Raw genomic sequence first — 144,179 nt, 5'->3', positions numbered from 1 at the left:
CCTCCTTTTCTCGAGTTAGTCCCTGTCTCTCCTCCACCCATTTGTCCTTTTCTGTGCACCATATGTTTCTCAGATCCTCCAGTTCATTTTGAAGTGTCCCATTCTTCTCAGCCAGACTCTCCTTTTCTCTAGCTAGTTTCTGTAGTTTCTTTGCCCATTTCTCTTGTGCCGTGCCCAAATCAGTATCTTTGGTCCCTAATACTTCCTGAATGAGTTCCAAATGATATTGTAGAGCATCCTTTTCTCCAGATAGTTTATGTTTCAGACTATCTTTGATTCTGAGTTCTTCCTTGATGAGATCCAATTTGTTCTGGAGTTCTCTATTATTTTCAGCTAAAGACTCTTCTCCAATTTCGTCTTGTTTCTCCTTCTCTGTGCACAAAATAGTTTGTTTTATGGTTGTCATGTCTTTCAGGGTGAGGTCCAATTGGTCCTGGAGTTGTCCATTCCTCTTTGTCAAAGCCTCCTTTTCTCCAACTAGTCTCTGTTTCTCCTCCCACCATTTCTCCTGCTCTGACGTCAAAAAAGTATCTTTGGTCTTCACTTCTTCCTGGACGAGTTCCAGGTGACATTGGAGTTGCCCATATTTCTGAGTCAAGGTCTTCTTTTCTAAAGCTGGTTCTGGAGTTGCCCAATGTCTTCCTTTGTAAGGTCCAGTTGGTTTTGAAGTTTCCCGTTCTTTTTAATCAAAGCTTCCCTTTCTAGTTCTATTGCCTGTGTCTTTTTGCCCCATTTCTCCTGCTCTGTTTTCAGGTTTTCCTGGATGTCGTCCAGTTGCTTTTGGAGTTCTCCATTCATCTCAGCCAGAACCACCCGTTCTCCAGATAGTGTGCGTAGGTCCTTCGCCCATTTCTGTTGTTCCGGGCTGGAAGGAGTGTCTGTGGTGTCTAGTACTAGAGTCAATGCCTCATTTTCTCTGGCTAGTACCTGTCTCTCCTTACTCCATTTCTCCTGCTCCATACACAAAAGGGTGTCTTTGGACATCAGTTCTTCCTGGAAGAGGTCTAGTTCATTTTGAAGTTGTCCATTCTTATTTGTCAAAACCTCCCTTTCTGCAACTAGTCCCTGAAGATCCTTCAACAGTTTATCCTGCTCTGTCCTCCAAAGAGTATCTTTGGTTCTCAGTTCATCCAATTGACTTTGGAGTTGAACATGCTTCTCAGCTAGTTCTAGTCTCTCCCTCTCCCATTTATCATGCTTTATACACCAAACAGTATCTTTGTTATTCAGTTCTTCCTGGATGAGGTCCGCTTTGTTCTTTAGTTGTCCATTCTGCTGAGACAGATTCTCAATTTCTCCAACTAGCCCCAACTTCTCCTTCCCCCATGTATCCTTCTCCGTGGACCAAATAGTGTATTTTTGTATCATTTCTTCGTTGGTGCAGTCTAGTTGGCTCTGGAGGTTCTCCGTTTTCTCAGCTAAAGCCTCCTTTTCTACAATGAGTCTTGGTCTCTCCTTCCCCCATTTCTCCTGCTCGATGCACCAGCGAGATTCTTTGGTTCTCATATTGTCCTGTATTAGGTCCAATTCCTTTTGAAGTTGCACATTTATATCAGCCAGAACTAACTTCTCTGCGGCTAGTTCCTGTCTCTCCATCCCCCATTTTTCCTGCTCTGTGCACTTGGTTGTCAGTTTCTCCTGGATGAGGCCCAGTTGTTTTTGGAGACCCCTATTCATCTCAGCCAGAACATCCCTTTCCCCAGCTATTGTCTGTAGATCTTGCTCCATTTCTCTTGTTTCCACCAAAGAAGGTTTGGTGCCTATTACTACCTGGATACAGTCTAATTGGTTCTGGAGATACCTATTGTCTTCAGCTAGTTCTTGTATTTTTTACCCCATTTCTCCTGCTCCATATGCCAACAACCCTCTATGTTTTTTTTATTCTTTCTGGGAGTAATCCAGTTGTTTCTGGAGTTTTGTGTTATTGTCAGCCAAATCCTCCTTTTCTCTAGCAACTTCCTGTCTCTCATTACACCATTTCTCCTGCTCCTTGCTCCACAAATAATCTTTGGTTTTCATATCTTCTGTATGTTTGGTTCTCATTTCTACCAGTTGGTTCTGGAGTTTCCCATTTTTGTCATCCAAAGCCTCCTTTTCTCCAACTAGACCCTGTCTCTCCTTCACCCATTTCTCCTGCTCCTTGCCCCAAAGAGAGTCTTTGATTCTCATATCTTCCAACTGCTGCTTCAAAATCTCCTTCTCTCCAGCTAGCACTTCTATCTCATTACTACATGTATCCTCCTGCTTGGCTCTCAGTTCTTCCTGAGCGAGCTCGAGTTTGTTCTGGAGTTGTCCATTTCTCTCAGCCAAAGCCTCATTTTCTCCAGGTAGTTGCTGTAGACGCTGTGCCCATTTTTCTTGCTCTGTGTCCAAAGCAGCATCTTTGGTGCCTAGTATTTTCTGGATAGATTCCAATTGATTCTTGAGAGTAACATTCCTGTCAGATAACACAATTTTTTCCTTCTCCCATTTCTCTTGCTCCTTACACCAAAAAGTATCGATTGTTCTCTGTTCTTCCTTAGTGATGACCAGTTGTTTCTGGAGTTGGCTATTATTCTCAGTCAAAGCCTCCTTTTCTCTAGCTATTTCCTGTATCTCCTTTCCAAATTTCTCAACTTCCAAGGTCCAATAAGTGTCTTTAGTCCTTAGTTCTTCCTGGACAAAGTCCAGTTTCTCAACCAAAGATTCCTTTTCTCTACTTAGTTCCTGTATCTCCTTCCCCAGTTTCCCCTGCTCAGTTGACATGAGTTCCAATTGACCTTCGAGTTGCTCATATTTCTGAGACAAGGTCTCCTTTTCTCCAAATAGTTTCTGTAGATTCTTTGCCCATTTCTCCTGCTCAGTGCACAAAGTTGGATCTTTAGTGTGTAGTACATTCTGGATAAAGTTAAGATGTTCCTGGAATCGACCAATCTTCTCTAACAAAGCCTTCTTTTCTCCAAATAGTTTATCTGGCTCTGTGGACAAATCAGGATCCTTGGTGTCCAGTACACGCTGAATGAGGTCAACTTGATTCTGTAGATTCCAATTCTTTTCAGTCAAAGACGCAATTTCTACAGTTAGATCCTCTCTCTTCTTCTCCCATTTCTCCTGCTCTGTGCTCCAAAAAGTCTCTTTGGCTCTCAAATCTTCATGGTTAAATTCTAGTTTTCTTTGGAGTTGCTCATATCTCTGAGACAGAGCTTCATTTTCTACAAATAGTTTCTGAAGCTCACCTGCCCATTTCTTTTGCTCTGTGATTGAGACATCTTTGGTGTCCAGTACATTCTGTAGGAGGTCCACATGTTTCTGTAGATTAAAATGCTTCTTAGTCAAATCTGCCATTTCTACAGCATTTCTCCCCTGCTCCAATGATAAATTAGTGTCCTTGGTAATCCGTTCTTCTTGCATTATGTCCAGTTGTATCTGGAGTTGCCCTGCCAAAGCTTCCTTTTCTCCAACTAGTCCCTGTCTCTCCTTTGCCCATTTCTCCTTCTCCATGCACCAAAGATTATCCTTGGTTATCAGCTCATCTTTCGTGAGGTCCAGTTGTTTCTGGATATCCCCCTTCTTCATAACCAAAGTCTCTTTTTCAACAGCTACTTCCTTTTTCTCCTTCTCCAATTTATATATATGTGTATATTTAATTTCCAACTCTCCTTGGATGATGTTGATGGAAATGTTATTATTATATTCCATATAGACAGTTTCCCCCAAAATGATTGAATTCACTCCCACACAATAAATGAGACCACACAGTGTAAGTCCGGTTTTTCTCTTACTGTATATTAAATCAATGAGCATACAAAATAGATGTCCAGTACAGTACAATAAACATGTGTCTCTTTTTCTTTCTCAATCTGAATCTTCATACAATGTAACATCAGTTCACAAATATACTTCAGTAGGTACAGGGAAAATAGATTTGTCAAGCATTCATTGGACAGTTAAACATAACAATGGATCATGAGATGGTGTTGTGACTGAGTCTCGTGAACTCAGAAGCCACGCATGTAGAATGTTTTGGCTTCTGATTATCCAGTGTCCTAGACACTTTGACATTTCGCTGGTCAATCTCTCTGTCCCTGTAGTGGGCAGATTCTCGTCACATGCATTAGTTATCAGATCAAAACAAAATAACCTTGTCACTTGTAACACTGAAGTTGGTGTTTTAAATATAATAGATATTAAAATGTTTTTAACCCATCAAATTCCCCCCTAAAACAACAGCTGAAGGAGTTAAAGTGTCGACCCTAGAACCCCAAACAAATGCTGCCAAAGGGACAGAGAACTTATGGTTCACTATCAGCCAAATATTTAATTAAACTCTTTTCGATAGTAGAGTCAAAGAACTGTATATTTCCAAAGGTATTTAAATCAGAACATCTAATAATTGAATCACAATAGGTACAAATATTTTGATAACTTTTAAAAGTAGAGCTAAAAGAAAAATATAGCTGTATTTTCTTAATTATTAATTATTATTATATATTATTATTTTTTTTTTACAAAGGTTCAATGTCCCAAGGTTTGTTGAAAAATTCCCCATGCGATCAGGCGAGTCAAAACACATCAACACGTTCCCAAGTCATAATTATAATTTAGGGCTTTACAGTCAAAACAAGACGAACTTGACTCTTCATCATTTGTTTACTTTAACAAGACAAAAGAATTTGGGTTAAAGGAGACATGCATTCTGGTTTTTTTCTACCCTAATAAACTAGACTCCTCTGTCTACGAGGCTAGGTTTGACGCAGAACCAGCCGTGGGGGCCATAATTTCCTGCCCATCCCCGATTACCTTATGTAAGGTGTTCGTCCCTCTAGACTTGTGGAGATGTCGGAAACCGGAACCTCCTTAAGCCAAGTGTTCCTTCCTTTTTACCCTTAAGGTTAGTTATTGGCTGCTTTTGTCCGAGTCAATTTCTGTAAGAAAACACTTTACAGCGGGAAAAACGTGTGTAATGTCTTTTGATACTCACGAAATACCATATAGAATTTCAACCTCCTTTTGACATTTCTCCTTTGGACAGACAATGAGGGTGTCTGTCAAATCATTCTCAATTATCATCGAAATATCTTATCTGTAAGACAAAGGAAAAGAAAAGACAAGACAGGAAACAATCAATCCATACTGTAAGTAGTAGGTTGTGGGTAATGAGTCAAAATACTTTACGAAATACTTTAGACCGTATCAAACATTAAACAAGGGAATGTTGTTATTAACTGGAAGAGAGCAGGTCTAAATAATCTCTCACACACAGACCATCTGTCCTTGAAGGCTACAAATGTCTTCTAGCCACACATACGCACACGTACGCACACGCAAGCAGAGACAAGAGTGGGAGAGAAAGTGGGAAGTTGATAAGGTAGTTAAAATCAATTAATGTAAAATCTTAAGTAATAGAAAATCAATGTAAAATCAAAATCAATGTAAAATCACTGTAAAATCAGACAAACAGATAATAGGCAATCAGATAAACTCCCCCCTTGAACACACAATGTCCATTGTGTGTGAAAACATTAAAGCATAAATGAACTTTTTTTCTTTTCTTTTTTTTCAATAATCAATAATCATACAATTAATCAATAATCTTTAATAATAATCTTTTTTTTTCTTTTATATATATTTTTTTAATAATGAGTCCAACTACTGTATGGCCTAAGATGGGCTGGCTAAAATAATCAAAAATGGGCTGTCTACTAGGGCCAAACACTATATGTGCCCGTCGTCCCGCAGACAGCCATACACTACCAAAATAAATCAAAGAAGGTAAACTAACAAATGAAACGCCAAAACTGTACTAAACCAGCCCATTTTTTCTTTTTTTTTTTATTAACAATAATTAATACTATTCAAAGAGAGAAGTCAATAATTAATACTATTAGAATGAAGGTTACCGCCCTTAGAGACTTTGTGGCTGCAGCGATGTGGTCTGGTTGCAGCGGGCGTGTCACACCATAGAGTTCCATCAAGGGTCAGAAAGGCCAGGGAAAGGCAGCCATGGTTCTGCTCCGCCCTGGACTCCAACAACTGCAGGCTCTATGAGTGGAGAACTGACAACAATACTAAATTAGGCATGAAATACAACTACTAGGGTTGGCACCGTGATCAGCCGATCAACGGGGTGCCACACATCTGAAGTGTCAGTAGTAAGTAGTCATTATCATAATCATCAACAATAGCCAAGTTATCTGGGTGGCATACGTGGGTGGCCCAATGGGCCTTTATCTAGTCATGATTGTACTTGTACCTGACCTGACTCAGTTGGGGGACCGGGACCCTGTGTAGCAGGGTTCTGCTGCTGTTGGGCCTGCCACTTCTTTCCACAGCTGAAACAGGTGATTGTGTGTGTATTGTTCTGGGCCCTGTTAGTGTTTGTGTTGATGTTGTTACCTTGACTCAGTCCTTCAGGTCCATTCCCGGCTGGGGGATCCCGCTGATCACCACTGGGACCCCTCTTCGGGTTATGTGTTCGGTGGAGTGTCACTTGTCCATCATCCGACATTACGGCTCGCAACTTAACTAGTGGCTTGGGCTCTGGAACGATGTTGTTGTAATACCTGGCTAGTATTGTGATCTCATCTGTCGTTCTCAATCTCCATAGCGGGTCATGCATAATGATCGCCTGTCTCAAATGGGGGCGTAAAGCGTCAATCAAAAGCTGATTAAGCACACTAGCATATCCTGGCAGCCCTTTTGTGAAACCCGAGTGGCGGTCAAACTGAGTGGTGAAGTGATGGACGAAATCAGAGACGTCCTCACCCTGCCTCATCTTAATGTTAGTGATTAAGGAAAAGTCCACGTTACCCCTAACAAGGTCCTTAGCCTGATTAATCATAACCTGTACTGCGGCTTCATGTGGGGCGTTCCTGACCTCACCTGCAGGGTTACTACCTTGGGCCGGCACGGGCCGCATACACTGGTATGGGTGACCGTCTGCCTGTAGCCAATCTAATCCCACAGAAATCTGATAAGGAAAAGCGTTAGGTGTGCAACACATAGTAATTAGTTTTCTAACTTCCCAGGTGTCTAGTCTTAGCTCCACAATTTCTGCCTTTACAGATTTTTCCCACTCATCAGGGTTGCTGTGGATATCGGGTAAACGTTCAGCCGTGTCTCGAGCATCCACTGGGTACCAATTACGGTACACAAATGTAATTTTGCCATCCTCTGGGTACGCACTCATCGGGGCCAAAAGAGAATCGTTAATTTGACTAGGTGTGGGTGTGTGAACCTGTTCCCGACGCTCACCTGTGTACACTTTTTCCTTAGTGGGTGTATGGCCATTCTTAGTGGGTGTTGGTTTTGGTGGTTTGCGTGGAACGCCGGGGAGGGGCGGATTCGTGTGGTCAGCGGGATCTCCCAGCTCGACCTGATTACAAGGAGGAGAAAAAACAACTGAGTTATTTAAATCATTGTCACATCTTTCTCCTTCATGTTGCCTCCCCCCTCTCTCTACCCCCTTCCTATCAGATAGAAGTGTAGGTAATGAGGTTTGCATGTCAATGTGATGTCGTGCATTGATACCCCCCTGGCGTGGAGGCCCGTGAGTCACAGCCACAGGTGGGGGAGGTTGTGGTGATGGTGTTCGTCCAGCCGGGCCGAGCTCACTGTTGTCCTTCACCTCTGGTGTGGCACGGTGTCGTCCAGCCGGGCCGACCTCACTGTTGTCCTTCACCTCTGGTGTGGCATGGTGTCGTCCAGCCGGGCCGAGCTCACTGTTGTTCGCCCCTGTTCTGGCACGGTGTGAGGAAGGCAGAGGCTGGCTGTCCGATTCTGAAGGCCTCTCCTTTTCTTTTCTCTCCCTCGCTGCCTCTCTTTCTGCAGCCGCCCAGCGCAGCTGCGCCAGAGCGAGAATCCCAAGCCTGGCGACCTCATTTTCGGCTCTCTTCAGACTTTTCCGTTGTGAGATTTTATCGATATGTTGATACAGTACTCCAGAAAATCTCGTCAAGTCCTCAGTCGTGAGAGAGTCATCATATCCGAATTCCTTTCTCCATATGGGCAAAAATGGTGCCATTGTGGGGCACCTAGAAACAACCTGTTTCATTTCCTCATTGTCTATCTTAGCCGTTAAAGCTGTTATCAGTTCATTCTCCAAGCTTTGGAGAGAGGCTTCAAACTCAAAGTTGTTGTTCAGTTTGTAAAAAGGTTGTTTAGATTTCGGCAGGTGTTCTCTGCCTCCCTGTGCATTTCCCATTTTTGAAGCTGGTCGGTTAGGAGGAGGATGAAATCAAAGCTAGTTTGCTTGCCACCTCAGCTGGCGGAATAGACGGAATAAAAAAATAATAAGACTAAAAAAACGAAACACACTAGATAAGACACAACATGTAAGCGTAAAGCATGAAGATTTCCGTCAGAACGTTCTGTTCTGGAACATAAAGGAAATCTACCAATTAAAATAACCACGCTATTTCTTATGTGGTTAAGTGGCTTGAAACAGCCGTTGTTGGGTTATGCACTGGCCAAGAGATTCTCCCTTCAGAACAATTGCTTTTGTTCTGGGTACACTAAACAAAATCGTGTAAAGATTTCCTTCAGGACAGAAATAACTTTCGTCCTGGCAACACTAAACTGGAGTCTCGTGCTAAATAACACCAACTAATAATATGGACAAGCATGAATCTGTGACCAACAGTCTGCTATGTCCTCAGAACAGGAAACCGCAGTCCCTATTCTGTTACTCAAACGTGCAACAAAAAGCAACAAAACAATAGACAAAAAAAAACATTAAACATTAAACAATCAAAACGCAGCTTGGGCTAGAGGTAGCAATTCTCTAACTTAGCCGGTACAAATCTTTAAGTACTTGACCCATCTGTGATTTTCAGTCCAAAAAGGCATGAATAAAATCAAAACTTACACTGTGTGCTTTATACACACTTCTCAAGTCCCATGGTAATTTCTCCGCGCGCAGGAGGAAAAACGAGTGGGAGAGAATCCTTTCAGTGATAATCCGTGGGAGTCAGGGGAAACGTCTGATAATATCCTCGGCTGGTTGTTGTTAACTAGCAGAGATGAACGAGGACTCCAAAACAAACTGTCCAGCAGTTTATCGAATCCATAAACGTCAACTCAGTAGAAATCCGCAAGAAGTGACCAATTGATTGGAATGGATTATTATATTCCATATAGACAGTTTCCCCCAAAATGATTGAATTCACTCCCACACAATAAATGAGACCACACAGTGTAAGTCCGGTTTTTCTCTTACTGTATATTAAATCAATGAGCATACAAAATAGATGTCCAGTACAGTACAATAAACATGTGTCTCTTTTTCTTTCTCAATCTGAATCTTCATACAATGTAACATCAGTTCACAAATATACTTCAGTAGGTACAGGGAAAATAGATTTGTCAAGCATTCATTGGACAGTTAAACATAACAATGGATCATGAGATGGTGTTGTGACTGAGTCTCGTGAACTCAGAAGCCACGCATGTAGAATGTTTTGGCTTCTGATTATCCAGTGTCCTAGACACTTTGACATTTCGCTGGTCAATCTCTCTGTCCCTGTAGTGGGCAGATTCTCGTCACATGCATTAGTTATCAGATCAAAACAAAATAACCTTGTCACTTGTAACACTGAAGTTGGTGTTTTAAATATAATAGATATTAAAATGTTTTTAACCCATCAGATGTCCAGTTGGTTCTTTAGTTGCCCATTCGTCTCGGTCAAATACTCCTTTTCAGCAACCAATTCCTGTCTCTCCTTCCCCCATTTCTCCTGCTTCATTAACCAAAGATTGTCTTTGTTTGTCAGGTCTTCCTGATTGAGGTACAGTTGGTCCTGGTGCTGCCAATTTGTCCCAATCAAAGCCTCTTTTTCCCTTGCCAATCCCTGAATTTCTTTCCCCAATCTATCACGCTCCGTGCACCAAAGATTATCTTTCATTCTCAATTCTTCCTGGAAGAGTTCCAATTGCTTTTGGAGTTGCCCGTTATTCTCAGCCAGAGCCACATTTTCTTGAGTCAGTTCATATCTCTCATTTGCCCATTTCTCCTGCTCCATTAATCTAAGAGTATCTTTACTTCTCAGTTCTTCCTGTGTTAGGTCCAATTTGTTCTGGAGTTTTTCCAAAAGATTATCTTTTGTTCTCAGTTCTTGTAGGATGATGTCTAGCTGGTCTTGGATTTGACCCGTTTTCTCACCTAGTTCCGGTAGATCCTTTGTGGATTTCTCTTCCGTGCCTACTACTACCTGGTGAGGTCCAGTTGGTTCTGGAGTTGCCCATTCTTCCTAGCCAAAGCCTCTTTTTCTACCGTTAGTTCCTTTCTCACCTTTCCCCATTTCTCCTCCTTAATGTACCAACTTGTATGTCTGTCTGTCCATCCATCCATCCATCCATCTTCAACCGCTTATCCGGAATCGGGTCGCGGGGGTAACAGTTCCAACTGAGACTTCCAGATTTCCTTATCCTGCGCAACTTCCTCCACTCCCTCTGGGAGTATACCGAGGCGTTCCCAGGCCAGTCTGGAGATTTAATCCTTCCATCTGGTCTTAGGTCTGCCATGGGTCTCCTCCCAGTGGGACGTGCATTGAGGACCTTCCTAGGAAGGCGCTCGGGGGGCATCCGTACTAGATGCCGGAACCACCTAAGCTGACTCCTTTCCAAGTGAAGGAGCAGCGGTTCTACTCCAAGTCTCTCTCGGGTGATTGAACTTCTCACCCTATCTCTAAGGGAGATACCCGCCACCCTTCTGAGAAAACTCATTTCGGCCGCTTGTACCCGAGACCTTATACTTTCGGTCATGACCCACACTTCATGACCATAGGTGAGAGTGGGAACGAAGATTGCTCGAAAGACAGAGAGCTTTGCCTTACGGCTCAACTCTTTTTGCCAGACCCATGAAATGGGTAGGCCTACATAAGCAAATGTCGGTCTGTCCGGGTTTTCTATATAAAGGGTATATATGATGATGACATGATGATGACATGCCTACAAAAGGCATGATGTCATAAATGATGATGACAGACAGGGGGTCTGGCACAACCAGGTTGACCTGGTCTAGTTTCTTCACAACAGTGCGATTCAGCGACTGCAAAACCGCTCCTGCTGCTCCGATTCTCCGGCTTGTACGTATGGTTCTCATTTCGTTCTGGCTGTGGTCCAGTTGATTCCTTAATTCCATATTAATTTCAACCAATGACTCCCTTTCTACAGCTAATTCCTTCTTGTCTTTTCCCCATTTCTCCTGCTCCCTGCAAAGTTCTTTTTGGATGCTCTCCAGTTGGTTATGGATTTGGCCATTCTTCTTAGACAAAACCTCATTTTCTTCCAATAGTTCCTTTCTCTCCTTGTCCCGTTTCTCCTTCTTAATGCACCAATGTCTATCTTTGGTTCTCATTTCATTCTGGGTGTGGTCCAGTTGATCCCTTAATTCCATATTCTCTTCAACCAATGACTCCTTTTCTCCGGCTAATTCCTGCTTCTCTTTCCCCCATTTCTCCTGCCCCCTGCACCATTCTGTATCTTTTGTTCTCAGATCTTTCTGGATGAGTATTAGTTGATTTTGGAGTTTCCTATACTTCTCAGCCAGGTCCAACTTTTCTCCAGCGAGTTTCTGTAGATCGTTTGCCCATTTCTCTTGCACCGTGCTCGAAGAAGGATCTTTTGTTCCTAGTACGTTCTGGAGGACATCGAGTTGGGTCTGGAGATGTCCATTCTTCTCAGTCAAAGCCTCCTTTTCTCCAGATAGTTCCTGTTTTTCCTTCCTCCATTTCTCCTGCTCCTCTGACCAAAGAGTATCTTTGGTTCTCAGTTCTTCCTGGCTGAGGTCGAGTTGATTCTGGAATTGGCCATTCTTCTGAGCCAAAGCCTCATTTTCTCCAGCCAATACCTTTGTACCCTCAAAAAATGTACAATGTGGCTACTTGAAGTTGCACCACTTTTTTTGTATCCTCCTCAAAGATCATAAAGGCACAATTATAAATGTGACATTTTGCTATTATTACACTCACTATTATTGTATGATATCTCTGAGCCCAATAACCTATTTGATATGTTGTATACATCACTGTCTACATATGTAGATAGGCCTATGCTCTGTAGGCTACTTGAAGCACAGTGATTTGAACTAATGATGTTCAGAGCAAGCAATACGCAGTAAATGCATTTACTTATACCTATTAATTCTGGCAGGATGTATATGATTATACTAAATTAGTTCACCAGTCACTAAGCCTTTCATGGAGGAAAAACCTATGGATATTAGTGATGGGGAGAATTAAGAGCAATATGTGACAAACACTCCATACCTGGTTAGATTAATCACTTGACCCCTGCATGCATATTCTGGGGAAATCATTTGCCAAAAATAGCAGATCTTCAAGCTCACAATGTTGACTATTTCTGGGGAAGAGATGTTGTGTTAACAGTATAGATAAATCTAACCTCGGTTCGAAGTGAAGCGGTGAACTTTTATTCTATGTGTTCTAGAGTTATGAACTCTGTGATCTATACATTCTTTATATTCTGAATGAATTAATGATTTTATCTGGAGGGCCGAATTGTTTAAGTGATTTTATCTCGAGGGCCGAATTGTCATGTGAAGCTTGACCAATCCTCAAAGTATCCAATCATCAGACCGGGACGGACACTACACACATACGTACGGACGGACGGACGTACGGGACAGACGGACGGACGGACGGACGGACGGACGGACGGACGGACGGACGGACGGACATACGGACGGACGGACGGACGGGACAGATAAAACCTGTTCATTCTGGACTGATATGACCATATATGGACATGGGACACACATTTTGTTTTTGAAAAGCCCTATTCATTCTGGACTGATATTCTGGACGTACGGGACAGATAAAACCTGTTCATTCTGGACTGGAATGACCATATATGGACATGAGGTGACAGACATTTTGTTTTTGATAAAAACCTGTTCATTCTGGACTGGGATGACCATATATGGACATGAAACACACATTTTGTTTTTGAAAAAACCTGTTCATTCTGGACTGAAATGACCATATATGGGCGTGGGACACACAAAGCCACTCATTGGAAGCGGCTTTCACCGCTTCAAAAACAGTCCAAGTAGAGAGCAAACTCAGGTCCAGCTTACTAGGGTGAGTCCCTCAGGGCTCTATACCAGTGTTTCTCAAATGGGTGTACGTGTACCCCTAGGGGTACGCGGAGGTACTGCAGGGGGTACTCGGAGAAAATGCCCCCAAAAGAGGAGAATAGAAGTAGGCCTAAAGCACTGTTATGTTTAATAATGACACTTGGAGAAACTGTTGTGAGCCTGATAGTTGCTAACCCAAATTATGGTACCAGGCAACTGGGATGTGTTTGAATGATGTTTGAATGACTGTAAGTAATTCACATGAAAATCTGATCAGGAGGCACGAGGCACCGTTTGAAACTCTCACTCCCTTTCTTATTTGTGATGGTTTTATGCAGTTTTATATGGAAAACTCTTTTTATTTTGTCGGGTAAAGGGGGTACTTGGATTCAAAGATCTGGGAAAGGGGGTACTCAAGCCAAAAAAGATTGAGAAACACTGCTCTATACTATAGTGACTTTAAAGATGGATGGATGGTTGTGAAAGTACAGATGCTGGGGTTTAAGTGGTTATGGGCTGGTCAGGTTGGTCTACGTTTATGCCAGGTTAACAAAAAACAAACAGTAACCTTAAGTAGAGACGGGTGAAATATTCTAGGGTTCTTTGATGTGTCCAAAGGGAACTCCTCTCTTGTATTGCTTGATAAATAGTTGAATTACAGGGTAATTGTAAATTCATCTTGTTGCTAGAAATCTGGTTGCTAAATCTAGAGACAGATTTAAAACTAAACAGAAAATCCATGGCAGGGTATTTCCTGGTTTTAATTCAATGGAAGAAAAACATGGAAGGAAACATCACAGAACCCCAACAAATAAGAAAAGGTTACATTTCATGTTAGGCGCTTTAAGCACCACACAATCCATATTAATAGAAAGAAAACTGACTTAAATTAAAGGTTATTCAAAATACACAATACACATACAATAGCACACATATACAAACACTCAACCAAGGTGAATTTGTTTGGAGAAAGTCCTTATCCTGTCTGTCTGTTCAAAACGTGGGAGGTAATACCACAGGTACACTGTGTCCCCTTGTTGAGATGAGGGGAAATAAACTTGCAGTTTCTAGCATAGTGCTCTGGAAAAGAGAACTATATATTACCAACATGGAATACTGTGGGTTTATCTAATCTGAAACAGCTGCAAACTATAACCATTTGACTGGCTCACACCACAACCAATCAAATGCATGGGAAGAAGGCTATGCTACTTACAAACTCTAGAGGAAATCTCGCCCTTTCGAACGACCATCATTTCGACAACAGAACGTCAGGAGGGTTAGCGACTTTGATTGATTGATTGATTGAAGACTTTATTAGAAGTTTGCATAGAAAAAGGTACAGTTTCATGACGGTACAGTTCACTGGTACAAGGTCTACTAAAAGGAGATCCATGAAAAGACTAAGCTTATTTCCACTGGAAACCATTGAAGTATCTCATATAACATTGAATGACAGACAAATAGAACACAGTACTATGCAGTAGATATGTAAAGAAAAACAAAAAAGAAGACAGTAAGTCTAAAACAAACAGTATATACAAAGAAGGGGCAGGGGAGGGTAGGGTTGGGCTAGGTTCATTTTTTACCAGTTGCGAACGGCTGCTGCCTGTAAGTGGTTTTTCAGGGCAATTTTAAAAGATGCTAGTGATCCACACTCCTTTATGGCCTTCGGTAAGGCTTTCCACATTTTGGTGGTATAGCAGAAAAAAGAGTTTGACCCTTTGTTGGTTTTGACTCTGGGTTGAAAGTGATCTGTGGCGCTGCTGTGACTCACCCCACGGAGGTTAGGGTTAGGGTAAGGTTAGGTTTGGGTGTCGAAAAGATGACACATAAACTCTACTTCATCCACGACCTACAAAAAAAAAGGGGAAAAAAAGGTGGATATTGATTCTAGGTGGACCGCTGTAGGCCATCGACAATGGTGGGACAACCCTCCATGACAGGAGGGTTAGGGTTCCATGACAGGAGGGTTGGTGTATTTTCTTCTAACAAACCCTTTACACTGTTCTATCAAATGAGGAAAAAGGGCAAAAATAAAATATATTCCTGTCTCACATAACCAGGCACATTTCACTATCCAGTTTCTTCACAATAGTTGGGTTAGGTCTTCAACCTGTAATACTGCAATACGAAGGTCCTCAGCGTGATTGCTCATAATTCTGCTAAAGTCAATGAACAGAAGCTCCTTTTTTGTCAGTTCTTCCTGGATGACATTCAGTTGATTCTGGAGTTGACCATTTTTCTCAGACAGAACCTCCTTTTCTCCAGCTAGTTCTAGTCGCTCTTTCCCCCATTTCTCCAGTTCCATGTACAAAATAGAATCTTTGTTTCCCAGCTCCTTATTGGTTAGGTCAAGTTGACTCTGGAGTTTACCATTTTTCTCAGCCAGAACCACCTTTTCTCCAACTAGTCCCTGTCGCTCCCTCCCCCATTTCTCCTGCTCCATACACCAAAGAGCATGGTTGTTTCTAAGTTCTTCCTGGATGAGTTCTGATTGGTTCTGGAGTTGCTTGTTTCTCTTAGCCAAAGCCTCCTTTTCTGCAAATAGTCCCCGTCTCTCGTTCCTCCATTTCTCCTGCTCTGTAGACCAAAAACGATCTTTGGTTCTGAGTTCTTTCTGGATGAGGTCCAGTTGATTTAGGAGTAGCCCATTCCTCTCAGACAGAGCTGCCATTTCCCCAGCTAGTCCCTGAAGATGTTTCATATATTTCTCTTGCTCTGTGCATGAAAGAGGACTTTTGGTGCCTAGTTCTTCCTGGAAGAAGTCCAGATGGTTCTTGTCAATTTGCCTATTGTCAGCTAGAGTCTCCTTTTCACCAGCTAATCCCTGTCTCCCCTCCCCCCATTTCTCAATCTGTGACACTGCAATACGCAGGTCCTCTGCATGGCTGCTCATCACTTTGCTAAAGTCAACGAACAGAAGCTCTTTTTTTGTCAATTCTTCCTGGATAAATTTCAGTTGATACTGGAGTTGTACATTCTTCTTAGCCAAACTATTGTTTTCTTTGGCTAGTCTCTGACTCTCCTTCCCCAATTTTTCCTGCTCCATGCACCAATAATCATGTTGGTTTCTTAGTTCTTCTTGGATGAGGTATAGTTGATTCTGGAGTTGCCCGTTTTTCTTTTCCAAAGTCTCTTTCTTTCCAACTAGTTCCTGTTTCTCCTTCCCCCAATTCTCCTGCTCTGTAGACCAAATGGTATCCTTGGTTTTCAATTTGTGGTGGATGATGTCCAGTTGATCTTGGAGTTTCCCTTTCTTTTCAGCCAAATCCTCATTTTCTCCAGCTAGTCCCTGTCTCTCCTCCCTCCATTTCACCTGCTCGCTTCTCAGTTCTTCCTGGATGAGGTTAAGCTGATTATGGAGTTCCGCGTTTTTCTTAGCCAAAGCATCCAGTTCTCCAGCAATTCCCTGTCTCTCCTTCCCCAATTTCTCCTGCTCCATGCTCCAATGATCATGTTTGTTTCTCAGTTCTTCTTGGATGAGATATAGTTGATTCTGGAGTTTCCCATTTTCCTTGACAAAGGCCTCCTTTTCTCCAACTAGTCCCTGTCTCTCCTTCACCCATTTCCCCTGCTCTTTAGACCAAAAGATATCTTTGGTTCTGAGTTCTTCCTGGATGAGGTCAAGTTGATTTAAGAGTAGCCCATTCTTTTCAGAAAGAGCTGCCATTTCTCCAGCTAATCCTTGTAGGTGCTTCACATATTTCTCTTGCTCTGTGCATGAAAGAGGATCTTTGGTGCCTATGTCTTCCTGAAAGAGGTCCACTTGGTTCTTGAGTGTATTCTTGTCAGCCAGAGTCTCCTTTTCACAAGCTAGTCCCTGTCTCTCCTCTCCCCATTTCTCAATCTGCAATACTGCAATATGCAGGTCCTCTGCATGACTGCTCATCACTTTGCTAAAGTCAACGAACAGAACCTCTTTTTTGGTCAGTTCTTCCTGGATGAATTTAAGTTGATACTGGAGTTGCACATTCTTCTTGGCCAAATTCTCATTTTCTTCAGATAGTCTCTGTTGCTCCTTCCACCTTTCCTCCTGCTCGTTTCTCAGTTCTTCCTGGATGAGGTATAGTTGATTCTCAAGTTGCCCATTTGTCTCCTTTTCTCCAAATACTTCCTGTTTACTCTTCCCACATGTTTCATCTTTGCGCTGGATAATATCCAATTGTTTTTGGAGTTTTGCATTCTTCAAAGCCAGAATCTCCATTTTCTGAGTTAATCTCTGTTGATCCTTTACACATTCTGCATGCTCTATGAATGAAAGAGTATCTTTGGTATCTTTGGTGCCTGGTTCTTTCTGGATATATTTGTCTCTATGTTCTTCCTCAGTGACTTCCAGTTGGTTCTGGAGCTGCTTATTCCTTTCTTTCAAAGTCTCCAGTTCTCCAACTAGCCCCTGTCTCTCCTTCCCCCATTTCTCCTGCACCGTGCACATCAGAGAGTCTTTGTTTCTAAGTTCTTCTTGGATGAGGTTCAGTTGAATTTGGAGCTGACAAGTTTGCTCAACCAGAGCCAACTTTTCTCTAGACAGTTGTTGCAGAACCTTCTCCCATTTACCTTGCTCGGTGGACAAAGCAGGATCTTTGGTGTCTGCTACGTTCTGGATGATGAGGTCCAGATGTTTCTGGAGATGCTCATTCTTTATAGTCAAAGCCTCCTTTTCTCCAGCTAGTTGATTTTTCTCCTTCGCCCATTTCTCGTGCTCCAAGCAAAGATATTCCTTGGTTCTCAGTTCTTCCTGAACAAGATTCAGTAGGTTCTGGAGTTGCTCATTTTTCTCAGACAAATGCTTATTTTCTCCAGCGAGTTCTAGTCTCTCCTTCCCCCATTTCTCGTGCTCCAAGCAAAGATATTCTTTGGTTTTTAATTCTTCCTGAACAAGATTCAGTAGGTTCTGGAGTTGCTCATTTTCCTCAGACAAATGCTTATTTTCTCCAGCTAGTTCTTGCCTCTCCTTCCCCCAATTCTCATGCTCCAAGCAAAGATATTCTTTGGTTTTCAGTTCTTCCTGAACAAGGTTCAGTAGGTTCTGGAGTTGCTCATTTTTCTCAGACAAATGCATATTTTCTCCAGCTAGTTCTTGTCTCTCCTTCCCCCAATTCTCATGCTCCAAGCAACGATATTCTTTGGTTTTCAGTTCTTCCTGAACAAGGTTCAGAAGGTTCTGGAGTTGCTCATTTTTCTCAGACAAATGCTTTTGTTCACCAGCTAGTTCTTGTCTCTCCTTCCCCCATTTCTCCAGTTCCATGCACCAAAAAGTATCTTTGGTTTTCAATTCTTCCTGAGTGGATTCCAGTTGGTCCTGGAGTTGCCTATTCTTCTCAGTCAAAGCCTCCTTTTCTCTAACTAGTCCCTGGCTATCCTCCACCAATTTTTCCTGCTTCTCTCGGATGAGATCCAGTTGATATTGGAGTTGGCCATTCTTCACAGCCAGAGACAGTTTTTCTTCAGATAGTTGCTGTACATCCTCTGATGCTTTTACTTGATCAGTGGATAAAGGAGGATCTTTGGTGCCTACCACATCCTGGATGAGGTCCAGCTGTTTCTGTAGATGCTCCTTTTCTCTGTCTAGTTGATTTATATCCTTCGCCCATTTCTCCTGCTGCACGCACCACAGAGAATCTTTGGTTCTCAGTTCTTCCTGGACGTGGTCCAATAGGTTCTGTAGTTGCTCATTTTTCTCAGTCAAAGACTTGTTTTCTCCAACTAGTTCCAGTTTCTCCATCCCCAATTTCTCTACCTCCATGGACCAAAGTGAACATTTGGCTTGTAGTTCTTCCTGAACTTCCTTCTGGAGTTGCACATTCGTTTTAGCCAAAGTCGCATTTTCTCCATCAAGTCTCTGTTTTTCCTTCTCCCATTTCTCCAACTCCGTAGACAAAAGAGTATCTTTAGTTTTCAGTTCTTCCTCGAGGAGAACCAGTCGATTTTGGAGTTTGCCATTCATCTCAGCCAGAATTTCCTTTTCTCCAGCTAGTTTCTGTAGATTCTTTGCCCATTTCTCTTGTGCCGTGCCCAAAGCAGCATCTTTGGTCTCTAATACTTTCTGAATGAGTTCCAATTGATTTTTGAGAGCCTCCAGTTCTTCCTCGAGGAGATCCAGTTGATTTTGGAGTTTGCCATTCATCTCAGCCAGAATCTCCTTTTCTCCAGCTAGTTTCTGTAGATTCTTTGCCCATTTCTCTTGTGCCGTGCCCAAAGCAGCATCTTTGGTCTCTAATACTTTCTGAATGAGTTCCAATTGATTTTTGAGAGCCTCCAGTTCTTCCTCGAGGAGATCCAGTTGATTTTGGAGTTTGCCATTCATCTCAGCCAGAATCTCCTTTTCTCCAGCTAGTTTCTGTAGATTCTTTGCCCATTTCTCTTGTGCCGTGCCCAAAGCAGCATCTTTGGTCTCTAAATCTCCCTGAATGAGTTCCAATTGAATTTTGAGAGCCTCCAGTTCTTCCTCGAGGAGATCCAGTTGATTTTGGAGTTTGCCATTCATCTCAGCCAGAATCTCCTTTTCTCCAGCTAGTTTCTGTAGATTCTTTGCCCATTTCTCTTGTGCCGTGCCCAAAGCAGCATCTTTGGTCTCTAAATCTCCCTGAATGAGTTCCAATTGAATTTTGAGAGCCTCCTTTTCTCCAGCTAGTTTATCTTTCTCCTTCTCCCATTGCTTCTGCTCAGTGACTATCTGAATATCTTTGATTTTGAGTTCTTCCTTGATGAGATTCAATTGTTTCAGGAGTTCGCTATTATTCTTAGACAAAGCCTTATTTTCTCCAGCAATTTTCTGTCTCTCCTTTTCCGGTGTCTCTATGTCCCTGCACAAGGTCCTCAGTTTTTCCTCAGTGAGGTCCAGTTTCTTCTGGAGTTTTAGATTCTTCTCAGCCAGAGACTTGTTTTCTCCAATTACTTCTTGTTTCTCCTTCCACCATTTCTCCTTCTCTGTGCATGAAATAGATTGTTTTGTTGCCATGTCTTCCAGGGTGAGGTCCAATTGGCCCTGGAGTTGTCCAATCTTCTCAGTCAAAGCTACCTTTTCTCCAGCTTGTCGCTGTAGATCTTTTGCCCATTTCTTTTGCTCCGTGCCCAAAGCAGCATCGTTGGTGTCTAGTACATCCTGGATACGTTTAAATTCATTCTTGAGATTCAAATTAATCACAGCTAAAGCCTCCTTTTCTCTAGTTAGTTGAAGTATTTCCTTCTCCAATTTCTCCTGCTTCACGCACCAACAAGTATCATTGTTTTTCAGTTCTTCTTGAGTGAGGTCCAGTTGGTTCTGCAGATGTCCAATCTTCTCAGTAAAAGCCTCATTTTGTCCAACTAGTTCCTGTCTCTCCTTCCGCCATTTACCCTGCTCCAAGCACCCAATATTGTGTTTTGTTTTCAGTTCTTCCTCAGTGATGTCTAGTTGGCTCTGAAGGTTCCCAGATTTCTCCACCAAAGCCTCCTTTTCTTTAATGAGTCTTTGTCTCTCCTTCCCCCATTTCTCCTGCTCGGTGCACAAAAGAGAATCTTTTGTTCTCATATTGTCTTTTATTTGGTCTAGTTCTTTTTGGAGTTGCACATTCTCATCAGCCAGAACCAACTTCTCTCCAGCTGTTGCCTGTCTCTCCTTCCCCCATTTCTCCTGCTCTGTGAACCAAAGATTAGCCTTGGTTGTTAGTTCCTCCTGGAGTTGTCCATTCTTATTAGCCAAAGCCTCCTTCTCCTTAGCCAGAACATCTGTTTCTCCCGCTAATTCCTGTCGCTCCTTCACCCAAAGAGTAGACTTAGTTTTCAGCTCTTCCTGAACGTGGCCTAGCTGATTTTGCAGTTGTCCATTCTTAATAGCCAATACCTCCTTCTCCTTATCCAGAACGTCTATTTCTCCAGCTAATTCCTGTTGCTCCTTCATCCATTTCTCCTGTTCAATGTGCCAACGAGAGTCTTTGGATCTATTGTCTTCCTGGGCGAGGTCCAGTTCTTTCTGGAGTTCCCTGTTCCTTTTTATCAAAGACTCCTTTTCTTTTTCTAATGCCTGTCTCTCCATCCCAAATTTCTCCTGCTCTGTTTTCAGTTCTTCCTGGATTTGGTCCAGTTGATTTTGGAGATGCCCATTCATCTCAGCTAGAACCACCCTTTTTCCAGCTATTGTCTGTAGATCCTTCGCCCATTGCTCTCGCTCTGTGCAGGATGGAGTATCTTTGGTGCTTAGTACACCTTGGATGAGGTTTAGTTCAATCTGGAGATGGCCATTCTTCTCAGTTAACATCTTATTTTCTCTAGCTAGTGCTTGTCTCTCTTTCTTCCATTTCTCCAGCTCTGTACACCGAAGAGTTTCTTTGGATATCAGCTCTTCCTGAATGAGGTTTAGTTCAATCTGGAGATGCCCATTCTTCTCAGTCAATAACTCCCTTTCTCTAGCTAGTGCCTGTATCTCTTTCCCCCATTTCTCCTGTTCTATATGCCAAAGAGTATCTTTGGTTCCAATTTCTTTCTGGATCAGGTCCACTTGATTTCGGAGTTGCCCATTCTCCTTAGCCAAAGACTCCTTTTCTTGAGATAGTTCAAGTCTCTGATTCCTCCATTTCTCTACCTCTAAGCTCAAAAACGTATCGTTATTTGTCAGTTCTTCCTTGATTAGGTCCAGTTCTTTCTTCAGTTTCTCATTCATCTCAGCCAAGGCCGCCTTTTCTCCAGTTAGTCCCTGTCTGTCCTCCACCCATGTTTCCTTTTCTGTGCACCAATTGGTATCTTTAGTCCTCAGATCCTCCAGTTCATTTTGGAGTTTCCCATTATTTTCAGCCAGAGTCTCCTTTTCCCTAGCTAGTTTCTGTAGATTCTTTGCCCATTTCTCTTGTGCCGTGCCCAAAACAGTATCTTTGGTCTCTAATACTTCCTGAATGATTTCCAATTGATCTTTGAGAGCCTCCTCTCCAGCTAGTTTATCTCTCTTCTCCCCCCATTGCTTCTGCTCAGTGACTATCTGAATATCTTTGATTCTGAGTTCTTCCTTGATGAGATCCAATTGTTTCAGGAGTTCACTATTATTCTTAGACAAAGCCTTCTTTTCTCCAGCTATTTTCTGTCTCTCCTTTTCCAATGTCTCCATGTCCCTGCACAAGGTCCTCAGTTCTTCCTGAGTGAGGTCCAGTTTCTTCTGGAGTTGCAGATTCTTCTCAGTCAAATTCACCTTTTCTCCAGCTAGTCGCTGCATATCTTTTGCCCATTTCTTTTGCTCTGTGCCCAAAGCAGCATCGTTGGTGTCTAGTACACGCTGGATAAGATTCAATTCATTCTTGAGATTCAGATTAATTGCATCTAAAGCCTCCTTTTCTCTAGTTAGTTGAAGTATTGCCTTCTCCAATTTCTCCTGCTTCATGCACCAACGAGTATCATTATTTTTCAGTTCTTCTTGGGTGAGGTCCAGTTGGTTCTGCAGATGCCCAATCTTCTCAGTGAAAGCCTTATTTTCTCCAACTAGTGCATGTCTCTCCTTCTCCCATTTCATCTGCTCCAAACACCAAAGATTGTATTTTGTTTTCAGTTCGTCCTCTGTGATATCTAGTTGGTTCTGCAGTTTCCCATTCTTCTCCGCCAAAGCCTCATAATCTTCAGCTAGTCGCTGTTGATCCTTTTCCCATTTATCTTGCTTCAGACACCAAACAGCATCTTTGTTTTTCAATTCTTCTTGGGTGAGGTCAAGTTGGCTCTGTAGATTCCACATCTTCTCAGTCAAGGCCTCCTTTTCTCCAACTAGTTCCAGCCTCTCCTTCCCCCATTTATCCTCCTCTATACACCTGTTTTGCAGGACTTTCTCTGTGATGTCTAGTTGGTTCTGAAGTTTCCCATTCTTGTCAGCTAAAGCCTCCATCTCTCCAACTAGTCCCTGTCTCTCCTTTCCCCACTCTTCCTGCTCCATGCACCAAATATTGTATTTTGATTCCAGTTCTTCTTCTGTGATTTCTAGTTGGTTCTGAAGTTTCCCAATCTTCTCAGCCAAAGCCTCATTTTCTTCAATGAGTCCCTGCCTTTCCTTCCCCCATTTCTCCTGTTTCATACACCAAAGAGAATCATTGGTTGTTTTATCTTCTTGGATTAGGTCCAATTCTTTTTGGAGTTGCGCATTCTTCTCAATCAGACACGACTTCTCTCCAGCTAGTCCCTGCAGATGCTTCTCCCAATTCTCTTGCTCCATTTCTCTTGCATCTTCTGAAGGAGGATTGTCAGTGCCTAGAACTTCCTGGATGAGGTCCAGTTGGTCCTGGATATGTCTATTCTTCTCATTCAAAGCCTCATTGTTTTGAGCTAATTCCTGTCTCTCCATACACCAAGCACTGTCTTTGTTTCTCAGTTCTTTCTGGGTGAGGTCCAATTGCGCCTGGAGTTTCCCATTCGTTTCAGCCAAAGACTCCCTTTCTAAAGCAAGTCCCTGTTTCTCCTCCCCCCATTTTGCAACTTCTGTGCACCAAAGAGTATCTTTGGTTCTCATTTCATCCTGGGTGTCGGCCAGTTGTTTCTTCAGTTTCTCATTCTTCTCAGCCAAAGCCTCTTTTTCTCTAAGAGGTTCTTGCTGTTCTTGCTGAAGAGGGTATTTGGTTCTCGGTTCCTCCTGGGTGAGGTCCAGTTCTTTCTTCAGTTTCTCATTCATCTTAGCCATGGCCTCCTTTTCTCGAGTTAGTCCCTGTCTCTCCTCCACCCATTTGTCCTTTTCTGTGCACCATATGTTTCTCAGATCCTCCAGTTCATTTTGAAGTGTCCCATTCTTCTCAGCCAGACTCTCCTTTTCTCTAGCTAGTTTCAGTAGTTTCTTTGCCCATTTCTCTTGTGCCGTGCCCAAATCAGTATCTTTGGTCCCTAATACATCCTGAATGAGTTCCAATTGATATTGTAGAGCATCCTTTTCTCCAGATAGTTTATGTTTCAGACTATCTTTGATTCTGAGTTCTTCCTTGATGAGATCCAATTTGTTCTGGAGTTCTCTATTATTTTCAGCTAAAGACTCTTCTCCAATATCTTCTTGTTTCTCCTTCTCTGTGCACAAAATAGATTGTTTTATGGTTGTCATGTCTTTCAGGGTGAGGTCCAATTGGTCCTGGAGTTGTCCATTCCTCTTTGTCAAAGCCTCCTTTTCTCCAACTAGTCTCTGTTTCTCCTCCCACCATTTCTCCTGCTCTGACGTCAAAAAAGTATCTTTGGTCTTCAGTTCTTCCTGGACGAGTTCCAGGTGACATTGGAGTTGCCCATATTTCTGAGTCAAGGTCTGCTTTTCTAAAGCTAGTTCCTGTTTCTCTTTCCTCCATATCTCTTCCTGGTTCTGGAGTTGCCCAATGTCTTCCTTTGTAAGGTCCAGTTGGTTTTGAAGTTTCCCGTTCTTTTTAATCAAAGCTTCCCTTTCTAGTTCTATTGCCTGTGTCTTTTTGCCCCATTTCTCCTGCTCTGTTTTCAGGTTTTCCTGGATGTCGTCCAGTTGCTTTTGGAGTTCTCCATTCATCTCAGCCAGAACCACTCGTTCTCCAGATAGTGTGCGTAGGTCCTTCGCCCATTTCTGTTGTTCCGTGCTGGAAGGAGTGTCTGTGGTGTCTAGTACTTTCTGGAGGAGGTTTAGTTCACTTTGGAGATGCGTATTCTTCTGAGTCAATGCCTCATTTTCTCTGGCTAGTACCTGTCTCTCCTTACTCCATTTCTCCTGCTCCATACACAAAAGGGTGTCTTTGGACATCAGTTCTTCCTGGAAGAGGTCTAGTTCATTTTGAAGTTGTCCATTCTTATTTGTCAAAACCTCCCTTTCTGCAACTAGTCCCTGAAGATCCTTCAACAGTTTATCCTGCTCTGTCCTCCAAAGAGTATCTTTGGTTCTCAGTTCATCCAATTGACTTTGGTGTTGAACATGCTTCTCAGCTAGTTCTAGTCTCTCCCTCTCCCATTTATCATGCTTTATACACCAAACAGTATCTTTGTTATTCAATTCTTCCTGGATGAGGTGCGCTTTGTTCTTTAGTTGACCATTCTGCTGAGACAGATTCTCAATTTCTCCAACTAGCCCCAACTTCTCCTTCCCCCATGTATCCTTCTCCGTGGACCAAATTGTGTATTTTTGTATCATTTCTTCGTTGGTGCAGTCTAGTTGGCTCTGGAGGTTCTCCGTTTTCTCAGCTAAAGCCTCCTTTTCTTCAATGAGTCTTGGTCTCTCCTTCCCCCATTTCTCCTGCTCGATGCACCAGCGAGATTCATTGTTTCTCATATTGTCCTGTATTAGGTCCAATTCCTTTTGGAGTTCCACATTTATATCAGCCAGAACTAACTTCTCTGCGGCTAGTTCCTGTCTCTCCATCCCCCATTTTTCCTGCTCTGTGCACTTGGTTGTCAGTTTCTCCTGGATGAGGCCCAGTTGTTTTTGGAGACCCCTATTCATCTCAGCCAGAACATCCCTTTCCCCAGCTATTGTCTGTAGATCTTGCTCCATTTCTCTTGTTTCCACCAAAGAAGGTTTGGTGCCTATTACTACCTGGATACAGTCTAATTGGTTCTGGAGATGCCTATTGTCTTCAGCTAGTTCTTGTATTTTTTTACCCCATTTCTCCTGCTCCATATGCCAACAACCCTCTATGTTTTTTAATTCTTTCTGGGAGTAATCCAGTTGTTTCTGGAGTTTTGTGTTATTGTCAGCCAAATCCTCCTTTTCTCTAGCAACCTCCTGTCTCTCATTACACCATTTCTCCTGCTCCTTGCTCCACAAATAATCTTTGGTTTTCATATCTTCTGTATGTTTGGTTCTCATTTCTACCAGTTGGTTCTGGAGTTTCCCATTTTTGTCATCCAAAGCCTCCTTTTCTCCAACTAGACCCTGTCTCTCCTTCACCCATTTCTCCTGCTCCTTGCCCCAAAGAGAGTCTTTGATTCTCATATCTTCCAACTGCTGCTTCAAAATCTCCTTCTCTCCAGCTAGCACTTCTATCTCATTACTACATGTATCCTCCTGCTTGGCGCTCAGTTCTCCCTGAGCGAGCTCGAGTTTGTTCTGGAGTTGTCCATTTCTCTCAGCCAAAGCCTCATTTTCTCCAGCTAGTTGCTGTAGACGCTTTGCCCATTTTTCTTGCTCTGTGTCCAAAGCAGCATCTTTGGTGCCTAGTATTTGCTGGATAGATTCCGATTGATTCTTGAGAGTAACATTCCTGTCAGATAACAACATTTTTTCCTTCTCCCATTTCTCTTGCTCCTTACACCAAAAAGTATCTATGGTTCTCTGTTCTTCCATAGTGATGACCAGTTGTTTCTGGAGTTGGCTATTATTCTCAGTCAAAGCCTCCTTTTCTCTAGCTATTTCCTGTATCTCCTTTCCAAATTTCTCAACTTCCAAGGTCCAATAAGTGTCTTTAGTCCTCAGTTCTTCCTGGACAAAGTCCAGTTTCTCAGCCAAAGATTCCTTTTCTCTACTTAGTTCCTGTATCTCCTTCCCCAGTTTCCCCTGCTCAGTTGACATGAGTTCCAATTGACCTTCGAGTTGCTCATTTTTCTGAGACAAGGTCTCCTTTTCTCCAAATAGTTTCTGTAGATTCTTTGCCCATTTCTCCTGCTCAGTGCACAAAGTTGGATCTTTAGTGTGTAGTACATTCTGGATGAGGTTAAGATGGTCCTGGAATCGACCAATCTTCTCTAACAAAGCCTTCCTTTCTCCAAATAGTTTATCTGGCTCTGTGGACAAATCAGGATCCTTGGTGTCCAGTACACGCTGAATGAGGTCAACTTGATTCTGTAGATTACAATTCTTTTCAGTCAAAGACGCAATTTCTACAGTTAGATCCTCTCTCTTCTTCTCCCATTTCTCCTGCTCTGTGCTCCAAAAAGTCTCTTTGGCTCTCAAATCTTCATGGTTAAATTCTAGTTTTCTTTGGAGTTGCTCATATCTCTGAGACAGAGCTTCATTTTCTACAAATAGATTCTGAAGCTCACCTGCCCATTTCTTTTGCTCTGTGCTTGAGACATCTTTGGTGTCCAGTCCATTCTGTAGGAGGTCCACATGTTTCTGTAGATTAAAATGCTTCTTAGTCAAATCTGCCATTTCTACAGCTAGTTCCCCTCTCTCCTTTTCCCATCTCCCCCGCTCCAATGATAAATGAGCGTCCTTGGTAATCAGTTCTTCTTGGATTATGTCCAGTTGTTTCTGGAGTTGCCCTACCAAAGCCTCTTTTTCTCCAACCAGTCCCTGTTTCTCCTTCACCCATTTCTCCTGCTCCTTGCACCAAAGATTATTCTTGGTTATCAGTTCTTCTTGGATGAAGTTAAGTTGGTTCTCTATTTGCTCATTCTTTTCAGTAAATGACTTGTTTTCGTCAAGTAATTCCATCCTCTCCTTCTCCCATTTCTCTACCTCCATACGCCAAAGATTATTCTTGGTTATCAGTTCTTCTTGGATGAAGTTCAGTCGGTTCTCTATTTGCTCATTCTTTTCAGTAAATGACTTGTTTTCCTCAAGTAATTCCTTCCTCTCCTTCTCCAATTTCTCGACCTCCATACACCAAAGATTATTCTTTGTTGCCAGCTCTTCCTTGATGAGATCCATTTGTTTATGGAGTGTCTCATTATTCTTAGTCAAATCTGTCATTTCTATAGCTAGGTCCCCTCTCACCTTTGCCCATCTCCCCTGCTCCAATGATAAATGAGTGTCCTTGGAAATCCGTTCTTCTTGCATTATGTCCAGTTGTATCTGGAGTTGCCCTGCCAAAGCCTCCTTTTCTCCAACTAGTCCCTGTCTCTCCTTTGCCCATTTCTCCTTCTCCATGCACCAAAGATTATCCTTGGTTATCAGCTCATCTTTCGTGAGGTCCAGTTGTTTCTGGATATCCCCCTTCTTCATAACCAAAGTCTCTTTTTCAACAGCTACTTCCTTTTTCTCCTTCTCCAATTTATATATATGTGTATATTTAATTTCCAACTCTCCTTGGATGATGTCCAGTTGGTTCTTTAGTTGCCCATTCGTCTCGGTCAAATACTCCTTTTCAGCAACCAATTCCTGTCTCTCCTTCCCCCATTTCTCCTGCTTCATTAACCAAAGATTGTCTTTGGTTATCAGGTCTTCCTGATTGAGGTACAGTTGGTCCTGGTGCTGCAAATTTGTCCCAATCAAAGCCTCTTTTTCCCTTGCCAATCCCTGAATTTCTTTCCCCAATCTATCACGCTCCGTGCACCAAAGATTATCTTTCGTTCTCAATTCTTCCTGGAAGAGTTCCAATTGCTTTTGGAGTTGTCCGTTATTCTCAGCCAGAGCCACATTTTCTTGAGTCAGTTCATATCTCTCATTTGCCCATTTCTCCTGCTCCATTAATCTAAGAGTATCTTTACTTCTCAGTTCTTCCTGTGTTAGGTCCAATTTGTTCTGGAGTTTTTCCAAAAGATTATCTTTTGTTCTCAGTTCTTGTAGGATGATGTCTAGCTGGTCTTGGATTTGACCCGTTTTCTCACCTAGTTCCGGTAGATCCTTTGTGGATTTCTCTTCCGTGCCTACTACTACCTGGATGAGGTCCAGTTGGTTCTGGAGTTGTCCATTCTTCTTAGCCAAAGCCTCCTTTTCTACCGTTAGTTCCTTTCTCTCCTTTCCCCATTTCTCCTCCTTAATGTACCAACTTGTATGTATGGTTCTCATTTCGTTCTGGCTGTGGTCCAGTTGATTCCTTAATTCCATATTAATTTCAACCAATGACTCCCTTTCTACAGCTAATTCCTTCTTGTCTTTTCCCCATTTCTCCTGCTCCCTGCAAAGTTCTTTTTGGATGCTCTCCAGTTGGTTATGGATTTGGCCATTCTTCTTAGCCAAAACCTCATTTTCTTCCAATAGTTCCTTTCTCTCCTTGTCCCGTTTCTCCTTCTTAATGCACCAATGTCTATCTTTGGTTCTCATTTCATTCTGGGTGTGGTCCAGTTGATCCCTTAATTCCATATTCTCTTCAACCAATGACTCCTTTTCTCCGGCTAATTCCTGCTTCTCTTTCCCCCATTTCTCCTGCCCCCTGCACCATTCTGTATCTTTTGTTCTCAGATCTTTCTGGATGAGTATTAGTTGATTTTGGAGTTTCCTATACTTCTCAGCCAGGTCCAACTTTTCTCCAGCGAGTTTCTGTAGATCGTTTGCCCATTTCTCTTGCACCGTGCTCGAAGAAGGATCTTTTGTTCCTAGTACGTTCTGGAGGACATCGAGTTGGGTCTGGAGATGTCCATTCTTCTCAGTCAAAGCCTCCTTTTCTCCAGATAGTTCCTGTTTTTCCTTCCTCCATTTCTCCTTCTCCTCTGACCAAAGAGTATCTTTGGTTCTCAGTTCTTCCTGGCCGAGGTCGAGTTGATTCTGGAATTGGCCATTCCTCTGAGCCAAAGCCTCATTTTCTCCAACCAATACCTGTCTCTCCTTCTCCCATTCCGTCTTCTCTTTGCACCAAAAACTATCTTTGCTCTTTTGTTCTTCCCGGATGATGTGTAGTTTATTTTCTAGTTGCACATTTTCTCCAGCTAGTTTCTGTTGTTCCTTCGCCCATTTATTTTGCTCTATGGACGAAGGAGGATCTTTGGTGTCTAGTACTTTGTGGATGAGGTCCAATTGGTTCTGGAGTTTCCCATTGGTCATAGCTAAAGCCTCCCTTTCCCCATATAGTTCCTTTCTCTCCTTGTCCCATCTTTCCTCCTCAACACACCAAAGGATATGTTTGGTTGTCTGTTCTTCTTGTGTTTTCTTTAGTGTTTTCTTTAATTGTACACTCTCCTTTCCCCATTTCTCTTTCTCCATTATCAGTTCATTCTGAATGATTCCCAGTTGCTCCTGGAGTTGCTCATTCTTCTTAGCCTGTATTTCTTTTGGCGATTTATCCTCCTCCGTAGACAAAGGAGTAACTTTGACATTCATTTGTTTCTGTAGATTCAAATACTTCTTAGTCAAATCTGCCATTTGCCCTGCCAAAGCCTCCTTTTCTCCAACTAGTCCCTGTCTCTCCTTCACCCATTTCTCCCGCTCCTTGCACATGAAGTTCAATTGGTTCTCTATTCGCTCATTCTTTTCAGTAAATGACTTGTTTTCCTCAAGTAATTCCATCCTCTCCTTCTCCCATTTATCGACCTCCATACGCCAAAGATTATTCATTGTTGCCAGCTCATCCTTGGTGAGATCCGCTTGTTTAAGGAGTGTCTCATTATTCTCCTCCCCCCTTTCTCCAACTAGGTTTTGTCTCTCCTTACACCTACATTTCTTTTGCTCAATTAACCAAAGATGTTGTGTGGATCGCATTTCTTCGTGGATTATGACCAGTTTGTTCTGCAAAGCTTCATTTCCTCTGGATAGTTCCTTGCTCTCCTTTTCCCATTTCTTCTGCTCTTTGAACCAAATAGTTTCCTTGGTTCTTAGTTCTTCCTGCATAAGATCCAGTTGGTTCTGGAGTCGCCCATTCTCCTCTGACAAAGCCTGCATTTCTCTAGCTAGTTGTCGTAGCTCCTTTCCCAATCTCTCCTCTTCTATAAACCAAAGAGTGTCTTTGGTTGTCATTTGTTCCTGGATATGGTCCAGTTGATTCTGGAGTTGTCCTTTCTTCTCAGCCAAAGCCTCCATTTCTCCAGCGAGTTGCTTTAGCTCCTTCTCCCATTTCTCTTCTTCTATTAACCTAAGAGTATCTGTTTTTACACGTTTTTCCTGTGTGAGGTCCAGTTGGTTCTGGACTTTAACATTCCTCTTAGCCAATGTCTCCTTTTCTCCAGCTAGTTTATGTCTCTCTGTGTCCCATTTCTCCTTCTCCATGCACCAAAAAGTACCTTTAGTACTTATTTCTTGCTGGAGGTGGTCCAGTTTGCTTTGGAGTTGCACATCCTTCTTAACCAACTCCTCTTTTTCCTCAGTGAGTTCCCCTCTCTCCTTACACCATTTCTCTTGTTCAATTAACCAAAGAGTATGTTTGGTTCGCAGTTCTTCCTGGGTTGTGACCAGTTTGTTATGGAGATTCCCACTGTTCTCTGCCAAAGCTTCATTTCCTCTAGATAGTTCCTTTCTATCCTTCTCCCATATCTCCTGCTCTTTGAGCAAAATAATGTCTTTGGTTCTTAGTTCTTCCTGGATAAGGTCCAGTTGGTTCTGGAGTCGTCTATTCTTCTCAGCCAAAGACACGTTTTCTCCAGAAATTCGCTGTAGTGCCTTTCCCAATTTCTCCTCTTCCATTGACCAAATACTTTCTTTGGTTCCAAGTTCTGTCTGGGCAATGCCCAGTTGTTTCTGGAATTGATCGTTATTCTTGATCAATGCCTCCTTTTCTCCAACTAGTCCTTCTCTGTGCTTCTCCCATTTCTCCTTCTCCGAGCACCAAAGACTCTCTTTGGTTGTCATTTCATCTTGGATTTGGCCCAGCTGGTATTGGAGCAGCCTGTTCTCTCTGATGAGTGTGTCTTTCTGCGATCCTTCACTGATCATCTCCACATGTAACTCCTGATACATTTGTTCCTTAGTTTTACCCTGGTCTTCCAACCGCTCACATTTCTCTTTCCAGGCATTGTCTTTCTCAGACAGGTCCTTCTTGCAGACATCCATCTTAATCCTTAAATTCTTTAATTCGTAATCTATTTGTCTGCAATTTGACATAGACTTCTTTACAAGTTCTTTGATTGGTATGCCTCTCATATTGCCTGAAATTTGTATCTGGCTCTTCTTGCTTTGCCATTTGTAATTAATCTCTGTCATCGCCTTGATCTTCTTTTCCAAAGCCTCCCTTTCTTCAGCGAATCTTTCCTTTCTCTTCTTTCCCAATTTCTCATCTATTATCCTCATGTGTTTCACCGGATACACATCTTCCATACTTTTCCACAGTATTTCCAACTGTATCCGTTCCTCTTTCCAGGCTTTGTCTTTGTCAGAGAGGCTCCTTTTGCAGTCCTCTATCTGAATGCGGAGACCCTCTTTAAGTGTGCAGATCTCTTTTGCCAACTCGTCCAACAGCTGTTGGACAGGAATAGTTTTTTCATTGTTCTCTTTCATTGTGCTCTCTTCCGCTATGTTTTCAATTTTATTTACAGCTTCAGTGAATAACTCGTTCAATGCCAGCATCTCTTCAATCAGTTGATTTTTCTCCTTATGCCAGTTCTGCTGCTGACGAAAAATCCTTTTCCTAAGGCGGTCTAACTCTTGTTTCATCAAGAAGCAATTTGATTTTGATGTCCTTTCAAGGTCCAAGTGGCTGTTCCCTAGCCCATGATCATCTTCTGTCCCTTTCATCTTGACTCTCTCTTATTGTTTACACTACAGGGTGAAATCTTCAAACAGAAATAGTTGTTGGGTTCGTCATGTAGAAATAACTCTTTCAGGTTATATGAAAATATGCTATATGTATGTATGCCATACATACATAACATGAGAGCACAAACCGTTGCCCAAATATGGACGACTGAGCAGTCTATAATCATGTGGTAGGTGTTCAGAACTTTTTCTTTGGCACATTTATGCTTTTCTGATTTTGCACAATACATGTAATTACTGGGATTAGTCTCTGAGAGCCCAATATAATCACAATATAAAAGTTATTAATTAACCTTTTAATAATCTCTGATTGGACATTATAAAGTCCAACTAGAAAAGATGCAATCGGAAATTGCAAGTGTGGTTGCCGTGACTATATTCTGCAGCAAGTTAACTGTCATGTGAAGCCAGACCAATCCTTGACCACTCCCCCATTGAATTCCATCCCCCCATTGATTTCCAATGGCACTTTTCCCCCATTGAATTCCAATTGCACTTTTCCCCCATTGAATTCCAATTGCACTTTTCCCCCATTGAATTCCAATTGCAACTCTAAAAAATCGCACCCGTGCGAAGTGAGCGGTGCAAAAATATTTAAGGAGTATGATATATTGTGGACTTCGATTTTCAAGCCTTTTCTTTAAATAAGTGTGTTTGTGGCCATGATCAATCAATAGCTAGCTGTTCTAACAATAAATTAGCCAATTTCAACACTAGCAGTTTAGTATTCACAATCACCAAGTCAGCATTTATCAGCATCGACAAGTTAGCATTCACAATCACTAGGTTAACATTCACAATATACATCATCAATATAAACCAATTCTATTCAATCATATACATGATGTCATGTCTACATCACAATAGATGCAGTACTTTGACTGACAGCGTTCCCTTAGTTTTTCCAGGAAGTCCGGACTAGAAATTTTGCACATCGCTCCAATTAACTGTAGAGGCGAACGAGGCATCTAGCTCTTTATATCTGTGGTAGTTACTGGGAGAGGAAACCAAAGGGCAAGGTGACCATGGTGGAGCCTTGGAGCAGAGGGGAAGCGTGTGGATACTTATCTTTTCCAAAATAAGTAGAGCTACAGAGAGTCGATCTCCAGAGAGGCGAGAAGAGGCCAGAAGATGAATATTTTAGTTTTTCAAAGTCTGTTCATTTGTATTTTAAACTTGTATTAGCCGCCTGTCATTTATAACCTGTGAAATTATCAACAGTCTGTCTAAAAGTGTGGTTGTTTTATCGCTTATCAGTGATATTCATCTAATACAATTTTGAAATTCAAATTCAATGGCCTAAAGGGTGAACCAATCGGGTGCCTCCGTGTCTATGACATCGTTTTTTATTACGTATTTTCTCCGGCCTAAACGCGTTCTAAATCAGGGTGAACCAATCGGGTGCCTCTGTGACTATGACATCATGGACAAAGCAACAGAATCGAAGTGTTTCATTGGTCTAGCTAACTCATGTCATCATCATTAGTGACATCATATTTTTTTTCAAAAGCTGTTTATTTGTATTTTAAACTTGTATTAGTTGCCTATCATTCATAACCTGTGAAATTATCCACAGTCTGTCTAAAAGTGTGGTTGTTTTCTCCGCTCATTTAATACAATTTTGAAATTCAAATTCATTGGTCTGTTCAGTTTGGTCAATTCATAATCAAGTAAGCATTTGATTGGACACCATGTTTATTTTCTCCGACCTAAAGGGTGAACCAATCGGATGCCTCTGTGCCTATGACATCATTTTTTATGACGTATTTTCTGCGGCCTAAACGCGTTCTAAATCAGGGTGAACCAATCGGGTGCCTCTGTGCCTATGACATCATGGACAAATCAACAGAATCGAAGCGTTTCATTGGTCTAGCTAACTCATGTCATCATCATTAGTGACTTCATAATTTTGGTAAAAAAGCGGTCCATAGGAGCGGTTTGCACCGCTCAAAAATCACACCCAATAAGCCTTATTCACGGCCCGCCCACTCAGCAAATTTCTCAGCATCCCCCGGGTGCTGACATCAATTTAGAAGGGGAAACTATAACAGAAATAGCTGGACTTGAAGCCAACAAATCATTATTTCGAACGGTAAAGTAAATTATAATGCTTTGTGCCTTTTACTAATCTTGTGTTCTTGATCATGCTAGCCGTAATTTATACTTTACTATTCGGAAATTGCATTAAACTTGCGATTTCTGTGTTAACTCTATAGGCTATAGTAGGATTTTTCCCCTTCAAAATGTGACTTCAGCACCCGGGGGATGCTGAGTGGGCGGGCCGTGAATAAGGCTAATGTGAAGTGAGCGGTGGTCATGCTTGCATAACGTAAGCTAGGATTTGAGTCTAGGATGTACACACGTTTTGCTATGGCAAAACGCTGAGGAAAAAGGCTACAGACATACGACATATGACATCACTAGACAAACATGATGCTACGTACACACATTTTACTATGGCAAAACGCTGAGGAAAAAGGCTACAGACACACGCACAGCCACGTATAGGAGCGGTTTACCACCGCTCAAAAATCTGGTTTCCATCAATTTCCAATGGCAGCGGAAATGTTTATCCAGAATAAAGTTTCCCCAGAACTAGTGTGGTCGGGCAAACACACTAATAACTAGACCAGGTCAACCTGGTTGTGCCAGACCCCGGTTCTGCCAACCCCTTGTCTGTCATCATCATTTATGACATCATGCCTTTTGTAGGCATGTCATCATCATGTCATCATCATATATACCCTTTATATAGAAAAGGGACAGACCGACATTTGCTTATGTAGGCCTACCCATTTCATGGGTCTGGCAATAATTAGAGATAATATAATATATATACTTTTCCTACAAAACAGTGTGGGCTCGCCTTTCAACAAGCCCACAATTAGACAGTAGGCCTAGTGACATCACAATATGTAATATCAATACAAGACAGAATTCAAGAAGGGAACTTTCTATTAAACCCTTGGATTACAATTGTGCAAATGGAGAGTCTGATGTGCTTGGACCTCTTAAGAACCACTCTCGAGGCACCTACATGTCTGCATCTTCGGTGAATACCCCTCCTCTTACCCCCACAGTTCCTATTGCCTGTCTCAACCTGGGGAAGAACGACTACGAGGTTACACTAATACTACCACCATCGTGCCCTTTGATGACACCGTCAGTGCAACCACACTTGCAATTTCCCAGAATTGCACTTCACTATTGTTTCTTTTTATACTTTTTTAAAATGCATTTAAAATTTTAGGCTATATTAGGTATAGGCTATATTTTAGTCTATACATGTCATCATAAATGCATGGTAAATGGTGTATTTAGCACCTTTTATCCAAAGCGCTTAGATTGTGCATTACATTCCCATTCACACACACACACACACACACACACACACACACACACTCATCACCGATGGCAGAGGAAACCATGCAGGGCACCTGGTCATTCCACTTTTTAAAACCGGAGACAAGCATGATTTTTTACTTATTATAGACCAGTGTCGTTGCTTTTCAAAAGTGCTTGAACAGAGATGTACAGAGATTAGATTTGTTTATTGAAAAGAATAACCTTTTGAGCAGCTTTGGCACTTAAAAAAATAACGGATGAAATAACAACAGTTGTAAATGTTAACTTATCCGATCTATTGTTAAATTCTTAAAACGTGTATAGAAATATGCAAACGAATAGCCTATATTATTCATTATAACTATAGGCTAATATAGCCCACTGAATGAACAAACCTAGGTGATTATATAAATTCCCTGCCAGGGGTTAAGCCACACCTCTATCTAATACATGTCAGGCTTTTTTTTTAATTGAAATTAATATATATATATATATATATATATATATATATATTAGGGATGAGGCCGAATATTCGGCACCGAAAATCTTCGGCCGAAAATGGCTAAAAATGCATTTTCGGTTTTCGGCCGTATAGTTGCCAGACCCATGAAATGGGTAGGCCTACATAAGCAAATGTCGGTCTGTCCGGGTTTTCTATATAAAGGGTATATATGATGATGACATGATGATGACATGCCTACAAAAGGCATGATGTCATAAATGATGATGACAGACAGGGGGTCTGGCACAACCAGGTTGACCTGGTCTAGTTTTTAAAACCAACTAGTATAGCACTGAATAGTGTGAAGAACAGGGGTCCAGTATAATCTCTCAAAAAGCAGCCGCAGCACAGCAGCATCAGTAAACATTCTCTCTCTCCCCCCTCCCTCACTCACTCACTCCGTCTCGCATTCACTTCACTTCACTAGTCTGCGCAGCTGCCGGCTAACGAGTGTAGCCTATGTATGTCATTGCGACCTGTTGCTCGTTGTGTAAGCTTAGCTCCATGCCAGGCAGCGTGCCTCTGTCAAGCTCGTTAAAGTGTTCATTGAGCAGGAGCAGAGCCTCGCGATTTTGATTGACAAAGATAGCAGTTAGTAGAGTGCTGTTTGTCAATTCTTTGTTGCTACAGAGCATAGCACTAATCAGTGCTAAGGGCTAACAACAACACTGCATAAGGATGTCTCTGTCACTGGTGTTAGTTGTGTGAAGCTTGTCAGAGTGTTTGTCAGCGAGCGTCTCGGTTTGGCTGCAGAGTTCATGTTCAACCTCTTCCAGAGAGAGATGGAGACACACACACACTGTGTGTGTGTGTGTGTGTGTGTGTGTGTGTGGGGGGGGGGGGGGGGGGGGGGGGGGAGTTAGATGGATAGATGAGGGACAGACGGTAGGAAGAGTGGGCACTAAGGAGGAGTGGGCACCTTGATATCAAGTTCTAATATTTTTAACTGCTAAAAAAAACAATATACAATCATTTGGGCATAAAGAATAAGTTCAATGATAAATGTAGGGCTGATAATGACATACGTGATATGGCATGTTGTAATCATGTAATCAAAAAGTTAATTTTGAGCCCTGATAATGGTGATTATTATTATAGTTTTGTATGGTTTTGACATAATCACGTTTGCCATAATAAGGTAGCTTTACAACAAATGGTACAAAAATGGTAATAAAAATACATTATGCGCATAATATATATTAATAATATTCTGCTATTCGGTATTCGGTTTTCTGCGAAATGTTTCCACTATTCGGTATTCGGTTTCGGCCAAGAATTTTGCTTTCGGCACATCCCTAATATATATATATATATATATATATATATATATATATATATATATATATATATATATATATATATCAGAAGATGTCCATTGTTCCCCTTGCAGTTGGCAGAAAATTATAATCAACCCCAAGAAAAATCTATTTTTAGATTAACACACACAAACATAAACAGCATGTGGATGGCAGCCATTTTGGCAGCCATTTTGAAGAAGGTGTGCAGAAAGCTGATTACATTATATCGTTTTTTATATATATTTTTTCAGCATCACAGGCATCCCAGAGAGCAGTGAACACATGCTGTCTCATATATTAGTGAACAGTGCCCCCCCAGTGGCCCAAAGATTGTAGTATATTGGCAGGCAACCTGGCTACATAAAAACGTGTTTGGCAGGTAAGTTGTTAACAAAAGTGGCCAACAAATGTAATAATGACTAGCCTCTTAAAATAAAGTCTATAGCCTATTCTATAACATCTAGGCTACTCTTCATTAAATGACTATAATTCAGCAGCGAAGTGTGATGTCACTTCCGTGAAATGACGCCCTCTACGGGGGTTCATGCTGGTATTGTTTTGTATTCAAATCGCCATTGAGGAATTTGCGATCACCGCATATAAGAACTGTGTTAAAAATATAAAACACACCATGTGCGCGGACATGCTCTCAGCGACAGTCTGTCCCAGACACGAGTGTCTCTCTGTAGTTTCCAACATTTAGGACAGCGTTGATTACATTTTCTCTGACAACAGGCTATATCAGATATGAATGAATATCATAAACTATGCAGAACCCCCCCGCTGACAGAAACGCGCACATGGTGTGTTTATTTTTTTAACACAGTCCTTATATGCGGCAATCGCAAATTTCCCAATGGCGATTTGAATACAAAACAATACCCAGCATGAACCCCCTAGAGGGCGTCATTACGCACAAATGACGACATGGCTTCGTTTCTCTATAGCCTCTTAAAATAAAGTCAGATATAACATTTAAGCTACTCTTCAATAAATGCACCCACGTTTCAGGGATTAATGTGCATCGACAATAAATATAATATAATATAATATAGTTACCTACTAAGTTATTTAGATCATTTCCATGTGAGTTTATGATAGTGCTTGATGCCTTCATGACATTCTGTGCTCTTTACTCTTTACCTATAAACCTTTTGTGTGCTGTTCCTATACTAAAGTGTGCTCTTAACTTCAGCTCAACAGCGAGCTAAACTCCTATCCCATATAGAAAGAACAACAGAATCGTGACGTGAAGATTGGCTCTTTTACTGAAGATTCTTCAACTTTTACAAGGTCATGGAGTAAAAACTGAAAACAAACATAACAAAAAATACAACATCAAATGTTGTCCTGTTCTCTTTACAGTAGCTTAAATACGTTCTGTAAATACAATCATTTTAATACAAAATAATCATGAATTGCTTTTTTAACATTAACTTATTCTTATTTATACATACATGAAATTACATTGCAACATGAAATTATAGCGTCTGCATAATTATAACTTACGGCATTGCCTCCTAGTGAGGATATGTAGAAGGAGAAGGAAAAACATCAAAACTGGACACAGGAGAAGAGGATGCATTCTGTTGCTTCTATCACAAATGCTGTTTGCAAGCCCACACAGCTGATTTCTAACCAGTGCGGGGACAGACCCCCACTTTAGAAACATCCCCATTCAGAAACACCCCCACTTAGAAACAGGGATTGAGCATTCACCAGGTTAGCATTCACCAGCGTCGGCAGGTTGGCATTTCACCAGGTTAGCGATTTGACCAAGTGCCATTCAGACTTCCTAGACAGTATACACTATGGGGTAAACTCCGCACAGAAAGGCCCTTTCGCTAGCCTGGCGTTGCTCATACTAATTCCTTACTGCGTGTTGGCCACTACCGCCAGGGGGTGGTGTTGTGCAGTCTGGTTTATTAACCAGGCTACCCTTTCGCAGCCTGCTTTTAAGCTGTGACATAATTTTGTAGTCAGACCTCCAAGCAGATTTATTGTCAATATCTGTCCCTCGCTATTTCAACAGATCCGAGACAAAAATAACGACTAAAGTATAATTCTACCACTTTCCTTTCAACAACAAAGAGAAGAAAAATGTGTAAATAGTAAAAATAGTAAAAAGATTCACGGGCGCTGGGCTGGGGCCTTTTGGCCCCAAAAGTTAACTTAACAGCCCCCGGCACTGAGCATGCGGAGGAGAGAACACACGGACCCACAAAACTATAGTGATGTATCATCACTTATTTTCACATTGTTTTGTGGGGGGCCGGGTTGCATCTCTCCATTCCGACATGTCTCCCAGACATGTCTCCTTTCCGACAGTAACCCTAACCCTAAACCTAACCTCTATGGAAGTGTTGCCACTCCGACAATAAAGCCTCTATCAGAGTCGGTACCTAGTGCGGTGTAGTCTTTTTGAGCGTTAACGTTGTAGTTTTATGACTCAAAAAGACTACACCGCACTACACCACGCTCAAAAAGACTACACCGCACTACACCGCGGTGGATAGCTTACCACCGCGGTACCGACTCTGATAGAGGCTTAAGAAGTCAATGTCGAAGTGGCGACATGTCGGAATGGAGAGCGCCCCCATTTTATTTTTAGCCCAAGGAATGTTTTTCGTGCAAAACAAATGCATGCAATGGCTTCAGAATCAGTTTCAGAAAGTAGTTTGACCCCTCACATGCTACTTGAAGCATATTTATTTTTGTGTTTTTTCCTGTAGGCCTATAGTAAAGTTAATGGGACCCCAACTTTCAGCAGCTATCACAGATTCCTGGGCCAAGGGAAACACTTTTATAAACACATTGTTGGTAAAGAAATGTTTTGGTATTTACTCCCAAGATTTTTTAAGATATCTGACTATTATCTAAGAAATATCATCGTGAAATTCACGATGGCAAATATTGCGGCATGGTCATGCTGGACCTCCAGAAGGCATTTGACACCGTCGATCATTCTATTCTAATTGAAAAACTCAACGCTATTGGTCTTGACAGCACAGCAGTGAGATGGATGCACTCTTACTTGGTGGGGAGGGAACAGATGGTGGAAGTCAACGGAACCCTTTCCCCCCAACTCCCTGTAAACTGTGGAGTACCTCAAGGGAGTATACTAGGACCACTGTTGTTGCGACCGTAGGTCGCATTTACTACCAAAACCTCCACCGGCTGTCCGTGGGTGAGTCAGTGAGTCCGTCACACTTTTGCCCTGCTCATATCTCCACAACCGTTGCCCCCATCCATGCCAAATTTGGCACACACACTCCTTGACTGCCAAACTACAACCTCCAAGGACCCCCGGAGTCCCTGGGGGACCCCCAGATGTAAAAATGACCAAATGTGCTCACACGTCACACGTCATACTTTTTCCCTGCTTATATCTCCGCACCCGTTGACCCGATCCATGCCAGATTTTACACACACACTCCTTGCCTGCCAAACTACAACCTCCAAGGACCTGGGGGACCCCAGATGTAAAACATGACCAAATGTGCAAAAATGACCAAATGACCACCCCAACGGGGCTGCTCACGGGGAATTCCCGGGGACCACCGACTCCTGGTGCTCCAGAACGGATGCAAAAGTGGTGGCGCCCCAGTGGAGGACCCCCTGCCACTGCAGCGCACATAAAATGCCGTAACTCGGGCTAGGAGCGTCCGGGAGAGCCAGGGCCGGTACCTATGTGTCCGCCAAGGCAACGCGGAGACCCCACCCCTCATTTCTCACATGGCCCTATTCTAGCGCCACCTTCAGGCCGATTTTTAAAACACATTTTTGGACACTGCTCCTACAGTTTTTGCCCTAAAATCACGAATATCACTACACAGCATGTCTACACTAATGTAATCAACATGGATCCAGGAAGATTTTGGAAAAACAAATTTTTGCCCTATTAGTGGAGATAAGCCACCTACGGTCGCTTATCTCCCGATTAGGGAGTCTTACTGGTTCTTAATATACGTAAACGACATGTCATCTGCTTGTGACTGCAATCTGTTTCTGTTCGCGGATGACTCGGCTCTCCTAGTCTCAGGCAGAGACATTTTGCAGGTTGAAAAGGCCCTTAACTGTGAACTAAACATGATCTGCACCTGGCTCAATGACAACAGACTCTCAATTCACCTAGGTAAAACTGAATGTATCCTCTTTGGATCTAGTCAGAAACTTAGCCTAGTTGAGAACTTCACAATTAAAGTAGGTGACACTGTGATTGAAAGAAAAAAACACATCTGCTACCTGGGTTGCATCCTGGAGGCTAACCTCTCCAGTGAAAAAATGACTACCAAGGTAATCAAAAAAGTCAACCAACAAATTTGTTTCTTGCAAAGGGTTGCCCCGCTGATCAGTATTAAATCTCGAAAGACACTAGGAGGTGCTCTTATCGGGCCCCTCATTGAGACATGTCTGGCTGCAGACCACAGATTAGGGGGGCGGATTGTGTGAGGGATGCTATTGGATAGTATGAGAATGACTCAATCCGCCCCCTGGAATCTCAATCCACCCCCTATGACGTTGCACGGACTCTGGTATCGCGACGCCCCGGCTGCCTTAAAGTTAAAGCTCCAAACAGCCCAGAACAAACTAATTAGGGTTGTGCTTGGTCTTCTACCTCTGACCCACCTTACCGATCATCACCACGAAAGCGTGGGGTGGCTCAAAGTAGCTGACAGAGTACAGCATGGGCCTGGTGTAAAAGATTCACTACACCTCCAAGATACCCATGTACCTGGCAAACTACTGTTCACGATCACAACACCAGAGGCAGCTCCACTAATCATCATCAACGTAGATTTAACACTAAACAAGGCGCTAACTCGTTCTCCTGCTATACCATCAACATGTGGAACGCCCTTCCACAAACCTTAAAGGAGAGCAAATCCCTAGCCTCCTTCAAAATTGGTATGAAAAGTCACATTCAGACAGCCCGAGACTTGTAAATAGACTAAGCCCCCATGCTCCCCCCCCCCCCCCTTTTTTTCTTTCTTTCTGCCTTTGTATTTGATGTTATGCTTTTGAAACTGATATTATCCTAGATAAAGTATGTTCTATCCGTCTGTCTTTCAATGTTATATGAGATAGGCTTACTTAAAGTGTGGTTTACACTTTTTTCTATTGCAAACTTCTAATAAATTCTTCAATCAATCAATCAAACTGCTGATGCGAGGTTAATGGTTTTGAAACTCTCGCGAGATCAGCAACAGTGTTGCCGGGTGGCGTGACTTCCGCCTTCAAGAAAGTAGTGCAGGCAGCCGGGCATTGGGCAGGGAAGCTGCTGGTTTGGTTTCAGGTCCACAATCCAAACATGGACAGTCAGGGACGGAAAGTAGTGGTTTGTGACAATGGAACAGGGGTGAGTGCATTGCTGCGCCATATTTCACTGAGCCCGCTTCTATTTATTTTTGTTGTTGTTGTTTTGTTTGCGGGCATTACCGGTATCAAGCAAACAGGAAGTATCGCCGTTAGCAAGCCGGGGCTATGCCGCTAGCATTGACTGGGGTGGGCTAAAGGAATGTGTGTGTGTCAGCTGGACGGCGTGACTCCGGGCGGTGGCATCACGTACATAAACACATTACACACGGAGTAATCTCAGCATCCCTTATGACCTTATGACAGGCCCAAATTGCCCAATTCATGTGTGTTTAACTGCTGTGCTGTGCTGCCTGTCACTATAATGTCATTCTTCTTCTCTCTTCGCTAGCTAGTTAGCGAACTGGGCTGGCTAACGCCTGGGATCATCAGCAGAAGGCATTGGAAACGACTAAATTAACCTCAGACAGACTGGCATTGTTTTGTTTGATTAATACATCTGAGATAAAGCAAATGAATGAAATAATTGTCTGGACTATTGCCTGAGCCGGCGTAAGTTAAGTTCATAATACCTTTACATTAAATGTAAGTTTAATTTGGTCGTGTGTGTGTGTGTGTGTGATTTAAAGGTGAATTAATGTGTAATTAGACGCGGTGAAGTAACAGCGCATGTCTGTTGTCAGTGAGGAAGTCAGAAACTATTCTTCCATGTAAGGCAAGTTTGTCACCTCTGCTGCAAGAGTTTACAAGAGTTTTCTGGCATTGTCTGTTTAAATGTCGAAGACCTGCTTAGTTTTTCCCCTCCCTCATTCTTTTTGCGGTAGTATTTCTCTATTTATTCGTTCACTGAGTTCTATGTGGTACATCTCCATACAAGGAGCTCTGCTAAAGAAAATGTCAAATGAAAGTAAGTTCCCTGAAAGAACATTTCTAGAGTGTTTCTTATTATTTTGCTTTTTTAGTTGCGTGTATGCACACAGACCTGAGGAAGCTGTGGGCAGGGAGGGGAAACAACATTATGCAACGCTGGTCTCCAGCCAGTATCGCAGTTAGGGACATTTCAAACGTTTTGGTTGGTGCAGCTGCAGCATCCAAAGTTGCCCTGGTCATTGAGTTGTAGGGATGAGAGCTTAATGTTTTTTGTCTTTTATCTGTTGACTACTGGGTATGAGAGATTAACGTTTTTGTATTTTTTCTGTAATGTCCCTGGCATGCACAGTGTTGTATATCCAGTATAGTTTAATGTGTTAATAGCATGTTTATTGTCAGTATATTGATGTGTGATAGGATGTTGTTTAATTTTTCATACCTAATATACTGTATGGCTGGTGAAAAGTGGCTATGTGACCCAATATTTGCTGTTATTACCTTGTGCCCTTATCTGTTGACGTTCCTATTGTCTTTGTTTTTATAGTTTTATATTTTTATTTGTATCACATACAGATGAATCAGCCATCAGCAGGCAACCCTAAAATATTATATATATTCTTTAAATCAGTACAATATGATTTTTATATTCTAGAACAGGGGTCCTGACTCTCCACATTATTTTAGGGTGTCCCCAGATGAGATTAGCTTAATCTGCATTATTGTTTTGTCACTCAACACAACAGTAAAAAAAAAAGAAGAAAAAAGAAAAAAAAGAAACATACAGTAATTATACCAATTTGGTGAAATTGTCAAATTACGAAAGAAAGACGAAAACATTGTGAAAATAGACAGATATTTTTTTGGGGGGTTGCAGCCTGAAAAGTTTGGGAACCCTTGTTCTATCTAGACTAAAATACAAATGGTCATACATTATAACTCAAAAGTAGATAAAGGTTACTTATGTCATATTTTGTAAATTCCTAGTTTGTCAAGTGTGGCTATGCAGGCTCCAACTTCCCAGAGCACATCTTCCCTGCATTGGTTGGCAGGCCAATCATTCGCTCTACAGCCAAAGTCGGCAACATCGAAATCAAGGTAAGTCTACCTATCTCAACCAGGTGTCATGTCATGAATTTATTTAAGAAATAATCTTGTTTAATCTCTATTATACAATTATTATTCAGTAGTTATAATGGTATTTTCACAGTGACACAATGCCTGTGACATGTGAATACAATAGATGTGTTTTAACACTTTGTGTAGAAAAAAAACCTCAACACATTTCAACTCTTATTGCGGGTGGGCATGTGTGTGAAAGATGCTCAAAGGCAAAAGTTGCACAGGAGTTTGCCCACTTGTTGTTCGGCCTCTTAAATTGCCCGCACACAATGCGTTCGACTGTAGCGTGCAAACCAAGAAAAGCATTGCCTTTTCATTGTCCTCAATCTCTGCTCTTCATTATGCCTGACTGTTACATGCCTATATTAACCTGCCCTCCAACTGCACTCATCTCCCCCTTAAAAAAAACTATAGAATAACAGGAAAATGGTAAGTGATGTGTTTGTTTTAGTTTCTTGAGTTGCTGTTGTGTGCATAGCATACATATGAGGACAGATTTTGCTTGTCCAAGAGAACATAACGTGTTGTGTAAATTGGTTTGTGACAACTTTCCTGTCTTTTCTTCTCACTAACATAACATGGTCTTACATTTGGGTACTTGCGTGTCCATTGTGCGTGCGAACGCTGCCTTGCATGACGGCTGAGACGGCGCGCCTCCGTCGTCTCCACCGACAACAAGCGCTCCTTAACAAGAACAAGCCTTACCCAAGATGCTGTTTTGATACACGTGACGGATTCATCTGATTCCAGGCTACGAATCCACCACTGTGCATCCGGCTTTGTCTGTCGTCTATATTGACACACAATTAGCCCGTTTTCGGGGGAGGGAAGCTGGGCAGGGAGGGTGATAATGGTCACTGCACTGTCAGTAGGTCCAGGAGTGTTGTGTGGGAGGAGTGGGGCGCAGGTGCTGTGTCCTCCAGGTGGGGGCTCCTCACGCGCAGGTGCGCCAGTATGAAACAATAGCAGTTACAACACAGTGCTTGGCCTAATGAGAAAAAGGGGTAAAACATAAATGTCGTTTTTAATGGTCTCTAATCTCCCTCATTTGCATGTGTGCTAAATAGAAATTTACACTTGTGCTCTATAGAAATGTGTTTTCTTTCTTGGTACCCAAATACAATGTTGCATCTCAGAGTTCAGTTTCTCTAACAATTAATGCTATGCAGCTGTTATTGATGCATCATTATTAAGAATTCTAATTAGATTAATTCTTGTAAGAAAGCATAACACTATACTTTTGACTTTTAAACAACTCTTGCATTGGTGGTGTGGCATTGAACTTGCATGCATTTTGTTTAATTTGGAGTGTTGTTTATCAGTCTGTCAGATAGCATGTCTTAGAGCATCCTTATATTTTAGGTTAAGTTTTATTTGTATAGCCTTTAATCACTGTTGCCAGTTCCAAAGGGCGTTACAGGCTCAAAGACATTTAGGGTGAAATAATGAAAGAATCCTTAGGCGGGATCACAAAAGAGGTCTCTCTTTTCCAGAGTGCCTGGAATGAAATGGGAGACTATCACGTTTATAGATAAGCAAAATGACAGGTTTCCTGTTGTACGCGGTCCAGCCTATAGAATTGAGGTATGCGAGTGAAGTGCAAAATAAAGAAACTGTAGCATCAGGACAGGTTCAAGAGAGTCAGAGGGTGGCCCCAGGGCTGATGATCTTTTGATTATTACCAGGACCTGATGGTTGGGGACGAGGCCAGCGAGCTGCGCTCCATGCTAGAGGTGAACTACCCCATGGAGAATGGCATTGTCAGGAACTGGGATGACATGAAGCACTTGTGGGACTACACCTTCGGCCCGGAGAAACTCAACATTGAGTCGCCCAACTGTAAGATTCTGCTCACCGAGCCACCCATGAACCCCACCAAAAACAGGGAAAAGATCATTGAGGTTTGTGCTGGAGTTTTCTTCTTTATTTTCATCTGATACTTCAGTGCATTTGACACCATAGTCTAATAGTTGACTGTAACATGTTCTGGTCTACAATAGTGGCGATCAATGGATATCATCACTCATTTATCAAATATTTTTTAAGGCAGCTCTTACGCCAAGCAGTGTGTCTGACTGTAAGACAAAGAACATGACTAGATGATTGATGACTCAACGCGATATGCTTTGTCAGACCAACTTCCGGTTCCTCTTTCTATGCATTGTCGTTCTCAGCATACTGAACTCTGCATGGAACTGTTTACCCACAAAAACTATTCCACTCATGGCACACGTTTGTGGTTGCCACTGAGAAAGTAGCAGGGAATCATATTTATTATGTGAACCATCAAACGTGACTTGCTTTCCAGCCTAGCATTGCTTATTGTATTAACGATAGTCTTAGTTAAAATAAGTGTCTAAATCAAGAAACCTAAACCAGGTAGTCTTTTAGAGTTTGCTGAAAACAAAATTAATTGCTGACTCTTGTCTATTAACGATGCCATTAAACCATGGCATACAGTATACAATAGGGGTGTGAATCTCTCCTTTTTATAAGATGGAAGTTTGATTTACACAACATACTAACTGCAGGTGTTTAACTCGACAACAAACAACAAGCCACATTGACCTAACACTTAAGGATCATTTAACTATTCCAAATTTCTGAACTCTTCCTCTGCCTTTTTTTTCAAATACTTTTCTAATGAGTCTCGTAAGTCTTGTAAAATAATTTATAATTCCACACAGCAATGCCGTGTCTCAGAGGAAAGCCTCTCTGCTATCATGGGTGACTCCTTTCAAAACGGCCTTAGTCTCCACTAGAACATCTGCTGCTGACAGGACACTAGTGCTGCTTAGTTCAGTGCTAAGGAACCACAATTCACTTGCTAATGCAGTCTGGAAGCTGCCACCTCACTGGAAGTCATTTATGAATGATTCATAGTTACTGTACCAGTCCTATCAGTCCTGTCATTGTCGGGTGGAAACCTTGTATCTCCAAAACCTTACTTTTTGTTGTTGTCGTTATTATTTTAGAAAGCGAGGTGTTGTTTGTAGATCTGCTAGTTTCACTACTTTTGTGCGACACTTTTGTATGATGAAGTAGAGCTTTAATTTACTTGGACATACAAGGTTTCTGTCCGACAGTGACGATATGCTCTAAGAGCCTGCATTAACTCTTGCATATACTTATTAACTTGAGTCTAATGACAGAGAGAGACATCTTGGTTGTATAAAAGTTTCATGCTGATGATGCTATCATTTCATCTAGAAATTACTGCAGTGTTCTGTGTCTTTAACAACATATATGCATATGTTCGTATCTTGGATACTACAGTAAATGAGTTTTGTCATAGCATTTCCTTCCCTTGAAATAGAAATGTAATGTTGACTGAATTGCAGATCCAGACAAAATGAAGGTAAAACATAATGAACCAAGCTTGTGATCCATATTTCTTCTTCCGATCCGCCAGGTGATGTTTGAAACCTACCAGTTCTCAGGGGTGTACATTGCCATCCAGGCTGTCCTTACTCTCTACGCTCAAGGTATGTTCACTAACTTGTTGTGGGCCCTTAGACATGCAGCTGCCAGTCTTTTTATAATGGGATATTACTTTTGAATTATTATTCATGTTTTCCTAATCACATTTTTGCAAAAGGAAAAGTAGAGAAGTTTATTGCAGATAAGAAGCGATACATCTTTTACATTTTAAAACCTTTGTATCCAGGGAAATGTATCTTACAGGTGGATGCAGGCAGGTAGTTGATGGATATGGTGAGGATTAAAATGTGTGGTAATCAGGGCAGGAATTTCACGGCGGCCACGACGGCCATGGCCGTCGTTGCCCCTCTCTTTGGCCGTGTGCCCCTCGAAAAATGACATGCTCAAACGGCCACAGTGGCCGTGGTGCCCCTGCTGTCCCATGCAGTGCCCAGCGCCCACAGCAGTTCACAATTTCATTGAGGAATAAAGAGGAGACGAAAATGTAACCCTAACTACAAGAATGGGCTAAAATCTGTCTTCATTTTAGTTCACGAACAAAGAGAGTACGAAATATGTCCTGCGATGCGCATTACGGTCAAACACCTGCTGCTTTCTGACATGCAGTGGCAGTTAGAAGCGGGACGTTCGCGAACGAATCGAGTCTTTTGAACGGCTCTTTGATATGAACGATGGGATCCGGTTCGCAATCGCAGTATAGGGAGCCGTTCCTTTAATGAACAACAGTGGTGGGAAAAGTACAACAATGTAGAAATACTCTGCCACAAGTTGAAGTTTGGAATAAAAAATGTAGACTACTTGAGTAAAAATATCAAAGTATTGGTATCAAAATGTAGTTAAAGTAGAAAGTACTTATTATGCAAAATGTCCCATTTCACAATTTTTCCAATGAATAAAATGTAGGGGGAAAAAACATTTGAAAATAGCAGATCTACAAGCTCACAGCTTGTAGATCGGCTATTTTCAAATGGCAGGTAGGCCTATGTACCTATTATGTCCGAAATAAATGTATATAGGGTTGAAGTGATAATTATAATCAAAATCTACAAAGTAACTACAACTAGTGACTAGAATGAGCCAGTCTTTTGAACGGCTCTTTGAAATGAACGGATCCTAGAGATCTGGCTCACTTCAAAGAGCCATAAATCCCATCTCCAGTGGCAGAGCGCACGCACACACGCAGAGAGAGAGAGAGAGTGAGAGAGAGAGAGAGAGAGAGAGAGAGAGAGTTGAATGGACACAGCAGTAAAAGTTACAAAACTACTAAGCGACGATGTTTATCTGTCACAGAGGCATGGAGGATGTTTGCAACATGTTCCAACGTTATCAAGCCATACGTCCAACACGCGACAAAATAAAGGAATATATAAGGCTAGAACAGGGAACCAGCTGATGTGATGGAAATAATCCCCCCGCGCAGATGTGTTAAGACAGTCAGAGAGAATGTGAGTGAACGGCTGTGTACACGTACCTGAACTCTAGCATTAGGCCAAAAAAAAAAGAATCCATACAAAAATGTTAAATCCATGTTGGTCTACTGTTAGCCTAGCGTGTAGCAACAACAAACACAAACTCAAACGACTAGCCCCCTTGTTTGCGTGCGACGCTCACGTGTATGCACGTGCACGCGCGGGTGTGTGTGTGTGTGTGTGTGGTGTACATGCTTATTTACCTATAGGCTACTGGACTGGTGGTTCTGCAACTTCTGCAGGTGTTGTTTAGTAATGTTAGGCTGTGGCTACTGGGTTGTGGGTTCAGTTGGATGAACTGGACAATGTCTACTAGCTGGTATTGTCTTACTGTACTGTACTGTACTGTACTGTATGTAATGTACTACTGTAATGTACTGCGATCAGTTGGTTGAATAGACATTGGTTATATAACCAGGACAGGTGTTCTGTGTTCTCTTGTACTGTATTCCTAAAATAGTTTTTTTCATCAAAAGGATGAGAGGAAATGTTGTGTGAAATAATTATGATTACATGGCAATCTTTGTCCAATTAAGGGGTAATTAAAGGGGTAAAATAATTGTCATGATGACTAAAACTAGTCTAAAATGTCAACAGTTTTTGTTTGTACTTAATCTTTAAGCAAAATTAATTATGACTGTCGAGGCGTGGACTTAAAATCACTGTTTTAATTGATGGCCTTCTTGCCCTGGCACTTGGCCTTTGTGCCCTCAAAAATTTGACTACACTAAAGGCCAACTGGCCTTGCCCCTAAAATGACGAAATTCTAGGCCTGGTGGTAATCCATTGTGGGGTACCCATGCCCTTTTGGGCAGTTGACAGCATAACAAAGCATATTGTTGCTATCAGGCAGAAACCTTGCATCTCTCTATATATATATTTTACGTTTTTATTATTTATTTAAAATAAACAAATTCCCTATTTTAATCCAGAGAGCCTTCCAGTGTCCCAGGCAGTATCAGTACCATGCTCTACCCATTGATCAAGAGGGGCAGTGTAACCTTTAACACCTTCTCCGGTTTAACCCCATTCCTAGTTTAACAGATGGGACATCTATCTGAGATTTCTGCTCAATGGTACGATTATTTGTTCTGTAGAGGTCTTCCTAAGATAAAGGGCTTAGTGTTTTGGCATTAAACTAACCACAGCTGTGTAACGATTTAGTAGGGGAACACAGATATGCTTCTCTTCAATACACAAGCCTTTCATCAGGAGAGTGAATTGGTTGTTTCATTTATATATGGGCGAATTGCCCTTGAGCAACACAGCGTATGTGCTCTACTCTGACCCTTATTTATTTCCAAATTGTCCTTTATGTAACCACAACAATTGTACCCAAGATATAAAGCACATCAAAAGCCTGATTTATATTTTGTTACATGCCGGTGACGATCACCAAAAATAACCAATCTACAAGCATACAACTGTAAATTAAGCATACTTTGCAAGTGATCAGTGAGCACGTCCGTGTGACATGCTTGCATGCATGTTTATCTTAGATTGATACATGAAGAAATTAAGTGATTATAATTCATATTGATTAATTGAGCACAATAAGCAGTATGGAATGCGGTAAACCACTCAAGTAGCAGCAGTGGCTAAGGGCCCGTACACATTGAGCCGATCCCGGGGCCGAGGACCCCCGATCAGATATCGGGATGACCCCCCGGGAAAATCGTTTGGTCGGCCCCGGGATCGGTCTTGGGCTTGAACAGTACCCCGACACGATCGGATTATGTTAATTAGCTTTTTTATGACCTCGGGACTCGTCGGGAGCGCTCACGATAATATCAAAAAAGCTTGATATTCTCGGGTCATCGGGTAGGAATCCTTTACAATTATTGTCGTCTGAATGAGCTCACGGGATTGCATCAGATTATATGAAGCCAGCTCCTCCCTTTTTTAGGCTGCGCAGAGTGTAGGCTATTCTGTCACAGCCTACACTTTTATTATTATTATTAGCCTACTTACTTTTTACTTTAGCCTACTCTCTCCCTTGTTGTAATCACTTGTTCAAAAACGTTATAGCCTATAGCGTTCTTTCTTCTTTTTTCTTCTTCTGCGCAGTCATTTGGCAACAAGGCAGTGTCTTTTTTTTTGCTTCGCAGATTTGGCTAGGGCAGTGCTGTTCTATCCGTGTATTATAAGGGCTCTAAATTGACCTTGTGCAACTTGACAGACAGACACCCTATATATATAATATCTTATTCATATAATGTAATACTCAAAGTCAGAGACATTCCATTGCATTCCTTTTTTTTTTAACATTTTTTGCGCGGGCTGCAGGCACATCATTGCGCCTCTCGTTCTGTCAGTTTGTTCATTGGTCCTCAAAGAGGACCGCCAGTCCTTGGGGAGTTCCACGGGGTCCCCAGCTAAATGATATTGAGGAACCTAGGCCTGTCCCTATTCTATATGCTTGGATGTTGGTGGGACAGTAAAAAAAAAAAAAGCGAGAGGTTAAACTTTTTTTTTTTCTGCGACTGCACGCCCACAACGCCGAGGTTTGGACATTCATAATTGCTATTAGCTGATTAAGCTCATGTCTGTTTAATGTCTGGCTGGTTGCCGTTAAAATGCTGGTTGATGCTTTTTAGGAGTGGACACTGGTCAATCAATGATATTGGAGATGCGACACTCTCAGCCGTGTCTTGCTGGATGCGCATCACATCTCGCGTCTCGCTTGCCAAAAACACAACTGAATATATAATTATAATATCTATAAAGTGAGCAGCGGCCAGTGTGCGCACAGTAGCCTACCTAGAAGACTACCAACCTACCTTTGTTTTTATAATGTTTTGTCATGATGGCGCAGTTATCACTTGTGTGCAAAGGACGATGATACACGAAAGAAGAATGTAACACCAACTTCTACCAATTAATCCATTGCTGTGACAGACAGACAGGGTGAGACAGCCAACGTGCTTCCTTGTAGACTACATAATCCACTGGGTCCAGCTTGGTTCAGATCAATCATATCAACATAACAGTAATAACACCAACCAAAGTCAGAATAAAAAGAGTCCACGAATAGGCCTGCACACTCGCTCATAATGTCCTCCTCCTCCGGCTGCCAGCAGCGTCAGTTCTGCAAATGCTAAGGTATGGTAACATGGCTGTTGTCTTGCACGTGTGAAGGCATGCATGCGATACACTAGTCATGTTGCCAATACCTACTTTTTAGCAACAAGCACAAGCATGATGAATTCATTTTAAGAAGTACATTTTATTATTTTCTCCTGTAATCAAGGTACGTTATACCATACCCATGTGCGCCTCTGTAGTCTAATTTGCGCAGTGATGGAAAAAGTATACTCCCATTCTTTACTTAAGTAAAAGTATCAATACTGCATTATTAGCTACAAATATGGCACAGACAGAGAGAGAGAGAGAGAGAGAGACTCTTTGTTATAGACTATAGCGAATATATTTGTTTAATTTCGCTGTTTTAATATTTAATTAGGTAATAAAATGGATTTTGGAGCATAGCGAGTCAGAACACCGCAGCTGCAGGACTTCTGCGCTAATTGGGTCGTTGGCTCGTTGACTTTGCTGGCATGCGGTAGGCCTAATTGATTATTTTGGAGAAAGATTCCCTTTAGTATAAATAATAGTCCTTTTGGTTACCATTTGGTCTCCATCATTAAGCTGGGGATCACCTGGAACACCCTCATTGTCAAAACATTAAACAAATGGCAATTAAACTGACGTGAAGAGAGAGAGAGAAAAACACTTGATTTTATCAGAGGGGGCGGAATCTTCATCTAGTCACGTCTCTCATGGCACCACCCCCCCGAGATCGTGGGTGGCTAGAATCGCGAGACGTCGGTCTCATTTGTAATGGTCTGAGATATTTCACTTGGCACAGCGGGATATACCGGGCCCGGTCGCAAGACAGAGGATCGCTGTCGTTTGAAATGAACACCGATAAACCCCGGGCACGAGATCTGATCTGACCCAACATCGGCCTCTCATCTGTGAGGCCCTTAAGGTGAAAGAGAGGCTGCTTGGGGATTGGAAGGGTACTGACTTCCATGACCGGCTCCCCTAGGTTAGTGTCGAAGTGTCCTTGAGCAAGACACTGAACTCTTAACTGCTCCTGATGAGTATGTTGTTTCCTTGCATTGTTTCCTCCGCTGGCATGTGTGAATGTAATTCACATTGTAAAGCACCTTGGATAAAGGCGCTGGATAGATGCACCATTCACATTTTTCTTCTGACATTTATTGTAACTATTTCCTTTTTATTGTTATTGTTTTAGGATTACTAACTGGTGTTGTGGTGGACTCCGGAGACGGTGTCACCCACATCTGCCCCGTGTACGAGGGCTTCTCTCTGCCTCACCTGACACGACGACTGGACATCGCAGGAAGGGACATCACTCGCTACCTCATCAAGGTACTGATACCCCCTCACAGTCACTCAACACATGACCAACATCTCTTGGATAACAATAGATCTACAATTTGTTTCATCCGCATGATTACAGTCAGCACATTGACACACATGGTACCCTATATACTGGGATTGTGGTACAAACAATAATTGCACTTGCACTGCCTAATGATCTTTAATTTAAATGTTAAACGTTTTGGAGAAATAAGCCACGTTTTCAGTCTACACATTTTTGGTCTACTGTATGTTCTACTGATTCTAGCAAATGAACAAAAGACTACTACTACAGTATAACAGTAGTCAAAGTACAAAGAGTAAATACAATGTCAAAGTGGGTGGCCCCAGTAACCGCACTTGTGATACTTAGATTCTTACATACATTCTTAAAACTGCATTCCTGCCCTACATTGTGCGTTAGTTGCTGTTGCTGCGAGGCTACGCATTCAACCACTCTGCAGACTTCGAGACGGTGCGCATGATGAAGGAGAAGCTGTGCTACGTGGGCTACAACATTGAACAGGAGCAGAAGTTGGCCCTGGAGACCACAGTGCTGGTGGAGGCCTACACGGTCAGTATTCTCAACCGACAGCTGGCGCAGTCTCTACAAGACGGCTGCATGATGCATGAGTTAAGGGTGGGGGTGGGGGTGGAGGCTCTCGTTGAAGCTCTCAAGACCACAACTGCAACATTGCATTGTGTTGCTGCGGATGTTCCTTTTCCAGTCTGCATGCCTAGTATTTTGGCTTGACGAGGCAGTTGCCGTGTGCTTGGCGTCTAAGCATGCACTGGATTTATACACCGTATGCATTAAATTATTACTAAAAGTAGAAGTAGGGTTAGGGTTATATCCAGTGTTGCTGGCTAGAAAGCAATCACAAAGGTTATTTTACGGTAAAAACGGAACATGATGGGAGCAATTGTTATTCCCAATTAAGTTTCACCTCATCCTAAGAACAAATGCAACAATACAGATTTCAGGAGACGGATGGGAATGAACCACAATACATCCCATGCCCCTCTCACTTCTTTACCTCTAACCATAACATAATTTCCTGTGTGGGCCTGAGTCCTGGGCTCACATGCTGACGTGGCATTTTTGGATTTCCTCTGCTGAGTCCAAACTGGAGCCATCAGTGGAGCCTTTATGCTGTCTGCCACGTACTGTCCCATCAGTCTGTATGAAAGACCCACTGTCAGGCCCCTGCCTCCAACACAGAAACACTCTCTTAATGCAGCTGACCGTGTCAAAATACTGGCCATTGTCTGCTTCTAGATGGCCACAGAACAGCCCTTATGGTTGTAGTGGAAGACAACATGACATCCTTGGGTCCTAGTTTAAATATACATAAAAAAAAAAAAGTAAAGAGACCTATTATTAACGGAAACAATGTGTGTTACTTTTCATTTTGAAGGCCTATCCACTTGTAATCAAAACTCCAGGGCAAAAATCCACTCGTCCGAGACAGTTTGCCCTCCTGGCCCCCAAGTTGTGGAATAAACTCCCTGTCGCACTTAGAACAACGGACTCACTCGCTAGCTTTCGCCGTGGACTGAAGACTCACCTTTTCAGACTCCACCTAAACCCTTAGCACTACAGAAAAAGAATCAATGAATACATGAAGCTAGTTAGCATTTGTTTTTGTTTTTTAGGTTTTTTTCAGAACTTTGATTATATTGTGTTTTTTCTAGATAGATATCCATTTGCATTTGTTATATTGTTGATGATGTACTGACATATTATCTTGTTTATTATTGTGATGTTATCTGCTTATTGTAAGTCGCTTTGGATTAAAAGCGTCTGCTAAATGCCTAAACTGTAAACTGTAAACTGTAATCATAAACGTACTGTATATCTTTCTATTCAGATGGGTGTGTGTGTGGGGGGGGGGGGGGTCTGCAGAGACAAATACATATACATGTATGGGTCCTTCCCTTCATTGACATGAAAATGTCAGATTTCGGTTATCAAGTAGATGCATCCCACCACAGAAATGTGTTTGGGGAGGAATTAATTGGCATTACGACTAAATTATTATTAATAATGATAATAAACTTTATTTGTATAGCACCTTTCATGACATGAAATGCAGCTCAAATCGCTTTACAGAGCAGAAGATGAAGCACAAGTGCTTAACAGAGAAAAAAATATTTAATTTAATTGATTACCATAAAGCAGAATAATAAAAACATAAAACATTGAAGAACAATTTCAGAACAGTGCGGACGTCAATTAAACTGCACAGTTAATACAAAGTGTGTGTGTGTGTGTGTGTGTGTGTGTGTGTGTGTGTGTGTGTGTACGTGTGTGTACTCAGCTTCCTGACGGCAGAGTGATCAAGGTTGGAGGGGAGAGGTTTGAGGCTCCCGAGGCTCTGTTCCAGCCCCATCTCATCAATGTGGAGGGGGTGGGCGTGGCTGAGTTGCTCTTCAACACCATCCATGCTGCAGACATTGATACCAGGTATGCCATGAGGAATGCTCTATGGGTGCTGGAAGAAAAGACAGTTATATTTTTAATAGTGATGCATTTAGTGATCTGTATCGATAACTTCCTGCTATACAATACATTTAAGGGGAACACACACTGGATGCGGAGGCAGCGCGGAAGCAGCGCGGCAGCAGCGTGTCAAAACATACGGCCCCATTATTTTCAATTAACTAACCCACACTGGGGGTGTCAGACGCGCGGGTCTGCCGCGCCGATATGCCGCTGTTCTATTTTTCCAGAGTTGCCGCGCGGTGAACATGTTCTCCCATGGTTCTCCCCACCGAGGGAAATGGATGTGCTGTGTGGCAGCGCGCCGCATCCAGTTGGGGTTACCGCGCGGCACTTCACGTGCGTCGATACCGTGGCGCGACGCTGCGCAGCCGCCCCACGTCCAGTGTGTGCTCCCCTATAGTCAGCAGATTTCTAAACCACTGTTTGAATTTTTAAAGTACATTTCTTTCCTCAATCTTTTTTATTTGAACACTTTTCGTGCCTAAAACGGAGATCTCCGCCTTACCAAAAGTAGGCTATATCGTGCCAAAAATGGAGGTCTCCGTCTTATCTTCTTTATTCAGAATCTGATTAATACCGCCGTCCGAGCGATAGTCGGTCGCTATGAGACTTGTGCATGCTGAAATGAAACCAAAACAAAACAGACGCCATCCGGTTCAATTCTTCTGCTGCCGATAAAACGAGCATAGCTTCCGTTCTAGTGCTCCCCAACGCCATGCGCCCCATTCACACAGTGCATAGTGGTGCCTGGGAGGAGTAGGAGTTACACGGCCGGGAGCAAAAATGTTTCGCATCACTCTGAGCCACTACACCTAGTGTACTGCAAAACAGGGCAGTGTGCACACACACCCACGTGCGCACGTGTGATCACCGTTAGAAAACATTGTAAAATCACCAGAAAACGCTGGCACTGAATAGCTAAGATAATTTAAATGGATTACGGTACTGTATTCCATTTGGAATTAAACCTTCCATGGGGAGATACTTTGCTCTTCCTTGGTGCCTGCCTGTAAAGTTACACCACCCTTTGTTCGTTGGCAGGTCTGAGTTCTACAAACATATCGTTCTGTCCGGAGGTTCCACCATGTACCCTGGCCTGCCATCCAGACTGGAGAGAGAGCTCAAACAGCTCTACCTGGAGCGTGTCCTGAAGGGAGATGTCGACAAACTTTCAGTAAGCTCTCAGGGATCCTCATACGTTACACATTGTAATCTCATCCGTTCAGTATGTTATTTTGTATTTATTTAATCCTGGATTGTTTCCGCTAATTGGTGATTGTTGTGTGTAAAATTGGATGCCGTAACTGAGTGGGTAGACTGTTAGAGAGAAGCCTGGAAATCCGAATTTTGTCCAGTTTGACTTTGAACCCTGGCTCACCCACAATACGCGTCTTTAAGTTTCGCTGAGTAATACAATTAACTCCTACCGGCTCCCCACGTGCACTCATCATAGTCATTTGAGCAGCCATCATCTATAAAAAGCCACTTCCCCTCCCCTGAGGACCAGAAACTACTCTCTACCTTGTCGCAAAAGTATTATATTAGAGAGTTCATCAAGACCTATGGTGTAGTTGCTGTATTAGCCACTAGATGGCATTGTTGCTTAAAATGGTATCTGTGATTTAACTTATGTGGTCTAAATATGGAAAAAAAATATCTTTGTCAAATTGTTCTGAAAGGCCAATCCCTATGAGGTTATGTACTTCATTTAAAGCCATGTTGGGATACTTGAAGTCCCTGCAAATCGAGTGAGGCAGCGCTGACCTGTAATTATAAGGCAATCATGTATTTGCTTCTTGGATACAGGGATAGGGGGAGTCTTAACGCTTCTTATTTCCTCCTTCTCTAACGCTGTGCTTTCTCTCTCTCCTTATCTCTCTATCATGATTTCCCTTCCTGTATCTGTGCAGAAATTCAAGATTCGAATCGAAGACCCCCCACGGCGTAAACACATGGTTTTCCTGGGAGGGGCTGTGCTGGCCGACATCATGAAAGACAAGGACAACTTCTGGTTGACACGAGAGGAGTACCAGGAGAAGGGGATGCGCGTGCTGGAAAAGCTGGGGGTGACTGTTAGATAAAGCCCCCCTGCCCAATGCAGAGACCCCCCACACACACACATTCACAAGTCCAAACTCTCTGTCTTGATAATCATTTGTTCATGGCTCACCGCTATGGTTGCCGGACCGTCATCTGTACCTCACTCTATTCTTAGATTTCACTCGACTGTGTGTAGAGGAATAATGGATGCATGACACCTGATTTATACTTGGTTGCACGCCGGTGTCTCGCTCTGAAAATAGCCGATCTACAAGCTCACAACACGTTGCGGCGCGACGTGTTGTGAGCTTGTAGATCTTCTTTTTTAAGTGCGGGACATGATGCACAGCCACATGTAAATCAGGCTTGCGGGTGGAATGTTTGGATAGATAGTGGTGGGCTTGGGAGGGCTTATTAAATACTTTGACCACCAGGCTTTCATGTCCTCAGGAGTGCATATTGCCGATGCACTGCCGATTTTAATTATTACAATTCTTGAACACAAAAGGATAGTATTGCAATTTACTGTTGTTAGGAATCATGAAGTAAAACATTATAAAAAGATCATGAAGGGCAATAAAACTTCAACCTGTTCAATTTAAAATGTTTTTTCTACAAGCAAAGAAAAATATTGGTATATTGTGAAGAAAAGTATTGCTAAACTGTGTTTTACAGTATTGTGCTACAGTATGTTTTTTTTCCTCCTTGCCCTTTTTTTGATGCACCTTGCATGGGAAATGTTTCTGTCTGCCCTTCTAATTTGGCTAAGATTTAATCCTGGGATTTTCACTGTGAAGTCAATCATTATGATTACCAGTGATGTGTTTATACATACTGTATACTGTAGCCTATTATTGGATGCCCTGTAATCTGGTTTTGTCAGGGCCTTTGTTTTGACAGGCAGATGTTTGAATTCCCCCTTCTTCCTACGTTGGTCCATTTTCTCTGTTGGGCTACTTGCTTGCACCTTTTTGAGTATTTCTGTTATGTTATGGATGGGCACATGCCTGTCTGACCCCAGAGTTTGGAAATGTTTCAACTCAAAGATAGAAGTCAAACTTAAAGGGCAGAAGCTCTAGCTTTTTCTTGATTCTGTGATTATTCAATCATTATTATTATTATTATTATTATTTTCCTTTCAGCCGAAATATTGAAAGCATGAATTGGGATTTCTTTTTTTATATATATATGTCTAATGAAGGGTATGTATTAACTCGTCCAAGAAACCCCATTTGGGTTCAAGTTGAAGATGTTTTGGGTCAGGGCGCTTTTTTTGAATAGTAGAAGCCGAGTACCCCACGGCATTGAGTTTGAAATATATGACGTATATATCACGGTGGACTTGATTAACACGAGATCAGTTGCCATTCCCTCACAATTACAAGGCATTTCATTCCACTAATGGCAACATCTGCCGTGAGTTAATTCCAATGAGATTGTAATGGCGACCGCTGGCTGTTGTTTTGTTTTTATCCCCCCCCTCCCCCCTCTGTTCCGAATAATTTGTTGATTTTCTGTTGTTTTAAAGGAGACCAGGTTATGCCTTTCTGTGAGGGACGACTGTTATTCGTATGTCTGTCTTACTTGTCTTGTATGTGTGTTTTCGCAGTGCATTGTTCTATGCACTCTGAGAAAAAAGGTTACGTGCCACAAATCAAGCATTGTGTTTCTGCCTTTAACAACTGATTTAGGGAGAGCTGTTCCTCTGAAAACCCAATCTTTTGGCAAATGGTTGATTTCGATGGCCCTAGATCAGATGTTAAGTGTGATCTACCACTTTTGTGGTAGATCACACTTGGTCTACAAAAGGGAAGGAGTAAAAGATGGGAACGTTACATAGTGCTAGGATTAGTGGTATCACAGATGCTCTTGTGAAATGTAATTGACCATATCGACGATGGCCATTTTGCTCTTAAATCACACCCGGTGGGTGGTAATGCTCTGATGTCATACATGGCTGCCATGTGAATATGGTCAATGATGCAGTCAATCTTTTTTGGGGGGTAAAAACGCACCTCTGTGTTTGGAACTTACCAGTTTTTCTTTCTTGTTCTCATGAATTTTCACTGTTGGCTCTAGTGAAGGTGAATTTGTGGTTTTGGGATTACAGATGGTTGGGGTTACTGAAATAATTGTAATATTGATAATTTGGTGTCAGTAAACATGGAGACCATGTAAAAGCTGGTATTTGCGGTTTCCGTTTTTGGCTCATGTATTTTGGAGAGACTCGACATGCAATATATATATATCTGTATAATTTCCTCTTGACAAGATGGTCATCCAGTGCCAAGTACAGTTATTATAGCTGGATCTTATTTTTGGTTGTCCTTTTTATGTTTTTGTTTTTCATAGCATAACTGCTGACTGCTGATTTAAATAAAGCAAAGTGATTTATAAATATTTTGTGTTCCGTCTTTGATATTCAATCAAATGTAACTTATACACCTACAGTATGTAGAAAAATTATACTTTAGTACAACGACCTCAGGGGTGTGTCCGTCTTGAGATTTAACAGTGTTGCTGTAAAAACGGACTGCTTGGGACTCTAAAAGACTGAGTTGGAAAGTTGAATCATTGTGGTTATTCACTGACTGGGATATAATGATTCATTCATCCACCGCAGTGCAGAATTTATAGTAATAAAAGTCACAGAATAGGGGATCGTGAGTAGAGCAGTGATTCTGAACCTTTTTAAATTCAAGGTCCCCCAGGCCATGGACCCCCATTTGTGCCCTGTTGTTTATGCTTTATTTCAGATACAGCAGGTCCATGTTGAGAGGAAGTTAACCAAGGACAAAGAGATACGTACATTTCAAATTACATTTGTATTTATTTATTTGAAAGTAACATTGGAAGGGGATACTTGTAGGAATGTAAGGTCAGGGACGGATTAACCCCGCGAGGGCCCCTGGCCGATAATTTTTTAGGGCCCCCCCACCCTCCAACATAACACCCCTCCCTCCCGACGCGCACTACCCAGCTCTGATTTTAAGCCATGATCATCTGTGGGTCAAGAAACCACCTGTAGACAACAGAGAAGGGGCCCACACATTTTATATTTAATTAACGTATACATTTAATTTGAGTAAATTGTCAATGACCACGCAGTCCAGTTCCCCCAAGGGCCCCTGAGAGCTCAGCCAAATGCCCCTGGCAACGGCCCCACCGGCCCAATGGTTTATACAGCCCTGCTCTAGGTGCTTCTCAGTGGAACAGCCTGGACACTAAAGTCAAATTGGCAACAAATTTGAGGACATTTAACAACAGGCAAAAATCTTGGCTGTTGGAAAAGGTGAACAGCGGCTCACCCACAACATGTCACTTAAGTTTCCCTGAGCATTTAACTCCTACCGGCTCCCCACATGAACTCAGCTGGGCGAATCAATAAAGCAATTTCCCTTTTCCTGGGGACCAGAAACCACTCCCTCCCTGGCAACACATTTGAGGGCAAAAATCTTGTCTGTTGGAAAATGTTGCTTTGTTTTACTTTTTGGAGGGAGGGGGATGTCAATCGTCATGATACGTATTTGTATGGTTATTTACTTGTCAATAGTATTTAATTTCTACTGTCTGCAACTGAAAATAACTTTTTGTTGCTGGTTCATCTTTGAAACAGTACTTTATTTATGGGCCAAGCAGTGTTATGGTCCCTTCTTGAATTTGAAACTGCTCGTCTGGTCATGGTCTGGTCCGTCCTTCTTTCTGTCTTACTCAGAACTACAAATGAAAGCTATTGGCTACTTGCCGATGACGTCACCATAGAAAAAGTCAAATAACTATTTATTAACGTGCTCATGACAAGGCTCTCTCTCTCTCCCTTTTCTTTCTCAAAGACCGGACGTCATTTTGCATTTTGGAGACAAACTTATTTGTTCTGGTTTGATTACAAAGGATTGTAATGCTAAACAGACTAGTACAAAGTAGCGACAGAGGTGAGTTTTGTCACCTTTTGTGTTGCACTGTTGCACGTTTGCACCCTGGCCTCATGCAGTGGTGAACGGTTTCAGCAGCAACACGTGGTCGGTGGGCCAAGAATAAACTAAAGAAAACCGTTTATTTAACACTTCTGTTTCTAGAGGTTTAGCAGGCTGTGAGAACATTGATTGTAGCATAGCCTGATCTCATCATCTTTATCATAACTTGACTGAGTATGCCTATATGTCGAGGACGTGCTTATGCTACTGCTAGTGCACGAGTTATTAGTTATTGGCCATTTAAGACTTACATTCGCAGACTTCACTTTAAAAGGTTAGACATCCTTTTGAAGTAGTGCCCAACATCCAATTATGCACTGCCACTGGTGGAGTTGTACAGTGAACAACATTTTTTGCATGTTTTGCAATCTAAAAAAGGAAAAACATTGAATGACTAATTTGCACATAATTTGAAAGCCAAAAATCAAAGGCTTTCACTACTACAGTCATCTCATTGTTGTTTGCATGTGTGGACTTGAGCAGTGGTTCTCTAAGTGGGGTCCGGGAACCCTCAGCTGTCCTTAAATTGGCTCCCAGCTAAATGATCAATAGTTGCTAGCCATTGACTAATTTAATGAGAATGCTTGGTTTGCAATTTGTACAGTGGTAAGGTTTATAAATGATTGTTTAAACTGGCCTAACACACAAATCCCTAGGGGCTTGTTTCCATTGTGGTCCTGTTGTATTCAATGAATTAAGAAAAGTCGGGGACCCCCTGGGGTCCTTTTAAATTGTCTCCCAGCTAAATGATTAATAGTTGCTAGCCAAATGACCCTTGATTATTAGTCTAAAGGCGCCTTTCTGGTTCTGGCTTGGCCCTGCAGTGGAAAGGTGCCTTATCTTGAGTTATTTTGGTTTAGTGACCATGGCCTAATGTATATTGCATAGGCTACTAAGCTGGGGGTTCTTTAGCTCTGGTCCATCGCTTTCACCTCCCGCATTGCTCCCGGTGAAGCTCTGACAGATCCGTCGGGAAACGCATGGACTCGAGATTGTCGGCCCCGCCGAGCGCTCAATACTAGTGAAAATAAACAAAACCGTTTCACTACTCACCAAACCAAAGGTCGTTTTTCGCTGTTGAAAGTCTATTCTCCGCGGTGGTGAACCCCTCAGCACCCCACCTACTCTGTAAAATACACTATTTATGGCATGAAATAAAGTGCATCCAACTCGACCGCCGCTTATTTCCGGGTTGTGAACCATTGTATCTGCGGTGGCCGCTAGGTGGCCTGAGGTGTGTGCGTTTTATTTCATGACAAAAATAATGTATTTTACAGAGTAGGTGGGGTGCTGAGAGGTTTACCACCGCGGAGAATAGACTTTCAACAACGTAAAACTACCTTTGGTTTGGTGAGTAGTGAAACGGTTTTGTTTATTTTCACTAGTATTGAGCGCTCGGTGGGGCCGACAATCTCGAGTCCATGCGTTTCCCGACGGGTCTGTCAGAGCTTCACCGGGAGCAATGCGGGAGGTGAAAGCGATGGACCAGAGCTAGGGGTTCTTGAAATTAAAAACGTTTGAGAACCACTGGTTTAGAGGATTCCTCAAAGGTTTTAAAATTCATTCTGCTTGTGAGAGTCCTACTGATGTTTACTCAGATTTTGCCCTCATTTGGTAGGTCAATCTGTACCAGGAAGAAAATGAAGGACCAATACTTTGACATGAAGGCAAGCTTAACTAGCTTGGGAGATGGAAGCCTATCGCCGCTCAAAAGCCAGCTGTGAGTCTGTGGGGCCTTTTCCACTGGCAAAGAACCGGTTCTGGTTCTTTCTCCTGCCTATGGGATGAACCAGAGGTGTGCTTTTCCACCGAGAACCAGAGTTGGTTCCGAACCGTAAAAGTTTGTTCTGAACGGGAACCACAAAATCCTTGGTTCCTCTGGTTCAATCATGGTTTAATCTGGTGGAAACGCAAGCCGGTTCGCAAGAACGAACCAAGGTTCCAAGAAAGTTGAACCCACACTGGCACTGGTTCTGATGGACACAGTCCGATGAACTCACAATTTGAAATGCTGTCAGTTGCTAAATGGTGCCATAGCATGCCTTCTTCCTCATGTAATTTTGAAAGCCAGTGATGACAAACATTTTTATTTTCTGACACCTCGTATGAGAGCTGCATTGCAGTTACTGATTCTAATGCTTTATCTGAGGCTTCTGTATCATGTAATGTTTGAGGAATTTCCTGAAGTAGGCCTCTAACTCTATTTTGATTTTGTTATTAAAGCATTTAACTGATGTTTATTTCCATTTTTCCCTCATTTGGTAGGTCAATCTGTACCAGGAAGAAAATGAAGAGCCGATACTTTGACATGAATTCAAGCTGTGGTTTCCCTCAGTCGTGAGTGAAAACTTAAGGCCTGACGACAACTAGCTTGGAAGATGGAGCCTATCGCTGCTCAAAAGCCAGCTGTGAGTCAATGTGTTTTCATAGACTGTTGGATGAACCCACAATGTGGAAATGCTGTCAGTTATGGGTTTTGCTAAATGGTGCCATGAGCCATATCATGCCTTCTTCCTCATCAAAAGCCAGTGATGACAAAAACATTTTTATTTTCTGACACCTTGTATGAGAGCTGCACTGCAGTAACTGATTGAAGTCTCCCCCCCCCCCCCCCCCCCCCTCTGCAATTGACAGGTCTCAACCTGATGTATACTTCCATTTTGCCCTCATTTGGTACAGTAGGTCAATCTGTACCAGGAAGAAAAATGAAGGACGGTCTTGATACTTTGACATGAAGGCAATCTGTGGTTTCCCTCAGTCATGAGTGAAAACATAAGGCCTGATGACAACTAGCTTGGATGACAAATCGCTGTGAGTCAATGTGTTTTCATAGACTGAACCCACAAATGTGGAAATGCTGTCAGTTTATGGTGCCATAGCATGCCTTCTTCCTCATGTCCTTTATAAGCCAGTGATGACAAAAAATATATATTTTCTGACACCTCGTATGAGAGCTGCACTGCAGTTACTGATTCCATTGCTTTATCTGAGGCTTCTATATCATGTAATGTTTGAGGAATTTCCTGAAGTAAGCCTGTACCTCCATTTAGATTTTTTTTTAAGCATTTACCTGATGTTTACTTCCATTTTACCCTCATTTGGTCGGTCAATCTGTACCAGGAAGAAAATGAAGGACAGAATGCCTGACGACAACTATAGCTTGGAAGATGGAGCCTATCGCCGCTCTAAAGCCAGCAGTGAGTCGATGTGTTTTCATAGACTGTTGTTGGATGAACCCACAATGTGGAAATGCTGTCAGTTATGCTTTATGGTGCCATAGCATGCCTCCTTCCTCATGTCCTTTAAAAGCCAATGATGACAAAAAAATATTTTTTCTGACACCTCGTATGAGAGCTGCACTGCAGTTACTGATTCTAATGCTTTATCTGAGGCTTCTGTATAATGTAATGTTTGAGGAATTTCCTGAAGTAAGCCTGTACCTCCATTTAGATTTTTTTTTAAGCATTTACCTGATGTTCACTTCCATTTGGCCCTCATTTGGTCGGTCAATCTGTACCAGGAAGAAAATGAAGGACAGAAGGCCTGACGACAACTATAGCTTGGAAGATGGAGCCTATCGCCGCTCTAAAGCCAGCAGTGAGTCGATGTGTTTTGTTTTCATAGACTGTTGTTGGATGAACCCACAATGTGGGAATGCTGTCAGTTATGGGTTATGCTTTATGGTGCCATAGCATGCCTCTTTCCTCATGTCCTTTGAAAGCCAGTGATGACAAAGATATATATTTTCTGACACCTCGTATGAGAGCTGCACTGCAGTTACTGATTCTAATGCTTTATCTGAGGCTTCTGTATCATGTAACGTTTGAGGAATTTGGAATCTTGAAGTTTACCTCCATTAGATTTTTATTTTCTCAACTTTTCTTTTCCCCTTACAATTTGCAGGTGTGAGGTGTCCATCTCCCTGTATTTGCAGGATGCCTTAATGGGCCTGGTAGCTAGCTCAGAAGAGACAGTCCTAGACTCCTGCCACAACATTCCATATGTGCCAAAGCTACTGTGGACCGGAAGTGAGATGTTCGCAGGAAGCACTAGTGAGTTTTATCTTTATAAGCCATCACCAGACAGGAACAACAGGAAGTCAAATAATTGATATCATGGGCTGAACTGACACACTGTGGTGAACTGCGGTTTTGTGGGTTTATAGGTTGCTCTCAAGTTTCCTCATGACCTTGAAAAGCCAGTGATGACAAATAAACCATTTTCTGACACCTCGTATGAGAGCTGCACTGAAGCTCCTGATTCTAATGCTGATCTGAGGCTTATGTAATGTTTGAGGAAAGTTGTCTTAAATGTCACGAATGTCATGATTTGTTTGACCTCTTACTGTATGTTCTGTCTCACAGTTGAGACGTCATCCTATCTTCTCAGAGAATTGGACTCTGGAGAAATTAGGTTCTGTGGCTTGGCAGACTGCACTGCTGGGCAACTCTTCAGTCAGAACCTTCAATCTTGTTTTAAATTATAAAGATGAGCTGCTACTGAAACTCCAGTTCAAGACTTGCAAGGTGTCGGTAAGCATATGAGAGCATATTCTGATTGAAGTATGAGCTGAGACCTCATGACAACCGTCATACCATAATTTCGAATTTGTTCTAATCTGTTTTTTCTTTTTCAGGTATCCAATATTGAAGAACTTTGAGACCTGAAATATGGTTGGCTTAATACACAATGAACCTTGACAAATGTTCTGTATACAGTGAGATACTGTAAAGAATAAAAGTAATATTTTCATGAGGGTAGGATTACATCAAAATACAGACGAACAGTATGGAAGTATATACTGTAATGAGACATGCCATGAGAGATGTAACAAGCTGCAGGAGAGTCACAACATTTCGCTGCTTGTACCTGTACAAATAAAGACATTTTGAATCTTGAAGGCTTATCATTTTTGCATTTAAAATATGCCATTATATTTGTTTCTGTTAACTATGTTATTGCTTACTTTAATACTTTTGTCAAAGGGCCTTTCCCAATGTTAAAATGTGGTTCATTCTCAAATCTCAATACTATTTCACTGCACTTTTGCTCTGCTGCTGTTTGATTTTATTTAAAAAACAATTTCCTGAGTGATATATTGCCTACAGTCAGAAATGGTGGCCATTGACAAAACTAAAGTACTTTATTCTGATGTTTCAATATTAGTGAAGTGCTGTTTTGAGACCACAGAATGCATTGTATTTGGTCCAGAGTATGGGTTATTATGTTATGACTAGATGGAGCCTTGTATCAAAAATCTGCCATGAGGGCTACTTGACCTTGTTTTTAGTAGGCCTACACCAGTGCTTAATTTGTGCCGGAACAAGCCGGATCTTGTTCCGCTACCTCGCTTTTACAGACCGGGACCTATTTGATTGGATCCGCCACCTATTCGATTTGGAATCAAGGATCCGGGACCTTCCCTGCACAAAAAGAACAGATCTACAAGCTATCCACCCATATCAACCAGAGATGCAATAGCCAATATGGCTTGTACGTCTGTCAGCGCAGCAACTTGCGCACAGTTATGACACGGCCGTTGACTGGATCAGATTCAGCTGCGCTGCGCTCAGTGCGCTGTGCTGTGCTGAAGGCTGTCTAACGGCCGGGAGCCGAGAGGGGGACAGACCTGTTACCCTGGCACGCTTACATGTGTGGATCATGCGACGTTTACATTTAAAAAGCAATCGATTGCTTTAAATCTGGAGCGGAGCGTGGACAATAAAAGCACGGTTTTGTGCACGTTATGATAAAGCATTTGCCTATCACCCGCAGCACATTCAATTCTCAAGCCAGTTAGCGTAGCCTAGCCTTCACGTTAGCCAAACAAACTGGAGCTCTGGTCGTTAACGTTATTTGACTGCGAGCGCCAGTGGTGATGTGCGGACTGAAGTATCAGGCTATAACGTTATGTGCTCACTGCTCACTGCTCAGCCTCTCCCCTGTTAATAAATAAAACTACACTTTGACGTGTACTCAACGAAACAGACTGTTTTAGGGAGCTGAAAGCCCAATATACTTTGTGGGAACACCCAGCTAGAGCCCCCCACCTCACGTCTAAAATACACTTTTTAGCCACAATCCAGAAAAGAAAATGTTTATTATTTAAGCCAGGATAAAGGCAGGGGTCTTCAACAGGGGGTTGCTCAGAGTCCTCAGAGTTACTACAGGGGGTCTATCTACACTACAGGGGTCTATCCCTGTGTGATTTATTAACTTCACTACTGACTTAAACCCCTATCCCTTTATTCTGAGGGGTAGGGTGTAGGGGAAAGAGCAGACCATACAGACCATGGGGTAAATTACTGACAGTTTAAATGTCTGGTAAATGCACTGATCACAGCTGTCAAATAAAGTTTGTATGACTGATTGGAGACTTATTTTTCCAATAAATTGGATTCTGTTTTAAAAGGAGCTGGCTTAACAGATCACATCTATTTTCTTTTGCCGGTTAAAAAAAAGTAATATAACTTATAGGCCTATTATAGATATTACTGTTGATTCCGCAATAATGTTATACTTGGTGTATTCGGAAAATGTGCACCGGGTGTGCGTGCACGCGTGCATGTGCGTGCAGGTGTGCGTGCACGTGCACGCATGCATGTGCGTGCATGTGCGCGTGTGCACACAAAACCCAGGATCCCCCACCTTTTCATTGACAAATTAAGCACTGGCCTACACCACTACATCATTGCTGTGTTGTCTACATCAATGACCCAGACTATGTTTTTAGGACTAAACACTGAAGCTCTCAATCCTGTTGTGGTCAGGTTAAAACGTTAAGTTACTTTAAGGCCAAATTATATAATGAGCATATTTCACAATGTTTGCCAGACCCATGAAATGGGTAGGCCTACTTAAGCAAATGTCTGTCCGGGTTTTCTATATAAAGGGTATATATGATGATGACATGATGATGACATGCCTACAAAAGGCATGATGTCATAAATGATGACAGACAGGGGGTTGGCAGAACCGGGGTCTGGCACAACCAGGTTGACCTGGTCTAGTTTTTACACACATCCCAACTAAAAATGTAGATGTCTGTTTGCCAAAAAACTAAAATGAGGCTACTAAGGGGAGTTCGGTTTCTATTTAAATACAATACAAGCGAATGCCTGCATACATTTTAATAGTTTTGCTTGAGGGACATGGCCTCATTTGCAAGCTTCCTGCCTCGTCCTGGGCTGGAGGCACTCGGGGAAGGATTTCCATACAGCTCGTTTGCCTAACAAACCAGAGGGAGCCCTGCGCAAGTGCGCATCTCCATACTAGTCTACAGCAGCAGTGGTTCCTAAACTTTTCAGGCCTGGGCTGGAACCCCAACTTTGTTGTTTTAATCGATGGAATTTTTGCTTTAAAACGAATAAAACTATTTTAAAAATAATTATAAAAAAAAAAAAACGTGTAGGCTATTTATTTAAAGAAAATTAGATTTTTTTGAGTCGTGACCCATAAAAAAAGAAAAAATGGTCCTCGACCCACCAATGGGGTCCCGACCCAGCGTTTGGGAACCAGTGCCTTCCCAGTCGTCGCTAAGCAGAGCGGAGCGCAGGGGAGGTGCCCTCAGCCCTGCGCCACATCCCAGGCAGCAGCCGCACCGCACACAAGGACCTCCTGCACCGCCGCTTGAGGTCGGACTTCTCTGCCGGGGAGGAGAAAAAAATCTCACACCACCACATCGTGACGGGCTGTTTCCACTTCCACCTCGTCCGGCACAAGAAGAAGAGCACCGACCGACCACGGTTCTCTCGCTGACTGACTGTAGTAGGCCCTGACTGACGGTGAGAGAGCTCATCCTATCCTCTATTTCTAGCAGCTAAGATGCCCGTTAGCTGATGATGAACGTTTATTATGGGGATCAAAAGGCAAGGCGGTTTCGGATCGGCTAATGATCATCATCGTTATTACATCTTTTGAAAATAGCAGATCTACAAGCTCAGAATGCGGCGAAGCATTGTGAGCTTGTAGATCTGCTATTTTTCAAACTGCCAAAAAGGGTTGAAGTGGTTAATTTATAATACAGTAGTCTACACAGCGCACTATGTGCGCTCTCGTTCGATGTAGCCTACACAATCTGATGCCGCCGCCGACCGAAATGCATTTATTTTTTTACATTTAGGCGATACATTTTTGCGATTTATTTCATATTTCATTTGTTGCAAATGCGCCTTTGTTTATTGAAGCGGAATCTTCAAGCACATCTGGAATTCTGGATTTAGAACTAGAAGGTAGGCCTGCCGTTTTGTGGTCTGTTTTGTGCAGACATTATAAGACAACGACATGCCCCTATATAGCCCTGTATGAATTGAATGCATGTTATATGGGGAAGCAGGCGTCTATTGCCGTAGTGTTGGTAAAATACCTATACAATTGCAAGTGAACTTGGTGTGTGTGTGTGAAGTCCTTTGCTTATAGTTTTGCTTGGAATAACCGGATGCGCTGGAGCAGATGTTGACTGATGCAGTCACCTGAGACAGGCTCTAGATCCCCGACCTACTTAGATCCATTAAATAGATAGATGATGGACGGGAGAGGAAGTGATGCTAGCCCTAAAAGGTTTCTGAATCGATCTGCACATTCTGACTTTGGGTGATCTTGCATTGCAGTTTCTTGTTCCCAGCAGCTATTAGGAACACTCATGGCTGTACATTTATTTAGTATCCTAATGATGTAGGCCAGGGGTCTTCAACGTTTTCAGGCCAAGGACCCCTTAGTTGAGAGAGAGATGAAGCAGGGACCCCATAACCTTTTCATGGATTACATAAACTAGTTTAATCTATTGACAGCACAATCATCAGTGTATTTTGGATTCATGTCAAATTGTGTTTTCAGATATTTAACCACTTGAACAGTCATAATAAACTTGGCCTTTCACTCGGTACTTAGTGTGCTCTTTTTTCCCCTCTACACCAAACCTAAAAAAATAGCTGATCTACAAGCTCACAACGCCTCGCTTGTAGATCTACTATTTTTGGCTAAAGTTCTCAGAATAGGCCTAATGGACAATAGGGTTCAAGTGGTTAATTATAAAAATTGAGAAAAAATCACGCTAAAATTTAGGACCCCCTGTAGTAACTCTGAGGACCCCCTAGGGGTCTTGGACCCCCTGTTGAAGACCCTTGATGTAGTAGGCTATTAAAACACTGCGTTTATAGCGACTGTTATAAACCTATGCTATGAACCGCTGCTTGTGAGCTGCTCACTGCTCAGTTGATGCACGCTGACGCAAGGGAAACCCATGCAATTCTAACCATGTGTTTACAGCAGCACCATGGATGAGCTGGATGTACCTCAGATGAAGAGAGAGGTGGAGAGTCTTCAATACCAGTTGGCCATCAACAGAGAGAAGTCGTCCATCACAGTCACAGAGTGAGTATACATATACCAGCAGAGCTGTGTTCTACCTGTAACGCACGTATACAGCGTCTGCTGTCGGAAATAAAAATATGAATAGCGTCTGCCCTCGTGAACCTTTCAAAGTAGCGTATTTGATAGGCATTATGCACTGGGGTCTGCCCTGGTCACACGAATAGCCGCAGATCATAGATTATAGTATGCTCTCAAAAAATCTCTAGAACACACCACTGCATACCAGTGGTGTAAAGTAACTGTGTACAGTTATTTAAGTACTCTGAAGCCTGCTTTAGAAAAGTGAGCTTGTAGATATGCTATTTTCAAAAGATGTTGATACATTTGCAAACTCGAAAGGGGACATTCTGCATAATGAGTACTTTTAGCTCAGTCGGTAGAGCTCTCGCCTTTGTACCGCAAGGTCATGGGTTCGATTCCGGGCACCGCCAACTCAGCGTATGAGTAGCACGGCTTGGCAAGTCGTGCGGCAAGTACTGGGAGCTGATGGTAGGTGTGGCGCTCCACCTCAGCAGTCCATCTCCCAGGGGTCTAGCGCATTGTAACGGGGACAGACTCCCGCGTGTTACCGGCTGATACCGACAATAAGCCACTCCCGACCTACTTGTTATTTTCGGTGCATTTTGATACAGACACTTTTGCACTTTCACTCAAGAGAAAGATATCTGCAACAGAGCAGAAAGCCCGCAAAATTAGATGAAGTATTTTTGGTGCACGGCGCCAAATAACATGAGTTAAAGAAGAAGTCGCCAGCACTCATCTAATCTCCTTTTTCATATGATTTTATTTACCTCACTGGACAGGAGCAACGTACACGTTTCGACCTTGTTGGGACCAAAAAGGTCGAAACGTGTACATTTAGATGCAGACTTTTAGTTGTAACAGAGTATTTCTACATTGCAGTATTGATACCTTTAAGAAATACATGGGGGTACTTTTTCCACTGTGTACTGGGTTAACTGTGTGTGTGTGTGTGTGTGTGTGTGTGTGTGTGTGTGTGTGTGTGTGTGTGTGTGTGTGTGTGTGTGTGTGTGTGTGTGTGTGTGTTGCAGGCTGGTCAAGTGGATCGAGGGGTGCGTGTGTGAAGATCCGTTCCTGAACCCTGAGCTGATGAGAGCCAATCCCTGGGTGGAGAAGGGCAAGTGTGTGATCCTCTAGCGGTCACACACACACACACACACGCACAATCATGGACACACACAATCTAAAGACACCTGCACCCACACACACAATCATTATGCACTCTGTCACACTCTCTCACGCAATGCATTTATTATTATTATTAATTATCTATTTATTTGGGCACCCATGAATGCTTTTAATTTATGTCGACGAGTGGCAGACCCCTTGGTAGTGTGTGTGAGTGCACAGCGCTGAGAGTAGCTTTCTTGCAGTTTCGTTAACTGAAGGACCACTGAGCATTGTTATCAAGCAAGCTGTTTTTATTGGCTGTTTACACTGTCAATCAAAAATAAAGACTGTTTTGAATTTAACAAAACCACTGGGGGAAAACAATGTATTGTCATTATTAATACACAAAGGACAACAACAAATTCTCAAGGAGCAGAACATTGTGTAACGTGATAACCAGGTTGCAGAATTTGTCGCGTGTGTGTTTGTGAGAGACTCAGAGAGAAGTGTTGGAGAGGGTCAGAGGAGTTCTCTGATGTAGACGTTTCGCCTGACGGCGTTGGATACACCCTCGTTGAAGCGGAACCACACGTCACTGTTCCCTACAGCCGTTCCCATGGCCATCTCCATGTTCTTCTCACCTGCAGACAGAGACACAGTTAGGTGAATACTAGGACACTCGCCCCGGGTCAAATCCTGGTGGCGACCTCGGAAACAGACGATCATAGATGTCCTGCCTGAATTCAATGACTGGGCTTGGATGCCGAAGGAAACCAGCAGCAACAAAAACATATGCACAGTTGCACACTGCTTTGAAAACAAATCCTGGGACTCTCCCACACAGGACCACTACTAAAGTCTTAGTAATGGTTCTGTGCTGATGTTATTTATTTTTATATCCAAATAGTTTCCACCCAGTTCTATCCCCTGAGCAATTATTTATAGTAGTACATTTAGAATAGAGAGCATCATAGTCTCAGAAAACACTTGAAAGAATAAAATGTTGCTGTATCAAAACATATTAATTGATTCTATGCAACCTGAGATTCTGCATCGCTGGCATAACCAGACGGACACACAAGAGCAAATTAGATTTGTGCTGGCATATTATTTTGCATGTTCCCACGGCAAGAATAAGTAAGGTTTAACCCTGTTTTGTCCATGATGACTGATATTGATGTCTGTGCCGGTGCAATTTATGGCAGGTCAGTGAGGTCACCATGGACAAACTATGCATCTTGTAGTTTGCAGGGGTTTAGAATTCAAATCTGGTACTCCGAGCCATCGCGATTACATTAAAAATGTTTTATATGCTTTGCAACTGGAACAAATCTGACACAATCAGACCAATCTGAATCGGAACTAGACAAATAGGAATGTGATCTTAGTAGTTTGTTGGCCAGTGCTTGCTCGTTGGCAAGTGTGCGCTTCTCGATGACTGTTGAAGGGAGTGATGACTAGGGATGGGACAATAAGCGATATTATCGTTTATCGTGATAAAAAACACTTACAATAATCGTATTGTGTAGATTTAATTTATCGTGAAATCGTCCTCCGTCATGCACTGGGATCAATTCACCTTTTATTTGCCGAGCTGCATATCCGCTACCATTTAAACCATCTATTGGTAAAACGTACTTAAAATATATGTACTTGATACCATCTTTTTTTCCACTCTCTACAGAAAAATATCCAATCTACAAGCTCGCGACACGTTGTGAGCTTGTAGATCGGATATTTTTTGGCAAATGTTTAACTCCAGGATAATGGATGTTAGGGATATTTTGATTATCGCGATAATATCGTAAATTGCAATTTCTTTGGTCACAATAATCGTGATATGAAATGTTCATATCGTCCCATCCCTAGTGATGACGTCTTGACACCACTTAGCAGAGGGGCCTCGGGGGGCCTCTATTGTTACCTGTCTCTGAGGTCGCCTGGGTCTTCTGGGGTTTGGGAGCAAGAGCTCTGCCAAAGAAATCCACCTCCGGCTAGAACACAAGCACACACATAAATGACAGGTTGAGAACAACATTCACCTCAATCCTTCCTTAATGAGGTCAAATACGACAAACTAATGCAGTGGTTCTCAACCTGTGGGGGGGGTCCTAAAATTATTTTGGGGGGTCCCCAGATGATTAGCTTAACCCATTTAGGCCTAACCTATAGAATAGGGCTAAATCAGAAATTAGCCTACAAAACAAATATGTTGCTACATACTGTACATGTACTGTAAGCCCCTCCCAAACAGCAAAATGTGTTCCCGGCCCGAATGGGATAATGTGCAACATTGTTTTCCTCACTCAACAGTAAAACAACAAACAAGACATTTTTAAAATAGCTGATCTACATGCTCACAACGCCTCGCAACGAGCATGTAGATCTGCTATTATCATAATAAAATCGTGTTATACAAAATGCAATGCCTCAACTCTTAGTGCTTCCCAGTTAAAATATGATTATTTTGGGAGTCGCAGACTGAAAAGGTTGAGAACCACTGAACTAATGCACTCATTCTCTCTCTCTCTCTCTCTCTCTCTCTCTCACACACACACACACAGCGTTATACTTATGTCTCATTAGCCTAATTTCCCAGATTCATCACTAGGGAAATAAACGTTCTCATTGGCCTCATTTGTCCCCTCTAGAGTCTCTTTCCATCTCATTCTTCCAAACATCCAGCCAGTACTGGAATAGGCAGAAGATATAGCCTATCTAGGTTGTTACACTCTCTAACAGCTCTTGTTGTGAACACACACACACACACACACACACACACACACACACACACACACACACACACACACACACACACACACACACACACACACACACACACACACACACACACACACACACACACACACACACACACACACACACACACACAATTACATCTACCACCAATGTCACTGTGGCTCCATCTAGTGGTAAGATCCAGCACATAATATAGCAGTGGAAAGAGTTTTGTTTGAACAGCAGCAAGTTTTTTTTTTCTTTGAATGATTACGGAGTTAATACATTGTTGAATATTACAAGAACATTTAAAACACTCATATAAACAATGAGTGAATTCTGGTCTGTGCTTTATGCAAGGTGTGTATGTGTGTGTGTGTGTGTATGTGTGTGTGTTTGTGTGTGTGTGTGTGTGACTGTGTGTGTGTGTGTGTGTGTGTGTGTGTGTGTGTGTGTGTGTGAGACTGTGTGTGACTGTGTGTGTGTGTGTGTGTGTGTGTGTGTGTGTGTGTGTGTGTGTGTGTGTGTGTGTGTGTGTGTGTGTGTGTGTGTGTGTGTGTGTGTGTGTCTCACTCTGGGTTCCACTTTGGTCTGTTTGACAATGTTCTCCAGCCTCTGCTGATGGTTCCTGGTCGATACGGGAGCAGTGCGTTTGGCCTCTTCCTTGTGCTGTATAAGATAAGATACACACATTAAACACAAAGCAAGAGCACAGTCCACATTATAACACACGGCTGGTAATAGGGGGGCGAGAGCCATGAAACTTAACACATTTAGTCCCGAGGCCGATTCTACGAATGCCCTCTAAATCAGCAGCTCCCACACTTTCAAGAATTTTCACGAATAAAAAAATAAATAGCAGATCTGCAGCCCTTTCTCAAAAAAAGAAAAGAAAAATCACTCGGGACTTCAAACAACTCTGACTTCAGTAGGTTGACATTTCTCTAATTGTTTTTGAGTGGTCTTGTGTAATATTATAAGAGAGATGGCTTTTTGGTTCCACCTTTTTTATGCTGAATTTGCTAAAACATAATTTTTGGAGAAATACAATTTTTTAAACATGCTGAGTCCCTATAATGCCACTGAGCAGCTCCATTTTACTGAAACCAAGTTTGAAATTAGAATTGAACACACATAATAACAACTGAATAGCAACTGAATTAAAATGGTAGTGGATGGAGTGTCCCACTGAGTGTCCCACCAAGACACAGCAACCAATGGGTGTGAAGAGGGGCGGGACAACGGGCAGGACTTGACAAAGGGTGAATTGGTCCTCACGATGAGGATATGGTACCGTTTCCTTCTACTCTGTCCATGTACTGTATCAGAGGAGGTCTGTGGACAGTCCAGAAACTCGCTGACCAGTGACATCATCGTCAATAGAAAGCTTGCAGTTTCCATCAGCTTTCCCATCGATGATGTCAATGGTGCGTTTCTGAACTGTCACTCTTCTCTGAGTCCAAGTACAAGTCCACAAAAGAGGTACCATATTGTCATGAGCATTAGTGAGGATTACATGAAGATAGGTTGAACATGGGTGAAGTCACCTTTTAAAAGCCATCGGTGTGTCTCCACAAGATGGTAAACCATCACACTTGTGACATAGTTCTGGTCCCCATAAGGAACATGTATATTGTCAAGGTTGACCCAAGACATGGAACGCATTAATATGCATTATAACTTAAACCATTATTTTATGCTTTAACTATAAACAAATAGCAGATATACAAGCTCACACGCGAGCTTGTAGATCTGCTTTTTGAAAACATCATGAAGATTTTGCAAGTCTTTGAATATTTTGAAACAAGGTTTTTGAAAAATGTTTCTTTGTGGTTCTCAAACCTTATCATGTCAAGGAACCCTAGAATTATATTATGTACTCCCATTTCAAAATATGATGTATCAGGGATGTTTGCTTTGAAAAAGATATATTCAAAGATGTGCAAAAGAAATTCCAAGAGTTTTCAAAAATAGCAGATCTAAATCAAACTGAGTAAAATGTGGATGCCTAGAGATAGAGGGGGCCTTGCCCTACCAGACATGAGGACATACAATATCTCCTTCGAAATGGCTAAATTGTCTAAACACTTTAGTGGGTTGGACTCTGACTTGGACTGGGTAATCATAGAGAGAAGCCTGGCTTCACCATTTCGTCCAATTGATGTTCTGTCACAGGCAGCGAGCAATGAACCCAATCCGAACCCTATAATGTCACATTCAAAGAATGTATGGGCTAAGATTCATAAAGCACACAAGATGTCACAGTATAAACAACCATACTCTTCACTCTGGAATAACCCTAAAATATGTATTGGGAAGACAAAGGTATTTTGGAAAAAATGGCAGACATCCGGGATTAATAATATCAGTGACCTATTTGACAATGGGAACTTTATAACTTGCTCAGATCTGAGAGCGAAATATAAACTTGGGAATGATGGTACATTTTGGAAATATTTCCAAATGAGACATTGTCTGGGCAGTACTTTTGATGCTGGTGAAAACCCATTGCTTGATTATTTAAAACTACCACACGAAGCTCATACCGCCTCCGTATTTTATAAAATGTCAAAACAACAGTTGGGTGATACATGTGACAGTCTCAAACTGATATGGCAAAGGGATCTGGGTGTGGATATTGAAGATGAACATTGGAAAGGACTTATAGCAAATGCAGGACAAGGGATCAGAGAAGCAAGGGGAAAATTTATTCAATATAAAATAATTCATAGATATTACTACACACCAACTAGATTACAGAAAATGGGAATTGCAGAGAGTAATACATGTTGGAAGTGTAAAGAAGACGTTGGCACGTATGTCCATATGATTTGGGAATGTCGCATGGTGTATCCTTTCTGGTGTACAATTCTTGATTACCTGTCAAAATGGTTGGGATTTACCATACCCCCACTACCACTGCTCTGTCTTTTAGGAGACAGGACAGTGGTCCCTGGGTTAAATAAAAAAGCTTTTGTAATAGTAAAGGTTGGACTGGTCACAGCAGCCAGAATCCTGCTGCGGAACTGGAAAACCCCAAGAACTCCTGTTTTTAAAGAGTGGAACGAGGAGATGATCAAAATCACATCGTATGAGTACATGCTGGGAAGAGTGAATGGTATGGGAAAGATGAAAGAGATATGGGATAGTTTTCTAACATATATGACACTTATTTGAAGATGTGAAGAGGTTCCTACGTTTATTTCCTTTGTATTTTTATTTTTGTATTATCTTGGACTGACTGTATATATATTTGTACCTGTTGTTGTGCTGCACTGTACCACCCATTACCACTTTTTGTATTAAGAAGAAAAAATAAAAAACATTTGAATTATAAAAAAAAAAAAAATAGCAGATCTACAAGCTTGCAGCGCTGCACTCGGTGCCGAATAGTTAAAGTATAAAATAATGATTAAAGTGGTTCCAGGTCTTACTGGGTTAAAAGAGAGAGAGAGAGAGAGAGAGAGTAGAGAGAGCGTCGTACCGCTACAGGGTTTCGCAGGATACTCAGCTGCTCGGCTCTCCTCATCTTCTCCTGCTCCATCTCTCTGCTGATCGTTTGTTTGGCCTGGTACGTCAGCTGTCGGCGCGGCGGAAGACCTTGAAAGTGAACCACCTCCTCCACACGCCTGCACACAAAAGGCTTAAGTAAATAAGACCTATAAGCACCTATAGGATGATGAACCTGATGAAAATAACTGAATGTTTAGCCAGCACAGATCCCCCCCCCCCCCCCCATCTACATAAAATCCGGACTGTCAATCTTTAATACCATAATCCTCTTAGAGCTGAGCTCCATCTCTCTAACACACACACACCCTCTAATGTGTGAAAAACATCATTCCTACTTCCACAACACCAAAAAACATCATTCATTTATTTTGTGACATCTTTAGACATTGCCAGTATTGTTGTTGTTGATGTTGTCAGAATGTAGCCATAGACAACCAAGTGAAATGTTCCTTTAACTCAGATATTGTGTATTTGTATTTTATTTTATCCATAATCACTACATCCTCTCAGGGACATCAGGGTAAACAGTTATACATACTATAAGATATAGTCTTACTTCTTCATGCTTTTATAGGTCTTTTACAGAATGAGGGACTCATTCCACAAGAAATCATAAGCAACTGTTCTGCCAGGCCAAAAAGAAAGAAAAACAAAAAAACAGGACTCATATCTAAAGGATCTAATCAAGTACATTGTGTCTCCAAGACACATTTTGACTGCAGGACAGTGCTTGCCTGACAAATCAAAACGAGCATCCCAACAAAAGGCTAGTCCAATCAATGTAATCCGGCAGCGAGTGGGTGTGTCCACCAGGTGTGGCAACAACAATTGTCTCCTGTACAGTAACAGTGTCAAACGTTTAAGCTCTGTTACGTCTTTTGGCGGGTGAGTCACTATAGGTTTGGGATCCTTTAGGATTTTAACGATTCCGTCTAACGGTCCCATTCCTTAATGGTTCCCATACTGGGTTCCAAATGGACCCTCACAGGTCTGTAACTCTGAGCGTGTACGAATGGAGCCAAATAGATCCGCAGAGTCGTCCTTGAAATGAAAACGTTCGAGAACCACCGGTATTGTAATTGTATAGCAGACGTGAAGTCCACATACTAGAATCGACAGTGTCATAATATAAGAAACACCCGTTCCGGAAACGTTTCCAAATGTGATATGATTCCTCGATGTTGGATTCCGGTTCCTCCGGATCCCAGCGTGAGTCAATACCCGTCCGTGCCCGGCGGTGCGGTGGATGCAGCGGCTGCCGTGGTGTTATGGTGCGCTGCCAGAGAGGGCAGGTAGAGGAAGGTGTAGATCAGAAACAGCAGCAGCAGCGCTCCCAGCAGAGGCAGGCACCAGTCGTTGGTGACCATCACCTGGTCGCAGCGAGCCACCAGGAAGGAGCCTCCTCCTCCTCCTCCTCCTCCGCCCTGGCCCTGGTTCGCCTCCCCACCGCGGACCGGCATGGCTCCGCTAGACCAGCTCCTCCATTCCACACGACGCTCTCTTCCGTTTGCCCTCAGTGATCGACGGAGGGGGGGGAAATACAAAGGCCTCCTCAGGTCCCCTGGTGGGTTAAACTGCGGTCCCGAGTTTAAACGCGGAAACTTAACTTGATCCCGCTGGTTCCTTTTGGTTTCGTCTTTTTTTCCTTCTTCAAATCATCACTTAGGTTCTGATTCACTTGCACGTGTCCTCATTTGTTACTTTTGCGCCTTAATTATCTATCCTTGCATCTCCACCATCCCTATAAGGACTTGGCTTTTGGCTACTTGGTTACTAAAGCATTATTCCCCCCCAACACTGATATCTATACACCAATGATACAATACACACACACACACACACACACACACACACACACACACACACACACACACACACACACACACACACACACACACACACACACACACACACACACACACACACACACACACACACACACACACACACACACACACACACACACACACACACACAATCAGGTGTTAAGGAGATTAAATTCTAAGCTTGCATAGAATGCCACAATGTAGACAGTGGCAATGACCTTCAGCCCCCAAGAAACAAACATCTGTGCTCATTATATATATATGTGTGTGTGTGTGTGTGTGTGTGTGTGTGTGTGTGTGTGTGTGTGTGTGTGTGTGTGTGTGTGTGTGTGCGTACGTGTACTCACGGCTCTAGTACGTATGTGTATTGTCCCTCAGGCGTGCGCTCCTGTCTGTATGAGAGGTTGTAGGCCAGCATGGTGTCGATCAACTCACACATCTGCTGCTTCTCTCTGCTGCTGAAGAGCTGAGGGTTCACCTGCAGGGAGACCAGTACAATGTTGGCATTTATCAGGCGCTCTTAATCCAGAGAGACTCAAGCCTCTATCAGAGTCCAGGGTGAAGAGCTATTCACTTCACCGCGTTGTAGTTTCCTAGCTATCACCTAGGCTTTCTTATGTATTTTTAGGTGATAGCTAGAAAACGACACCGCGGTGAAGTGAATAGCTCTTCACCCTGGACTCTGATAGAGGCTTTACAGTAAGCAAGGAAAACACAATGTTTTCATAGCCTTTTCATAGATTCCATATACCGGTAGTTTCATTGTTTGACAGCACCATCATCAGTGTATTTTGGATTCATGTCAATTTGTGTTTTCAGATATTTAACCACTTGAACCGCCAATACTTAATAAACTTGATCTCTCACTCTGTACTTAGACTGCTCTTTTTCCCCTCTACACCAAAGCTCTTTTCCAAAAATAGCAGATCTACAATAGCCGATCTACAAGCTCACAAGGCCTCGTAGTGTGTGTCAAAATTCCATTTTTGTCACGGACATAGAAAATGAGCGGACAATAATATTACCAGAAATACATAAAGAGCTAGCCCGTTATGACCATAACAGGTCTGTAACTCTGAGAGTGTACAAATGGAATTTGTACAGCCATAGTGTCATAGTAAATCAGTGTCACACATATTCTGAAGAAAGTCTGGAGACTAGACATTCAGTAATTGGGTGTCCCCCTGACAAGCACTTGGAATTGTAGGTATTAGATTTAATGTGACTAGCCGTAGCGACTAGAGTAGCCGTAGCATGTAGATCGGCTATTTTAACAATGTTCGCCTCTTGCTTACTTAATGTTTGAAAGTCCTTAAATTGTCACTTTATAAAAGTGCAGATACCCTATATACACTTATACTGTGTGTTGGTTTGTTTACCGTTGAGTTTACCGTTGAGTGAGAAAAAAATAATAATACATTAAGCTAATCATATGGGGACCCCACACAATAATTTGAGGACCCCACTCTGGGTCCCGACCCCAAGTTTGAGAACCACTGCTTTAGACTTAAACCAGCAAGGTCATACTCAACATGCCGATATTTCACCCAGGTGATGCAGGCCGAGGCTAATTTAAAAGGGGATCTACTCAGGAGATGTCCTCTTTCAGCAGCCCGGTGACCTTAGATGTTCACAGCTTAACACGTCTTTTGCTTCTAAGCCTACAAATGAGAGTGGCACGCCACAGGCAGCCTGCCCAGTGCCCACCCTACTGCACTCTCCCACTGAGGCCATCATGGAGTTTGGTGCCTTGCCAACAGTTAGCCCTTCCCATTCTGTTTTTAGAGATTATTACATGATGTGCAATGACCTTCGTGGGAACCACTCATGAGACCAAATAGGAGGATTAAGATGGCAATTAAAATCTTGGATCTCACTGATCAGTTTTGGGCCAAACAAAACAAGTCATTAGAGATAGGAAACTTGAGGATTCTCTCTCTCTCCCTAAATATAGCGTTGTTGTCGAGTGGAAACCATGTATGTCCAAAACAGTTTGTTTTGTATTGGTCATTTAAAAAATGATTTAAACTACGGTAGTGAAAATAGCTGATCTACAAGCACACAACGCCTCGCACTGTGCTTGTAGATCGGCTATTTTCACTAGTTTTGCGCGGGGCTTAACTTAACGAAAAAACATTTGAAACATTTGAAACATGGAGATACAAGGTTTCTGCCCGACAGCGACGATATATATCTATATCTATTATGCCTGAAGGATAAACAGGATAAACACATGCATGCACGCAGACACACAACTATCAGTCTCTCTACATACGGGTCGTAGTTTGGGGCAGATGATTTCGAGGAGCAGCGTGAGGATATCGCTGGTCAAGCAGAGCTGGCTGATCCTGCTCCTGATGCCTGGTGGGATGTCAGCCAGCATGGTGTTGAGTGCGTTCTTGTTAGCTTGAAGACGCGTTGAAGCCTGCGGATGTCAAAGTGCAGATAAAATAGGTCAGTCTCAGAAATGTTGCGGCGATGTCAACATCCGTGCCCAATAACGGCCCCGGCACAGTAAAATCCTTGCTGTTGTCTGTGAACGACTGTAAGCAAATGGACAATTTCATTTCATTTGTACAACCTGTGAGTATGATTAACGTACTTATTATAATGTACAGTACAGCAAAATGTCTTGTCCTTGGCTTATTTTCATATTTTCTTTGTTTTGTAAAAGGGTAGGCAAAATAAGCTATGGCTTCAGCTTACACCTTTTTGGTCAGAAATGTGGTTATTTTCTAAATTAGCTTTTTGTATTACCTATGCTATTATTTGTGGTAATCAAGTTACCACAAAATCGACTAAAATAACTGCGTAGCAAAGTTTTCTCTTGAGATTGTGAGATGGTCGCCCCAGCGTGCGTCATACGGTACCTCTTGTTGGCTGTGGGGGTAGGCGATGCGGGGGACGTGCATGTGAGCGAACAGGAAGTGGAAGGTGATGGACAGGAAGGGGAGGTATCGCATCAGGGAGAAGTTCTGGCCGTGCATGATCACATAGTTGAGCTGGTCCGAGAAGGACATCCAGTCCAGCGCGTCGCACACGTTGTGCATGTTGGGGTCCCTCAGACGCATGGACAGATAGTTGTCAAACAGACCCTGGGGGACAGGTCACAGGCAGGGGTCATCGCCATGGGGTGGACATTTGAGTAAATATTACGAGTTTTGCCATGGACATACACAATGAGAGGATAATAAGTAATATTACCAGAAACACATCAAAAGCTAGCCCTGAATGACCATAACAGGTCTGTAACTCTGAGAGTGTACACTCTCAGGCAAATAAAAATGTCAGAGAACCAGCATTGCATTGTATTGCTGGTGTTGGTCCACTGAAAATGAACTATTACAGAACATTCAAAGTTTTGGGGACCTGTATATCATTGCTGTTGGGCAGTGTGGATGTCTCGATATGTCGTATGTAAATGTCTGAAGTTGCCCCTTATCTGTTGCCCTTTAAAAAGTCAAATACAGACTGTGCAAATGTGTGTGTGTGTGTGTGTGTGTGTGTGTGTGTGTGTGTGTGTGTGTGTGTGTGTGTGTGTGTGCGTGTGCATGTGTGTGTGTGTGTGTGTGTGTGTGTTACCTGTGTAACCTTCTCGTACTCTCCGCTGGAGGAGGCCAGCAGCAGAATGTGCTGGAACCTCTGAGCTCCGCCCCCTTCCCCCAGTCCATCTTCAAACCCCTCCCCTATGCGCTTCCTGAAACACCATGTTTGGACAAAGCACTTATTTGGAAAATACCCTTGTGTGTCATCATAGTACTGACCTCATAGTCTAGCTCTAGCCTCTACGAACTATGGCAATCGGTACCACACTGGGTACTCTGACAAACGGGCAAACAAAGTGGGGCATGCATACCCAACGTGCATCGTTCCCTAGTAGGCCAGTGACCAACTAGCAAATAAAAGTTTTGATTTGAAATGACAATAAATCATCTAAAATTTATATATATATATATATATATATATATATATTGCAAAGAACACATTTGAAATATTGATTTGATGCTCATATTAACCATAGGAAGTATTATGTTTGTTTTTATTTGCACATGCATGCCATGAATTCCATAGGGATAGATTACACATGACATTTATGACATCATCAACTTGCGACAGGCATTTCCCCTATTGAGTGAAAGATTAGCTATTTCTAGAAGAAATATAATAATTGAGGTGTTTTTAATTTTACATTGTATTTTTTTTTTTTTTTGTATTTTTCACAAACATTACATTTCGAAGTTAAATGTTGAAAAACAATATTTTTTAACAGGAACATACCGTTTTACACGCGGGAGCTGGAAGATTTCCTGCCACAGGTTGAATAGGCCTTTGTTCTGGTCTTTCTGCCCTACAGACATATTCTGCACCATCTTGGCATCAACCTGCCTCTTACCTCGACCATGGAGGAACTGCACACACAAACACACACAATGTGATAAATACAAAACACATACAGCTCTCAGCTGCAACAAGTCCATCCCCTCTGATAGAAGTCTTTTGTGTGGAGTCAACTGACAAGAGTCACACCTGTGACCTCTCGACTGTCCTCACCTGTAGAGTGTTGATACAGGACCTGATGTCATTGTCCGTCTTCTCACACAGGGCCATCAGAGTGCCCGTGTCCGTTTTCATCCCCTGCCAACGTGAGATCTGCAAAGACAAGCCAAATACGCAGACCATGACTAATGACTAAATGTGTCTGGTTCTTCAGACAGGGATCTCCATGTATGGGCATAAAAGGGATTGTATGTATTATGTCAGATGTCATAGGATTTTCACATAACAAATAACTGAGTGAGCATGTTTGGGCTCTTACAGCATATCTCCATATATGAGTAACTGGTCCGATATTCATCACTGGCCGGATGGCCAAGACATGGCGCAACGTCTCCCTGAGGTAAGACACCTACTAGTAAGAGACACCTGAGGTGTCTTACTAGTAGTTAATAGACAAGATTGTGTGCACATCTCAAGCCTATATTCAGGCCAGGTGCTGGACATCAAAGTATCAGATAATGGATGGAGAAGAACGCCTGCACACTGTTTATATGCTCCAAAAAACTTACTTTTATTATAGGCAACTGCAACGTTTCGACTTTACGTCTTTATCAGGCAAAGGTTCGTACTTTTGCCTGATGAAGACGTAAAGTCGAAACGTTGCAGTTGCCTATAATAAAAGTAAGTTTTTTGGAGCATATAAACAGTGTGCGGGCGTTCTTCTCTTTTCCATCCATTACTAGTAGTTAAAGCATAAAATAATGGTTAAAGTGGGACAAATCTAGAGTGACACAGATGCGTTCCCAGTCTGGGTTAATACAAGATAAGCAACAAATACAACCAGGATTGCTGATGTGTGTGTGTGTGTGTGTGTGTGTGTGTGTGTGTGTGTGTGTGTGTGTGTGTGTGTGTGTGTGTGTGTGTGTGTGTGTGTGTGTGTGTGTGTGTGTGTGTGTGTGTGTGTGTGTGTGTTTGTACATAGTGACCTCTGACAGTCTCTGTGCCAGGCGGGAGGGCTGGGTCTGGGGGAACGTCAGTAGGAAAGCTTGCTGCCTCAGAGGCCTGAGGGCTGGAACATAACTGACAGGACAGGACAACCAATCAGAGAGGAGTCAGGACAAAAAAAAAGAAAAAAAAAGACAATTAGGCTTCCCTATACGTTGAATAGAATGCATTTCAGTACCCAAGACACACAGCAATTAAGAACAAACACAGATTATGCTTTTTGAAACACAGTTTGTTGGAGAAGTTCTCTTACAGGTCGTTACAGATGCAGATGATTGGACGAAGGAGGGCAGACTCCTTCTTCTTCTTCTTTTTTGTGGTCTCCGAGCCCGCCTCGCCACCGCCGCTCTGTCCATCCTTCTTGCTCAGCGTGGCCAGCAGGATGTTGATGGCAGCCTGACACAACATGACCATGGATTAGAGATGCATTTAGGGCTGTCATCATTATCACATTTTACCTTCCTTGACAAATACACTCTTTACAGGTCAGTGGTTTAGTGGTACTGGATTTGCAGCTCAACAAAAGCTAATTCATCCTAATGTATGACAGACAATTTCACAATAAATTAAAATCTCTGCGATACGATTATTGTGTGCTTTTTCTTTTTATCGCGATAAAAAAATAACATTGATTGTCGTCCCATCCCTAATTCCAGTTACGTTATGTTGCTGAAGAGAGAAGTGTTGTTTGTTAAGTTGGCGGGACGTACCGCTGGCGCTCCGTCGATCTCATCGATGATGAGGCAGTTGGGCCTCTGGTCGGTTCCCAGGACAGACTTCATCTGGGTCGCCGTGTCGATGCGCTTCTGGAACACCTCAGCACTGCGGTCATCACTGTGACAACAACACAGGAGGGGTCAGTGTGGATGTGGTATACTGTGACACATACGTTACATTAATTTCGGGTTCATTTGGTTCCATTTGTACACTCAGTTACAGACCTGTTGAGAGTCCATTTGGAACCCTTGAAAGTGTAGTGCGCGCAAACACAACTGTACAAATATGGTTGCATTTGAATATTACTTGACTGACCTGGCATTGATCTCCACTACATTGTACCCAGCATGCTTTGCGATGATATGGGCCAGAGTGGTCTTGCCCAAGCCTGGAGGACCTGACAACAGCGCCACCTATGGAGAGACAAAGGGAGAGATCTCTTTTATTAAAAATGGTCCTCTCAGCCAATCGATATAATGCCCTAAATTGTAATGGTAACTATAAAATAAAGCAGACTTACTAGATAAATAATGAGAATAACTGACGCAATATATTTGCTTGGGAAACAAAAGAAAACTAAAGCAGACATAATCATTCAAATAACCAGTCGGAAACAAACTATTCATATTCAGCACAGTTGATTGGATTTCAGCCACAGCTTGAGTCCTCTGTAGAACACATTACCATCCGTCTCTAGTTACTTGCGCAAGCAGAGCGAGCAAGTACTGTAATCGGCTGGGAATTTTGAAGACCGTAGCCCTGAAACGTCTGGGATTCTGTCCCCCTACAGCCAATGAGGGACCAGCATCCCTGGTGATGATGTCAGCAGAGTTTGGTATATACTGTAAGTGCGCTCTTGGTAATGTCTTAAGTAACGGGAGAACATGAGGCCAGCAGCGCACGCCTCGTGGCGTGTTCTGCTTGCGCACAAATAGTCCATGTGTGGCCTGCTTGAGCATTAGGTGCAAGTTGGCACCTCGACAGAGTACAGTTGTAGTTTTCTAGTTTTCGTTTCAATGGCCCAAAAAAACATGTACACCTGTGTGTCTCTGCATACTGCGTACCTTAAATTTGGGGCGCTTATACTGGTCCAGCTCAGCATCCAGCAGCTCCTCAGTCAGCTGACTCTTGGTCTTGAAGATCTTGATTGGCAGACTGGCTTCATTGTTGAATTTTGAACCGAATTTGTTCTGGGCCACAGGCTGTCTCTCGACGGGAGGAGGGCGTGTCTTCCTCTCCCTTCCAAACACCACCGTGTCCCACAGCTTCAGCCACTTCAGCAGACAGCGGTTGGTAAACTGCAAAATGCAAAATTAAAAATGTAGGCTTTTAGCTGATGCTCTTAATCCAGAGCGATTTACAACAAGCAAGGACAGCACAAGGTAATATGTCAAAGGGTAATACATCAAATGCATAGAAGTAGTGAACTAAAGAAACGTAGGTAAACCAAATAACTATTCAATAAAATCAAAACATCAATAATCTGTAAAAGGAAGCTATACTGTACACACTATAGCTTCGATGTACAATAGGATGCCATGTCGATAATGGCCTGGCATCTGTCTATATATTAAATGCTAAATAAAAATGTAGCCCTTGCATAAGCCTGGTCATCGAGGGCAGACATCTGTTACGGTAAATGCTAGGGGCCAAGGTGGAGTCTGAAGAGGTGAGGCAGTCTTCAGACTACGGCAGAAGCTAGGGAGTTAGTCTGCCGCACTCTCACTCACTCACTCACACACACACACACACACACACACACACACACACACACACACACACACACACACACACACACACACACACACACACACACACACACACACACACACACACACACACACACACACACACACACACACACACACACACACACACACACAACTTTGAAATATTTGTGCACAGACAGGAAGCATGGATTAATGCAAAAATAAAATCACACAAAGAATGTGTCCCAAAGTGCGATTTGGGAAAAATATGTAAAATGATGATGTTTCAGTAACCTTGTTCCTGCTGTTCTACATACTGCCAACCTGGCGAAGAACTCACAGATTGAGGCTTTAACATTTGCTTTTATGAAATATCCTCAAAATGTATTTGGCAGCGGACCCCCATCTCAAAATGTTGTTCCAGGGACGCCCGGATGCAAAGATTTGTGTTACAAAAGTTCGCCTTAGAAATATATACATTCAAATACTTTCCCAAATTGTCACGATTTTTTAAAATAGATAAAGTATAAAATAGAGCGCACTCTGTGCTGCGCTGCGAGCTTGCAAGGAATCCAAATGAGTGAAATCAGTCATCACGACTGAGAACTTGAATCCAACAGGAACACACACGCGGTACACACACACACTCACATCGTCACTGAGCAGCTCTGTGTAATGTTGGGGAGAATATTTGTCCACCCACAGGAGGCGAGAGACACCTCCCTCCTCCACACCGTTCTCCTCCTCGGGATCCGTGTTCTCCTGCTCGCCTAGCTCCTGATCCACACCACTGACACACACACACACACACACACACACACACACACACACACACACACACACACACACACACACACACACACACACACACACACACACACACACACACACACACACACACACACACACACACACACACACACACACACACACAAAAATGTAATGAACAATTCAATTCAATCAAGTGTGAGATACGTAGGCCTGACCTCGACTAGTCGAATAGTCGACGAATAGATTGAGGGCATCTTAGTCGACTACCGATTATAATTTTTTGCATAATTCGATTCGGAAAAAAAGAAAAAGGATATATCATGATTTATTGGGAGAAACCAAACAAGTATGTTAAATCAGACAATAAACACCCCCACAGCCCAATCAGACAGCACTGATCAGACTGATTCGAATCTCTCAGTCAAAACATGCATCTTTTTCTATAGTTGCCTAAGACTATTGTCAATAGTCGGCCAATCAGATTCGACTATAGAAATCCTTAGTCGGGGACAGGCCATTGTGAGAACACAATGAATGTATTACCATTCATTAATGTGTGTGTGCGTGCGTGCGTGCTGTGGAGTTGGTGTACAGTACCTTGCCAGTAGGTCTGTAAGACGTTGAGATTCCTCAACCAACTGTGCATGTCGCTGTATAAAACAAACAAAGAAAGACAGAATACAGAAGCAATTGACAATATATAAGCAAGGCTTAGAACTGTGAACACTTAAAATATCAAACATTATATCACTCTATATCTCAATGGGATTTGAATGAGGATCGATGAGCACAGATCCTGGTGTCTCAAAGAAAAATGTCAATCACTCAGGAGAAATGTCACTAAATCAGCAATAGTCTCAGATATATGATATCGGTGCAATCCAACAGACATTGACAACAACCCTTTATGTCACACATAAGCAACGACAAACAATACAAATGGTGATGGTACAATGAGCAAAACAGGTCACTCACCCTCTCTGCCACTGCCACTCTCAGAACATCAATGGGTATCGCCAGCAATCCCAGTGAACCCTGGGAGTCCGGCACTAGTCTGGATTCCACTACCTGCCAAATCGTGTGAGTTACAGTTAAGAACACACAACTATATATGGGTGTGTATAGAGACAACAAATCATAGTTTCAGTCACACTGTGTAGTCTTTTTGGCAACACCTCTCCAGCTCCATAGCTCTATTTGTCTTTAGAGAATTTGCTGGGGCATCTTGTAATAATAAAAAAAGAAAGATTTCATTCTAAAGTGAGTGCTGGCATCTCTTTTCTAAGTCTTTAGAGAATTTGTCTACTATATGTAGCCCTGTTTGGAGCCTCACTCCCCATTGCAGGCACATGGCTAGCAATACTGCGACCCGCGGTCGGGTTTTGAAAGGGGAAACATGACACAGGCTGACTAATTAAGTGCTTGTTTCAAACCGTTGCATACATTCTGCTTTCCGACTATTTTGATAAGCCTGTTTTCGTCTCGGCTTTTTGGATAAGATGTTTGAAAAAGGTAATCATCTGGGATTTAGCTAGCGCAGCGGAACCTCATCTCGGAGCCAATAGCGGAGGGGTACACACCTCCATTCCGAAACCCCACCATTCCGAAGATTGACTTCCATTATTCGGAATGGTGGGGTTTCCCATTGTTCTATAAGACCCCACCATTCCGAAAATCAGAAACACCACCATTCCGAATATGCAGTTTCATTTTCACCCACCTCCATCCACCCCCACCAACCTCCACCCACTTTCACCCACCTCCACCCACCCCCACCCACTCTCAACCTCCACCCAATTTCACCCAACTCCACCCACCTATACCCACTTTCACCTACCCCACCCACCCACCTCCATCCACCCCACCAACCTCCACCCCCACCTGTACCCACATCCACCAAGTTTCACCCAGGCCCATCCACCTCCACTAACTTTCACCTACCTCCATCCAGATCCCTCCACCCACCCCACCCATCTCCACCCGCTTTCACCCACCTCCACACACCTCCACCTACTTTCACATCCACCCATTTTCCCCACCTCCAACCATTTTCACCCATCCCCACCCACCTCCACACATTTTCACCCACATCCAACCAGTTTCAGCCACCCCCACCTACCTCCGCTCAATTTCACCCACCTCCATCAACCTCCACCTACTTTCACCCAGCTCTATTCAATTTCCCCCAACCTCCACCCACTTTCACCCAGGCCCACCCACTTTTACCCAACTCCACCCACTTTCCTGCCCCTTGGAGTCGGGTGAAAGTGGGTGGAGGTGGGGGGGCCAAAGTGGGTGGATGTGGGAGAAAGTGGGTGGAGTTGGGTTAAAGTGGGTAGAGGTGGGTGGGGGCTGGGGTAAAAGTGGGTGGAGGTGTGTGAAATTGGGTAGAGGTGGCTGGGTTAAAGTTGGTGGAGGTGGGTGGGTGGGTGGAGGTGAGTGAAAGTGGGTGGAGGTGGGAGGAAGTGAGTGGAGGAGGGGGAAAGTGGTTGGAGGTGGGTGGGGGGGTGAACGTGGGTGAGGTAAAGTGGTTGGAGGTGGGTGAAAGTTAAAATAATTTAAATTTCGGAATGGTGGGGTTTCGGAATGGTGGTGTTTCGGAATGGTGGTGTTTCGGAATGGTGGTGTTTCGGAATGGAGGCCCGTCCCCATAGCGGGTGGGACAGTGCCTCCATTCCGAATGGCAGTAGTGCGCAAAAAAAAAATTGGAACGCCTACTACTTGTTGTTTCTGGCAACTTGTCAGAAACTGAATTTATTAAGGTTATTTAAGGTTATGTATATATTAATAAATACATTTCCGTCATTTTAGCGCGACTGTCGGAGGCAGACAAATAGACAGAATGTTGAACAGTGTATAGAGAAGCTGTCAAAAACACATTCATGTGGAATGGTTATTGTGAAAAATATAATTGAAAAGGTTACATTATAAGTATTAATTTACAGTAGGTTCTGTGGGATCCATCATCAATAATGTCCTAACCCAGGGGTCTTAAACGGGGGAACCCTAGGGGCGTCCTCAGAGTTACAACAGGGGGTCCTCCAAATCTTTGAGTGATAGAACTTTTTTTTTTTATCTACCTTTTTTATATTAACCACTTGAACCCTAGTGTCCATATTCTGAGAACTTTAGCCAAAAATAGCAGATCTACAAGCTCACAACACCTCGTTAAAGTCTGCTCTTTTCTGGGGGGGGGAAAGAGCAGACTAAGTACAGTGAAAGTACAAGTTTATTAAGTATTGAGGGTTCAAGTGGTTAAATATCTGAAAACCCACATTAACATGAATCCAAAATATACTGATGATCGAGCTGTCGAACAATTAAACTATGTGGAATCTATGATAAGGTCATGGGGGTCCCTGCTTCATCTCTCCTTCAACTAAGGGGTCCTTGGCCTGAAAACGCTGAAGACTCCTGTCCTAACCTGTCCCGCCGTGTCTTCCTTTTGTCGAAGGTAGATGCGGTTCCCTGAGGAGTCTGTCACGGTGACGTAGTCTCCCTCCAGAGGGGGGCGCCGTAACACACTTTGAGACGCTGGTGCCACAGCAGGTCGCCTGGGAGACTCTGGGATTGTGGCGAAGCCACTTATGTCCAGAAGCGGTGGAGCAGACCTGCAATTGATTGTATAATTCATAATTATGTTATTTGACAGAAGTGTGTGATTGTATAATTCATAATTCTGTTATTGTTCACACTATAAGAGGGAAACAAATCCACTACTCCTTTTTTCTCACATGGCCCTCTTTTAGCGCCACCATCAGGCTGATTTTAGCAAAACACATTTTTGGACACTGCTCCTACAGATTTTGGCCTAAAATCACGCAAAGCAGAACACAGTATCTCTGAAGTCATGTCATCAACATGGATCTGTCCCATTTCCCATATTCCCTCCTGATTGGCTACGATTGCCTTCTAAAGTTTGTGTATGCGACCTGTCGGTCGCTTATCTCACGATTAGGGAGTCTTACTGGTATTAAAAAGGTCTTACCCTGCATACACTTATACTGTGTGTTCGTTCGTTTATACTGTTGAGTGAAAAAAGAATGTTGCACATTAAGCTGGGGACGCCCCAAAATAATTTGGAGACCTCCCTGGGAGTCCCGACCCCCAGTTTGGGAACCACTGTACTGGTGAATATCAAACATAATGAGATCAGCCCATCCCTTAGTGTTACCTCACCCCTCACTTTCTTTACATCCAGAGTAGCGAGTACCTCACTTTTGTTAAGCACTTTAACCCTAGGGTCCCTATTCTGATGCTAACATTCAGCGGAAATAGATTAATTCGAAAGGTCAAGCTGAAAATAATCCCCCCCCGAGAAAGATTTCATTTACAAAACAAATTTTCATTGTCCATCATGAAGTGCACAATGTCATGATGTTTAAGCCAGTGGTTCTCAAAGTTTTAAATGTCAACGTCTCTCCCCTTAACTCTGACAGTATACAAATGGACCAGACGGGTCCATTTGGTTTCATTTGTATACTGTCTGAGTTACAGACGTGCAAGGGTCTTTCTTGTAAGGTTCCATTTTGAACCCCCTAAAGGAACCCAGAATCCACTTTGAGAACCACTGGTTTAAGCAATATTGACCGAACTATTACCTGGATGCACGAGAGGTGTCATACTGCTCCGGGGACGACGGGGGGCTGATGTCATCAGTCTGCGACGGGACTGGGATGGCATCGGTCTGTGACGGCACAAAAAGCCGCTTGGCTACACCCGCTTCCTGCTTCTGGCGCTTAGCCTTCGGGGCTGCAGGAGCCAGACAGACAGTATATATATACATTACACACACACATACACATTGGGCGCGTTCGAAAATACAGCACTGAGCGCACTGGCCAATACAAACTAATACATGAGTGTGCTCGGTGTGGGAATTTTCGAGCGCGCCCATTATTACACACGCACTACAGAGGTCAAATTAGAAAAGTGTGCAATTGATCTGCCCAACCTGTATGAGACACAGCATATCATGGAAACCTTCTATTTCCAAAGAAATGTACTTTGCAGGAAATGGAAAAAAATAACCAATGTTCCAATGGATCCCATCCACTGCTTAAATTATTATAAAACCCACAGTCAGACTTTCTACCTGAAGTGCCTATTTTGGGCATGTTCAGAAATGTTTCAAAATTGTTCCACATTTTGTAAAATCGCTCACAAGCTCACAACACATAACATCACGTGTGGGTGTGCTTGCAGAACGACTATTTCCGCTACTTTTGCACAACACTGTCATAAGACAAAGTATCAAATGGGGCATTCATTTATGAATCTGGAGATACAAGGTTTCTGCCCGACAACAATGATATGATGATATACTGCAAGCAAGTACTCCCAGCCTAGGGTGAACGTACTGTCACTGTCACCCAGCAAGTGTTCTATGTCCTGAATATCGTCTTCCTGTCCCTGGCCCCCTGGTGTTGTTGTTGTTGTTGTTGTTGTGGAATCCTTCTTCCGAAAGCCTGACTTCTTCTTGGCATCAGGGCTGATGACGGCGTCTACGGCAGATACAAAATGTGTGATGTCATTTAACAGTTTTTCACCTGGATAATAAATATCCTATGAATCAGGGGTTTTCAAACTTTTTTTGACGCAGGGCACCCCTGTAAATATCCACGCCACCCCTGATACCCACTGTTATTTCTTTTTTAGTCTTACATTACATATTGAAGAAATATCCATTTCCATCAGAACTGACTGAAAATAACTTTATACTTGACGTTTAACCACTTGAACCCCAGCATCCCTATTCTGGGGAAAGGTTCGCCAAAGATTTGTTATGCAAAGTTCTCAAAGTTTGAGAACCACGGTTGTACTGTATGTGCCATACTAGTCAGAAGCAGAACACTGCATTGTTATGGAAGGATAATCGGCAGCATTCTGTCATTTGTAACGCTCTACTGTACTGTACACACTAGAGGCCTGTTACAATTACATAATCATGTAATCGCAATTATTTTAGCATAATGATCGTTTTCATGTGGAAAAGTTTTCATATTTCTTTCATACATTTTCAAAAAGTAGTGGAAATAGCAGATCCAGTGAGCTTGTAGATCTGCTATTTAATGTTTTCATAATGTATAGTCAGTCAGTCAGCCAGCCATTTCTTTGTGTAAATAGCCTATTTGTCACATCTGTCCTGTGCAACTTCAAAGCCTAAAAGCTCAAAAGATATGTATTTTTATTCAACACACACACACACACACACACACACACACACACACACACACACACACACACACACACACACACACACACACACACACATATATATATATATATATATATATATATATATATATATATATATATATATATATATATATATACACACTGTAAATATTGTGATTGCAATTATTTGAGTGACAAAAATAATTATTAAAAATGGCCCTAGTAGGCTACCCTTAGTACTAGTAATAATTGGCACACAAACTGACAGGTGTGATTAATCACCCCGTACCCAACCGTTATGGACAATCTGTGTGACCTGTGACCTCTCATATGTGCTCATTGAGGAAGTTACATGCAGTGCCGCTGTTGTGAATATTATGTCACCCCGTCGCCTACATAGAATATGGATGATCACCAGTGAGCGTGTCAATCGTGGTAAAGTGGGAGATATTTGACTAAATACACAATTTCTGCAAGAACCTTCTTCATATGATGCAATGTTACGCTCTTTAAGAGCTGACCCAAAGCGCAATGAAGTATTTGGTAGTTGGTAGTTTGTTTGCCACACATAGGCTACAGAGCGCTACAAATCTGAGATCTCTCCACGAAATTGATGGAAGATGGAGTATCTGGATGATCAGAAATCAGAATGTCAGCAGCAGGATCAGTTCAGTTGATGTGTAAGTGTAAGTTAACTCACTGTCCATCTCTGCCATCATTTCCAGTTCATCTGCGTACAGCTGATCGAACTGGTCCTCGATCTCGAACATCTCGTCATATTCATCCATTGTGCCGGTTTGATGGAAGAGCTACAGTAAGCTGCTTTTGAGTATTAATAATGCATGTACTTCAAACAACCTCTATGGCTCTTTTAATCGCGACTTTTGTGTTGGGACGCAGTTCGGACAGCACCAGCAATACATTCGCGGGACTTTTTGTTGTGAACTGTTTCTCTTCCGGGTCATGTGAAGCATTTCTTTCCTGATTGGTTGTTGGAGTGTTAAGAACCCCCAAGCCCCGCCTCTTCACGTTTTGATTCTTTTACAGCTCTAGCATTTTTGATCAAATATGTGTTTTGCTTTTGGAGCCTCCTACCAACATGTTTTTTTTAATATGATTTTCTATTCAGCATAGGTAATACGGCATTGATTGATTGAAGACTTTGTTAGAAGTTTGCATAGGAAAAAGTAGACTGCAGTTTCATGACGGTATATCACTGGTACAAGGTCTACTAAAAGGAGTTCCTAGAAAAGAGCTTATTTCCATAGGAAACCATTATCTCATATAACATTGAATGACAGACGGATTCAATTATAGAATGTAACATATAAGGACTTATTCCTTTTTCCCTGTATCCAAAGTAACACTAACACCCAACATGGCACAGACAAGGATGTATAGCCTACATTTGGCTTTGAGTTCTTGGGACTTGACACACTTATTTCTTTTAATAGGATTTCAGACATTGCTCAGTTTCTTTTCTTTTTATTCCAATATTGAGATAGATCAACTCTATTATTTCGGCCATTGATGATTGAAGGCACATGCCTCTCAATATATAGGCCTATCTTAAAGTGAAAATATTCCTTGATCTTGAGAGTTTATTGTAATGAGAGTTAAATACAGTATGTATAGCTCTATATTCTAGTAGAGAAAGGTATCTACAATGAAGCAGACAGCCCGCAACACTCCAAGTTAGATGAAGGCTTTTGGGTGCACAGCTCATAGCTCTATATTCCAATATAGGAATCATCTTGTGTTTGTTCAATAACAGGGTCTCTCCATGATCTCTCCAGCTCTCCAGTTAAATACATTTAAACTCGGGCTACCAATTTCATCCAATCAGAAGATCATGGAACTCATATAAAGCACTGTTTCCCAAGCACTGGTTTGGGACCCATTTGTGGGTCGCAGACACATTTTTATCGTCCCTTAATCTTTAGTTTCCTATTTTGTTTTGAATTATTATTGTTATTTCAAAACATAAAAAAGCAAGATTTGTTCTGAATGAAAAGCAAATTAAAAGTATTTTTCCCACCGTAATTTCATGAAGAAATAAAAGAAAACAGAGAGAAATTCCATAAATTAGAACACAAATATTTAATTGAAGTGGTGAAAATAGCCGATCTACAAGCTTGTGAGCTTGTAGATCATCTATTTTCACTAGTTTGGGACCCGGGCAAGCGTCTCATTTCTCTTTTGGGTCACGGGTTAAAAGGTTTGGGAACCACTGATATAAAAGATAAACAAGTGAAAATGGACACAATGAAACAAATAAATTACAGACAAAATTGGAACTGGTGCAGGAGCAGCTATGATATGTTTTCTGTTTACTAAGAGCTGCAGCGACTGAGAGACCCCTGTTACTGAACAACCACTCGAGCAATGATTATAGGCCTACTATTGGAATATAGCCTAGAGTTTTAACTTTTTCGCAATAAATGTTTTGTGTTACAAAAAATATATATAACTTAAAGTCGCACACGAAACCCCAGCAACATGCTAATTCATCTAACATGCTGTTCTCACTTTTTGATTTAGTCATTTATAGGTCACTTATTGTGCTGCAATCCAAATTAGCATGTGATACGACACAATTGATTGAAATGACAAAATGTTTTGTTATAGAGGTATATGGCTATAATAACAATCATGAATAGATACAAGATAAAGGAAACCTTGTACATTACATTTTCATTAAATGGAAATTTGCCTGTGGCACTCTGGCATACATCATCATACAGCAGACTGTAAAACACAGCCAATACATAAAACACAAAGCTCATGCAAATACATTCCCACTACAGCAAGTTTACAAATATCCACAGCAGAGGACACACACACACAGCTATTTTATTTTTTAAGAATTTAATTTAATTTTTTAAATGTTTTCTGCCTTTAGGCCTATTGATAGATTACAGTAGTCTGACAGGAAGGTCATCAGGATCAGGAGTCAAACCTGCGACACGCTGTCAGGGTGCATCAGCAGCCATACCGGTAGGTACCTGGACCGTTATAGTGAGGACACAGAATTGAGCTAGTTTTCAGCTAATAGGACCATATTTTCTGCCTTATCAAAGACCATAACGTACAACCATTATAAAAGAAAGTTAATGTTTCAAAGCGTATGATATGATATAGTGATATAGTACTTTATTGTCAGTTCACACTGAAATTTGTCTTGCGACACAGCAGCCATGTATGCGACACATAACATATATACAAACATTTTAACACATGTAACAAAAACAAGACAGGTTTACATACATAAGGATAATATAGACAAGAGCAGTGTCCACCGCCAAGCCTACCTATGGCCAAACTCCTGATTAAGCCTTAAAGTCGACTGATGGACAAAGGACCTTTTTAGTCTGACCTTATTGTATTCTGGAACACCATATCTCCTTCCTGAAGGCAGCAACCTATATTCTCTATGCAACACATGGCTACTATTAGAGGTAATATTTCTTGCCAACCTTAGAATGCTGTTATCATACGTAGTCGTATATAGCCTCTGAAGTGGTTGTCCAACTATCTTTGAACAAATGTTCAGTTGTTGCAGCAGTTGTGACTTAAAGGCTGCAGTATGCAATGTAATTTATATGAGAACAAAGTATAGTGGAGGGACTTCCGTAATAATAATAATAATAATAAACTTTATTTGTATAGCACCTTTCATGACATGAAATGCTGCTCAAAGCGCTTTACAGAGCAGAAGATGAAGCACAAGTGCTTAACAGAAAAAATGATAATTACAAAGATTACAATAAAGCAGAAAAATAAAAACATAAAACATTGAAGAACAATTTCAGAACAGTGCGGACGTCAATTAAACTGCACAGGGATTTAAACATTCAGCTAAAAGCAAGAGTAAAGAAATAGGTCTTGAGCTGTGCTTTAAAGTTATCCACAGAGGCTGCCTGTCTTAGGTGTAGTGGGAGTTTATTCCAAGCTGTCGGTCCGTAGAAGCAGAAAGCCGCTTCACCATATTTCTTATACGTACTGTCAGTGTGCACAAGAAATGTCTGTGCTGATCGGCCCAGAGGTTTGCAGGATTAGCTAATCGATGGTAGATACCAGGTAAAGATGTCTGGACAAAAAGTGTGTTCATCTCCACTAGCCTGATACTTCAGTCCGCACATCACCACCCCCTGTTGAAGTGTGTGATTGAGTCTGGCGCTTGCAGTCAGGCTACATCGTCATGTTCTTCAACCAAAGTTTGTGTATGCATGTCTGTTAGGCTATATCAGTCAACTTTATTGTCAAATCACAGGTTTACAGGTGTAAAGACGTTTTGTTTCCATCGATCATTCAATGAATTGATCATTTCATAGATCATTGATCAATGAAATTGAAAGTCTTAGTATAACAGACACTGCCCAACAGTGGAATCCTGCTGTAATAAAAGGGGGGAAAAGGCTTCTCCAGATATGGATCAGAGCAGCTAATGAACATGCATATACATTTTTCCATAGTATTAAGTATCATTTTTGTTCCTTGCAGCAGCCATTGATGTTTTTCAGACTTTGGCTCATGTGTGATCTCATCTGTGCATGCATGCTTGTGCATGTGATGCGTGAAAGTGCATGTAAGCGTTTGTGCATGTGTGCAGGCAGGCGCATGTGGGTGGGTGTTTGTGCATGTGTGTGTGATTAATGGTGATGTGCGTGACGTCATAGTGTCTCGCAACCATCTGCTCCCTATAGCGGACAAACACTGGCCATGTGTGTGGCACAGTGTTATTTTCACATCAGGTACTAATACCTTTCCACACACACACACACACACACACACACACACACACACACACACACACACACACACACACACACACACACACACACACACATGCGTGTGCACGCACACACACACACACACACACACACACACACACACACACACACACACACACACACACACACACACACACACACACACACTTAATTTCAAATAGTCTCTCAATGTATTAAGCCATTCATTCTCATAAAGTGACGTCACTTTATGAACATTAACACTCAAAAACGTGTTAATGTTGTCTTACACACTCACATATCAGCCGTCTTAGATGTCACTGAATGACACCTGTACACTCTGTTTAAAATTGAATATGTGTTTGTGTGTCGAGGTGCTAATGATTAGAAAGTTGTCAGCACCAATGATTGACTGTGTGTGTGTGTGTGTGTGTGTGTGTGTGTGTGTGTGTGTGTGTGTGTGTGTGTGTGTGTGTGTGTGCGCGCGCGCGCACGCGTGGACATGGACTCCGGATGGAGGTGGACTCCGGTCCATATTAGCATCTGTTGCACTCACACACACTCCATTATCACCCGGCAGAGTGTGTGTGTCAGCGTGGCGGGTCCCACATTAAGCTGATGTGTTTAATCATCACTTCAAGGAAGGGACTGTCCTCTACACACACACACACACACACACACACACACACACACACACACACACACACACACACACACACACACACACACACACACACCTCCGCCACGCCTCACACTTTGGCTCAACAGTGGGGGTCAGCTGGCTTGAACTGTTCCACCACGGAGGGTCTTTCATTAAGGGCTGATGTGTCTCAGTGGTTGCGTCTGAATGTTTAAGTGTGTCCGTCGTCCGTTGTTCAGTGGGGTTTTCAGGGATAACGCTCGCATGTGATCCTTCTCAGGGCTTCTGGGAAGCTCTGGCCGTGTTGCAGCGGTGGTCCGTTGTGGAGTAGTGTGTGCAGAGCTTGGTGAAGAGACAGCAACAAGTGGCACCTGCTCTTCCGGACATTCCTATTGTTCTTGGCTGTTCAAAAAAAGTCCATCTCTGGTGTTTGCCAGATTACATCAGCGTGTGCTAATTTGTTGTTCTGTAATACAGGTTGTTTAACGGGTAGAACCAACAGAGGTGTGTGCATGTGTGTGATCAGCATAGGGTGATTTAACTGACAAACTGTGAGCTTTCGGGGTCTTCAGCGTGCCCGGGTGAAGCTTATAGCTGGTGGGCGCTGCAGCCGTGTATCAACTGAGGATGTCTAATTCCACCGCCACCTTCTACGCCCTGTCCCAGTCCTTCAGCGTCTCAGACATTATCGTCATAGCGAGTTACTTTGTACTCAACCTCGCTGTCGGCATCTGGGTAAGACTCATTGGTGCCATGATGAACATTACTAAACTCCAAGAGTGAGACTATAGACTCTTGGAGTTGAATGGACGCGACTGTAAAGCATTGTTCAATTTGTACGTTTTTGTGTGTGCGTGCGAGGATGTGTGTGTGTAACTCTTTCCTCTTTCAGTCATCATGCAGGGTGAGCAGGAACACATTGAGTGGATACTTCTTGGCTGGACGGGACATGGCTTGGTGGCCGGTGAGAGAGAGAGTGTGTCAGAGAGAGAGAGAGAGAGAGAGAGAGAGAGAGAGAGAGAGAGAGAGAGAATAATGTATAACTAGTCCTGTGCCCGGGTGTGTGCACACTGCACAGTATATGAGGGATTGAATGTAGGAGTCTCAGAAGTAATGTTGGAAAACACAGACATATCAGTGATGTTAGTCATCTCCAAATTTGAGCACCGTTTCAGCATGCAGCTGTTACCATGGCAGAGGTATCAGTGATGTCAGTAATCTCCAAATTTGGGCACTGTTTGTATCAGTGATGTCAGCATGCGGCTACCGGACAGACGGACAGACAGACAGTCATTTGGTCGATTCATAGTTAGATATAGTAAGGGTCAAGGTGCACTGTTGTCTTTCAATGTGTAATATTTGTAATGGTGTGTGTGTGTGTGTGTGTGTGTGTGTGTGTGTGTGTGTGTGTGTGTGTGTGTGTGTGTGTGTGTGTGTGTGTGTGTGTGTGTGTGTGTGTGTGTGTGTGTGTGTGTGTGTGTGTGTGTGTGTGTGCGTGCGTGCGTGCCTGCCTGCGTGCGTGCGTGCGTGCGTGCGTGCGTGCGTGCGTGCGTGCGTGCGTGCGTGCGTGCGTGCGTGCGTGCGTGCGTGCGTGCGTGCGTGCGTGCGTGCGTGGGTGGGTGGGTGCGTGCGTGCGTGTGTATGTGTTGTGCGTGCATAGATCGGGGCATCTCTGTTTGCCAGCTCCGAGGGCTCAGGTCTGTTCATTGGGTTGGCTGGGACTGGAGCTGCTGGAGGCATTGCTGTGGCAGGGTTCGAATGGAACGTGAGTATGCACGCTATACACACACAAACAGATACGCACAAACAGACATGCACGCGCGCACACACACACACACACACACACACACACACACACACACACACACACACACACACACTTGTGTCTAATGATTATGTGTAATTACAGTATGCCAACAACTCTTCCTCTGTGACACTGCATTGCGTTTTGACAGTAAGGTGTGGAATGCAGCCAGGCTAGCCCGCTCACAGACACATTAACCTAGTCTAGTTGTTAGTCAAAGATCTAAGCGTGAAGATGGTAGACGAAATCAATATGACTAGAATGACACATGCAAAACATGAATAACATTATTGTTTATCCTTCAGACCGTATCATTTAACAATATAATTTACCTACTGTACCAGCATTACAATAAAACAATACACCTGACACAGTTCTGAGATCAGAGATGATTGGTTCAAGTTACATCCCTGGTGTGTGAACAGTTGTAATGGAAGTAGCAAGCAGCAGAGGGCAGTCACATTGCTTTAAAGAAGCAGTAGTAGCAATTCTAATAATAGTAAATATGATAGTGTAATATAGTATATAAATATCATTTATTACAGTATAACAATAATGTTAGATAGTATATCGTAATAGAATGATAAGATAATATACAGTATAGTGGTATAGTGTAATATAACAATCCACAGTCATGCTCCATGGAGGCCCGGTCCACAGTCACATTTCAGTTACATGCCTTCTGTTGCTCAAGTGAGTGTTCAAGCGCTGGTGCTTCCAAAGGATAATTCCTGTACTACTGCAACATTATTTGCGCTTTTCACTGCAGGCATTTTGATGGGTAAACTGTCAGAACTCAGAACAGAACAGAACTGAACATTATAACATTAATTTGAAAAACTAAAAAAGTATAGCCTACAGAGCAGAGGACAGCAAGCAAAGCTTCATAACTGAAACGTACAGTGGGTCAGTTTAACAGCAGATCTTCAAACAGGGCTGGTGGCAATAATGTTCATTTTGGGTGTGTTTAAAGCTGTTGGTGACGGTGAGAAACTTGTGCGTTGAACCAAGATTCTCCCAACAGCTGGCAAAGCACTTTAAAGCATTTTATGGTTTGAACAGCATGTCCCTCATTTTCCCCCAGCAGAGCGCTGTAGAAGGGCTGTATTGTTTTTGACATATTAGGCTTATAAATGCATGATAGCTATTAACAGCCATGATGTAATTTATATACTACAAATGAGTCTTTGTAATGACATATATTTGACTGTGAATTTCAGGTTTGTATTGCCAATCAGAATGCTGCAGCCAGAACCCAGCGGTGACTGATTGGTGAAATGTCTCTCCTTGTTCTCTCAGGCTACCTACGTCTTACTGGCACTGGCCTGGGTGTTTGTTCCTGTCTATGTGTCCTCAGGGGTTGGTCTCTCTCTCACACACGCACGCACGCTGCGGCGGCACGCACGCACGCACGCACGCACGCACGCACGCACGCACGCACACACACACACACACACACACTTCCGCACACACACATGTACACGCACTGGGGTGTGTGTGTGTGTGTCTACTTGTTAAGGCTAGTTCATCAGGTAGATCTACGTACTGTAAGTGCCAAGCAACACTCTCACTCAATCATTCCCCGCCTATAGGAAATTCCACAGTAGGGTGTCACAGCACTAACGGACACACACACACGCACGCACGTACGCACACACACACACTGTGTTATAAAATACACTATGACAGGATCTCTTTGAGGTTTTTCCCAGAACCAAAATCACAATCGGCTGATTAGTACACCACGAGGAAACAAGCTGGAGTTCAGACACTCTCATGTTACCATGTGATGCTTGAGTTGTAGCTTGGGTTTCTTGCCCGATAAGACTGTGGTTCACAAACAGCTCATCACAAACTCCGTACTGTTTAAGGTGCGGAGTGAGCAATAAACGTCATTAAAATAATAAGAGTACAAATAAGTCTACAAGTAGGATGCACTTTTACTATTTTTAAGACCTGCAAATGTCTTCTAAATCAGTATTTCTTAAACCTTTTAATATCAAGGATCCCCAAAATGATATGTATTTGGCCACAGACCTCCACATCTGAAAATGCTTTGTGTCAAGGATCCCCTCAGAAGAGAAGAAAAGATGCGTTTGTTAAAAGAAATCAAAATTATTCAAAATGATGCGCTGTTAATTTGTATATCAGCTATTTTTGAAAACCACTGTTCTAAACGACAGTTGCTTTCCCGGTTTTAGTGGTTTAATCTGCAGACAGGTGTAGGCACTATAGACAGGCGTTTCGGCACAAAGCCCTCTTCAGAGTGACAGGCCAGACTGGTCTCAGGTACTTACGCTGTGGTTTCTAATTGTTTGCTCTGTGGTGAATGTACTCAGATCGTAACCATGCCGGAGTACCTTGGACGTCGCTTTGGAGGAGAGAGGATCCGTACCTATCTGTCTGTCCTCTCATTGCTCCTGTCTGTCTTCACCAAGATATCAGTAAGACTCAAACACACGCACACGCACGCGCACGCACGCACACACACACACACACACACACACACACACACACACACACGTTCATACCGTTTTGGTACAAATGTCCACTTTTACTCACGGATGAAACACTTAGAAGAAGTCACAGGTCAAAGGTTAAGCTCACTATGACCTCAAATATGTCCCAACCTCGTGAACGTGATGCTGTATCAGGAATCCATTGAGGGAATTTAACGACATTTCCCACACATTTTCACTTGCACTTAAGGATGAAATGATTGGAAAACGGTCTCACAAAACATGCATTAAATTATTTTCATTGGGGGGCGCCCGCTGGCCTACTGGTCCAGGCGCATACCACTTGAAAAATAGATAAATTACTCATTCACTCATTCACTACGTATACTGACACAGATGTAAATGGCAACTGGTTGGCAGAGGCATATATTGTAGAAGACTAGTTCTTTTTAACTTCTCAATCAAATCCAGTCTCAGTTAAATTAACACTTAGAATAATGCAGTGGTGGAAAAAGTATTCACATGTTTTACTTAAGTAAAAGTATCAATACTGGAATTTAGAATAGTTATTAAGTAAAAGTCCAGAATTCAAAATGTACTTGAGTAAAAGTACAAACGAATTGGCAGTACTTGTATCTACAAGCTCATAACGCATTGCGATACGTTGTGAACTTGTAGATCAGCTATTTTCAAATAGCCTATGTATAAAATAAGTGATGTATGTTTTACAATATAATCATTCATATTTAGATAACGGCAGTGTTGTGTGTTTGGTTCCAGACTGACCTGTATTCTGGAGCACTGTTTGTGCAGGTGTGTCTGGGCTGGAACCTCTACCTGTCCACGGTTCTCATGCTGGTGGTCACTGCTCTCTACACCATAGCAGGTACTGAACCACTGGCTTATGCCTTTAGATATTATTATGGAACTGGAAGATAAAGATGGCAATATGAACTATAATAAATGTTCAAGTTGTTGTCAAATGTGTATTTATTTATTCTACTTCATCCTAGTCTCAATTCTCTCACACTAAAGATGACTTCCCCCACAGACTGCGACTTTTACTCTGTGTCGGCATATAATCTGTCCAAAGTGCATATGGACGTCCTTAACTTAACCAGCATTTATTGTAGTCATAGCCTGTTCATATTCATCAGCATTTATGAAGGCATCTCTGGGTATAATAAAGGTGTCGAGGACAACACATCAGGAGGCTTGGGCCCAGGGGACAATTTGCCCTGCCCAATTTGTACATCCATGACGTCAGAGCAAATCTGCAACGTGGAGCTCGCTCAGTGAGAAAGAGAGACACAGAGAGAGGGAGGTAGGGGAAGGAGGGAAAGTAAAAGCCTATTTCTACCACTTTTTGTGGTCACATGTTCAGATTATCCTCTGAACATGTTTCTGATTGGCTTAAAACAGTGGTAAATCAGTTAACAATCTTGAGTTGGCTCATGGACCCCGCCCACTGAAACAATTAATGGTTGTAACTAAATTACCATTCGAGTGTCGTGGGTTGTTGGCTGATTTACCACTGTTTCAGGGTTGTTTGGCAAATGGCTTACTTCACCTATGCAATGTAAAAAAAAGCAATGCAGGGCAAGACGATAACGTGGCACTTTTCTGCTTGTATTATAGCCTACTGTGTAGTGATTTGTTTTAGACGTTCTCATTCTCACGTCTCTCACCCCAGTGGTTCTCAAAGTGGATTCCAGGGACTCTGTGGATTTCTTAAGATGGGTCTTAATTGACCCATGCAAGTCTGTAACCCGTTAGGGTTCATTTGGTTCCATTTGTACACTGTCAGAGTTAAGACCTTGAAATGTGAAAGTTTGAGAAACACTGTCTCACCCACTCCCTCCCTCCCTCCCTCCTTCTGGCTCTTTCTTCAGGTGGCCTTGCTGCTGTCATCTACACTGATACTCTGCAAACTGTTGTCATGATTATCGGCGCGATCATTCTCACCATTACTGGTACAGCACATCATTTCACACACATAGTATGCATGCATGCATACTGTATATCTTCGCTGTCGGGCAGAACCCAGCTAAATCCAAATTGTGCATTTTTTCAGGAAATGAAAAATCATCCAGCTCAAGTGAAGTTAGAAGGTTTCGTCCCTCATTGATAAGAACAGCTGACAATGGATTTACAAGCTCATCCGCACCTCTGAAGCTGCTCTGTCACGCAGGGGAGAGGGCCGAACCAGCTAACTCCACCCCCTCTGGTGGATTTAGCTGGTTTGGCAGACAGTTTGAGGATCCAATGGAGTTAACCGTTTTTTGTCAGAAGCGCTTTTTACTTTTTATTGGTCCAATATGTTTTTAACCAACACACCGATTAGAGGTAAAGGGTGTTCAATTACCCTACAAAGCCAAGGTGCAGTAACTAGGTTTTTGGACACACCAACTTATTTGTGTTTCCCAAATGTCAAATTAGCCATCGCGATTTTGGGGGATAAACAATTACCTTAAGAACAGATATACAATCAGTGTAATATCACATACTGTATATGCCGATATCTCATTTGGCTGACCAGTTGAAACATTTAAAATGTTCAGCCAAATCTTTGATCGTAGTTACTGCACTTTGGCTTTGTAGCACTGATTTATGAGAACATAAATGAATCAATCAAAAACCTGAAAGACTTAGTTAGCTGGTTTCTGCCGGACAGCGATGATATGCATACACATAAACACCATTAATATTTGAGGATCTCATTTTGTGTGTGTGTGGTTGACAGCTTTTAACGAGATCGGTGGCTATAGTAACCTGGAGATCATGTATAGCAAGGCGGTGCCCAATAAGACCATTCCCAACAGCACCTGCCACCTGCCTCGCGAGGACGCCATGCACCTGTTCAGAGACGCCACCACCGGAGACCTGCCCTGGCCCGGTATGACCCTCGGACTCACTATACTGGCCACCTGGTACTGGTGCACTGACCAGGTACACACTGCAAACGTGCACACAGAAATGCTGTGCGTGTACTGTACACACTCAGTCACTCAACCGCTGGCAGGAGGCCATTATAGTCCTTTTGGTATGCAGATCCTGTCAAAATGAGTTATGGAATAATGTTGTGCAAACACTTTCGAACGAGAGCAGGAATTTGTACAAAGGAGACCTTAGAGAGGTTGAAAAGGAAGGAAGGTCAGAGGGCTAGTTACAACATCCAAAATTCTTTTTTATTTACAACATTAACGTTTGGTCCCACAACAATGTTTAAACATTGTTAATGTTTGTCCAGTCAATTTATTTTCCCCCTTTTCTTAAAACAAAAGAAAGAGAAGCATGTGGATCTGGAATGACCTATGAAAATGTCTGTACTATGATGCTTCATAATAAATGTCTGTACTATGATGCTTCATAATAAATGTCTGTACTATGATGCTTCATAATAAAACACATATTTGAAACAAGGAAACAGTACATCTGCCATGCCCGTCGTCATGGACCGCTGTTTGTTACAATCTGATAAAAGAAATCACCATGTTAGTCCCGCCCCCCACAATGCCAGTAGCCAATCACAGTGGTCCCTGCAATCCTGAAACGAATCCGAGCCAGATAAACAAATAAGCACTGGTGCAGTTCTGACGTCATCATTACCTACACAGAATGAAACTAGAGTGCGCTCTGTTGAGGTGCCAACTTGCGCCTTATGCACTCATGGCCATATATGGCCTACTTGTGAGCCAGCAGAGCGCGCAAGTACTGCGATAGGTGCTATTCGGTGCTGTCTATATCATATGTGGGTGGGCAAGTTGGCACTCTGTCGAGGTGCCAACTTGCGCCTTGTTATTTATATCAGGTCACACTTGTTGGTGGTGACGTCACCAAGAACGCTGCTTCCTTATTGGCTAAAGGCCCTGCCTTTGTACTGTTGGACGGAAACAGACAGCACCGTACACAGTACTTGCACACTCAAGCAATAAAAGTATCAAAGTGGTCTGCAGCCACAGAAATTCCTGGCAATGCCTTAAGGCTGTTTTGTGTTTATGTTGTTGACCCATGTCAGGTCCCCCTTTCATTGTTAGCAATCGTGACAATTGCTCAACATAACATAAACATTAACTCCTTTTGCATTCAAACAGTAATATTAAACGAGACGTTCTCTCAACCAACCCACGATGGGTCTTTGTCATCATCAAACAAACCAGTTCATTAGCCTCCAAAGTCCAAGGGAGACTCCACACTGAAGAACTATTCAACACGTCCTGAATGTTCAGTAACTTTACACCAACACAGTGTCCCCCGCTGGCCCACAGGTGACCTAATCCACTGGTTCTCAACCTCAGGCCCGGGAACCACCAGCGGTCCTAATGGACAATTCAAGGGTCTGTCACAATGAGAGTGCGTACAATGGACCGTCTGGCTCCATTTGTACACTCTCAGAGTTACAGTGGAAAAAGTACTCAGATGTTTTATTTAAGTAAAAGTATCAATACTGCATTATAGAAATACTCTGTTACAAGTAAAAGTCCAGAATTCAAAATGTAGTTGAGTAAAATAATGAAAGTGTTGGCATCAAAATGTACTTAAAGTACCAAAAGTAAAAGTTTTTTGTTGTTGTTGAAAATAGCAGATCTAGATCGTCTATTTTCAAATAGCCAAGGTATAAAATAGGGCTAAAGTGGTTACTGTATGTTTTATATATTATAATTTCATCTTTATCTGCAAAGTAACTAGTAATTAAAGTTTAAATAAATTGTAGTGGAGTAAAAGTACAGTATTTGCATCTGAGATGTAGTGGAATAGAAGTAAAAGTACTGAAAAATGGACATACTCAAAAAGTGTACTTAAGTAAATTACTTTACACCAGTGGTTACAGACCTGTAAGGGTCTGTTTTGGACTCCCTGGTGGTCCCCGCACCTGACATTGAGAAACAGTGACCCAATCTAACCGGCATCCTTTTTAGACTGCGGCGCTTTCTTCTGCGACCCGCCTCCCAGCGCTCGGGCCTTGAGGTGTTTGAGATTGGCTAGTTTGGAGAAAGACAAGCCCAGGACCCCCGTCTGATTGGCCGGTGGCTGTGGGGAGGCGTGGCCAGTACTCCTCCTGTAGCCCGGGCTGTGTCTCCGCGGGGAGCGCCCGGCGCGCGTATCCCTGGGCAACTGGCCGGCGTCCGCCTGCAGGGATTGACCCTGCCAGTAACGGTGGCCCCCGATCACGGGTCCGGATGCGCGCGTGGGACGGTGATAACTTCCTGGTTTGGCGATCACTACTTTAGCTCCTCTTGGCTTCCCGTCGCGACCCGGAGACTTTGAGGACTGGAACAACTGCAGGAGGAGAAAGTAAAGAAATAAATGAACAAACAAATGGAGAGAGACCGAGAAAAAGTGAACTGGTTATTGTGGCGTGTAAGGGCCGCGGTCGTCTAGAAGAGGGTCTGTAGCCAAGTTCCAATAACCTAATTTCTGCATCCTCGACCCCTCCATCATCCAGCATGACAGTGTTACGATGGAATTGGTGGCCTGCATAAATGTGTGACCAACTTGTGGACATAATGTGTCCTGACATAAATCTATACGTCTTATATATGTGGCCTAAATATCACTAGGTTTAACACTGTTGATAAACAAACAGCAGTGATTTAGATACGTTCTGAAACTGACGTTATATGAAGTCCACAAGATGGTCACATGTTTCACCCCAACACCGCCATGTTGGAGAATGGAGGAGGCGTGTGTGTGTGTGTGTGTGTGTGTGTGTGTGTGTGTGTGTGTGTGTGTGTGTGTGTGTGTGTGTGTGTGTGTGTGTGTGTGTGTGTGTGTGTGTGTGTGTGTGTGTGTGTGTGTGTGTGTGTGTGTGTGTGTGTGTGTGTGTGTGTGCATGTGTCCAGGGAAAGATCTGTATCTAAAATAGACATTTCATGTGAAATAGTTGCATTGTTTATTTGCGTCGCTCCTGGTGTCAGTGTGTAATGATAATAACCTTAAACCACTGACTGATCAGCATCAAGTAGGCCAAGAACGTAACGCCCCACATTTATTTTCAGATATTTCGATTGTATACTGGAGTCTCTAATCTTTTTCTCTTTGTTTTTTAATTCAATGGAGGTTTGAAAGCCATTTAGGTTTGGAGAGAGAAAGGTTGATGGTTTGTGAAATCATGAATAAATGAAATGTTCTATTTGCTTAGGTGATCGTCCAACGCTCCCTGTCTGCCAAGAACATGAGTCACGTGAAAGGAGCATCCATCCTGGCGTCCTATCTGAAGATGCTGCCTTTCATTTTCATCATCCTCCCTGGCATGATCAGCCGAGCCCTCTATCCAGGTAGGGCATGTTCACTGTACGGCCTGCCTTGGTTCAAATGGATTTGTGGCATATATGTGCCCGCATGCACTCAAAAACAACTCACAAAAAACCCAACTCAGCAGTCATCATCCTCAAAACCAGTTATTATATAACAGGAGTGCCAACTTGCTCACCAAAGATCATTCTTGGGAACCTCTGCACTCACACACACATTAATCGCTGAGTGCAAATGTACACACTGCTATCTAATCAAATGTTACAACGGGTCTTAAAGGACCACACCAGTTTTATTGCATGTTAAGCCCATTGACTACAAGTCAAGCCCTACATGATGTTAAGTGTTACTGATTTTCCAAAGCATATCAGCTGTTTTTAACCACATGAACCCTAGCATCCCTATAGAGGGTATGCGCATGCAAAAAGTGAATGGCAAATTGAGTGGCAAAATCAGTGGCAATGTGAGTTTATTGTCGTTTTAACGTAGTTTAATGCAATCAGACAGGACTTTTCTGTGTGGATGTCTGGGCTGTCAAGGCCAGAAAGTAGTTTTTGCCACTCAGTAGGCGTTCCTGCATAACTTCTGTCTATGATGATGTCACCCGCATACCCTCTATTCTAACATTTAGCTAAAATATCAGGTCTACAAGCTCACAGCGTGTAGCATTTTCAACAGGTTGTGATCTTGTAGATCAGCTACCTGTATTTATGGCAAAGGGGTTGTGTATTGCTGGAAAAGGGGTGTACCTAAACTAGAGCCCTGGGGCACCCCAATCAACTAAGTAGAATTTAATTGGATTTTTCACACTTGTCTTGCAGAGACATGAAACTTGCAAGAAAGGTAAATCCAACACAGTGAACTTCATATTGGCATTTATGATAGCATTTAGGCCTAACCTATAGTTAGGCCTAAATCAGAAATTAGCCTACAAAAACAAATATGTTGCTACATACTGTACATGTACTGTAAGCCCCTCCCATACACTAAAATGTGTTCCCGGCCTGAATGGGTTAATGCAGTTGAAAGTGCAGCTTGTTGATTCAAAAATTCTATTCTAAAATCAAATTCTATTTCTGATGTTTATGTGCAAATTTAAACCATGCCAGATGGATGGAAGCAGATCATTTTAACATGTGTTTATCACCTAAAATGTTGAATTTAAAAACAGGGAAATCTGGTCACCTAAAATCTAATAAACTGTGGTATGATTTGGAAGGTTGTCTGCAGTAAGGTAAATATACATGACTTACACTCAAATGGTCTTTTCTTCATATATAGCAACATAAAACAAATAATCTCTTAGGATTTAGAACCGTGGTTCTCAAAAATAGAAATGAAATGAATTTTATAACACAAATCTTCTCTTTGGGGTCCTTGGCACAAAACATAGGGGTTGTATATGAAAAGGTTTGAGAACTACTGATTTAGACGGCCCACACACTGCTTTGCAACTGACGAGCATGAAGGACAGGACACCACTTCAGTTAGAGGCGAGCCTTACCTGTCCTATGTGCCTGTGTGGCGACGGGTGCGACTTTTGACGGAGCTGCCGCGACTCGCGGAGGAGAGCGTTGCTGTCTTCCGACGACGGCTGGGGGTCCCGGAGGTCCACCATGCTCTGGGACAGACGGGCCATCAGGTTGACCCCGTCGCCTTGTGCCCGATGTGCCCGGCCCGATCCCGTGGTCGTGACTCCATTGGCCAGAGGCTCGCTATCCAGAGACTCGCTAGCCAAAGGCTCGCTGGACTCCGATTGGCTGCAGTCGTAGAACTCCTCCTCGGACGAGGGGTTGTCGTTGGCCGTGCGGTCGCACATGACCTTGGTGCTGTCTTGACTGCCCTCGTTGCTGCCGCTGTCCTTTGCCTCCTCCTCTGATAGGCCACGGACACGCCCGTGCGTCGCGGCCTTAACTTCCTGGGTTTGTGCCGGCATTGTGTCCGACTGGTCCTTCTTAATCAAGGTGACCTGCGGTTGGCCGGAATGCTCTGAGGGGGTGGAGTCTATGACCAACTGCAGGGTGCGGGGTTTGGGGATTGGAGGCGCTGCCGGGAGGGCGGCGGCAACTCCGGCAAGTGTCTCTGGAGTTTGTTTAGCAGCATCTATGGGCTGTGAAGTACTAGTGTCTGTATCTTGGTGTTTGTTAGTGTGCGGATCGGGTTTGTGTGTGTCCTCGGCACGAGGTGTACCGGGCTGTTGAGATGGTCTACTGGAGTCTCTCTCATCGGCGTGTTCTACGTCAGAGGGAACTGTATGCTGCTGCTGCTGAGTGGGCTGTGTGTTAGACTGGGCGAGGGGAACCGAGGCGTCCGTACCTGTGTTTTCAGAGGTGTCTGTACCTGCAGGATGTGCAGCCCCCTCTGGTGTGTCTTTGTCACTGGGCGTGAAAGGTGACCTGAAGCGTATGGCCTGGCTGACCTCGAACCTCTCTGACCTCTGCAGATGGACCTGAAAAGCCCGCTTGTCGTCTCTGATGTTAATAAAGCCAATTACGTCTTTGGGCGGGTCCGGGTCCGGCCAGGTGGGCAGGTAAGGGATCAGGTACACTTTCTCCAGATTGGCTAATCCAGGATGCAGGGGTGGAGCTTCCACCCGCTCCTTGACGCGTCCTTTGGGGAATTTGAGCCCGGCGGGATTCTGGGAGTTCCTGTTGCTGGAGTTCCGGTCGGACGAGGTGGTGCTCGCATGGTTTCCCGAGGTGACCAGGGCGTACTTGGGATTGATGAATTTCCTGGCGATGCTGGCCGGTACCGGAGCGGGAGCCACCTGGGGCACAGGGTCCAGGATGGGCTCGTCCTTCACAGAGACCTTGGAGAGGGACACGCCCCTGGAGGTCAAGTAGAGGTCGCGGAACTGCTGGTCAAATGTCTCCGTCGCCTGCCCCGTCACCACGGTGATGAGGTTGCGGTCCAGACGAGACGAGGACCATGTGAAGCTGGAGACAAACAACACAGATATGAATGCAATGCATATGCTGGACATGCATGCAGACAGCATAACAACCTTAACTACTTGCCCGGAATAGGGATGCTATGGTTCATGTCATATTAGGCAAATATTCCACTAAAATAGGCAAACATTTGGCAAAAACGCGGCCTGTTGTGAGCTTGTCTCTTGTATTTTCGGTGAAGAGGACCAAGTATAGACCCTGGGGGACGAAGTATATAGGGGTTTAAGTTGTTAAATAGCTAGCATTCTAGAGCTGGGGTGGTGCAAATACAACACTTTTCTTCCGCATTTTCTTCTGTTGTACAGTACTAGCAATTCTCATTTGTACTTAGAGAGCAGCTATTGGTGCAGTTCATGCACAACACACTCTTGGATCAAATCGTGCACTTTTTCCAGGTAACTTTGTGTTTACAAAATAAAATAACAATATAAACCCTCCATAATATTAATACAATATCGCAGCATAAATAATGTTTCACCTCTGTCATCATTTAGGCAAGAGACAAACTATAAGAGATATAAGATACCCAGCAAAAAGTCTTATTGATCCGTTCTAATCTATTTTTGAGTGAGGGGGAGCTAAACTCCAACATCTGGCTTTGTCTGGGACACAGAGCTTGGCCTACATCTGGCCTACATCTTGGCTCAAACACAAAGGTTTATTGTTTTAAGGTTTATTGTACGCCCAGGGTCACATTTGGCCAAGCTTTACGGGACGCTTAATGAAATGAACTACAATTCATCACTCTGTGGCCGGTGTAACTCGTAAAGTGTCCGAGCGAACAAACCTGGCATGTGTCTCATATGACCCTGGGGTGTGCCTTGCCGAGAACTGGAAAACTGTGAATTTAGTTTGTGACGTAGAGGCATAAAGGACACTAATGTGCATACTAATAGCACCACAATGTCATAAAACCCAGTGGCTCAAACCCAAAAGGAGAGGTACTTCTGTAGAGTATGCACTGGGTGAGCAACTTTCATTGAAATGAGTGGGTGGGGATTTTCAGTCCTTCCTCCAGATAATAAATAGCTCTGTGGCTAATAAATTGTCATGGAATTGACTGTTCTTAGCTACTGTAGGATGAACCCTACTGATTTTGGAGACCCCCATGGCCTTTCCTCCAGCACCACCCCAGGGCCAACCTCAACACTTCCACACACGTTATCTCATTTGGGATCGCTTGCGATTATGAAAAGGCAATTGGGCTACTTTAGATTGAAAAGATTACGGGTTGGTACATTACTCACACAATGTGCTCGTAAATTATTTTTCCGGTTTGTAGGCATCTACTTTTAAGGGCCTGCTCCGGAGTCATTTGTCAAGGGAAATGAATGCCGGTTGCTGCCTTTTCCGAAAGACAAAAGCCAGATATTAGTGTGTGTTTTGGCCAGTGGGAAATTGGCTCAGGATTGTTGTAAAGAGAGAGCTCTGTGTGTGTGTGTGTGTGTGTGTGTGTGTGTGTGTGTGTGTGTGTGTGTGTGTGTGTGTGTGTGTGTGTGTGTGTGTGTGTGTGTGTGTGTGTGTGTGTGTGTGTGTGTGTGTGTGTGTGTGTGCGTGCGCGCGTGTGCGCGTGCGCTTGTGTGTGTTTGTGTGCGTGCACATGTGTACATGCAAGCATCTCCAAAGCAGTGGCTTCCGGTGCCATAGAACAGTGGTTCTCAACCTTTTCAAGCCTCGACCCCCAAAATAATCATATTTTGGGGGTCGAGGCTTGAAAACCCCCACCCTGACAAGCACTAAGAGTTGATTCATTACATTTTGTATAACAAGGTTCTATAGTGAAAATTGCAAGGCGTTGTGAGCATGTAGATCGGCTATTTTCACAATGTCTGCCTCTAATATTTGTCAATTTGGCCAATGGTTAATTTGTAATTTTAGAGGTATTAAAAAGTCCTTAAATTGTCACTTTAGAAATGTACATTGTGCATATACCCTCCATACACTTAAACTTTGTGTTGGTTTGTTTATTGTTGAGAGAGAAAAACAATCTTGCACATCAAGTTAATCATCTGGGGACCCCTCCAAATAATTTTTGGACCCCCCTGGTGTCCCAACCCACAGGTTGAGAACCACTGCCCTAGCATACAGTATATGTAGTTCTGTGGGGAACCCTATAGAACAGGGGTCTTCAACGTTTTCAGGCCGGGGACCCCCAAACTGATGGGGAGATGGAGCAGGGACCCCCTACCACCTCGTAGGGTGGGGGGGTCGGGGCTACAACATATTCTTTATTTTTATATACAAGTTACAGCGAGCAGGGTGGGCCGTACCACTACTATTTCTAAACATACTACTTATTAACTCATTCAGAGCCCCAGACATTAACGGATTATAATGTCCAAAGTGCCTCCTTCACGTCCCATTCACTTGCGTTGTCTTATTTTGAAGGCCAGAAGTCCACCGCGCAATCACTTCCGGTCTGACGTCATCGGATCGTGCGCCGGAACCGATCCGTGTCCACGTGGAGTTGTGTAATGGCCGACCGGGAGCTTTTATAACTGTGTAACATAAGCGAGCATCTGCCTCCATCCTAGCTTCTAAAGTGTAGTTTTGAGATAATGGACATTAAAGATGAGATCCCCCGTCCACCTCAATGTTATGGATGGGACTATTTTGTGCTCGTGGAGCCGTGATGATGCGAAATCAGCGACAGATTTCGTCTCCGGACCGCTGGCGATTCTTCTCGGTAATGTACTCGCCGTTACAGTAATCTATTACTTTTCCCGAGATATCCCGTGAATGGCACAACAGATACTCGAGTACATTTCGCGAGACATCTCGCGAATGGCACTAGATGAGTTAACTGAGAATATTGTCAATAATATCAACAATTTAATTTTTTAACATAAATGTGGAAAATGGCAAAAAAAAAAACATTTTTTGAAATCTTTTTTTTTTTAAGCAATAATTTCACGGACCCCCTGCAGTACCTCCGCGGACCCCCTAGGGGTCGCGGACCCCTGTTGAAGACCCCTGCTATAGAAGCCATGGTAACCTACCTGTATGATCCAGAGATGGCTTTGTCTCCATCCACCAGCAGAAACCTCTGGCTCAGGGAGCCACGCACCTTCACAGCTGACCGCGTACAGAACTCCACACCACCGCAACTGCGCACACGCAGGTTCTACAGTACATACACACACACACACACACACACACACACACACACACACACACACACACACACACACACACACACACACACACACACACACACACACACACACACACACACACACACACACACACACAATGATACCTACAGTCAATGCTCATTTCTCACAAACTGACAATGCTGTGGCTCGTCTAGGCCCCGGGATTAAAGGCTTGAAGGCACTGAGGATTTTAACAGATAAAATAAACACGGCAAATGGGGTGAACTTGACTTGTTTTTAAAAGACAGAGGTTCTCCATTCAAACCACAGTAACCTCATGTTTGCTGACTCTACACGTCCGAACACGGTGGGTGTGTGCGTGCGTGCGTGTGTGTGTGTGGGTATGTGTGTGCTGCGTATGACACACCCTGCGGTATTTGTCTTTGGCCCTGTGATAAGGGTGTGGTTCCCGGCCAAGCGTTGCCTCGTGGGTAATTTTTTTTATGCTCAGTAGCAAATCTCCCAGATTCTCACAGATAGTAGTTGCATTGTACAGATAGATGAGCTTCTTCTTTCAAGGACCTCGGTCATTGAATCATTTCGCAGGCTAAATTCAAACGAACATATTATTATTTCATAACCAGGTTTTAAAAGGTACGCAATGGATACGCTGTTTATGTCCTGCTTATATGTTTAAAGTAAACCTTGTGGTACCAATGGTGCAAACCTTTGTTATAGTTGCTTGTTTTTGTCTGTTGTTTAATGTATACTGCTTTGGAACTGTCTTGGCCAGGTCTCATTGAGATTTTGAATCTCAATGTTGCGAGATACAGTAAATGCAGGGGGTACATCTGAAGGCAGCAGAGACAGAGACATAAAAGACTATCCAGTCAGTGGTAGCGAGATGTGCATCTGCCAAATTGTGTCTTAATTGTTATCTTTGAGGACTCCAAAGAGGGACAGGAAATAAACGTTTGACTGGAAACAGGGTGCATATACTTGTGCACACTCGCATGTGGTGTGTCTAATTGCCTGCAGCATAGACTGGAATGTGCTTCGTAATGTATCTTTCTGCCCTGCAGTCTATAATAGCAGCTAACCTCACTGGTTCAGTTTAGTGACAAATGGCTGAAATCATGACTGCTGCCAGGTACATCTTTTATAGTTTAGAAGTAAAACATGCTAGTGCTCGTCTGTTATTGAACGTTGGTTTGATCTCATCGAGAGCAGACAGAGCACCCTCTCTTGCAGTGGCGTCAGTTCAGCAAAAGCTAGGGTATGGCAAAGATGGGAGCCCTCATGGAAAAGAGGCATTACATTTTGTATAATACGGTTCTATTGTGAAAATAGCAGATCTACTAATAGTAGATCGGCTATTTTCACAATGTCTGAAAAAGAGTTTTGTCAGTTTTTACACAGGTTTCTACAGTTTATTGGGCTGAATATGGCAGCCTGTAATGGTTTTTCAAGTGCAGCTAAACTTAGCATGTTAGTAAACGTGACACAATTAACAATAATGCATTGCACCTGTGCAGCTGACCTGCGGAACCTGGGAATATACCATTTTGTCAAGATGGGGAGAATACAAGTGTGGAGAATATAATTATAATACATTGTTAAAGTGACCATTTTGTTACATTTTTCATTTGTAGATATTTTACTGTAATTTAACAACATAATAACCAGCACAGATTTATATTTAAAAGTAACTTTTATTTTCCTCCCTGGACCAAGGGTATGGCAGCTGCATACCCCTGCCATACCCAATTGACGCCCCTGCTCTCTTGCTTTCCAAAACATACATCACCCAGGTGTGAGTGTGCGTGTTTACCTTGAGGTGTCCACGGTGCATATCAGCTCTGCCACACATAGACAGGAAACAAGGCACGGATGCTGTGTCGATGATGATGTAAACAGGAACTTTGCGTTTGTAGGACGCATCCAGCAGGTCCCTGAAGATATCCACATCTGTAAACGCATCCATCACCACGGCTATGACCTGCACGCGCACACACACACACACACACACACACACACACACACACACACACACACACACACACACACACACACACACAGAAAGAGACATAGGAGGGCAAAACCAGTGTTAGTGTTTCCTGCTGAGTGGGTGGGTACAATTAAACTGCTCTTATCAACTCCCATCAAAGCCATTAAAAAATGTCTGTGGAAGCCAGCCTCTCAGGCTAAGCGCACAAACCCAAAGCAGCAACAACACAATCTGTCTCATAACGGAGAAAGTAAATGATATAACAAGGGAGTTTTAATTGTAAAGTACATTTCATACACAAAGGCATTTCAAAATGCTTTACATAAGGCATTAATTGCATAAAATATAGAAATAACAATTAATTACAAGTAATAAAAAAATGTGTATAAGCTGACATTTGTTTTCTAAGGAAAAGACAGTGGAGAACAAAGTTGTTGTTGACCTGGAAATTATTTAAAAGTAGTCAGAATTGGCGTAAGCCTCTAATCCTCAAAGTTTGTTCCAACTAATTATGTGTGGCACAATAAATGCTGCCTCGGCATGTTTTGTTTTAACTCCTGCACAACCTAACACTTCAAGCCAGAGATGTATTTTGTTGCTAAGCCACTGACTGATTGAAAGACCATCACAGATATTTAATGGTTATTTTTCCAAGTTACTAAATAGTGCAACAATCACAGCATAATTAAGGTAACACAAACTAAAAGAAAAAGGAGCAACAGAACATTTAGACCAGCCCCTTTTCCACTGGCCCAACACCACACCACACCACTCCACTCCACACCACACCACACCACACCACACTGCCCACTTGTGCCAGGTTTTCCACTACAAGGACCTGGGTAGAGTGGTGTGAAAGTGGTACTAAACGTGGAACTAAAAAGTATCCAAACTAAGCCCATTTTCCACTGGCCCAACTCCACACCACTCCACACCACACCGCCCACTTGTGCCAGGTTTTCCACTACAAGGACCTGGGTAGAGTGGTGTGAAAGTGGTACTAAACAGGGTACTAAAAAGTATCCACTCTAGAGTAGGTCTGAGCTAGGCCAAACAGGGCCAAACACTTCATAATGACTGATCACTCACTGACTTTTCATTTAGACCACCAGGATATAGTTGTAATACATGATAATAGATTCTATTGTGTTATAACTTATAACCACTATTATAATCTATTATAGTGTATTTTAATTATCATAGTAATACATTAATACTTTATAATGTATTATAATCACAGTTATAATCCATTACAGTGCATTATAATTAGGATAGTTGTAATACAAATTTATATTGTATTATAATCACAGTTAAAAGGGTCAATTTGTTTCTTACCGATAATGGTACTTTTTTGTAATGGAAAATGTAGATATATTTATGTGGTGTGGTGTGGTGTGGTGTAGTGTGGTGTGGTGTGGTGCTAAAACTGCAGTCGAAAAGGGGCTTAAAGCCCCTTTTCCACTGGCCCAACACCACACCACTCCACACCACACCACACCACACCGCCCACTTGTGCCAGGTTTTCCACTACAAGGACCTGGGTAGAGTGGTGTGAAAGTGGTACTAAACGTGGAACTAAAAAGTATCCAATCTAGAGTAGGTCTGAGCTAGGCCAAACAGGGCCAAACACTTCATAATGACTGATCACTCACTGACTTTTCATTTAGACCACCAGGATATAGTTGTAATACATGACAATAAATTCTATTGTGTTATAACCACTATTATAATCTATTATAGTGTATTATAATTATTACATGAATACTTTATAGTGTATTATAATCACAGTTATAATCCATTATAGTGTATTATAATTTTGGATAGTTGTAATACAGTTAAAAGGGTCAATTTGTTTCTTACCGATAGGGGTATTTTGAAAATGTAGATATTTTTATGTGGTGCGGTGTGGTGTGGTGTGGTGTGGTGTAGTGTGGTGTGGTGTGGCGCTAAAGCTGCAGTCGAAAAGGGGCTAAAGTGGGGTCCAGGGACTCTCTGGGTTCCTTTTGGGAGGTCTAAATTGACCCTTAAAAGTATGTAACTCTGACAGTATACAAATGAAACCAAATGGACCCGTAAGGGGAGACCGTGACATTTTAAAGTTTGAGAACTACTGATTTAGACCAAAATGCAGGTTTAAATGAATTCTGCAATGAATCTCTATATTCATTCAGCTGCATTGTATCACGATATATACGATATCTCTGAAGAGGCATATCGTTGAGACTAGTTCTAGTTAGATCTCTAGCAGCACCATTCTGAGCGAGCTGTTAATGCTGTCTCATGAGGCTTGAGAGAAGACCACAGTAGTCTAACATGCCTTTATCTCTGCTGGAGATAAAGGCATGGATGTCGTGTTTAGGTCTTGTTTAGACATACTGTATACAGTAATAAACCTCCAATTATACGTCTATATTGGGGGTGAACTGTGAAGTGAGCAGTGCTATTTATGAGTTAATTTAATTAAAGTGTCCCGTGAAGCTTGGCCAATGTGGGATGGAGCGGGACATACATAGAAACACCAATTGAACAATGACAGTCTGGAGTCTCTGGACAGGCACGGGACATACATAAATACAGACAAAGCCAGATGTAGGAGCGGTTAGTGCTTAAAATCACGCCCAATGTGAAGTGAGCGGTGGTCGTGCTTGCATAACGTCTTCAGACTAGGATATAAGTCTAGGATGTACAGGCTACAGACACACACACACATTGCTATGGCAAAACATGAGGAGAAATGGCTACAGACACACACAGCCACTCTATGGAGCGGTTTACCACCGCTCAGAAATATGATAATATGCTGACTTTGTCATTGACTTGATGTGGTGATTACAATTTAGATATGAATCTATAATTACACCAAGATCACTGGCCTGAGGTGCTCGGTGGCTCAGTGGTAATCTGGTAAAGTCCCTGCCCACCAATGCGTCACACAATTGGCCCATGTTCATGAGTCAGTAGGTAACAGTATTGGCTAATGGCAACTCTAAAATAAATAAAATACTGGTTTGGCCTTCAGTCTTCAAAGACAGAGAGTCAAGGTACTGTATGTCAGCCTTTCTTCCTTGGTACAACATTTTTGAGCAGTGCTCCTGGAGCTAAGCTCCAACATCTGGCTTTGTCCGGGACGCGAAGCGTGGCCACATTTTTGGCACAAATCGGAAATCGCTAAACATTTGTTGTACGCTCAGGGCCACATTGGCCAAGCTTCGTGGGACACTTAATGAAATCAACTCGTAAATAGCACCACTCACTTCACACTAGGTGAGATTTTTAGTTGCTATAGACCTGTAGTAGTATAGTAGCCTACTAGTAAAGTCCTCTGTGTTTTAGTCCTCTGTGTTTTAACTTAAAAGGAACAAATGGACCTTAACAGATCCATTTGTAAACTGTCAGAGCTTAATTAATACTTATTAGTAGCTGTTGTATAAAGCAGTGGTTCCCAAACGTTTTAGCTTGAGACCCAAAAGAGAATGTCTCCCCGGGACCCAAAATAGCCGATCTACAAGCTCAGGTCCCGACCCACTGTTACTGGGAAACGGCAGTATAAAGTGGCTGCTGGGAACAGAGTGGTACAGAGGTGTGAAGTGGTTGAGGAGTGGGTGTCTTGCTTGGATTGTGCTGAACCCTGTTTGTGATTCTTTACACAGCCCTGTGTATTCTCAGTTCCCTCGTCAAGGGCCCCCAGTGTGTGAAGCATACAGTAACAGTGACTAACTATAAATAAAGTCAAACTATTCATCTGTTGCACTGCTGGTGGCTTTATGTGTTTAAGCATCAGATGTGCCAGTGAAGATGGTGAATATACAGTACAAATACAAGCACATGGGTGTGTGAGGCATGACTAATAAAGCAATAAGCCACTCCGCAGTATTTCACTCACCTATCACCACTGACTCACCGTACCTATAGCTGTTTCTGGCATTTGGACAAATCTAGACATGTACTGTAAGTATGTACAGTGTGTGTGTGTGTGTGTGTGTGTGTGTGTGTGTGTGTGTGTGTGTGTGTGTGTGTGTGTGTGTGTGTGTGTGTGTGTGTGTGTGTGTGTGTGTGTGTTTGTGGGGGCACTAGGTGGGGTAGGTGAAGGGTAAAGAGACAAAAAGAGAGTGATGTAGCCTAAGCACACTGAGCATTCAGTGATGTCAGAGGATATTCATCACAAATAGCTGTGTGTGTGTGTGTGTGTGTGTGTGTGTGTGTGTGTGTGTGTGTGTGTGTGTGTGTGTGTGTGTGTGTGTGTGTGTGTGTGTGTGTGTGTGTGTGTGTGTGTGTGTGTGTGTGTGTGAATAGCTATAACTCATGAGAAATTGTGAAAGTTGTTTGAGGAAATGAATAAAGGAAAGGAAGAGAAAAGGAGGCTCAGGTTGTGATATGATCTCTATTCTCAATCTCTAGTATACAGAGCAGCATTGTTAACAACACCAACTAACAAAAAACAACAAGGCTATCTCTTCATCAATTCACTTTCACCATCATACCAACCCATCAGGCCATCATCACACCAACCCAGCCATTTGCGTACCCTCTGCGCATTGGCGATGCTCTTGCGGACCACCTCCTTGATGTGCGTGTGGGTGCCCTCGGTCGGGGGCTGCGTGTGCACGCTCACGCGCGTCACCCCTCGGTACGAGCTGGCCTCGGGCCAGCCCAGGTCCAGCTCGGCCACCGAGGCCTCGGAGCGGTCGGGCCAGTACTCCAGCGACACCGCTCCGTCCCCGTCGTCCGCCGCGGTCCCCCCTGGGGTCGTGGGTGTGGGGGTCCCCCCTCCCTGGTGGTCGCAGCCGGGCCGGTAGGCCTCGGCCGTGCGCGAAAGGCGCTCCAGCTCCGGCTCCGAGAGGAAGCCGCGGACGTCGCGCTCGAGGAGGTGCTCGGCGAACGCCTCGCGGCCCCTGGAGATGAGCGCCTCCAGCGCCAGCCGCTGCTCCTCGCTGTAGAAGAACTCCGGCTTGCTCTCGCTCACGCGCCAATTGACGTGATCGTCCAGAAGGCACTGAATCTGTGACAGGGCCATGATGATGCCTGGTGGTCGAGGTTGACCCGCGTTACCCCCAAAAACTCCACCGGGCGATCAACAGTTAACTGGTGGTGGTGGGGGCCACCCTCCCTGACCCAGTTTCCACTAGTAGGTCAAATGAAAAAGAAAGGTCCTTGTTCTTATGTGGCCCATATTGTCCAGGAGATCCGTGCGCGATCCGGTTCGGCTGAGGCTGAAAGTGGATCCCGATCTCCTCCTCTGATGGGGAGAACTTTCATCTCATCTACGGCTCTTTTGTTGTCCGTGCGCCTCGCTGGAATAGTTCCTCTCACACAGATCCTGTCTTTGTAGGCTCAACCCAGATCTCAGATTACACACAAACTCACTCACTCACACAACACATAAACACACGCACGCATTCGCGCGCGCGCACACTCACACACACACCCGAACACAACAGGCGCACAGGTGAGGGCGGATTCCCGGCGGAACAAAGCTGTCCCACCCGCCGGTGCCACGCCTGTCACGTGAAGCCACTTCAAGCCAGCGCCAGCTGCTGGAACCCGGTTCAACTCCTCCAGAGCAAGAGAATGATCTCAACGCCTCTGTCTGTCAGACTGTCAGTATGCCAGCAAGTCAAACAAAAAGAGGAACTCCAGACAGGATATACGCGTCCTTAATCCATCAGAATGTGTTTAATGTGACTCAATATAAACTACTTTTCTTGCCGTTGTTCTTGTAATCCGCTGACATGTGAAAACGCAGATCGCTATTCCAAAGTCCACGTTTCCTAGAAAAGAAAGACAGCCCAACACGAAACTTTCCCTTTTTTCCCTGCTCCAAAGTCTCTCCGCTAATAAAGTTTTGTTTTGCGTTCTTCCACCAAGTTGAGCGTGCCGTCGGTATGTGTGTGTGCGCGCATGTGGTTGTGTGGGACAGTGTGCGTGTGAGCCTGGTGTCTGGTAGACAGACGGACAAACAGAGACGTGTGACCCGGCCAGAGAGAGAGAGAGAGAAAGGCTCGGTAACGCCTCGTTCACCGGGGGCTGAAAGGAGGAGTGTCCGGTTGCTGGACAACACACCCCGCCCTCTTGGCAGAGAGAGAATCAGAGCAACTTCAGTTTTGTGAAACACCATAGGCCTAGCCAATAGGCCTATAGCCTACGAATTCCAGACCCTTTTTTCAGAGACTAATTTCAAGGTATTTCCTGTTATGTTATTTTAAATGCCTAACATTCATTTTAACAAAAAATAAATAAAAAATAAATAGACATTGCAGAGTGACTCTGACAGTCAGTAATACCATAATAATAATACCATAATAATAATAATAATAATACTTTATTTGTATAGCAACTTCCCAAAACAAAATGTACAAATGTACAATTTGATTTACAGGAAAAAACAAATACCTAATAACATAATCATGGAATTAGTAAAGCAGAACAATAAAACCATCAATAAAACAACAATCCTAAAAATAATTATAGACTACACTGGGAACAGGCTAATAACATGCATAGCATGATCAATGTTCCACATAAATCATCTTGTCAATATGGAATGAACATTATAATGTCACACTGTGGGGCTATATTTCACATACATGTGTTTATAGCTATATCTACAGTACATGTGTGTGTGTGTGTGTGTGTGTGTGTGTGTGTGTGTGTGTGTGTGTGTGTGTGTGTGTGTGTGTGTGTGTGTGTGTGTGTGTGTGTGTGTGTGTGTGTTGTGTTAATGCATGTGTGTTTGTGTAACCTATGTTGCCTAAGTGCGTGTGAGTGACGACTGCTTATACTGTATGTTCCAGACACTGTAGGTTGCGTAGACCCTGAGGAGTGTGTGCGTGTGTGTGGCGCTGAAGTGGGATGCTCCAACATTGCCTTTCCCAAATTGGTCATTGAACTCATGCCAAGTGGTGAGTATTCAGTTACCGGTACTTATATCTTATTATTTACCTCCTGTAAGGGGTGTGATATGTGATGTTTTTGTTAAAGAGGTGGTGCCTTAGTTAGTCATGTTTCAGGGGGGAAAAATCACGGCACCCTGTCTCATTGGTGGGCTATGGACGGTTCAGAAACCTGCCTGCCTAATGTACAGCCTTTCTCTTCCTATAAGTAAACATGCTGAAATAGAAGCCCTTGTTCTTGCATTAATAACCATGATTTAAAACCTGCCTACTGTTGTCACTTGTATGCCAGTTCCTGAACTGTCCACACTCCACAGCCCTCCTCTGACTCAGAGACACAGTCTAGACAGAAATGAGCAGGCCCTATAGTGAAGACAGACAGGTTGAAAATGGCGATGTGTTCCTTTAAAATGTTAAAGACAGGGTGCCGTGATTTCCCCTCCCCCAAACATCATCATCAGGTATTATGATTATACTTCGAAGAAGATCTTTTGTACAGAAAGTGTTAAAATTATGTTTTTATGTGGCCACACCCACATGTTCATTAAGTACCTGGTTTTCAGGTGGGTGGTGACCCACCGACCCAGCTGAAGTTAGCCACACCCACAGATGTTGCTGTATGGTAAAAAAGGAGGGAATGATTTTATGATGTCATTAATGCGGTGTATTTCAATTGGCCTTCGTCAGGAAGAAACCAAACATACAAAGGAAAGACATATTTGCGTATCATAAACACACCTGTGGGCCTATTAGAGTAATGTTAACGCCATAGACACAAACAGAACTGAAAAAGTACAAAACTATGGCCACCTCTATAGTAATCATTGCTATAGAATGTTTAGTAAGTCTCCCCATCTCTCCAGGCTCCAGCTATTTATAGTAAACAGACACCACAAAGAAAAGATTTGTGTGCTCATTTCTTGTTTCCACTTCAAATTTCACTTGTTTCACTCTCTTTTCCTGTATGAGTTCTATTTCAGGAGAGAGGCCTTATACAGTAACAGGATACACAATAAACTAGTAAGACGCCTCAGGGCGAGGTTATTATCTGGCCAGTGATGTATATCAGACCAGTTACCCAATCTCAACAGTGCCCGTTGAGATTGGCAGAACATGCCCATATATGGGCATTACCAAATATGGTCATTCCCAGATATACCCTTAATATTGATGACATCAGGACAGGAATCTCCATATATGGGCATTGAAGAGACAAGGGTGTAATTCATTTGCAAGTGTGATCTGGGAATGCCCATATATGGGCATATCAGAACTGGCCATATATGGGCATTCCCAGATATGACCCCACAGTGACAAGGGAACCAATAGACTGTAAAAATGATTGAAGGAAGGACTGACACAGACAGACAGACGGAGAGAAGCTGCAACATTTCTCATGGTATACTGCGACCTTCGGTCACAACAAGCGAAATTAGATGTGATGTGAAGCTACAAAATAACCAAGTGTTACTGGCTACATTGCTGCCGAGTGGTCTTTGCAGTGTTGCTCCTCAAGCCATGCTTCATAAATGAAAATGTGTTTAGTTATAGCACAGGGAACTGATTAACTGCCAAAAATGTCTTCCTTTTGGGGAGTGGAGACGGTGAAACAAAAGCTAGTGACTGAGTGGCGCCTCACTGCGTCACTGGAGCGCTGAAGAAATTTGAAGACCGCTCAACTTTTTTTGTATAGAGCTCCAATGACGCAGCATCAATCAATCACAATATGTTTTTGTAGTGTTGTGTCGGGTGTGAGTTTGTAGCTTCACGTTGCTGGCTTCCATTGAAAATGATTTGAAGGTTGTTGTTTTTTTTACGGCTACTATGAACGCAGCATTATCTTTATATTTTTTAAAGATATCCTTTGGGACCTTGATAGTATACAGTAAACAGACAGGAAATTAGGAGAGAGAGACAGGGAGTGACAAGCAGTCAAGGTCGTCGGGATCGGGACTCAAACCCGCGATGCCAGCCGTCCAGGCCTGAACGCAGCATTGTTGAACAAACACCCAAGGAATGATTACTATCGGTACATAGAGCTTAACGTTTTTTTCTGACCAATTGTTTTATTTTTTATTTTTACATTTTTAACAATTATACAGCTTTTAACTTTTTAACAAAAACATGTACAGTAATTTACACCCCCTTTAATGCACACAAAGTGTGTCGTTAGGGGATTGATGATCATGGATATTTGTGTGTGTGTGTGTGTGTGCGTGCGTGCGTGCGTGCGTGCGTGTGCCTGTGGCAGGCCTGCGAGGTTTGATGATTGCAGTGATGATGGCGGCGCTGATGTCATCGCTGACGTCCATCTTCAACAGCAGTTCCACGCTGTTCACCATGGACATCTGGAAGAAGTACCGCCCACGGGCCTCCGAGAAAGAGCTGCTATTGGTCGGCCGGTAGGACGGCCAACATAACCCAGAGCTGCATCGTGTTGATTGGTTGATTAGAACAGTGGTTTTCTCAAAGGGGCACGGTGCCGCAGTCGGTAGTGTTGTCACCTCACAGCAAGAAGGTCCAGGGTTCGATTCCCGTCGGGGACGCTGTGGGGGCGCTGGGGGCGTGTTCTCTCCTCTGTGTCATCAGTGCCCTTACCCTAGGTGGGGTTGGCAAAAGGGCCCTGAATTCTGTGTGGAGTTTGGATGTTCTCCCCGTGTCTCCTAGAGTATATACCCTCACAAAAAACATGCAGTAATCCTGGTCTCTATACTGCCTCCCCCTGGCCAGCCGGGGGGAGCTGGTGGAGGGAAAAGGAACTGGTTGGAATAATGTGTTCCTTCCACACGCGTCCAACCTACGTCCAACCGGGGAAACTCACCCCTGTCAGGTGAAAAAAAGGGACTTGGACTCGTCATGCATAGAAGGAAGCATGAGTTCAGTTCGTTGTCTCCCCAGGTTGGTAGAGGGAGTGTAGCGCCCAGGATTACATTAGATAACTGACACTGGTGAAAAAAATGGTTTCAAAATCGTGGGATAAAAATGAGAGAGATAAGAAAAGTGGTTCTCAAATTGGATTCCAGGGACTGTGGGTTCCTTTGGGGGTCTAAATTGACCCATACAAGTCTGTAACTCTGACAGTGTACAAATGGAACCAAATGAACCCTTCATTTGAACACTATCAGAGTTAAGGGGAGACCTTGACATTTGAATGTTTGAGAAACACTGGATTAAAAGTCAGATGGCTCTCTGCCGAATTAGTTTACCAAATCTGTGTGTGTGTGTGTGTGTGTGTGTGTGTGTGTGTGTGTGTGTGTGTGTGTGTGTGTGTGTGTGTGTGTGTGTGTGTGTGTGTGTGTGTGTGTGTGTGTGTGTGTGTGTGTTCCAGGATTGTAACAGTGATCCTGATCGCGGTCAGTGTGGTGTGGATCCCCATCCTGCAGTCAGCCAGTAGCGGTCAGCTATATGTTTACATCCAATCAGTGACCAGTTACCTGGCTCCGCCTGTTACTGCCGTCTTCACACTGGCCGTCTTCTGGAAGAGAACCAATGAGCAGGTTCTACATACACACATACACACACGCACGCACACACACACACGCACGCACGCACGCACGCACGCACGCACGCACGCACGCACGCACGCACGCACGCACACACACACACACACACACACACACACACACACACACACACACACACCACGTTTCCATGTGTTCGCAGACTTTGCAAATAGTGGGAGCAACTCTTAGGTCTTAGCCTCTGATGGCCTCTCTCTCTCTCTCTCTCTCTCTCTCTCTCTCTCTCTTTCTCTCTCGCACACGCACAGACAGACAGACAGACAGACAGACAGACAGACAGACAGACAGATATACAACTGTGTATGAGTATACAATAATAGCCAAATGCTTTGCAGAGATCTCTGATACTAATTCACAGCATATCACATTGTAAATGATAACCTACATAACAGCAGTAAAATGTGGAACTTGAGGTCTTTCCTTGCTGTTCTGTTTGTCCTTTCTCTCGCGCTGTAGCTCTGTGCGGTTTTATTAGCCTCAGGTGGGGGTTGGGCGGGTGCAAACATAACAGTTCTGTTTGGCTTGGAGGCTGCTGGCATGTGTGTGTGTGTGTGTATGCGTGTAGGCTAGGCCTATGAGTGTGCGTCTGGGTGTGTGGCGTGTTGGGTTTTAGATGTGTGTGTGCATGCATGTGTGTTGCTCACTCACTTTATAGAAATGTGCATCATCAACTCCGTCATGGAAAGGTTTTTAGAGAACAGCAGCGTTTATGTGCAACAGCAGCTCCCGTTATAGGTCAAAGTTCAAAAAGTGAAAGGGGTTATTTTCTCTGTCTGATAAGGGAGTGAATACTTTGTGAGTCAGTAAAAGTTGTAGACAGATCAAAAAAGTAGATTAGGCAGTAGTTATTAAGTAATAAAGATTAAGCGCAGTACTCAGTAAAGTAAAGTAAAGTGCTATATTTATCTCAGAGAGGACACCTAATTTATTTTTTATTGATTGAATACTTTATTACATAGTAGTCATAAATGTAAACAGCACGAGGTACAGTCAGACATAAGGCTAAACACTAAACAGTCCTGGGGACTTGTTTCAATTTTTGGTCTTTTGTATTCAATTCATCAACATATCATGAAAATGTAACACAATGATACATGTCATCAACAAATACAAAACAATACTTGTACAAAGGAGAAAAGGGAAAAACGGCAGCATTGAATGACACATCCTTTTGATGGTAATTTACACTGTGGTCTCCTGATATCAGTTTGAAAGAAACCAGTGATACACATCCTTTAATGGATGGTGTGTCAGGGCATTCCACATTTTGGTGGCAGAGCAGGGAGGTGCAGAGAATGTTAGAGAGGGCCTAAAAGGGCCTTTTGGTGAAAACATCGAAAATAGCAGACCTCCAAGCTCACAACGCGTCACACTGTGGCGTGTTGTGAGCTTGGAGGTCGGCTATTTTTGATACTTGATTTCTACACGTCTTGATTTCAACCTAAGATGCTGTATTCAAGTTCAGGAGAGTTTGGACAAGGCAATTCTCTTGAATGCTGCCTTCAGGGGCATTTGCATTTCTTTCACCATAGTAAAAACTGCATTCATGGTCTGGAGAGGGCACTTTTTACAGACTGATCAAAGAGCAGGGGCTCAAGCCCCCTTTGATGTCTATGTGTGCACGAGCACGTGCCTGTGGCAGAGAATGAGAATTTTCCCATGTTTGTTCTAAAATTGGGTGTTACCAGTCAGATCATGGTCGTTCCCTCGTGTTGTGGCTGTGGGTGCCACTCACTTTGGAGAAGAGGAGTTAGACAGGTCTCTTTGACTTAAATACCAATCCCATTGTATTCTCTTGGAGTCAAGGTTCCATTTGGTACTATTTGTACACTTTGAAATTACATTTTAAAGTGTAGTGTGAGTTTGTGTGTATGGGATATGCATCAGTATGTGTTGAAAGACAGGTTACATGTACCAACCAGCCTCCTACTTAACCTGTCTGAAATAGCTTTAATGCCCATCCCTGATGTGTCTGCTCTCTGCTGACATGCTGACTGCTACTGTAAACTGTTAGAACGGTATTTTCTCAGGTTTCAGAAATGAAGGTCGATCCCACACTGATAAAAAAATGTGTTTTTCGCCTCTAGATAAAACCATGGACTTATTAAATGAATACAAAACCACTGGATTGTTCCACTTCCTCAAAATAACAGCAACGTGGCTGTCTTCTGCTTTTCTTTGCAATCATAATACTTGCTTTGAGAACACAACAGCTAAATGGTTGCTATTAACGTGTGAAGATAAGACTTGTTAAACACAAGCTTTGTGCTTTATGTTAGTTAAGATCTATATAGCGGACATATCGCTTTAAGAATTTTAATAATGTTGACTCAGGGGTCAAAGGGCACACAACGTCAGACAGGATGTGACTGTGTGACTGTGACACACATTAGTCACTCACTGTAACGGTTTAACTGGGGTTAACTGGGTTTAACACTTAATCTTGTTGCTTACTTATCAAAACAAAAAAACATAGTGCCAATTATAGGGCTATTACAATGCGTACATCTCTTCTAAAATCCTCAATGGATTGATTTGATTTGATATATTTGACTCTAATATACAGTATATTTTGAGGGCAAAATGTTATGAAAAATGTAAATGTAAAGATAAAGAATGTGTTGCATTCTTCTTGTGGATATCTTGTTGAAAGAAGGAACAAGAAAGAAAGAAAGAGAGAAAGAAAGAAGGAAAGAAAGAAAGAAAGAAAGAAAGAAAGAAAGAAAGAAAGAAAGAAAGAAAATGCAAAGTCAGAGAGAGTCAAAGAAAAGAAGTGAGATGTTAGAAGTACAACAAGGGAGCGGTGAAGAGAGGATCATGTGATGACAGAACTTGCACTATGGTGTGACAGCGACACAATAAGATTAAGAGGGAGAAGTATGAGCGTCTTGCCGGTGTGGCTGACATTGACAAGCTGATTGTTATTAATGTGGTCGAGTCAAACTGTACCGATTACATTCTTTGATAACAGGGGTGGGTGTTGTGTCAAATTGTGCGTCCAATGACAATGAACAAGTTTCCTTTTATTTTATTAAAGAAAGTGAGAGTGCTAACAGTCTGGTACACATGTGTGACACGCCCAGAGTGTCTCCCAGAATAGCACCAAGAATGTTCAAAAGAGTTCAGCCTCAGCCTGGTGTTAACCTGTGTGTGTGTGTGTGTGTGTGTGTGTGTGTGTGTGTGTGTGTGTGTGTGTGTGTGTGTGTGTGTGTGTGTGTGTGTGTGTGTGTCTGTGTCTCTGTGTGTGTGTGTGTGTGTGTGTGTGTATGTGTGTGTGTGTGTGTGTGTGTGTGTGTGTGTGTGTGTGTGTGTGTGTGTGTGTGTGTGTGTGTGTGTGTGTGTGTGTGTGCGTGCGTGCGTGCGTGCGTGCGTGCGTGCGTGCGTGCGTGCGTGTACATAACCCAGAGCTGCATCATGTTGATTGGTCGATTAGAACAGTGGTTCTCAAAGTAGGCATCTAAAATTACCCATACAAGTCTGTAACTCTGACAGTGTACAAATGTATTGTACACTGTTAGAGTTAAGAGGAGAACTTGAAATTGTGTGTGTGTGTGTGTGTGTGTGTGTCTTTCTCTCAGGGTGCGTTCTGGGGCCTGATGGTGGGGCTGGTGGTGGGTGTGTGTAGGATGGTCCTGGAGTTTGCGTTCCCCCCTCCCAGGTGCGGCGTGGAGGACTCGGCCCCAGCCGTGCTCAGGGACATCCACTACCTCCACTTCGCCATCCTGCTCTGTGGGCTCACCACCATCGTGGTCACCACGGTAACCCTTCTCACCCCTCCGCCCACCCCCGAACAGGTGAGCAGCACCCATGTTCCACATGTGTTCATCATCATCATCATCATCATCATCATCACCATCATCATGTGTTGCTCATGTGTTTGACAGTGGTGTAAAGTAACTAAGTACATTTACTCAAGTACTACTGTGCTTAAGTACAATTGTGAGGTACTTTTACTTTACTGTATTTCCAATTGTCAGTACTTTTACTTCTTCTCCATTACATCTCATCTCGGATCCAAATATTGTACTTTCACTCCACTGCAATTATTAGAAAACTTTAGTTACTAGTTAGTTACTTTGCGTATATAAATTATTTATGATATTATAAAACATACATTAACTACTTAAGCCCTCTTTATCTAGGGATATTTGAAAATAGCCCTAGATCTACAAGCTCACAACGCGGACGCGTTGGTAATGAAAAATACCAATTTCAACTCACTGTTTCAATAACTATACCAGACATGTAGGCCTACAGATTTTAGAACCATATTGATTCCAGCTGTACTCTCATGCCATTCCACCCAGTTTCCTGTCTCTCTACATTATAAATGATTTCATTGTGTACACATCAAATTTAAGGCAGAAAAAAAGCACAAAGACCATTAATGTGTAAATATGTAATTACTGTATTTATAGGCCTATATATATTATTTCCCACAGAGATTTCAATGTTGATTGAGGCTTGACTGTTTATGCAGTCTTTTAACTACTGTAGCGCTGTATAGTGTATTTAAATACAATGCACTCATGCTACCAGTACATATTTGAAAAAGACCAGGTTTACTGAGTGCTGTCAAGTCCGGCCCCAGCCGTACAGAATGTCTGTGCATGTCCCGGCAAAATAAGGGAATGGAAAAAATGCAACGGTTACACAAAGGCACATTTGCTTATGTCACAAAGGAGAACCCCCTCACTATTTTGGGCTTACAACTGGGACTAATAAAATATGAAGTCCTAGTTGTAAGCACAAGACAGTGTGCAGATTCCTCTCCTTTCACTTCACATACAGTGATGCTATGTATGTTATTTCGATAAATGTATGCTATCCGCTTGTCCACAGATCAGTTAAGTATGTTATTGAGAGTTCATACCTGGGTATGAACGAGCCCCAAATATGCATAATATGCCACAATGCCCATGCGCAATTTCAGCTCGATTGTTCAACCCACTGAGGAGAGAATTGATGAAAATGGATGAGGACACAGTTTTGAGTGGCACAGTTCTCACACATTTTATTTTTAAGTATTCTTTTCGTATAGAATAATGTTTATGTCAAATTGAGTGTGAGTTGTGACCTGCTGATGTTTGAGGCCCTTTGCCCTCTCCTCTCTTACCAGATATGTAACCTCACCTGGTGGACATTGACTGAAGAGGTAGAGAGAGAAATCCCTTTGCAGAAAGTGTCCTCTGTCAGCCACCGTAACTCCCAGGGTAAGAGTGTGCATACTCACAGCGCACAGCACTTCTGACTCAAATGGCACACTGTCATTTACATTTTAAACTGTACTCTTCCAAACATACTCTTCTTTCTCATTTCAAGTACAGTAGTAGTTCAACAGCCCAGCCCTCCCCTCCCCTGACCCCTCTTTGTATTTACCTACTGTATGATGTTTTTATTTTTCATTTTTAAATTGTTTCCCCCTTTTTCTTTCCTGACTATATCTACTGCATAGTACTGTGTTCTATCCGTCTGTCATTCAATGTTATATGAGATACTTAAATGGTTTCCTTTGGAAATAAGCATAGTCTTTTCTAGGATCTCCTTTTAGTAGACCTTGTACCAGTGAACTGTACTGTCATGAAACTGTACTTTTTCCTATGCAAACGTCTTCTAATAAAGTCTTCAATCAATCAATCAATCAGGATATTGAGGGCACTGTCTCTTTGCCTTTCTTAAATACCAATCTCAGTTCCCCTGCATCTTGTGTGTGTGTGTGTGTGTGTGTGTGTGTGTGTGTGTGTGTGTGTGTGTGTGTGTGTGTGTGTGTGTGTGTGTGTGTGTGTGTGTGTCAGGATCTGAGCCCGTGCGGAGGGTGACATGTGGCCAGGGGGCAGGCCTGTGTGTCACCACAGCGCGGCGGTCGGAAGAGGCTCCAGCGCCCAGGGTTCCCACGGTCAGGGAGAGCGTGTTCTGGTCTCGGTTCTGCTGCATCAACGCCATCATGCTGGTCAGCATCAACATCTTCCTGTACGCCTACTTTGCCTGAGGGACTCGGCCAGACGTCACAGCTGGCACCTGTACCTGCCTCAACGCTGTGGTCCTTCATGTCAACCAGCAACTGCTGCCCACCCAACATACAAACTTTTAAATGTAAAGGTCTCCCCTTAACTCTGACAGTATACAAATGGAACCGTCAGGGTCCATCTGGTTCCATTTGTATACTGTCAGAGGTACAGACTTGTAAGGGTCTATTTTTAATCCGCTAAAGGAAACCAGAATCCACTTTGAGGACCACTGCATTAGAATATTTGTACATTCAAGATGGGTGGGGATTATGGATATTCCCCAGATTTACTTTACGACAAACTCTTTACCGTTCAAAATGTGATTTATTTTATAACCATTTGTATTTGCAACGTGGGAGATTATTTCGAATGGTGTCGAATGAGTCCTTTCACAGTTCGAAGAATAGAAAGCTCACGTTAAATGATTTAGCAACTGCAATGGCTGGAAGCAAATCAGCTACTCTACAATAGGCTTTTAAACCCATTAAACTGAAGGCATTCGTGTTACAAGGCTCCTTCATCCCACTTGTCATCACTGTGAGTCCTTCGGGTTTCCTTCCGTAGCTCGCATTCATTCTGGAGGCGTAGGACATAATTAAGAGCTACAGCAGTGTGGACTTGAGGCTGAACAGGAATGCTCAGTCTTCTATATACTATGCTTGTAGCTACTATGCCTGTAGATCCTATAGGGCATACAGTAGCAGTGTGTGTGTTTGTGTGGTTTTCTGGTGTCACTAAAAAAGAATCAACCATTCATTTTTCCCATAGAGATTTACAAAAATATTTATATCAATTATTTTAAGCCTAGAAGCAAGCCATCCAGGATCCTGGTGAATCGTGACAATAAATCCTTTGATTCTGTGAAGAAGAAGAAAAAAAAAAAGAAGAAAGTGAAAAGAAAATGTAAAACCAATAAACAAAGGGTATTTATTAAATGTAGTATATAATTTCTTTTCACAGAATCAAAGGGTTTATAGTCATGATTCACCAGAACCCTGGATGGCTTGATCCTAGGCTTAAAGTTATACCATGTAACTTTTTTTTATAAAACAAATCTTAAAATTGTCCTAACTGTTAAATCGCTAAAGTTTTAGAACACCCACTCCGTTATTTTCAGCTTCTAAAGCCTTCTCTTTATGTTTTCTATGAGCCGTGAGGGGGGGAGAATTTCGCGGAAAAATTACGTCATCACACTACCGGCCAATCACAGCGAGGGTTATACACTGCCGGCCAATCACAGCGCATCTTGAAGTGGGGTCGCTATGGCGGCCATATTTGTAGTCGCCCGTGTGTCTCTATACTCAAAAGGTAATCTCGCCGACGCCTACCAGGCAGGGTGAAGTAGTCCGTTTCTCCGGAATGCCTGAACGCACAGGAACCAGGGACCCCTCTAAAGATAGATCTCGGCGAGGTGGAGGCAGACGCGGGGGTGTGAAGGTACGAAAAACGTCCGAAAGTCGCGGACGCGACCGCGGTTTGCTATAGGGCTACTGACCACTAGTTGAGCATCTTACACAGTATAGCTTTAAAATAATTGTCATAAATATTTTTGTAAATCTCTTTGGGGAAAATGAATGGACAATCTTTTTAGAGGTACCAGAAAACCACGCCCCTTGCTATGCCCTTTACTGTAGGTGATTTAGCACTTCCTTCTAGGATATTTCTAATGTTAATTGTAGCTTGTTTAAGCCCCTAATTGCTCACTTTGATTTTTTTAGTAATAATGTCCTGTCATTATATTTATTGTCTGTTTGTGCCTTTAATGTCTCCTAGGTGTTAATAATTTAGATAACAGTATTGTAGAATAATAGCAGGATAATTAAAATAAAAAGATATTCGCCCTCAACAATGCTTCAGTTGAGATGTTGTTTTTTATTTTTATGTTCTATCAATAAAGATCTGTGCATCAAAGCTATGAGTGTGCAGTCACAACTGAGTGAATGCATGTCAGCAGTATTTGAAACCATGTATATAGCATAAGACTAACTGTCTTTATTTCATTTCTGTAAAATGTCCAGGCTACTGTACTGTTCAGGACAGTAGGGGGGGACAGACAGGATGAGACAGATGGTAGGAGGTGCCACACGTGGTCTCTGCAGTCACGCACGCACGAACGCGCGCGCAATAGTTGGAAAATGAACTTGATCCTTCACATTTTCACTGGATCTTATGTATGTTTTAATTCTCTTGGAAAAAAAAAAAAAAAAAAAGATCACCGGTGGGCAGGTTTCTGAACTGCCCACAACCCTCCTATATGAGACAGAGACAGAGTAGATAGAAGTGGTATCATTTTATCTCTTAGGGTGTTCACTCGAGTAGGCCTTTACAAAAAAGGAAAGAAAGAAAAATCAGAAAACAGATTTGTTTTGTGTGCGGAACTCCGAGCATATAGGACTTCATGTCCGCGTTACCACACGGACATATTAACGGAGTGCACCGAAATCTGTGCACTCCCCTAATGTGTTCGTGTGGGAACGTGGGATTGTTTGTTTGTGTCTCTACAAAACAAACGTGTTGAGACCATAGGTTGAGACCTACTCTATGGTTGAGACGCTACACATTTTGAAATGATGTTCATGCTATTGGCTAACAACAGTGTTACACTCACGGAGTGAGTCTGTCGTTTTGTACTCTGTGCGGAGGATGCTGAGAGCCTTTTGTTGTTGTTGGAACACCCTCCACTTCTACGCCAGGCACCGCAGCCCCACATTGGCTATATAATATGCTACGTCAATCAGTGAGTATTCACCATGTTTGTTTACCTTGTCTCAGACTGACTCTGAACTAATTCACATAAAGACCTCAAATGATATTTGTGGCGTCATGGATAAGTTGCTAATTGTTTTTTGCATTGTACTCAGGATTGGTTATTTTCCATCAAGCTGCACATTTGAACTACAGACCTTTCAAAATACCGTGAAAGCATTTGTGTCATTTTACATTTTTGCATTGGTTATTCAAAAATCACATCTAGAGTGAAGTGAGCGGCGCTATTTATGAGTTAATTGTATCAAGGTTCCCCGCAGGACAATCACAGCGTGTCCTGCAAAGCTTGGCCAGGGTCTCCATATAATTGGGTAACTGGTCCAATATTATTTTTAAGCTTCTTGCTCAGTGACCCTTCAACACACAGATGGGGTCGGGAGGCGAACCGGTGACCTTCAGATATATATATAGGCCTACATAGATGTTTTTTTCATATAGATTGACTGTTGTTCTTAAAGTATAGTGTTGGCATGGTCCAGGTTGTGGCCATCTAAATGCATTGTTTCTACTATAAGTTCTAAGGATGCTAATGATTATCATGCACTCGCGCAAATGTGATCGCTGACGTTTTTAACTGGCACACAAGTGTAGGCAATGTTGAAAGGGTTAAAGCCAATTGTTTTTCAAACAGGGCCATATTAGTCATGACACACGTGTGTGTGTGTGTGTGTGTGTGTGTGTGTGTGTGTGTGTGTGTGTGTGTGTTAGATGTCCAACAGTGATGGCTGTGTCTGTGTGTCCAGTAACAGCATGTCCCCTCAGTGCCACATGCATTCCTCCTTGAGCTCTGCTGCCCCTTGGAGGACTGATGTCTGCATGGCTCCCATATGCCCCCTGGAGGAAAAGAGCACTGAGACTGAGGCAGGCTGTGAGTGACAACACACACACACACACACACACACACACACACACACACACACACACACACACACACACACACACACACACACACACACAGCACATAATATCATACAGGATTCAGTGATGAGTCCTATTATGTTCACCCGATATACTTTGCAGGGCAGAATGATGAACTGTATTGAAGGGCTTGAGGACAGAAGCAGCAGCATTTTTATAAATAACATGGTCATAGTCCAACACATGAAACAAAATGAAACAATCATGAATCACACTTGACCTTACCTCTTCTCTCCTCCTCCTCCTCCTAGGTCTCTCGCCTTTTCCTGTGTGTAAAGAGGAGGTTACCCCTGAACAGGAGGACAGGAACTCCAGTCTGGTTCAGTTGAAACTAGAACCTCCACAGATTAAAGAAGAACAGCAGGAGGAACTACTTCAAGGACCAGAGGAGGAGGCTGCTGGGTCAACATTGACATCACTAGCAGTGAAACGTGAAGATGATGACAATGAAAACAGAGAGACAGAGCCTCTAGCCAGCATCTCAACTGAACACATGGAAACACAAGCTTATATAAACTACTTTGTACCATCATCAGAACCAGCTAGTGAGGAGGACCAGCTCCACTCTTCAAATTGTTCTGAATCTGACATCACCGAAGACAGCGATGACTGGGAGGAGACCAGGGAAGACCGGTCCGCTTTAAACAAACTAAACTCACACGAGACAGAAAATATGGAAGGACGGCGCTCGTCTTTGAGCAACAACAAGCTGTACCGGGACCCGGGATCATCATTGTCGCCAAAAACTCCACCCACGAACAAACGTCATAAAACAGGAAACAAATGCTTTCGTTGTACAGAGTGTGACAAAGTCTTTGTTCACCCGACTCACCTGAAGGTGCACACGAGGGTTCATAGAGGGGAAAAGGTATTTCCCTGCACTGAGTGTGATAACGTATTTGTTGCGATGAGTAGCCTGCAAAAACACCTGGTCGCTCACGCAGGAGACAATCCCATGAGGTGCACAGACTGTGGGAAATTCTTTAGTAAATTGGATAGTCTGAAAAAACACATCAGGTCTCATACGGGGGAAAACCCCTTTACCTGTTACACATCGTGTGGCCAAGTCTTTGATCACAGGAGCCACCTGAAGGAACACATGATGCACACTCCTCACGTAGGAGAACGACTGTTCCCCTGCACCGAGTGCCCTAAAGTATTTGTTCAGGTGAGTCACTTGAAACTACACCTGGTTAATCATCACGCGGGTAAAAACCCCATTATTTGCACAGAATGTGGCAAAGGCTTTGTTAAAATTGTTTCTCTGACACAACACATGTGGGATCATACAGGGGAGAAACCATTTAGCTGCTACGAGTGTGACCGAGTCTTTGATCACAGAAGCCTCCTGAAAGAACATGTGATGCGCACTCATACAGGTTCAAACAACCTGACTAGTACAGTTAATAGCTGTACTTGTACCGAGTGTGGCAGAGTCTTTAGTGGAACGCAATATCTGCAGAAACACATGCGTACGCACATAGGAGGTTCAAAAACCTTGACTAGTGCAGTTGATAGCTATACTTGCAGTGAATGTGGCAGAGTCTGTCGTGGAGTGGGTTTTCTGAAGCGACACATGGACACTCACGCAGGTTCAAAAACCTTGACCGGTGCAGTTAATAGCTGTACTTGCGCCGGGTGTGGTAAAGTATTTTTTAGCGTTGGTCACCTGAAACAACACATGAGGGCTCATGCGACTGCAAAACGATGTACTTGTGCTGACTGTGGCAGAGTCTTTAGTGGAGTGGGTTTTCTGAAGCGACACATGAGGACTCATGCTCGTTTAAAAACCTCGACTAGTGCAGTTACTAGCAAAGGCTTTGGTTTGAAACCAGAACCTCTGCAGATTAAAGAGAAACAGGAAGAGGAATTACTTCAAAGACCAGAGGAGGATGCTGGGTCAACGTTGACATTACTACAGATGAAAAGGGAAGATGATGATGAAAACAGAGAGACAGGGCCTCTAGCCAGCACCTCAACTGAACACGTGAAAACACACGCTGATATAAACTACTGTCTACCATCATCACAACCAGCTAATGAGGACCAGCTCCTCCCTTCAAATTGTTCTGAAAATGACATCACTGAAGACAGCGATCCCCGGGAGGAGACCAGGGAAGATCAGTCCGCCTTAAACAAACTAAACTTGCTCGAGACAGAAAATGAGGAAGGGCGACGCTTGTCTTTGAGCAACGACGAGCTGTCCCGGGACTCGTCGTCAAAACAAACTCCACCCACGACGAGCAGTCAGACAGGAGAAAAAGGCTTCAGTTGTACAGAGTGCGACAAAGTCTTTGTTTTACTCAGTTACCTGAAACAGCACATGAAGATTCACGCGCGTGAAAAAAGCTTTGCTTGTCGCCAGTGCAGCCAAGCCTTTTCTTTCAGGATCCATCTGGAATTACACATTCACAGCATTCACATGGGTCAAAAACTATTTTCCTGCACCGAGTGTGCTAAAGTATTTATTCTCATGAATGACCTGAAGCGACACATGGTCAGTCACGCAGGCAAAAGCCCCATTATAAGGTGTACAGAATGTGGAAAACCCTTTGGTTGCGTTGCTCACCTGAAATCACACATCAGGTCTCATACGGGGGAAAGACCCTTTAATTGCTACCAGTGCAGGCTAGTCTTTGATCACAGGAGCCTCCTGAGAGAACACATGCAGGGCACTCACGCAGGAGAACAACTATTCCCCTGCACCGAGTGCCCTAAAGTATTTGTTCAAGTGTGTGACCTGAGACAGCACCTGGTTAGTCACGCAGGTGGAAAACCCTTTAGTTGTTGCACAGAATGTGGCAAAGGCTTTGTTAAAATGAGTCATCTGAGGCGGCACATGGGGGATCATACAGGGGAGAAACCATTTAAATGTTACGAGTGTGGGAAAGTCTTTGATCACAGGAGCCTCCTGAAAGAACACGTGATGCACTCTCATACAGGTTCAAACAACCTGACTGGTACAGTTAAAGAACACATGATGCACTCTCATACAGGTTCAAACAACCTGACTAGTACAGTTAATAGCAAAGGCTTTGGTTTGGAACAAGAACCTCTGCTTATTAAAGAGGTACAGGAGGAGGAGCTACTTCAAGGACCAGAGGATGAGGCTGCTGCTGGGTCAACTTTGACGTTACTGGCAGTGAAAAGTGAAGATGATGACGATGACAATGGAAACAGAGACACAGAGCCTCTAGCCAGCGCCTCAACTGAACACATGAAAACACAGGCTTATATAAACTACTGGGTTCCATCATCATCACAACCGGCGAGTGACGACCTGGTCCTCTCTTCAAATCATACTGTATCTGACATCACCGAAGACGTTGACCTGAAACGACACATGACAAGGGTTCATCCACGGAAAAAAGGCTTCGCTTGCACTGAGTGCAGCCAAGTCTTTAGTTACAGAATCCATCTGAACGAACACATGAGCGCTCATACAGGAGAAACACCTTTTAGCTGTACGGTGTGTGGTAAAGGTTGCAGTTCAGTTTATCATTTGAAAGCACACATGAGGACGCATGCAGGTGAACAAAGCTTTACCTGCACCGAATGTGGTAAGGTATTTTTTTGGATGGGGTACCTGAAACGACACATGAAACTAGCTCATGCAGCTTCAAAAACCTACTAGCACAGTTAATAGCTGTACTTGTACTGGTTGTGGCAGAGTCTTTAGTGGAAAGGGTTTTCTGAAGTGAGGTTCAAAAGCCTTACTGGGTCAACGTTGACATTGCTAGCATGATTATGACATTTTACATGACGATTAATTGTCACTCAAATAATTGCGATTAACAAATATACTTGTGTTTTTGTTGTTGACAATTACATTTCTGTTTGGCTTTTAGGCTTTGAAGTCGCACATGATAGATATGACACATAACCTAAATATACAAAGATATTACTGACATATTTGACAACTTTATACTTAAAAAATAACATTGATAGTGGAAATAGCTGATCTACAAGCTCACAACACGTCGCGATGCGACCTGTTGTGAGCTTGTAGATCTGCTATTTCCACTATTTGACTTTTTTTTAATATATGAACATTTTTCAAAATGGAAACGATTATGACGATTCTGAAAAA

The 144,179-nt window shown here is 42.9% G+C and overlaps 5 protein-coding genes across 6 annotated transcripts; 3 read left to right on the top strand and 2 right to left on the bottom strand.

Annotated features, from left to right (window-relative positions):
* The first annotated feature begins 42,689 nt into the window (after positions 1–42,689).
* LOC308281297 (actin-related protein 2-A-like) lies at positions 42,690–58,866 on the top strand. Its single transcript, XM_080721442.1, has 9 exons — positions 42,690–42,801; positions 44,613–44,723; positions 46,433–46,648; positions 48,160–48,232; positions 53,919–54,055; positions 54,471–54,620; positions 56,368–56,513; positions 57,594–57,726; positions 58,463–58,866. Exons 1-9 carry the CDS (start codon positions 42,754–42,756, stop codon positions 58,631–58,633), a joined length of 1,185 nt encoding a protein of 394 aa, XP_080577568.1. The 5' UTR covers positions 42,690–42,753; the 3' UTR covers positions 58,634–58,866.
* Positions 58,867–70,151: 11,285 nt separating this feature from the next.
* Positions 70,152–73,301, top strand: LOC308281302 (guanine nucleotide-binding protein G(I)/G(S)/G(O) subunit gamma-13-like). The gene is made up of 3 exons (XM_080721448.1): positions 70,152–70,350; positions 71,834–71,938; positions 72,991–73,301. Exons 2-3 carry the CDS (start codon positions 71,841–71,843, stop codon positions 73,094–73,096), a joined length of 204 nt encoding a protein of 67 aa, XP_080577574.1. The 5' UTR covers positions 70,152–70,350; positions 71,834–71,840; the 3' UTR covers positions 73,097–73,301.
* Positions 73,302–73,524: 223 nt separating this feature from the next.
* chtf18 (CTF18, chromosome transmission fidelity factor 18 homolog) lies at positions 73,525–96,843 on the bottom strand. The gene is made up of 22 exons (XM_080721434.1): positions 96,724–96,843; positions 95,207–95,350; positions 94,448–94,598; positions 93,271–93,457; positions 90,822–90,914; positions 90,444–90,496; positions 89,727–89,865; positions 88,431–88,664; positions 87,682–87,779; positions 87,360–87,483; positions 86,903–87,045; positions 86,631–86,724; positions 85,699–85,797; positions 85,426–85,556; positions 84,730–84,844; positions 84,018–84,242; positions 83,423–83,572; positions 81,495–81,625; positions 79,293–79,437; positions 76,382–76,477; positions 74,994–75,063; positions 73,525–73,710 (listed from the first exon to the last, which is right to left on the bottom strand). The coding sequence occupies exons 1-22, from the start codon at positions 96,809–96,811 to the stop codon at positions 73,589–73,591; spliced, it is 2,832 nt and encodes a 943-aa protein (XP_080577560.1). The 5' UTR covers positions 96,812–96,843; the 3' UTR covers positions 73,525–73,588.
* A 5,198-nt stretch (positions 96,844–102,041) lies between these two features.
* Positions 102,042–136,602, top strand: slc5a10 (solute carrier family 5 member 10; the record flags this gene model as incomplete). 2 transcript variants are annotated; one of them, XM_080721438.1, is made up of 15 exons in its annotated part: positions 102,042–102,149; positions 102,307–102,378; positions 103,075–103,179; positions 104,518–104,577; positions 105,558–105,662; positions 106,458–106,563; positions 107,570–107,650; positions 108,421–108,626; positions 111,820–111,955; positions 126,778–126,885; positions 129,128–129,278; positions 130,205–130,373; positions 133,976–134,191; positions 135,517–135,610; positions 136,193–136,602. In XM_080721438.1, 15 exons carry the CDS (start codon positions 102,042–102,044, stop codon positions 136,384–136,386), a joined length of 1,911 nt encoding a protein of 636 aa, XP_080577564.1. In that variant the 3' UTR covers positions 136,387–136,602. The 2 variants fall into 2 exon arrangements, with proteins under 2 accessions (XP_080577564.1, XP_080577565.1); XM_080721439.1 differs by having other exon boundaries at positions 135,517–135,616.
* On the bottom strand, positions 108,868–125,949 carry fam83gb (family with sequence similarity 83 member Gb). The gene is made up of 5 exons (XM_080721435.1): positions 124,512–125,949; positions 119,810–119,977; positions 117,883–118,007; positions 113,437–114,868; positions 108,868–110,957 (listed from the first exon to the last, which is right to left on the bottom strand). The coding sequence occupies exons 1-5, from the start codon at positions 124,998–125,000 to the stop codon at positions 110,577–110,579; spliced, it is 2,595 nt and encodes an 864-aa protein (XP_080577561.1). The 5' UTR covers positions 125,001–125,949; the 3' UTR covers positions 108,868–110,576.
* Positions 136,603–144,179: the final 7,577 nt, after the last annotated feature.

Source organism: Nannobrachium achirus (assembly GCF_963921795.1).
Source record: "Nannobrachium achirus genome assembly, chromosome: 3".
NCBI classification, from domain to species: domain Eukaryota; kingdom Metazoa; phylum Chordata; class Actinopteri; order Myctophiformes; family Myctophidae; genus Nannobrachium; species Nannobrachium achirus.
Note: the sequence above shows the minus strand (reverse complement) of the source record. Positions and strands in the feature narration are given on the sequence as shown.

Excerpts from the sequence above, each read along its gene's own strand:
- chtf18 (XM_080721434.1), bottom strand. The coding sequence starts at position 96,811 with ATGGATGAATATGACGAGATGTTCGAGATCGAGGACCAGTTCGATCAG. Across the intron at positions 87,780-88,430 it reads ATAAGCGCCCCAAATTTAAG|GTGGCGCTGTTGTCAGGTCC; the intron begins GTACGCAGTATG and ends GTCTCTCCATAG. Across the intron at positions 75,064-76,381 it reads AGACCAAAGTGGAACCCAGA|CCGGAGGTGGATTTCTTTGG; the intron begins GTGAGACACACA and ends CTTGTGTTCTAG.
- LOC308281297 (XM_080721442.1), top strand. The coding sequence starts at position 42,754 with ATGGACAGTCAGGGACGGAAAGTAGTGGTTTGTGACAATGGAACAGGG. Across the intron at positions 42,802-44,612 it reads TTTGTGACAATGGAACAGGG|TTTGTCAAGTGTGGCTATGC; the intron begins GTGAGTGCATTG and ends GTAAATTCCTAG. Across the intron at positions 57,727-58,462 it reads GAGATGTCGACAAACTTTCA|AAATTCAAGATTCGAATCGA; the intron begins GTAAGCTCTCAG and ends GTATCTGTGCAG.
- LOC308281302 (XM_080721448.1), top strand. The coding sequence starts at position 71,841 with ATGGATGAGCTGGATGTACCTCAGATGAAGAGAGAGGTGGAGAGTCTT. Across the intron at positions 71,939-72,990 it reads TCGTCCATCACAGTCACAGA|GCTGGTCAAGTGGATCGAGG; the intron begins GTGAGTATACAT and ends TGTGTGTTGCAG.
- fam83gb (XM_080721435.1), bottom strand. The coding sequence starts at position 125,000 with ATGGCCCTGTCACAGATTCAGTGCCTTCTGGACGATCACGTCAATTGG. Across the intron at positions 114,869-117,882 it reads GCCATCTCTGGATCATACAG|CTTCACATGGTCCTCGTCTC; the intron begins GTAGGTTACCAT and ends GTTTGTCTCCAG. Across the intron at positions 110,958-113,436 it reads CACACAGGCACATAGGACAG|TTGTTCCAGTCCTCAAAGTC; the intron begins GTAAGGCTCGCC and ends CTCCTCCTGCAG.